The 141,840-nt window shown below is 40.4% G+C and overlaps 7 protein-coding genes, 1 long non-coding RNA gene, 1 other non-coding gene and 1 pseudogene across 16 annotated transcripts; 3 read left to right on the top strand and 7 right to left on the bottom strand.

The window, feature by feature from the left end:
* Nucleotides 1-6,316: 6,316 nt before the first annotated feature.
* Nucleotides 6,317-14,370, bottom strand: ruvbl2 (RuvB-like AAA ATPase 2). The gene is made up of 14 exons (XM_061802801.1): nt 14,268-14,370; nt 13,336-13,390; nt 13,176-13,231; nt 12,555-12,696; nt 12,342-12,471; nt 12,197-12,263; nt 10,987-11,093; nt 10,789-10,882; nt 9,041-9,259; nt 8,252-8,370; nt 7,587-7,706; nt 7,392-7,521; nt 7,062-7,176; nt 6,317-6,871 (listed from the first exon to the last, which is right to left on the bottom strand). The coding sequence occupies exons 2-14, from the start codon at nt 13,388-13,390 to the stop codon at nt 6,846-6,848; spliced, it is 1,380 nt and encodes a 459-aa protein (XP_061658785.1). The 5' UTR covers nt 14,268-14,370; the 3' UTR covers nt 6,317-6,845.
* A 197-nt stretch (nt 14,371-14,567) lies between these two features.
* On the bottom strand, nt 14,568-14,640 carry trnav-aac (transfer RNA valine (anticodon AAC)). The gene has a single exon. It is a non-coding gene; the product is annotated as a tRNA-Val (tRNA).
* Nucleotides 14,641-14,975: 335 nt separating this feature from the next.
* On the bottom strand, nt 14,976-26,186 carry ftr83 (finTRIM family, member 83). 6 transcript variants are annotated; one of them, XM_061802759.1, is made up of 9 exons: nt 25,129-26,186; nt 22,326-22,481; nt 19,908-21,513; nt 19,630-19,725; nt 19,193-19,426; nt 18,904-19,063; nt 18,141-18,197; nt 17,025-17,093; nt 14,976-16,217 (listed from the first exon to the last, which is right to left on the bottom strand). In XM_061802759.1, the coding sequence occupies exons 3-9, from the start codon at nt 20,481-20,483 to the stop codon at nt 15,691-15,693; spliced, it is 1,719 nt and encodes a 572-aa protein (XP_061658743.1). In that variant the 5' UTR covers nt 20,484-21,513; nt 22,326-22,481; nt 25,129-26,186; the 3' UTR covers nt 14,976-15,690. The 6 variants fall into 6 exon arrangements, with proteins under 6 accessions (XP_061658743.1, XP_061658748.1, XP_061658746.1 ...); XM_061802764.1 differs by having other exon boundaries at nt 17,025-17,090; XM_061802762.1 differs by having other exon boundaries at nt 19,908-20,696.
* Nucleotides 24,058-29,329, top strand: ftr82 (finTRIM family, member 82). Its single transcript, XM_061802757.1, has 7 exons — nt 24,058-25,102; nt 26,193-26,288; nt 26,743-26,976; nt 27,193-27,352; nt 27,437-27,493; nt 27,574-27,651; nt 28,061-29,329. Exons 1-7 carry the CDS (start codon nt 24,512-24,514, stop codon nt 28,579-28,581), a joined length of 1,737 nt encoding a protein of 578 aa, XP_061658741.1. The 5' UTR covers nt 24,058-24,511; the 3' UTR covers nt 28,582-29,329.
* An 849-nt stretch (nt 29,330-30,178) lies between these two features.
* Nucleotides 30,179-32,786, bottom strand: atp5l (ATP synthase, H+ transporting, mitochondrial F0 complex, subunit g). The gene is made up of 3 exons (XM_061802848.1): nt 32,661-32,786; nt 32,234-32,394; nt 30,179-30,375 (listed from the first exon to the last, which is right to left on the bottom strand). Exons 1-3 carry the CDS (start codon nt 32,710-32,712, stop codon nt 30,277-30,279), a joined length of 312 nt encoding a protein of 103 aa, XP_061658832.1. The 5' UTR covers nt 32,713-32,786; the 3' UTR covers nt 30,179-30,276.
* Nucleotides 32,787-33,544: 758 nt separating this feature from the next.
* LOC133491506 (polyubiquitin-like) lies at nt 33,545-37,809 on the bottom strand (annotated as a pseudogene).
* Nucleotides 37,810-41,724: 3,915 nt separating this feature from the next.
* On the bottom strand, nt 41,725-47,220 carry nherf4b (NHERF family PDZ scaffold protein 4b). 2 transcript variants are annotated; one of them, XM_061802782.1, is made up of 11 exons: nt 47,095-47,220; nt 45,862-45,889; nt 45,314-45,372; nt 45,028-45,233; nt 44,698-44,902; nt 44,466-44,602; nt 43,082-43,286; nt 42,813-43,009; nt 42,514-42,717; nt 42,240-42,449; nt 41,725-42,138 (listed from the first exon to the last, which is right to left on the bottom strand). In XM_061802782.1, exons 1-11 carry the CDS (start codon nt 47,108-47,110, stop codon nt 42,109-42,111), a joined length of 1,497 nt encoding a protein of 498 aa, XP_061658766.1. In that variant the 5' UTR covers nt 47,111-47,220; the 3' UTR covers nt 41,725-42,108. The 2 variants fall into 2 exon arrangements, with proteins under 2 accessions (XP_061658766.1, XP_061658767.1); XM_061802783.1 differs by having other exon boundaries at nt 45,862-45,912; nt 47,095-47,137.
* Nucleotides 47,221-56,111: 8,891 nt separating this feature from the next.
* Nucleotides 56,112-95,483, top strand: cltca (clathrin, heavy chain a (Hc)). The gene is made up of 30 exons (XM_061802655.1): nt 56,112-56,427; nt 65,558-65,765; nt 70,225-70,493; nt 71,312-71,473; nt 71,561-71,674; nt 71,871-72,044; nt 75,006-75,203; nt 76,505-76,705; nt 76,810-76,962; nt 77,058-77,180; nt 77,346-77,483; nt 77,818-77,982; nt 78,096-78,276; nt 78,688-78,851; nt 81,832-81,957; nt 82,031-82,173; nt 82,599-82,833; nt 82,924-83,046; nt 83,116-83,261; nt 83,370-83,553; nt 83,636-83,828; nt 84,437-84,594; nt 84,675-84,947; nt 85,322-85,639; nt 86,031-86,162; nt 86,829-86,939; nt 87,027-87,197; nt 87,294-87,515; nt 91,012-91,087; nt 94,316-95,483. Exons 1-30 carry the CDS (start codon nt 56,386-56,388, stop codon nt 94,450-94,452), a joined length of 5,040 nt encoding a protein of 1,679 aa, XP_061658639.1. The 5' UTR covers nt 56,112-56,385; the 3' UTR covers nt 94,453-95,483.
* Nucleotides 95,484-97,852: 2,369 nt separating this feature from the next.
* ptrh2 (peptidyl-tRNA hydrolase 2) lies at nt 97,853-99,361 on the bottom strand. 2 transcript variants are annotated; one of them, XM_061802832.1, is made up of 2 exons: nt 99,235-99,361; nt 97,853-98,490 (listed from the first exon to the last, which is right to left on the bottom strand). In XM_061802832.1, the coding sequence occupies exons 1-2, from the start codon at nt 99,243-99,245 to the stop codon at nt 97,947-97,949; spliced, it is 555 nt and encodes a 184-aa protein (XP_061658816.1). In that variant the 5' UTR covers nt 99,246-99,361; the 3' UTR covers nt 97,853-97,946. The 2 variants fall into 2 exon arrangements, with proteins under 2 accessions (XP_061658816.1, XP_061658815.1); XM_061802831.1 differs by lacking the exon at nt 99,235-99,361 and adding an exon at nt 98,890-99,225.
* A 10,028-nt stretch (nt 99,362-109,389) lies between these two features.
* On the top strand, nt 109,390-125,471 carry LOC133491566 (uncharacterized). The gene is made up of 3 exons (XR_009792435.1): nt 109,390-109,578; nt 114,529-114,625; nt 125,323-125,471. It is a non-coding gene; the product is annotated as an uncharacterized LOC133491566 (long non-coding RNA).
* The last annotated feature ends 16,369 nt before the right edge of the window (nt 125,472-141,840 follow it).

The raw sequence follows: 141,840 nt of genomic DNA, 5'->3' as shown, positions 1-141,840 counted from the left end.
CGAGACCGAACAAAAGTATAGAATACTTGCATTGGTGTCAGATCCAATGTGAGAAGGAATTTGAATGTGGAAAGTTAACCGCGTGTGCGTTAGGAAATCAGATTTCACTTATCTGCGTCCGACGTGAGTCCAAAGGAGAATGAAATGTCCTTTTAAATTACGCGCAGATTTTAAATAACAACAACAACAAAACATGCAAGTGTCAACTGGGTGTAAAGCAGTTCCCAGGCTCAGTTGCCCTTCTTGTTGCAGCTTCACAGAAACGTAATCACCAGTTTTAATCCCACACTCACCGCACTACATCTGTTGGACAGAATTCAATTTACAGTGGAGATCCAAATGCCACAATCTTAGTTTGAGTGAATTCTAGGTGGAAATGACAAGAAAATGATGATAGCCTATCATTGCTATCTTTGCCCTGAACTGGTCGCCAGCCAATCGCAGGGTACATGGAATAATCCATTGTCATTTTCCGAGCCACCCATCCTCACAAGGGTCGCAGGAGTGCTGGAGCCTCTCTCGGCTGTCAACGGGCAGGAGGCGGGGTACACCCTGAACTGGTTGCCAGCCAATCACAGGCCACATAGAGACAGACAACAGGGTATAAGGTACAGGTATAAGGTCTTATTCTACACAAAAATACAATAAGTTGCCAAGAGAAGTGACCTCAGCCAAGTGTGAATTTTTTTTTTTTTTTTAATCCAGATTTAAAAACTTTTTTTCCTCATGCTTTTAAGGGAATTTCCACTTTCAATACTTTTTTGTATTGTATGCTGTTTTACTTGTATTTTTATTTGTCACTTGTTTGTATTTAAAATGTTTTTTTTTTTTCTGTTTTTAAACACTTGTAACCCTTTAAAGTACATTGGATCACATTCTGCGTGAAATGAGCTATATAAATAAATTTGCTTTACTCTGTTCTGCAGCCATCAGTCACGATCATGTCTCAACGCCATAAGTACCACAAACTGTCCAGTGTGAATTCATTTTTGAACGGTGGCTGCCTTTATTGTACTGGCATCAAACACCACCGAGACACTTCATCGGGTATGCCACCACAATTTAATGTCAGTCAACACGCTCTGGAAACTTTTTAGTGCTTTGTTGGTAATATTCAAACTTGACACATTCTCTCAAAACTTATAAAGATTATCCATTCATCCATTTTCTGTGGCGCTTGTACTCCTTCGTGTTGCAGATAGGAAGGCGGGGTACACTCTGTGGATTGGAGGCAAGCCAAAGACAGTGTACAGATAGACAAGCATGTGTCTTTTCCAGAGGCTGAGACATTGCATCAAAACAGGGGAAACGAAAACTGTTTGTGTGCACAAAATGGTTAAGAGCCGTGGCTCAGCACGAGACCTTGACCCGCACCTTGACACACCCTTGCCACATACATTTTGGGGATGATTGGTTGCATCTCCGGCAGATAAACAAACTGTCTCCTGTCTATTTAAATGTCTCTCGCTAATAATTCATTCTTGCCATGCCAAACCCTTCAGAATGGCTACAGTATGTAGCTCAACCCTAACCTGAAATAAAATCAATTACGCTATCTCTGTCCACTGTGTCGCTTTTGCCTCACCTATGGGCGTTTTTCACGCGACGTCACCCGTGGGGCTGCCTCGAGCGGCGGCCATTTTCGATCCCTGAGCGCCGTTACTCATACATAGGCAAGGTGGTTTCTAACTGCATTTATTGAAGACGTGACCGACAGCACATCAAGCCCAGAGTGACTATTAGCCTACCTGGCATACACACATCATGGGGCTCAGGACTGCGTCACAAAGGCGTAATATTGTGCCCTTGATCTTTTATTCTATGTGACAGAAATCACGAAGGAGGAGCACTTAGCTGTATGCTAACACGGAAAACAAAAGGCAGTGGAATATTCTTTTTTCACTATCGAGGCAAACTCAATTTATTCCATTTTTTTTCCAAAAAGTAAAACCTGTATATTAGTTCACCACAAGCAAAGTGAAATGTTTATTATTTGTTTAAAATGTGATGACAAAGGCAGAAAGACAAAAGAATAAACAAATCCAGTATTTCACAAAATTCTCAAATATTTCAAGTAAAAAGTAAGTTTCTTTCGGCTTGTCCCTTACAGGGTCACCACAGCGTATCATCTCAGATGAACGCACATATATGTTTGGCACAATTTTTACGCCGGATGCCCCTCCTGACGCAACCCTTCTCGGGTGACCAACAAAAAAAGGATCTTAACTCCAATGTTGGCCTTCTAAAAAGAGTAGCGATTAAGCCTGTTAGCTTAGCTCGGCGACACATCAGCACGATGGAGGTTGAGACTGGGCGGCGGGATAGCAGCGTCGGGCAATCGTCCACAAAGCCAAGTCTCCGTGAAGCACAGACCCGCATAACGTCCAAAGTCTTTCGTCGGAACCGTTAGACCATGTCCCCCGCTTATGCAGCCGGACTTGTGTACCGGATCGCAAGGCTTTGGAGAGCGTGCCGACTGGTAACTCCGGAAAATGCTTCAGTGAATTTGCGAGAGTTATCGAAAAAAAAGTCAGAAGAAAAGTCCGAAAAAGGCTCTCTGATGGTTAGCAAGTCCTCTCTTGTGTACTTGAGTCCTGAGACACCCAAGAAACACAAAAACACAAACGGCAACCGAGAGTATTCCGTAGAATTCCACACTGGGTACATGTTAGGTAGAGAGGTTAAATGGCGGCGCGAATTGTGTTAGCAAAAAATGTGACGTCAGTGAAAACAACCTTACCCTTCAAATTTGACTTCATGCGCACGAACCACTACTTAGTGCGCACAAGTTATAAATGGGGGTTGTGTGTATTTGTGTTGGATGCGGTGTCTCCCCGCGCAGATGGGAGGTTTGGGGATGCGCATAATGTCGGCGAGATCAGCCTGCGGCGTAGAAAAGGTCCCTTGAATCAGTTCAGTAGACAAAATGCCACCACGTGTTAGCATGCTGTGCAGGCCTTGTAGCCTGTGGATGCTGACACAAAGAGCTGGTCCCAAACGGAGAAAATGTGCTCCCAGTTTAAAGGATGACAGTGATGCTATCACGGGGAGGGAAACATTTCTACAATATGCAAGTCAACGACAGTGTATTGGTGTATTAATGTGTGGCTGACGGTCCTGAGGGAGTTGCTGCCAATGAGTGCTGTGAATGCAGTAACAAGTACTGTACCGCACACATGTTTGTCTTCTTATATATACATACCTGAATTCTCTGCCTTCATGAGACCAAAGAGTCGTTCCATCAATTGGCCTAGTGTTGAAGGCTGCGGCCAATAGCATCCTCGTGGGACTAAGTGGGATTTATGTCTCCCACCGAGCACTAAACATGAAATATTAACTTCTGTATAGGAGACAGTCTCCCTACACTCAGGCAGGTTTGCGTCATTTAGTTACTGGTAATGAAAGAGATTTCATCCCGGAGAGGGCAGCGTTCACATAAGATTCAGAGATTTCCAGGGACGTCTCCCTTCACTTAAGTAGGGTACACGCGTTGAAAAGCTTCCCACGAAGTTCGTAGGCGGTACACACCCTGCGCTAATTGTACTGACACCAGGACGTGTGTCACCGCACTGACGTTGGCTGTCGTATCGCTGTAGAAAAGATGTGATTCAAGGGTGCCGGCATTACTATGTCCATGTTCATTTTCCATGCTGCTTATCCTCATGAGTGTCGCGGGGGGAGAGAGAGAGAGTGCGTGTGTGTAAAAGAGCAAATAGTTGAGTTTCACCATATAATGGACAGTTTTGGGTTTTTTTAAATACGTGAATGCCATCCCAGATTTTGTAAATGACTAACTTAAAATGTGTAATTGTTTACTGTACTGAAAAATTCCATACCAACCAGCAATGTAAAATTGGCAGTTTAGTGGGTGTCCACGGAATAGGTGGAACTACAGAACCGTCTGTAGAATTCTTCCAAGATTTTCTGACTTTAAATACAGATATAGTACAGTGAATCCACTGTACTCCAACACCACAAAGAACAATGGCCTGATGGGATTGTCAGAATTGTGACTCGTGCGTTCAGATGTGTAATCGGAATGGACCTTTCCGATGGCGATCTTAAACTTCGCCCCCTTAGCCATGTCCCACAAGCTTACAAAATGGTGAGTGAACAGAACATGTTTGAAGTCGATGCTCTATCGCGTATTCAAGATAATATTGCGGGATGTTTTTGCCAAATGCATCAGACTTGTCTAAGAGAGTTCTACAGCGAGGTCTCAACTAGTTCACGCAAGGATATGTACACGGAACTAAGATTTTGGACGGAGCAGGACGCAATGTCAGAGTGACAGCGAAACGTTGGCGATCGACGCAAAAAAGTTTGAAGCCTCACAAACTTTATACTGAAATCCGATGGGATAAAATTGTGGAATCGTACTGCGCATGTGAAAACTTTTTATTTGGAAAGATCACGAGTAATATCAATGTAGTCTTTATAAGTGAGTGAGTGTATTCATTTGACTTGCCTCGTAATAGAACCCAGTTTTTCCTGTTTTAAAAATCCGATGTGATACAAATAGGCAAACGGACATTTCTCTTGTATGACACGGCGCATTACGGATCACTAACCCGACTCTTCGGCATAAAACATTCCACACTTCATTCAGCAGGTCAGTGATACGCTAACAAAGTAAAAGTTGTTCTCCTGCAATGTATAAAGCACCGATAATAATGAAATCAAACTCAGAGAAGATACTTCTCCCTCACTTACCTTCGAACATACAGCCTTGTGTTTGTTGATATTGTTCACAATGTACGTAGCCTCAATCCATCGTAGACACTTCGTCAAGTGTGTTTTAGGCTTTGGAAAATGAATCAACCGAGCCGGATATCTTTCATCATAATTGCACGTTCCCCAAGCGCATCTGAGGACCACTTTGTAACATTAACTTTCCAAGCACACGCTACTGACAACCAGCATTGCTTGTGAGACAATACGGCGGGGGTGGGGGGGGTGTTGGGGGGGTCACGTCAAGACAGGGGTTAAGATAATGCGGCTATCCGATTGGCTGTTATTGTACGAGTGATTGCAGGTCGGAAAGGTCCATTCTTACCTGCGGAGCGCATGAGCGAGAATAAACCGCCAAGGACACATGTACAGATAGAGACTTGTCCAGTAAGATTACGTCATTGAATCGGATGCGTTGGATTGGTATAACTATTATTTCATCCATTCATCCTTTTTCTTAGGGGCTTATCCACACGAGGGTCGTGGAAGTGCTGGAGCCTATCCCAGCTGACAGCGGGCAGGAGGCAGGAGGCGGGGTACACCCTGAACAGGTTGCCAGCCAATCGCGGGGCACATGGAGACAAACAGTCGCAGTCACAATCAATCCTTAGGGGAATTTAGAATGCCCAACTAACGTTGCATGTTTTTTTGGGACGTGAGAGGAAACGGGTGTGCTCGGAGGAAACCCGCGCAGGCACGTGGAGAACATCCAAACTCTACACAGGCGTGTCCGGGATTGAACCCGGGACCTCAGAACTGTGAGGACAAAGCTTTCCACCCGCTTATTTTATTCTTATTTGGAATACATTTAATCCTGGGTACGATTGCGAGCGTTGACTGTTCACAGATTCATCGGTGTGCGTCTGCCATCTCGCGGCAGTAGTTTCCAACCACAGTTCAGGGTCGCCCCAAATTTGCTGGGATAGGCTCCAGCTCTCTCCCCGGATCAATGCCAGAGGGGTTGCGTCAGGAAGGGCACCCGGCGTAAAAACTGTGCCAAAAAAAAAAGAGCGTTCATCTAACGGGACAAGCCGAAAGAAATACATACATTCTGTAGTACAGAGCAAAGCATTTCTCGTTGTCAGAAAGATTCAAGTCCGTTAAACAATCAATAGTGAAAATAATTTGAAATCCTTTCATAGGCTTGTCTACAAACCTGTTCCGTGAGGATGTAAAGGCTTTCCCCTAATTCTGTCTTTTTTCTTTTTAGGGATTTTACATTGGAAAAATCCTGCAGTTAACAGATTGCCATTTATTTAAAAAAAAAAACCTTTATTATTTTTTATGGTATACAGCCATGTCTGCTGCTCAAATATTTAATAAAGAAATAGTGGGATTAAAATATAAATATTTCATACTATTTCCCAATCATTACTGTTAACTATTAAGCATGTTATACAAACAAAATGTGCTTCTTTCTAAAAAAAAAAAAAAAAAAAGAAATAGACAAGAAAACAATATCCATGAGAACAGTAGGGTTTATCATCCGTAATATTCTATAAAGGACTGTTGACTTGGTTTTATAGAGATTAAGGTTAACCTCTAATTAAAGTATGTGATTTGGCCATGAGACAAGGGAACAGAGTTAGTTGTAAAAATCTGTTTAATCATATTCATAAAAATAAAAAGCATGTAATGACAAGTCAACCAAGAACACAAAGCGACAGGGAATCTTGCCAGACCTCAGAGACAAACATGAAGGCAACACGCTGAGACGAACATGAAGGCAACACACTCAAACAATGTCATGAAAAAAGGTGAACTGGGAAGACAAATGAATTGTCAAGAAATCCAGCGAGTGATTGGTCCTTGGTGAGGTTTTCATGCTGAATGTGCAGCGGTTCACAGTCTACTCGCTTAGGAAGAAAAATACCATGTTTATTTTTTTTTTAAATCATATTTTTACATGAAGAATTGGTATAAATCAAGGAAAAACAATGGAAAGCATTAAAATGAAGAATGGAAATAGAATATCTATTGTGTCAGTGCCCAAACAAACCCATAATATAGCAAGTCAGTTGCTTGTTTATTTCAAATTGCAGGAAAAGTTTGAACAGACAACTCCATTGACGGTGGACATTAAAAATTGACAATAAGAAATTGAGTCTTTTTCATTACGAGGTTTCCATTGGAGCTGTTTCTGCAAAGGAACAGAACAGATGTGGAACACTGGTTAACTGTACTTGTTGTGGAAGACAAGAAAGGAAAATGCAAACACTCTAAATTCCTGAGACCTTGGAAGTTTTCATTGACAGCAGAGAATTGATCAATTATTTGAACTTCACTTTCAGTTATGGTAGAAAATTCCATGATGCTCATGTGTTACTCACTTGTTTCATTAAACAGGAAAGACTCCTGATACTCCTTCATGTACTGTGAAGATCTGGCTTCATCCAGGAATAGAGAGTAAACCTTCTTGATGTCCTCCACTTGGACCTCTGTGCCCTAAGGAAAACAAAACACACACACACATAATTGATCCAAACAGTAAAATAAAATACAACACTCACAAAAACATCAGGGATATTCACCTCAGTGTGAAATATCAAGATGAGCCTAAAATGAATACGCCTAATGATGTGCCAGAAGTGAATAAATATTTCCCCAAACATGCCTTACGATCTTACCCAGTTTTCAGCACGACAGTGAGGTAGACTCACCTTGCGTTTGCGGCACACCAAACCGGCCGTGCTGATGAGCTGCATGGCGTATCGCAGTGATGTCTCCATGCCAATGCGGGTCAGGACCGTGTGAGCCTCCTCGCTCAGCTCCACATCCTCCTCCTCACACCTGGAAATGAAAGGATGGAGATTTACTTGACAAATTGCTGGAGAAGTCTGACCCAAGATTCTTACCGGATCTTGAGGATCTGTTTCGTCTCCTTTTCGGTGTAAGGGGAGGTGGCGATGATAAGCAGGCGGTCCAACATGTCCAGTGGGATCCCATGAGGGCTTTGGTAGTTTGTGCCACGAATACTGCAATGAAATTTTGTTTAAAAGGAGCAACCTGGCCTTCCCGTGAATGTCCGAAGCTTTCTTTCTAAGAAAAAAAAAGCTAACGAAGCCAAACGACTCAAAGGCCAGTTTTGGAAAGATGTTGTAACAAATTGTATTACAGTAGTAGATAAAACTGTTTATAAAGTTTTAACAATTTAGAGTCTCCAATGAATGCATGTTTTTGGGATGTGAGGGGAAACCGGAGTACCTGGAGAAAACCCATGCAGCCACGGGGAGAACATGCAAACTGCACACAGGCGGGGCCGGGATTTGAACCCCAGTCCTCGGAACCGTGAGAACCAATACTCTAGCCAGTTGCTCCACCATGCCAGAACAGAACCATCAGTCATAAACATGACGACAGCGACTAGACTAAAGGTTTACCTATGATCTGTGATACAATTTCAAACGGTTATTTTTACCATTTTGTATGCCCAGCTGTACTGTTGCCATTAAAAATACATGACTTAAACTATACTCTACAGTTAATGAGTGTGACAAAAGTTAATAAATAATAGTAATACCGAGTGATGCCTCTGTTGGTGGCCATGATGAGAACTGGGGACAGGTCACTCTCCAAAGCACGGTTCAGGAAAGAGAAACACTCCATATCGAGCATATGCACTTCATCAATAAACAACACCTGCAAAAAAAAAAAAAAAAAAAAAAAAAAAAAAAAGTGTGGAAAGTCAATTAAACGCAATCACAATAATAATGATAATACTATTGGCTGTTATCAAAATCACTCCCTATTGGTTATATGGGCCCCATAAAGACAGTTCCCTCATATTACAGAACTGTTTTAGCATGTAGTGACTCTAGGACACCCCCTAAATAATCACAACACAGACAGGCATTGAGGAATATGTTTGGAGTTATTGAGTAAAATACAATACCGTAAACAATTGAAATATTACAATTGGCTTATTTGTTCAATACTTAATACGGAACGTAACCAAGCTGACGTTGATGTGGAAAGTGTGCTCCCGAGTAGGGTTTGAAAACACGTGTTTGTTTGACAGGTAAGTGCACCAGAAAGAAAGTCCATTATATAAAAAATGAACTATAGAGTAGGGAGAGACTTCATTTTAAACACATCCCATCTATTTGTGAAAGGGCTACTTCATATTTCATAGTGTATTATGTACACCACTATTCTGCTGACGCATTACTGTTGATGTGTGGAGAACTGTTTTGTACGTTTTCTGTCAGTGCAAACTTGGTGATGAAAACAACAAACCTAATGTTACCCTTGGACTTTTGCACTGTAACGTGTAAAAGGGTCACAGACAGAAAATAGGAGTGAGGTGTACCCCCGGGATAATCTCCGCCTTGCCCTCTTCTCTCCATTCACAAACTTTGGCATTGATCTGCTCGCGGACTTCCGACTTGATCTCGCCGGTGTCTCCGGAGAAAAGAGCGAGGAAACCCTGCGTGCGACTGTTGATGACGTCGATCTCGTGCAGGGACACCGTGTGCACGACCTCCTTCCTCTTCTGTAGCTCACCCTCCGGGCACTGCACAAACTGGGTCTGGAAAGAAAACATTACAGTTACTCTATGAATACCGTATTTTCACTACTATAAGGCATAACTATAAGTCTTACATTTTCTCCAAAATGCACGGGCCGCCTTATAATGCAGAGCACCTTATATGTGCACTGACCAGTATGTGTTTTGCGCTTATTATCGTTTTGACTAAGGACTCCCAAAAATGGCATCAACGAAGTGACATGCTTACGAAGCACAGTTTAAACTGCAAGCTATCAATTATGCCGAGAAATGTGGATATCGATCAGCCACGAGAGAATTCAAGGTCAATGTCAATGTCAATGAATCCATGGTGCTAAAGTTTAGGAAGCGGGAAAAGGAACTTCGCCAAGTCAAGAAGACGAAAGTGAGTTTCCACGGAAACAAGGCGAGGGGCCCAAGTTGGAAGAGTAACTCGAGCAAACGGATTAATGATCAACGAACAAACAATGGCCGTGAAAAAACAAGCGCAGCAAATGAACTCGGAGCTTGCTGTCATTCCGGGAGGCTTGATGAAGCAACTTCATTCAATGGACATCGGTTTATACAAGGTGTACAAAGTCAAGTTGCGAGCGGCGTGGGAGCGATGGATGACAAATGGCGAACACAGCTTGATTAAAAGGCGGCGCTGGGCAAGTCACGCCACAATTTGTGAATGGATTGTGGATGCTTGAGCTAACGTGTCTGCTTCCGCTGTTGTTCGAAAAGCCGCCATCATATTTGAGGAGTCACAGGGCAACAAGACTGACAAAGACAATGACGAGAGGGAACCTGCTGTTTGATGGAGAACCAGCTGTTCATTTTAGATACCCAAGATAAGGACTTTGATAGATTTGTGGATGAGGATTAATCAAAAGATAACATGAGTACATATGCACGCATGCTACCGTATGTTTTAAGCTAGTGTCGCTATATACCTATATTGCATAGCTACATTGTTAATACTTCAATAAAGTGCGACCGAACTCAGTTTTCCTCCCGACGCCTTTTAAATAGCTGGCATGCATGCTACCCTATGTTTTAAGATAGTGTCGCTCTATAGCTCTATGCTTTGTGGCGCTAAACGTATGTAAATAGCGCTTGAAGTGCATGTTTTGTGTCAATTATTTCTTTGGCCATCGTTTTTGTTGTTTTGTTGTCTGCCTGATGTGCTGTTCTGTTTGCTGTGGTGTCATGATTTTGGTTTGGTGTGACACCGTGGGTGAGGATGGCGTGTTGACTGGTGACTTATTTGCAGCGGTCGTAGTGGGGAAAACAAGTATAAGCTTGTTCTTCTGCTTACAAAATTAAAGGTACAATTGTACTTCACTGTCTCATGAGCACCACCATAACTGCGTGCCTTACATATGTGTTAAAAACTGAAATTGTACCCACAACTGAGATTGCGCCTTTGAATACGATGTGCCTTATGGTCGGGAAAATACAGTAGTTTGATGCGAATGGTTATACTACGAAAATCAATAGTCCTATTCCAAACATTAACAGGTCTTTTTTTTTTTCCCCTTCTTAACTTTGAAACGTTTCACTAGTACCTGAGCTCCCATGGCATCATAGTCTCTAGCTCTAGTAAAGGAGCGGCCCAACTTGCTGATCTTGCCAGTCGCTTTGTCAATGGTGATAACATCGCTGAAAGAAAGGGAACCAGGGAGAAAGTGTGAGAGGCCTGACTGATGCGATGCTTTGACGCACTATTGCGACAGAGCAGAAATAAATACACGAGACAAACTTACCCCGCTTGAACCTTCTCTTTACTGAGACTGTCAATCATCTTGTTGCCTAGGTCATATATTGTCTCCATCTCAGTAGTCTTCAGGGTCAACTTGCCCACTTTGGCACCCTAATAAACACAATACTAAGTTTCTAAGGGATTTGTAATACCGTAATATCCGGCTTATAAACCGTGACTTTTTTTCCACACACTTTCAACCCTGAAGTTTATGTGGTGATGCGGCGAATTTGTGCATTTTTTCCCAACGCCCACAATGGGGGCACTCTAGCGGAAAAGGTAAGAGTGAGACGGGTGGAATATATATGCCGAGGAAGTGACTTTTACCAGTCCGGCACTGTCAGTGCTAAACGGGCTGGACTGGTAAAAGCCGAGTCTCAGTTATTTTTACCAGTATGTTTTTTTTTAAGTGGCCCTGTTAGCACAGCGCTAGCGTTAGCACAGTGGCACTAGCATTAATCTCTCTGTGTACCGTCTTTGTAAATATCCCGTGTTTCAATGTGGGCACTTGCGGGTTTTACACAGCTGCGGTGAATGTATGTACCAAATGGTATTTCTTTTACAAATGTACTGGGTGAGGGTTGTAACCAGGTGTGCTCTGTAGGCAGGGAATTACGGTAAATGTGGCATTTTCCCCTCTCTCCGTACCACACACGATAGTTAAACATCAGAAGGGTAAGTATATACCACTGTATTAATTTTGAATGTCCAGTTGAGCACTGAATTGACAAAAACATTTTTATTCACTTTCATTTACAAATACAACATGTTCTGACTTCAAATGCTTAAATGTTGAAAGGTAAGATTGACATTTCATAGTGACTGTCATGTTTCAACAAAATACTTTACTCCAAAGTGTTTGTTTTTTTTTTGTTTTGTTTTTTTAAAGATTACTTCACTTTTTGGTGTCCTTGATTAGCAACAATGAGGATGCCCAGGGGAAGACCTTTTTTTCATCTTCCTTTCTTTTGACCTAGAAGTGTTTTTCATTCAAATATTTCCTGTATTTATGACTAAATAATACTGTTACCAGAGGATAGTAATAGATTTCGGTGAGTTTTACTTGTACCAATTTGAGTTATGCCGCCTCCATAGGGAATCGAACACTTATGGGACCCACTGTACTGTTATGGCCGTTCTTTGTACATTAGTATTGTTACTGGTTCCCTCTCTTCAATACAGATTATGGCCAATAAATGTGTACTCTAACCCACCGTTCCAGTGGCAGGTCGATCGATCTGAATTTCTACAACTTCTCCTTCGATAATTTCTGTCTCCTCCCTGTAAAAGAAAGCCACATATGCATGACATTTTCATTTTAAACAATGGAGATCGTGGCGATCATGATGATCCACCCACTTGATCCTCACTCCGATAGCTTTCCTAAAGGCTTGACTGAGTGCCTCAGTCTTGCTCATCTCCAGGGAGAAGATCTCACTGCCGGCCAGTGCTGTGAAGGGGGTGTCTGGGCCGAGGCTCTGAGCAATACCTGCGGGTGAACCTTTATTTAGCTTGGGTGTATAAGAGTAATGGTTGAGCAACTGTCTCATCCCTCTTCTATTTCGGTCTCACCCATCGCAATGGCGGTTTTCCCAGTGCCGGGCTGGCCAGCGATCAACACTGCCCTGCCAGCGATGTGGCCATCTTTGATCATCTCGAGGATAACCCCTGCTGCCCGTCTGGAGGCCAGCTGACCAACCATACCCTGAGATACCTGCAGGGGAACAATAACAGTTATCCATCTATTTTCTATACCAGATGACATTTGATGAGAGGCAGGGTACACCCTGGACTGGCTGCCAGTCACCTGCAGGGGTGTCAAACAGCAGGGAAGAAGAAGAGGTTTATCCCAAGGGCCCTGAGCGTTTGGGGGTTCCTTGGGCTGTTCAGTTGGGCAACATTTATTTATTTAAAAAAAAAAAAAACTGTGATAAAAAATTTGGGTGGATACAATATTGTTATGCTGTATGCGATTTTACATTGTCTTTCTTCAGTCTGTCGACTCTCAAACTTTTGGAAGCCCATACGGACGCCTGCTTCTGGCCACATGGTGGAATTTGGATATTTAAAAAAAGTTGAAAAAATGACAATAAAAACTGCCAGTTTACCATTTCCATATTATCTCCAAAGTCAAACAGTTCATTATCCCCATAGTTGATTGTTGTGATAATGGTGTGTGCAGTGCTCTCTCACCTGTCTTGGTTCCAAAGCATCATCCAAACCAAGGCCACGGATGTGAGAATGTGCACCTAAAGAAAAAAATGAAATTAACAAAAACAAAATTGGTTACGGAGGGCTGTGGTATATGTACTGCTTGTTGTATGTATGCACATTTGGAAATGTACATTCTTACCAATTCTCTCAATCCGTGTGATGTCACGAACCTCTGGAACTTTAGTTGTCGCCATCTGAAACAAGTAAAAAGGCCAATGAAAATGATGTGCATATGATACAATTACATTTTATGTCTTACATTAACTCTAAAATGTCAAAAGTCTGGCTCAACACCCTAGGACTAAAACCCATAACCATTGGCCACAACATAAAGGCACACCTGCACAATCTAAACTGATTGAATACAGGAGCTGTCCAACGTTTGGGTCTGCCATTACAAAGTAAGTCTCATGTATTATTATATCACTATCCACTTCATCTTGATTTTGTTATTTAATATTTGTGTCGTTTTTCCACGGTTGGTAGTAGTGAGAGGTTCTCTAGTAAAGCAAAAGCAACCAAAGTACTTTATTAGTAACACTTCTATGAATATAACAATAAATGTGGCCATTGTCATAACGTGATGTGTGTTGTTTTTCAAGCATATTTTGATGTCCAATACATGAACCATATTGTGTCTTTGAAGCTACACGCTCACTTGTACGATACTGTGAATTATAAATATTAATGACTGTTCTTATGAAGCACCAATATTGTCCGGTCTTTGTGCAGCTTCGTCCACCGTTGTCATAGCGACAGTTAACATTGAATGTCCCAACGAGAGAGTGGAAAATGGGTAGCAGGGAACAACATCCTCAAATAGGAATATAAGCGTGTATATTAATATTATATTACTGTAAACGCGAGAAAATGTTATATTATGGCACGTGGAGTACCGATCTCACGACATTAGCTATGCTAGCGAACTAGCCATGTTCGCTTCATTCATTCAATTGTTTAGAATGCTTGACGGCGGTTATGTCCAAATTAAGGCACACTGTTGGACGAAGGTAGAGTTTGCCTGCTGATACGCCCAAAAACATAACTCAAAAGTGGGAACACGAAGCTCACCTGCAGGGTTCAAGAGATCAAAGCGTGAGTGTGCGGCGGATCTTTCAGTCGGGTGTGCAGGATAAATGTATCCGGAGAGAAACTCGTGTTGCGTTTCTTTGCGGAAATGGAAGTAATGGTTGACTGCCCCCTAGCGGCTTACCCAGCGACAAAACTGAAGCAATCGTGTGTACAAATACCTCTACTACATAGTCCTGTTATAGTCAATCCATCCCCTTTAAGCATGTAGGGTTTACTCATTTTAGATGACTACAATCACATTGCTTGTACTAATTTCGTAGGGAGGAAAAAAAAAAAAGCTGTTTCCGCCCGGTCTCGAACCGGGGACCTTTCGCGTGTTAGGCGAACGTGATAACCACTACACTACGGAAACCTCTGACACACTTTTCCGTATAACTTAACTTAGAATTATTTCTCTATCTGGCGAAACGGTGCAACGTATACACAGAGCTTCCACTGGAATGAATATTTTCTATTTACGCTTGACGTATTGTAAAACTGTTCAGTAAGATGCTCCTCCTGCTCTCAGGCTGCATTTAAGACTTCAATTGCGGTCCCTTGAAAGTTTAATGACTGCGTTTGACACGCTTCTCCTACTTCCTTTTGAGCTGTGATTCTCAACCAGTGCGCCGTGAGCGATCTTCAGGGGTGTCGAGGTAGATTATAAAATAATAATTCAAACAAAAGATGAGCAAAGAGCCAAAGGTGTGATTTGTTCAAGATCATTTTAATGATAGTCTAATTTCAGATCAAACAGACTGTTTTAACATGCAGTATATGAGAAAAGTCCATCCATCCATCTTATATCTAAGATGTGATGAAACAACTGTACAAAACAATAGCAGAAACCAGAGTAACACCACAAACCTTTGCAAAATACATCCATCCATTCTCAGCACTTATCCCGGTGAGGGTCCTTGGGTGCTGGAGCCTATCGCAACCGACTTCAGGCAAAAGGCAAAAAAAAAAAAAAAATAATACCCTACACTGGTCACCAGTCAGTTGTAGGCCTTATAGAGACATGGACAACAATTTCCACTCACATTCGCACAGTCACTAAGTGAGAACTGATCGTGTGCTGCCTGTGCCAAAGTCAGGCAAGGGAACCACTGCATCAGTCACCCCTTCATAATATCTTTGTTGAAAAAAAAAAAAAACATCTTGTATTAATGGCGTATGCAAATGAATTTCCATCAAGTACAGTTTCTCATGTAAATACAGAGGTATACAGCACACTCATGCACTTTGTTCGCATGATTGCACAAATCCACACTGCTACAGAATACAGTATTCATCTTCATTAACAATACAGTTTCCCCAACTACCCAAATAAGTATATACCTTTGAAATTCATGAGAGACAGTCAAATTACACTTGTCTCAGAATTTAGAACTTAATTGTACAATATTGGACTGTGTTCTTATCAGAGCTGAATGAGAGTGATGGATGACTCGTACCAGACCCAAAAGCCAGGATAGACAGCCTCACTAAATGAGGCCTTAAAGCGGTGAATTAGAGACATTGTTTCCCCAAGAGAGTAAAAAGAGAGGGTTCCCCCAGCGTGGTCCAGGAAGACCCCAATTCGAGAAGAGTATGGTGCGTTGACCTCTATCTGGTCCTTGTTGTGGCGTGCAGAATAGCTGGAGTCAGAGCAGAACAGGCTCCACGATTTACGATTGTAGCCGATGCGGCAGCTGTCTCCGTAACCCGTCCTCTTGATGCCTCTGTAGGTGACACCCATGGCAGCCCCCTCCCCACTCCAGTCAACCTCCCAGTAGTAGGCACCACCGGAGAGGGCCTCTATACACAGAACCTGGGGCAAGGAGTCAAACCTGGCGGCACTGTCACTGTAAGACTGGGGGTCTCTCTTGAGGGCTGCTTTCCTGTTGCTTCGAGAGAGGTGGAGCTGTCGGTAGGCTGTGTTTGGGTCCAGAGTGAGTTGGCAAGCATCTAGGAGGGAGACATGAGATATGGATTTTAGAAGATTAGTAATTTACATATGAATAATAATATTCCGTCATTTTTGGTTGGCTTGGGCACATTCAGAGCATTTATTGGGGTATGTCAAGTGACTCGGCGTTGGTTTTAAAAAAAAAAAAAATCCTAAATCATTCTGAGCGGAGAAAGTGAGCAGCTATGCACAAAGCTCTGTCTCATCAGGGTAAATGTGGATGTGGATTAAGGGGGAAAAGTGCGAGACCCTCTGGCTTTACACATCAAACAAATGAGAATTGTTCCAGGGGTTAGATGTCACCTGCCTGCTATGTCTACCTCTCTCTCTCTCTCTCTCTCTCTCTCTCTATCTTTCTATCTCTCTCTCTCTCTCCCTCTGTAGATCACAGTTGGTGGGACACCCGACTGCCCCTGCTAGTTCTGCCCGGCTTATTATCTGGAATGCCAGAGGTATCAACACTGCATGTAAACAGAAATCTCAGGGATGTTGAATTATAATGCTCATGTTGGGATGTACAAGTAACAAGCGTTCCAGATTTTTTTTCCAGCTTTTTTAATTCTTGTCCGACTAACTTCTCAACATCAAATATAACAAAATTGCTTTTTTTCCTTTCTTATGTTTTTTTTTTTTTTTACTGTGATACTGTGGGACAAATATGTCCTACAAAGCATTGTTGAGTTTGTGGTCAGCCACAGGGTCTGACAAAAGAGCTAAACAGCACCTAACGCAACATAAGCGCTGAAATGAGTGAAGAGGGGGGAAAAAAAACAGGAATCAACGGAAGCAAATCAGCTGACACTCACATTTCAGGAAGTCATCCCTGTGCTGTGGTTCCTGGATATGCACAGATCTGTACATGGGAGCGTCATCTGCTATGGAATCAAAAACATCAACAAAAATGTCCTTGTTACAACATGGTGCATGATTAGACATTGGTTATTTTTAAGGTGCCGTTAAGGTAGATTAACAAAGCATGATGTGGATACTTCTGCAAGTTGTTGTAATATTTGCAGTCAATGCAAATAATATGACTGCATTCAAAGGGCAGGGGGGTTGTTCACGTAAACTCAATCACGTCATACTCAAAGTAAACATTTTTGAACAAGTGTTTAACGAATGAACTCATACTACACATTAACAATATACAGCAGCATTGGGAAATAACCTTTGTAGAAGACAGATTAGTATAAATATAAGTGACTGTTTCAGGGCAAGTGATACAAAATTCACCCAAAGGGTCCAATTCAATTGTATTTTTTTTTTATCAATTTAACTTTTATTTATCCAGGAAAGGCAATTGAGGACAGATGCTCATTTTCAATGTTAACCTGTCTGCAGATAGCGGAGTAAAACAAAGCAAAGCAAAAGCATATACATATCAATACCATGAAACAAATAATTACATATACAACAAGCTGAACAATCTGATGTAGGTTCATATTTATCTAAGCGTATGATCAATAAAAGGTTTATAACGGGCAGAAAACTGTTGCAGTGATGATGTACACTTATCGTGCCTCACTAACCTAATGAGCACCATCGCAGTTGATGGTGATAACATGGTTTAGTGTTTGAGTCTTTTAAATCAATACGGTAGACCCCCGGTATTCTCAGGGAATATGGACTGAGCCCAACCTCAAATCGCAAAAATCTGCAGAGAACTGATACCCATTACTATTGCATTGACATACGAAATACTGTATTAGCTGTCCAGCTAAGAAAGAATTAGTGATAGCAATAGTTGGAGTCTGAAATGGATTATTTCTGACTGCATTATTTTCAATGGGAAAACTGTTTCAAAATATAAAGCGGAGCTTCCCTAATTCGCTTTTTCCATTGCACGTGCAGTACTAATCACTCAGTCGATTACCCACGTGAAATCCATACAGAGTTCAAAATAAGGCTTTCACTTCACTCACCTTTTAATGCGCGCTTCCTTTTGGAATCCTCCAGTTGACAAAAGGTCATTTTGTTAACTGTAAACAGATATGTATTACCGTGGTGATAAAATACCAGCGGATTGGAATACAGCCATACACGGTACAGTAATATTAACAATGCTTGGGTTGCAATCACGGCATAATTGCCGCCATTTCTACAGACAAGCTAGGCGTTGCAGACGACATCACCATGCCAACGTCCACAGAACCATGTGTAAGCGGCGAGCGGCGGATGTTTTCTGCCCACTTTAATTCACTCGATGATGTCGCCAAAGCTAGATATGTACAGAAGATCAAACTCTGTGACCATATCGATCCGTATACTCTACACAATGACGTACTTTCAAAGGATCTGAAAGACTTCCCTGAAGTACAATATCCGGACACTAGAAATACACATGCTTACTGCTTACAAAATAATCAGAACTGACTTTCAAATAACCATTTGCCGCGTGTACTCGAGCTAAGTTCAGACCTTCACGTCGTACATTTGCAAGCCACATTTGTTGCAGTTTTTTCGATAACGCCATTGTATCTTCTCTTTCATGCAATCTAATCTTTGCAACACGGAAAGATTGCTTCCCAATGTCTCTGTTTCCGCGATTTCCACATCCGTAGACGCAACAAAAATCTGGCATGATGACGATGGTTAGCTGACTGCTTGTCTGCAGCAATGGCGGTCAAGTACCCGGATGAAGAAGCGTGACATCACGTGCAACCCAGCCATAAGTTAACCACTTACCCGTCTTGGCTACTTTAACTAGTTCATCATTGCTAAATTCGTTCATGTGCTGTTTCATCTCGGACACGGCCTTCGTAACTGGGCCGAACGTGAAGTAAGGGTTCACGGTGACCGTGGGCAGCTCCTCAGCCTCAGTCTGGGCTATCAGCATGTGGTAGCTCTGATAAAGAAACGAGAAAAATAAAGGAAAATAAGAGTAAGTTGTTGCATTTGACTACAGATAAGTACAAAAAAAAGCATAAAAGAGTGTACTATCAAGAGAATTTGACATGTTCGGAGGCTGTGTTACCTGAATGAAGTGGATGTGGTCCTCTGTGCGGGACAGTTGAGTGATCTCATTGTCTCTCCTCTTCAGGTCAGCGATCTCGTGGGTCAGACGCTCCATGTGACCCTCGGCATTGTTGAGTGCTGCCCGCTTATTGGTGGAGATCATCTTGGCCATCTCTTGCTGCATTCTCTCAATGGAGCGTATCATGTCGGCAAACATCTTCTCACATTCCTGCATTGCTCTCTGGGCTGAATTCTGCACAGGAAACAGGAGGCAGACCATAAATCAAGTGAGTGTCACGTCTTTTTTTTTTTTTTCTTCTATAAGCATCCTGACCAAAGCTTTCATCACTCTCAGCATGAAGGAATGTCAAGTGTGGAGGTACTTGATTTAACATCCAATTCAATCTGGAATTGGTGGGCCTGGTTTTATAATCCTGATGGATGACTTGTGCAAACCTTGAGTGTTTCTACTGCTTGTTTCAGTTCCTCCATCTGTTTGACTCGATCATGAATCCTCTCCTGGATCTCAGCCTGGGTGGCACCTAGGCGTTGCTGTGGAGACAACAATGTAAGGCGTCAATTGGATTAACATATCAGCGACTGTCAGGAAAGCACTGTTCAGTTTCGGAATGGGAGAAAAAAATAGCAGGTCTCAAAAAGGCTCCTATTTTGATTATTTTTTTCGCCCTACTGGGTTGCACTACAGTATTCCAATCGGTCACCTAATTGCATACCTGTTCGTCCGCCCTCTCTTGCTCTGCAGACACCATGTCGTGGCCTTTGTGCTCTTTCACCGTACACAGCACGCAGATACACATCTGGTCAGTGCGACAGAACAGCTCCAGACCCTTCTGATGCTGGGGACAGATCTGCCGGTCCAGGTGGCCGATTTCATCCACCAGTTTGTGCCGTTTAAAAGTCGCCGACTCATAATGGGGCTTGAGATGCCTCTCGCAATAGGAGGCCAGGCACATCAAGCACGTCTTGATGGCTTTGTTCTTCTTGCCCACACAGATGTCGCAGCCCACATCCTGCGGGCCGGCGATGTTGTAGTCAGGGGACGGAGGTGGAGGCGGGAAGGCGTCTGAGTTGCGTGTTAGGGTAGAGTTCCGAGAGCTTCCAATGCGTCTCGGTGTGGGCCTCTTGTTGTAGGTGACCCGGCACTGAGGGCACAAGTATGTGCCCGTGTGGTCTGCATGGTCCCAGTAGGTCTTCAGGCAAATGGAGCAGAAAATGTGCCCACATGGAATTGATACCGGATCCCTGAGGTATTCCTTACACAGGTGGCAGTTGTCCTGCTCATATGCCATGACGTTCAATTTGTTTGCCCTCAAACGCAGCAGTGATGCCGTGACAATCAGTGACTTGTTTCAGTACAGGAGCACAATGATCCCACAGGTACTACTGGCGTGGAGTTATATGGAGTAAACAGAGGGAGAGGCTAAACTGGTTAAGCCGAAACCAGTAAAACAAGGGCGGGGCAAGGCAAGGGCACAGTCAATGTCTTCATCAGTTAGAGTGTGCTAAGGGAATGAATAAAATGTGAGATGATGTGGCCATTGAGTAATCAGTTCATCATTTCTTTGAATGGAATTGCATGTAGACACTTCAAAAATAACAAGAAATTCTAAACCGGATCTCGATGGAAATGAGTAGTAGCGGTACATCTTGGTTTTGCATTTGCATGATTAAAGAACAAAGACAATGAACCCCGTTGAAACATTTCAGGTGTGTCGCGGTTACTAATACTGAGTGAGACATCATGTCATGATAGCCATTCAAGTCATAGTGCACCACTAAACAGATTATTGTCCACACGCCTCTTTTTCGGATCAGCTGCCGTGTCTCATCAATTCTATCAAAATTGATCGTGCTCCTCCATTGATGCACAAATAATTGTTTTGATTTGGTCTTGTCATAGGTTAAACCAGGAATATTTCAACCACGACCTATCCTACTCAGTTAAGAGTTGAATTTTTTTTGCACTGAAGTAAGACTCATTTCCGATGAGGTTTAACATGCAGGTTATGTAAGTCAGTAATGAGACTTTGTTACTCCAGAAACTGTTGCAATTAGAGGAATGTTTTCTCTTCTGAGTAAAAAAAAAAATACCTTCCACTGAATGTTTCAATTTACAGTCAACACACACAAACACAGTCAAGATGGAGTTTCAGGCTTGTTGGAATGGAGTGGAATGCAACTACACTTGATAGCCCAGATAACAGCAGTGCAAAGAGATTCCATTGTTAAAGAGCCAAGATGGCCCCTGCAGAGTGGGCCATTGACAGGTCTGTCGTCCATCAACAGCAGCTGATATGCAAGAATAAATAGATATCATACCTGTATACCAAAAAAGAAAGGTAAACTGTGTATTAAAGTGATCCAAAAGGAACTAACCCACAACAACAAACATAAACATGCAGAGTACAATACAGCAGTGATTGAAATAATTTTAATTATTTTCCCATCACACGTTAACATACATTTGCCTGGTTAGGAATGCTGCAAAATTTGTCCAAGCGTCACCTGAGCTCATATGATAAATGTGGTTTTTAAAAAATCCTACTGAAATAAACATTGATTTAAATTCTTAAGAACCACAATCCACCTCGAGTTTCAAAATGTTTCCGTCTTTAGCTGAAAAATGACACTGTGGAGGTTTTGATATGGAAAACTGCTCTGTACTTTGTTCCGCCAACATAAATCACCTCGGTTTGAACCATACATTCGGACTTTGCTTCCATAAAATAAAAATACCGTGATTTTATGGAGAAGAGGAATCTATTGGCCAACAATCATTGCACTTCACTGCACAGGATGAGCTCTGAACTGTCTGTTTTGGGATTGGTTCCAATAAAATTACACTTTCCAGTCCAACTCTAACATACAGAAAGTTTTTGTTTTGTTTTTTTCCATGAGTTTGGATCTAAGAATGTGTCTGCACAAAATATTAGGGCAACACTAAAATTATGAAAAATAAAACAAAAGATGGAAAGTTAGTAGGATGACCAAATGTTTTTTTTTTTTGTTATATTACTGCAAAATGTAATGTTCGAGAGATTAAGTTGGAAAAACACAAATAAAGTCAATTTCTGTTTAGATAAACAGTCAGGATATAAAAAAAAAAAAAATGTTCTTATAATATACTGTACTTGTGAGTGCGGCTGTCTGTCTCTATGTGGCCTGCGATTGGCTGGCAACCAGTTCAGGGTGGACCCCGCCTCCTTCCCGTTGACAGCTGGGATAGGCTCCAGCACTCCCCGCAACCCATGTGAGGATAAGCGGTTAAGAAAATGGATGGATGGATACTGTAGCAATAAGAAGATTATTATCATTCATTGTAATTTTTAATGATTGAATGTCAAAATTCAAAAGCAAATGCAACTTTTTTTAATTTCCATTGGGTAATATCTTTATCAAATATTTTTAAAACCCTTCTGGTTGACGACACACACACATACGGACAAAAGCATTTTCTCTCGTTGTTGTTTCTTAGGAACAGATACAAAACGTCGCTGATACTGAGTCAAAACATTACCTATTTCTTTGCTATACAAAGCAGCCTCTGAACAATATCCTTAATTATCATAACCTTAATTCAGGTACATGTTATTAGTGCGATAGATGTAGATATATTTAGAGAGCAAAGTCTCATTTGGCCTGTGTGATGTTCAGCAGTCTTCACTTTGGTTACTTCGCAGAAATCAGTGTAGAGTTTGCACCATCACGTGTTTCCAATGGCGTCTTCCTGTTTTTATCACACACCCTCCGTGAGCTCAGACTTGGTTTCCTTCGATGAAGATGTCATGTGTGCTGCATGCACTCACCCTGCAGAGTGCATACGGCCAAGCTATCGCACGGGTGGCCGACCTTTCACCTCGAACGTGGTTTGAACTATGGATGACTGGAGTTTCTGTTCTAAAACAGAACTCCTCAGTTCACAATACGCACTTCACTATTTTCAGACTTCTGTCATTAACGATACCTATTAGAAAGTCATCTAAGGCAAACATACTCATGTTTCATAGAGTACAACAAAAACTTTGTAGCCGCTACATTTTCTTTTTTCAATATCAGTAGTGTGTTAAATGCAACAACTCCAGGTGGTTAATCTGTAATCACAGGGTGCACCTACTACACTGGAGGAAGGAAGGGGAAAAAACTGGCTTATCACAACCTGACCTAATATGGTGAAGTAATATGTATGAAGTCATGCAGGATATGGAGTGAAGAGAGGACGGATACGGTACTTGTAATAGTTTTAAATGCATTTATTTTATTTCAAGCTCTACTGGGGAATGTGAAGATTACTGTTGAACTTCAGAGACATTTAGTGTTGTCAAGGACGGAGTGGACATAAAAATACTTGAATGAGGACCTCGTGAAGTAAGAAGCCACTCGTCCTAGTCCGATTGAAATGCTAATGAGGGTTAATGATGTCAGCGTACGCTTCGTGTTGATGCTTTCTAGTGGCTGCTTTGAACAATGGAGTAGGCAACTTTCCACATGATGTAACACACAAGTATGTCAAACATCTACACACGCCTGCATCTTGCCGTAATGTTCTGTTTGCGCATGGCTGCATGTGTGTCTACATCTGCTGAACAAACAGATGCTATCCACGTTACTGCAGTTCCATGTTGACCTCCAGGAATTCATTGGACTGGTTTGACGGGTCACAATATAAAAAGTATAACTCTGATCAAAGGCGTATAGAAAGGGATGTTTTCCTGAAAATGCTCCAGCTTCCAACGTCAGTGTTTGTTTATTGGGTGGTCCCTTAAATTCCAACAGTACCTAACCCTCCATTTGTGTTTGTGGGACTGTAACCGGTTTAAGACAATGGCGATTCTGTCTGACAACAATAGGTGGAAATACATCTGTTGAGAAGTGCGCGCAATTCATCCCCAGATGAGCCACAGGAGGAATTGGAAGCTAGCTGTGGTGGAAAGAGAGGCGTTTTGTTGTGCATTTTTTTCTCGTTTTAAGCTTTTCACATTTCATTCATTCTCCTTCACTCTTTTACTTTCCTGTCTTTCCGGCCTACATGGCTCTCTTTCGCTCCCTCCCGCGCTCTTTCTCTCCACCCTTGCTCAACCTGCTTATCTGAGCAGGGCAGGGCTCCCTCCCACACTCACAGTGCAGGAGGCGGGCCTTGTCTGCTTTCAATCAATAACCTCTGGAATTCAGAAATACAAGTAGGTCCTGTCTCTGGCAGGCTGTACCACACTCACTCAGGAGGGCGGGCTTCCACGCAGACTGAACTAAGCGCTTTTCGCTCCCTGGCATTTTTTTTCTCTACTTCCCCAGGTCTGAAAGCGTTTGTGTGCCCACTACAATGGCTGATCACACGTCTCCAGACTACTTCAGCTGCACCCTGTGTGTGAACCTTCTGAGGGACCCTGTGGCTATTCCTTGTGGCCACAGTTTCTGTATGGACTGCATCAGCGGCTACTGGAATGAAGCGGACTACACGGGGATTTACATTTGCCCCCAGTGCAAGATCACATTCACCCAGAGGCCTGTGCTGCGGCCCAACGCGACACTCAGCATGGTGGCCGAGAAGATCAAGAAGAGTGGTCTGAGCCTTAATGTCCACATGCCCCAAGGGAATGGCTATGCCGGCCCAAGTGACGTCCCTTGTGACTTCTGCTCTGGGAAGAAACTCAAGGCAGTCAAGTCCTGCCTGAACTGTTTGGCATCCTATTGTGAGAAACACCTGAAGCCACATTATGAGTCAGCCACGTTCAAAAGGCACAAGTTGGTGGACGAGTTGGGAAACCTGGACAGGAAGATCTGCCCGCAGCACCAGAAGTCCTTGGAGCTCTTCTGTCGAACCGACCAGATGTGTATTTGTGCCATCTGCACAGTCAGTGAGCACAAAGGCCATGACATAGTCTCCGCTGAGGCCGAGAGGAGTGAAAAACAGGTAAGATAACAAGGAGAATCACTTACTGTGTTGGTGAAGCTTACCAATACTCCATCTACCTGTTAGATCACTTTCAAATAGCCCCAGAGAACAAAAGTGTGTACCTTTGTCACAGTGTAAATGTTGTATGACCAAAAAGAGAACATACTCCACAACATGTCGTCTCCATGGAGAGTATTTGGCTGTATTCCCCAACACAACTGTCGCACGTACTTTGCCCTGTTTTTCCAATGCTATCAGCTACCTTGGCAGGCATTGACCGCCAAAACAAATGCGGCTCACCGATTAGCTGTGTGGAGGGCGGGGGAGTGTCTTGCTTATCACCACCGAAAGTTGCTTTGAGAGAATGTGGTGTTCCATCTGTGAGATGGATACACAGAAACGGTCTTCCTGTGCCATTTCCCACCTGTGGGAGGAGGCCTGGAGTGATACTGGAATGTCAGGGAGTCAAAGCTTTCAGCCGCTGAGGATCATGAATGAGAGCCAAAAACAATCAAAGCACTCGAGTGCTGTGAGAAAACACAGCCGGTCAACAGATTGTGTAGTGCATAACTCCACATTGTTGATTGTACTTTGTGCCCTCGCTCTTCCTCTCTACAGAGTCTGGTATCTCTAATCAGGACATTTACAATCAGAGTTTCACAAATCTCACACCATCTCCTCCTGTATCCCCTCCCCCTTGCACGCTCACCCCTGCCAGATTCCCTACATTCCACCAGCTTATCTTGAAGAATGGCTTGGTGGGTAGGAGAATAAAGTTGAATTAGAAAAGCCCTCTATTCTGCATGTCAGTGCGACATGCACCTTGAAACATCTCTTTAAAAAGTCAGTCAGCGGTGGATTCACATTCCTGACATGGGCAGGATTCCATGACAGACCCCCTGTCTGAGATCAAACCGAGCCTGTACTGAGAAATCTCTTTGAATAGGCTTTATTAGACATGCTGAGTTGGCTGTCTGGACTTAAGCCTTGAAATATGAACTTGTAATTCCTCAAAAACAACAATCAAACCGAGAGGACATTGACTTGGAGATTTGGAGAAATGCAATGTTTATGATGGACTATGATGAAAAAAAATTCTTTATTACAGAAACTCTTGGGAATCTCCACAGCCGAGATTAGACAAAAATGTCAAGAGCGGGTGAAAGAGCTGGAAGAGTTGAAGACTGCAGTGGATTCACTAAAGGTAAGGCCAAACTGTTGAACCCCAAGTTGAACACCCATATTCATCAATGATCCATTTCACTTGTCCTTACTAGGGTCGCGGGATATCAGGAACATATCCTAGTTGAGAGGATGCGTACACCCTGGAATGGTCAAAGACTCAGGGTGAACAATCCTAATAAAAAAATAATGAACTGGTTAAAATATGCACACCTTGGAGGTCAAATAGCCTTCATTTTACATTTGTATATCAATTATGAACATTATTAAACAGTTGAACAGCCTACACTGCAAAGAACTGATTTGTTATTTCATTAACAACAGGAAAAATGGTTTGGATATACAGCCAAATTGGAGCTGGATCAGTGATAAAGTGTTGAGCCTCAAAATTTCCACTGAAATCATCTTCAAATATCACAATGCTCAAGATAAAGTGGTCATTCCTCCAGTCAAACACTCTTTGGATTCTCATGCAGAACTCAGCCCAGCGAGCCATGGTGGAAAGTCAGAAGATGTTTGAGGACATGATTCGTTCCATTGAGAGGATGAGGTCAGAGGTGACCAAGCTGATTGGGATCAATGAGAAGGCTGCATTCAACCAAGCCGAGGCTTTGATCGAGCGTCTGGAACAGGAGATAGACGAACTGAAGAAAAAGGAGTCAGGCTTGAAGCAGCTTTACAGCACAGACGACCACATCCACTTTTTGCAGGTATCCTACTGCACAGACACACGAATGAATCCAAAAGCACTCAACACTTGAGGGTGTGGATTTAATAAGATGACTTGATATTGAAATGACGCAGGTACACGCTGCATTACATCATTTGTCAATCCATTTCATGTCTTTACATATGGAACGATGTATGCATTTTCGTACAGGGCAGATTCATTACAGGGACTTTTTCTCCAAACTTGCTTCCCTCAGAACTTCAACTACCTGTGCACCCCCACCGATGATGGCTTCATACCAAAGGTGACCGTAAACCCAGTCTTTTCCTTTGGGGCCGTCAGGAAAGCTGTAGCTGAGATCAAGGAACGGCTGGAAGAATTTGGCAGGGAAGAGCTCTTGAAGATTTCCAAGACAGGTTTGTTTGAGACTAGCTGCGGAGGTGCACCAACCTTTCCTAATGAACGCAGAGAAATATGAATAAATGTTCTGTGCCTTACAGTAAATGATGTTCCGGTATATACCACAGAAAGTAGAACACTGGACAGAAGGAGCAGAGGTACTACCATACATGTATGGAGTTAAACAACAAAAACAGATGAGATGGGGGGTGTTTTTTTAATGCTGTTAAATTTGCAGGTAGAGAGCACAACATGACAACAGTGGACAGCCCTCCTACTACCCCAGAGCCGAGGAGCAGAGCAGATTTTATCAAATGTAAGTACTCAAAGTATCTAGTTAAAGGAGACGTAGATATGCTGTGTATATGGCTTCAAAATGGCTCCGGAACCTCGCTCAGCCTTGCCAGTCCTATCATCAGCGAAGAAACTCATGGGGGTGGAAGTTGTAAATTAGACCTGTGCACTGTTATAACAGTGGAGAATGCAGGACAGCCATCCCAAACGAGCTGAAGCTGATATAGCTGCAAAGGGTCAATTGACATCACATTAAATACTGTGGATTAAGTGTGGCATGTCACCTAAATTCATAGACACGTCAAAGGAGATGAGCGAATACTTTTGGGTAGACAGTATAAAGTATGTCTCCTTTTAACACTATTTGATCCTACTTAAATGTACTGCTGTTTCAGTTAGAAAATAACAGTTTGTTGCTTCTCGTGATTCAGACTTCTGCCACCTGAAGTTGGATCCGATCACAGCCTACAAAGAGCTGCACATCTCTGAGCACAGCAGAAAAGTCATCCGCACCAGGGACCTGCAGCCCTATGGAGACAACCCAGAGAGGTTTGACAGTTTTGCCCAGGTTCTGTGCCGGGAGGGTCTGTCCGGAGGTCGCTTTTACTGGGAGATCGAGTGGAGCGGGGAGTTCTCCATCGGGGTGGCCTACAGGGGGATCAGCCGGAAGGGCAAAGGCTCATTGTGTCTGCTGGGCTACAACGATAAATCCTGGAGTCTCCTTTGCTCTGACACAGGCTACTCGGCCTGGCACAACAGGGTTGATAAAGGAGTCAGCGGGCCTCACTCTCCGAGAATAGGCGTGTACTTGGACCACAGCGCAGGCATCCTTGCATTTTACAGCATTGGGAGCAGCATGACGCTGCTGCACAGGTTTGAGACCACATTCACTGAACCCCTGTACCCAGGCTTTGGAGTTGGGACCTCAGTCAAAATCTGCAACATCAAGTGAACCTTATTATTACATATTTGAGCCAACACTTACATTTTCAGAAGGTTTTTTTTTTATTGTCTTTGGAATATATATATTTTTGCATAACTTTGTAATGTATGTTACACTCTTTAATGCTCTTTGTTTTCCACACAACCACATAAACCATCACATATTGTATTTCACTTTTTTTTTCAAATTACTGTAACCTTTTTCAAGATCCATGCCAGAAATGGCTTTTAAATGCAGTAAGCTTGTTAACACCTCTAGTTACAGTGCACATCTCATAATGTTTTATATTTAACTTGTCAGAAAGGTGTGACAAATGTTCATTTATAATGAAATCGATAACTGGATGCATTGCTGTTTTTTTATTCTTTGTAACTATGATTTCAACCAACTGTAGAACTGTATATCACGTCCTTCTCTTCACCGCTTAACAGTTCAGTTAACGCTTATTTAAGATTTTGCATGTTTACTAACATACTGTTTTAGTGCCTGTAGAAGTCAAATATCCATGTAAACAGAGTGCTGGCGGTGAATGAGTTAATTGAAACCCCTGAATATAATGGTTACCGAGGACAGTCCTTTTCGGGGGAAATTTATAGTTTTGAATAAAGAGCTAAATTAAAAGGTTTTCTTGATTTTCACTACGGTAACAGTGACGTAAGTACACCACAGGTCCTCGCCAACTAAGGTGTGGCACCCACCAAATGTACCTCGACCTCCCTCTGCTGGGTGATGACGAGCAATAAAAGGCAGAAATGAAGTGGTTTCTTGAGTATTTAATACAGCGAGGATGACGACATTTTTGCGCGCATACAAGTGGTTTTAAGAAGTATCGTCTTGAAATAGATTTGCACTGCAAATGGACATGATTTACTAATGTAGTGGAGTTAAAATCCATCTATTCATCCATTTTCTTTGCTGCTTATCCTCACGAGGGTCACGGGGAGTGCAAGAGGCTATCCCAGCTGTCAACGGGCAGGAGGCAGGGTACACCCTGAACTGGTTTCTAGCCAATCGCAGGGCACATGGAGACAAACAGCCGCACTCACAATCACACCTCGGGGCAATTTAGAATGTCCAATTAAAGTTGCATGTTTTTGGGATGTGGGAGAAAACCCACGCAGGCACAGGGAGAACATGCGAACTCCACACAGGCGTGTCCGGGATTGAACCTGGGACCTCAAAACTGAGGCCAACTTTTTACCAGCTGGTTCACCGTGCCACATAGGGTTAAAATACTGAATAAAAATGCATTCATCACTATCTTTACTTTCAGATTTCATGTTATGGATAATCTGCTTTTGGGTAAAAATAAAAAAAAAAATGTAATGTTGGGCAGCACGGCGGCCTCACAGTTTGAGGTCCCGGGTTCACTCCTGGCCCCACCTGCGTGGAATTTGCCTGATTGGTGAGACGGCTGGAAATTCCCATAATGTTCATACTTGTGTATAATTAAACTTCTGGCTTCAACGGTATCTGGGAGACATCAAAAGCCATCTAGTTCACATTAATATCTTGAATACTTATAAAGTTGGGAAGTCAAATGCCTACCAAAGAGTTGCAACAAAAAAAAAAACTTTCCATTAAAGAAAACATGAGCAACAACATTTGTAATAATAGACATCTGTTTATTGTTCCCAGACATTTTGCAGGATGTAGCGCACACAACGCTCAAGAGGAAAAGAAAAATGATCACAGTCCAAAGGTTCAGACAGCATAGCCAATAATTCCTCCCTTTCCAATACACTCTCCAATGTAAAACCACATCAGGACTTCAGTAGCCACCAGACCATTCCTCAAAGCATCCTGTAGAGGGAAAAACATCCAGGTTAATAATGAAACACCGAGCTTTCAATGAAGCATAAGGGGATGGAACACAATGGTTTCAAAGTAAATAACAGATCTTCTCACTTTTTTTTTTTTTGAAGCCTAAACCTTTTTCCACAAAACTCACTGTAAATTGATTGTTTCAAAAATGAACTGCGAGAAAGGATTATTTTTAACAATTGAAAACAATTGTCCATGCGAGGGAAGCGGTCAACAAATCCATTTAAAGTAATAGTTTGACACATTTCAGTCATGCAGACTTGAATGGAAGTCTACCACGTTTTTACCATACTGGGAGATATTATCCATAATGGTAGCTAACCGTTTCTGGTGGGCTGCAGTAATTGTCAAAATTCCTCTAAGTAATAATAAGAGTGAATATAGTCACAATATAGCCCTTTTTCAAAGAGAAGGGTATTTTTTTCCCCCACCAAAAGAATGAAACTGAGCAAAAGTGGCCTGCATGGCGGAATTCCAAGATGAAAACCACTGCTGACCAAAAACATCAAGACCTCTTGATGATGCCCAAGATATTTGTGAAAATACTCTGTGGTCTGATGAGAAAAAAAAAAAGTTGCATTTTTTTGGAACTCTTTTTAGCAAACTTTGTTTGCTAAACTAGTTGCTAACTTGGTTTTGAATTGTGGTGTACTATGCGTTTGCACACTATCCTAAAAAACTATCCATCACAAGCTAAGCTTTAAGTGTTCTAAAGAAGCTCTGCATCTAGACGCTTGCGTAGCAGCACTTTGTAAACCAAAGGTGTTAGGTTCTTGATCCAGCCACCCTTTCTTTCTGATTCACTGCCAGAACAACTGGGGGGGATTAGATGTGACATGGTTTTCTGTTTAAAAAAATTATTATTAGTGGCACTTTTGATCCATCTCTACAACATGCCAGCACTACTGTGAGGTTTGATTTCTCATGACCAGTTGTTGACTCTATCACGCTCTTTTGGCCCTTTTTCAGACACATTTCAGCCCATGGGATGTCAAGTGTGGGGGAGAAAAAAAGTCATTTGTATCGCCTTGGAAACTACCTGGGCATGGAGATGTAATTACACTGTTGATTGGCCTCTCCCGGCAGCACGTTATTCAAGCACTCATTTTTTTTAACTTGTTCCTCGAGCTGTGGCCATCTCGCTTTCAGCCCGCGATTAGCTTTTTTCTTTTCACCAGTCCCTCACTCCTAACTTTTTTTCTCAACAGATTCCAGTTTTCAGCTGCATATTTCACTACTTGTACTTTGTAATTTGCAGAATAGGAATTTCTTAAGGGGGGGAATTTGTTTTCAGTCTTCAGTTGTCTTTATAAATTGATCTTTAGCCTAAATGATACATTTTCAGTGTTAATAGAGTAAAGATAGCAGCAGACACTGGGACACAAGCCTACAGCTACCTGCTGTCAGTGTGGGGGGAAAAAAAAACTCATAAAAGTCATAAGTCAGATGATGCAGGGCTGTTCAATAGCATTTTGACTATTACACATGGTTGAAATAAACAGATCAACACCAAACAAATAGTTGTCACATACGTTCAAATTGATCCACACTTCTTAAGAGGTAAAGGAAAGCAGCTCCAAAAGAACAAATTTCTGTCGTCTTGGCACACATGAGAATTGACTTGAACTACAATTTCAAGCAAAAGCACAATTTTATTTCATATTTGAAACCTCTCAACGGGAAGTGCGAATGTGGATTATTGTAGTACCGTCAGGAGGACGCGTGTTTATGTTTGTTTTACTGTTAAAACACACTCGCAAACTAGCGTTCCTTTTATTCCGTTATTTTTGTAGGGCACAGAAAAGCACGTTTTGTGTCTGACTCCACGTTAACGCACCTTCACTGTTGTTTGTCCCAGTCGTCCAGTCTGGAAACCCTTGATGATGTTGGTTGCGCCCTCGATGGCCTTGGGGATCTCGGCTGGACTCGGTGGAACAAGTTCAACACGAGCGTAATGCCAGAAGGTTGCTAGCCGAGGTTTGGAGTAGGTGACAGCGGCTAAGAGACGAGGATTCACATTCGCAAGCACCAAGACAGCTACCGTTAACGCTGAGTTTCCTACAAATGATCGACCAGCAAATATGCATCGAACCGCAGCGTGTAATTTAATTACAAGACTTCTGGAAAAATCGCAATAGGTAAACAACTATATTCGTTTATTCATTGGATGAGTAATCAAGCTAGGTCGTGCTAACACACAAAGTAAAGCAATTAAATAGCACGTCCAAACTAGACACACGTCACTAATCTGGCAAACAACTCACCGCCAACCAAAGTTGGTACTTTAGCGACCAGCTTTTGCACTGCCTGTGCCATTTTAAGACGATGGTCGACACAAACCACTCCACCGTCTTCTACTGAATGTCACCTCCACCTGAAGGACCCTGAGCGAGAGTTCCATGAATTGCCTGTACAAAAATAACTCCGCCATAGCTATAACCGAGCTGCATAAACTGCCTGTCCAAAAATAACCGTCATGTCCTATCTACTTGTGGAATATCGCTATTTCAAAAGAATCCGTATCTTTTGATATATTTCTGATATGAGTGCTTGATTTTGATACCCCGTTCCAATAACACAATGCTTGAATCTATAGTTGTCAATATATTAGGAACATCTGTCAAAAACCTATGATCAGGCAGCAAATTTGACAATTTATTTTAAATCCCCATTTTGACAGCTTTTAGAATAAAACTAGTTTAAGAAATAACTATCCACGTTATTTTCATTAACCGTGTTAAATTAAAAATTACTCAAACTCACTTGTGTATTGAGTGACTTGTGCCCAATGGATAAGATTCCTGTGACGTCACCACCCGTAGACCAATCAGATAAATTAACGATGGGGGAAAAAAAAAACCTTCACCTATTACCTGTGTTCTCTCACCTCTATGACACTCAAGGCATAATTGGAAACCTATCCATTAAAAAAGTACATGAAATCATTAATTTCTTTATAAGCTGTTCCATCGGTCATGACAGCAACATAAAGCTTCTATGGTTGTCTGTGTTTTTTTAAAGCATAAATTGATGCATTTATATTTTTGGTCTGAATAGTAAATTAATCCCAGTCACTAACGTCAAACCCATGTACAAGTCTACTTGGTGGAAATGTTTGTTGTTGTGTACCAGCCATGTTCTAAATTTAAAGATTCCCAGTTCGTGATAATGCTGCACTGTTCACAGGGTGCTAGCCGATCCCAACTGACTTCAGGCAAAAGGGAGACTATACCCCATAAACTGGTCACGAGTCACAGGGCACATGCACAGCTATTCATTCAAACTCACCGTCATTCACTCAAATTCACTGTCACTACGTGGGAGTTGAACCTACAGTGTGTCAGGCAGATACTACAGTAATGGGCAAATCGCAACTCCTAAAAACAACCAATAAATGTGACATTCAGGGAATTTAATCTTTTATTCAATCAGATTTAGCAAGTTATAGATATTGGCTTGAGAGGTTTTAACAATGGAAATCCTAGTTGCTTTAGCACCCACCTCTCAGACGCTGGACAAGATGGACGGTTGACCCTTTCTAGATTTTTTAGTCAAAGGCGGTGGGCCCATCTTATAATTGTTTCCCCAATTATCAACCTCTGCTGAATATGGGGAATACCTTACTTTTCCTGGATTTTGGCTTTGACATTCTAAACCTTAAGGGTCATGGTCTTGCCAGTGAGCGTCTTTCGAAAGTTCTTCACGCCAACTTGAAGACGCAGGACTAGATGAACAGTGTAGTCTTTCTGGATGTTATAGTCAGAAAGGCTGAAACTGTCCTCCATCTGCTTGCCAGCAAAAATAATCCTTTGTTGGTCAGGTCTAATGCCTTCTTTGTGCTGAATTTTGGTCTTGACATTCTTAATTGTATCAGTGGCCTCAACCTCAAGTGTAATGATCTTGCCAGTGAGGGTATTCACAAACATCTGCATGCCACCTCTAAGACGTAGGTCAAGATCAAGGCTAGTTGGCTCATTGATGTTGTAGTCTGAGAGCAGCCAGCTACCTGTGAGCTGTTGGGTGGAATGATCAGCCTTTGTTGGTCAGGAGAAATACCTTCCATGTCATGGAATATGGTTTTGATATTATCATTGGTATCAGTGCCCTGAAACATGACACTGATATTCTTGCGAGTTAGGGTCTTTTTAAAGCTCTGAATGTCACCTGGCTGATGCAGGACAAAATGGAGAGTGGACTCTTTCTGGATGCTGTAGTCAGAGAAGGTATGGCCATCTTCAAGCTGTTTTCCAGTAAAGATCAGACTTTGGGACTTCACATTCTCAACACTGTCACCAATCTCTAACTCCAGGGTGATAGTCTTGCCTGTGAGGCTCTTCACAAAGATCTGCATGCCACCTCTGAGACGCAGAACAAGGTGAAGGGTAGACTCCTTCTGGATGTTGTAGTCTGATAAAGTGCGGCCATTTTCTAGTTGCTTACCAATAAAGACCAATCTCTGCTGATCAGGGGGAATGCCTTCCTTGTCCTGGATTTTGGCCTTCACAGTCTCAACAGTGTCACTGCCCTCAACCTCCAGAGTGATGGTCTTGCCAGTCAGGGTCTTCACAAAGATCTGCATGCCTCCTCTGAGACGCAGGACAAGGTGCAGGGTGGACTCCTTCTGGATGTTGTAGTCAGAGAGGGTGCGGCCATCTTCCAATTGTTTGCCAGCGAAGATCAACCTCTGTTGATCAGGAGGAATGCCTTCCTTGTCTTGGATTTTGGCCTTCACATTCTCAACTGTGTCACTGCCCTCAACCTCCAGAGTGATGGTCTTGCCAGTCAGGGTCTTCACAAAGATCTGCATGCCTCCTCTGAGACGCAGGACAAGGTGCAGGGTGGACTCCTTCTGGATGTTGTAGTCAGAGAGGGTGCGGCCATCTTCCAATTGTTTGCCAGCGAAGATCAACCTCTGTTGATCAGGAGGAATACCTTCCTTGTCTTGGATTTTGGCCTTCACATTCTCAACAGTGTCACTGCCCTCAACCTCAAGAGTGATTGTCTTGCCAGTGAGGGTCTTCACAAAGATTTGCATTCCACCTCGCAGACGTAGGACAAGATGGAGAGTAGACTCTTTCTGAATGCTATAATCAGAAAGAGTGCGGCCATCTTCCAATTGTTTGCCAGCGAAGATCAACCTCTGTTGATCAGGAGGAATGCCTTCCTTGTCTTGGATTTTGGCCTTCACATTCTCAACTGTGTCACTGCCCTCAACCTCAAGAGTGATGGTCTTGCCAGTCAGGGTCTTCACAAAGACCTGGATGCCTCCTCTGAGACGCAGGACAAGGTGCAGGGTGGACTCCTTCTGGATGTTGTAGTCAGAGAGGGTGCGGCCATCTTCCAATTGTTTGCCAGCGAAGATTAACCTCTGTTGATCAGGAGGAATGCCTTCCTTGTCTTGGATTTTGGCCTTCAGATTCTCAACAGCGTCACTGCCCTCAACCTCAAGAGTGATTGTCTTGCCAGTCAGGGTCTTCACAAAGATTTGCATTCCACCTCGCAGACGTAGAACAAGATGGAGAGTAGACTCTTTCTGAATGCTATAATCAGAGAGAGTGCGGCCATCTTCAAGCTGTTTTCCAGCAAAGATGAGCCTCTGCTGATCAGGGGGAATGCCTTCCTTGTCCTGGATTTTGGCTTTGATATCCTCAACAGTATCACTGCCCTCAACCTCAAGGGTAATGGTCTTGCCAGTGAGGGTCTTCACAAAGATCTGCATCCCACCTTGAAGCCGGAGGACAAGATGGAGGGTAGACTCTGTCTGAATGTTGTAGTCAGAGATGGTGTGGCCATCTACCAGCTGTTTGCCAGCAAAAACAAGCCTCTGCTGATCATTGGGAATACCTTCCTTCTCCTGGATTTTGACTTTCACATTTTCTACAGTATCACTAGCCTTAACTTCAATAGCTACAGTTTTACCAGTCAGGGTCTTCACAAAAACCTGCATGCCACCTCGCAGGAACAGAACATTTTGGAGGGTGGACTCCTCCTGAATGTCATAGTCAAAGAGTGTGTGGCCATCGTCCAGTTGTTTGCCAGCAAACATCAGATTTTGCACATGTGGGGGTACACCTTCCCTGTCCTGGATTTTGTTCTTCAAATTTGTAATGGTGTCAGTGACCTCAACCTTGAGAGGAATTGTCTTTCCAGTAATGGTCTTTACAAAGATTTGCATATTTGCACCTGAAAAGAACAAAAACTGTTATTCAAGCACCTTCCCTAAACAAAGCAAAGCACAATTAACAATAACTTTACAGGTAATAATCTCAAAATATGGTTCTCTACCACCAGTGGTACGTGGGCTCCCTTAAGAATCAGATGTGATCCAATCAATGACAGGGGTTGGGGGGTGCTAGTTGAAATGTTCTCGTGATGAAACCAAAGTTAACGGGAAGGGGGGACTGATTGGGGTCGCCAGCAAAAGTATAGCCCAACACCACCAGCAAGCCCGGCAAGGGCAATAGAATGAGGGGAAGAAAGGAGAGCTACAGCATCTACGTGTTCAAAACCAACAAGAACCAGATCAAACGTGCCCTGAGGAAACTGTACGACATCGACATATCCAAAGTCAACATACTACCAGGCCGTATGGCGAGAGGAAGGCGTACGTCCACCTGGTGCCCGACGATATTGGTATCATCTGAAATGGTTGAAGAGACTTGTCGGCTAATAAATATTTACAATAGTGTTCGTCCTATCAATCTGATCATAGTGTACATGTAGTGTGTAATTGTATACGATTGTATAATTAAGTCTGACCGAAAACTTTATTATGTATAATAAGTAAAACACTACATTGCAAGGAAGGTATGTTTTGTTGTATGCCCCCATTCATACACAGGGAAAACCATTGACAGAGGCAAAGAATGTAAATGAATATAGCTTTATGAATAGATGCACTTAATTATGCTGGCGCGTGACTTTAAAGAAAAATGAGGCGTTATATGGTACATAAATCACTTTTTCCCCTTTTATGTTCAGTGAGTCACTTTTGCGCTGACCATTCAAGAAAAATGAATGTATCCAAAGTTGTCTAGTGTATGCGTATATAAAAACATGGGCAAGTACTGTTAACAACGAAGCTACGCATATTTACCCACAACAGTAACTGTCTTTCAATTGCTGCTTTCATATTTGAGACAACTTCTCATTATTGGATCACAGCCATGCCAAGTTATATATCGAGGGTTTTGTTTTTTTTTTTTGGGGGGGGGTTGTTTTTTTTGGAGTGGGATTATAATGTACGTGCAATAAATATGAGCGGAGCGCACTTACAAACAAGAATTGCTGCAATTTGCCCTCACGTAACTCAGTTCGTGCGTTTTCTCTTCCTGACAGTCGGCGACAGCGTCCTTGGTGCGCATGTGTCGGTATTTTATACGTTCGTCACTACAACCGTCACAAAACTTGAACAACAACGAACGGAAGCTTTGGTGTTTGATCCAAGGGCAGTCAAGCGAAAGAGAGAGGCGGCGTCATCTTGTCACGTTGTACGCTCCAGTTATCTTATAATTCATCCATCCGTTTTCTGAGCCGCTTTTCCTCACAAGGGTCACGGGGAGTGCCGGAGCCTATCCCAGCTGTCAACGGGCAGGAGGCGGGGTACACCCTGAACCTGTTGCCAGCCAATCGCAGGGCACAAAGAGACAAACAGCCGCACTCGCAATCACACCGACGGGTGCATGTTTTTGGGATGTGGGTGGTAACCGGAGTGCCCGGGGGAAAAAAAAACCCGCAGGCACAGGGAGAATCTGCAAACTCCACACAGGCGGACCGGGATCGAACCCGGGTGGTCAGAACTGCGAGGCCAACGCTTTCCAGCTGGTGCAACGTGTCTCCCTCGCTTTTTATTCAGTGTCCAATCTAAAACATCTATTAAGGTGCAGTTTGTTCCTTATTGATTGTTCATGCAAGGTTTTTAGTATCGGGTTTATGGTGGTGCCCCTCATGAGGATAAGTGGCACGGGAAAACAATAGCTTCTTATTGATTGATTGGTTGATTGATTTATTGGTTGATTGATTAATTGATTGTGACATTCACAGGACACTGCCTGCCCAATTAAGTTATTATCTATACTTAATTGTGCAAATATCTACTGTTTAAAGAGCCACCCGAGTGCATAAAGAATCCATCGATTACTATATTTCAAGTTATTTACTTGGCAAATTTCTTGAAATGGGCAACTAAACAATTCTGAACTTTCAAATTATTGCCCTGCGTCAACCAAAAGAAAATTAAATGTCATCTAACAACTATCTTGGAGTTGGCTAAGCACAGTCAATATTTAAAAGGAGGGACAAAGGTAAAAATTCTAACTCAATGCTGTTTTTTAATACCAGCCTATTTATAATTGGAGTATTTCCTCACTGCCAAAGTAGAGTAAACTTTTTTTTTTTCGAGTTGTCCCGTTAGGGGTCGCCACAGCGTGTCATCTTTTTCCATCTAAGTCTATCTCGTGCATCCTCTCTTAACACCCACTGTCCTCATGTCCTCCCTCACAACATCCATCAAGTAAAAAAAAAATTTTTATCACAGATGTTGACATCTTCAATGTGATAATATCGGATGTGCCTGACTAACCATCTTTCCACTGCAGGCCACTGATCTACTGGAAGGGTTGTTGGCCTGTTATGAGGTAATATATGAGGATTAGGAGCTTCTGTTATAATGTGGCTGACGACAATATTTTCTAATTTGGATTTTCCATCCAGGTGTGCTCTAGGAGGAGCCTTTGTCAAACTAGTAGCCTTAAAAAATATATCTGGGTGCATTTGATCATGAATTTACGATAAAGGTCTGATAAGTCCAGAATAAACCTGTTGAGTAAAGTTAAGTGGAAGAAGTACTGGTGTGCTCGTATTATGCTCAAGACTACCTGTATTTAAAATACTGTACAGACCAAGCCAAGAGCGAGGAAAGCCGAGAGCATGACAATGCCAAGACTAAAAAAAAAAAAACAATTTTAAACTCCAAAAAAGGTTGAAGAATTCAAGAGCTTTCTGTCATTTAAATTGTCTTTTAAATTTATTAAAGAGCCACAAACAGACTTGCTGTTGTGTAGGAATTAAAACTTTCCAAACTTTCAAACTGGATCTGAAAAAGTACTGCTCACTGGTAGCGTCTCTGATCAGCCATCAATCACAACTCAAAGCTATGAGGTCACGTACATTGCAGAGTAAAGACATTTTAAAATTATTTTCACAGGTTTCCCTTTCTATCTTTCAAAGCAGTAACGCCTTTGTGTTTATCAGAGATGTTGACATCTTCAATGTGATAACATCGGATGTGACTGACCAACCATCTCCACTGCAGGCCACTGATGTACTCGAAGGGCTCTTGGGCCATTATGAGGTAATATATGACGATTAGGAGCTTCTGTTATAATGGATGACTACAATATTTTCTAATCTGGATTTTCCTTTCAGGTGTGCTCTAGGAGGAGCCTTTGTCATGTCCGGGGACATGGATGACTTCAATCAACAGTGCTGCAGTCACGCCAACAAATATCCTGTCATCCAGAATCTACAAAGTGAGCCGATTTACAGATTTAAATCCAGTAGCATTATTATTCATGTTTCATGGTATTTAAATAATTGGGTGTTACTTCCTTGTCAGAAAAACAATACATGATCATTTTGGTAGCTGTGTGTGTGCTAGGTGAATGAATTTAATTGGGGCCATAAAGTTGACTAAAATGCATTATCTAACCTAGCAGTGATATGTACTTTTATGACAGTGGAATTACTGTCCCAAAGTGGGACGAATCATAAAGTGTTTTTTTAATTGTCATCGAGCAAGGCAGGAATCAATTTTCAGTCATGCTTTTTAATCAGCCACTGGTTGCATGCTAATGCAGTTTGCAGATCATATACATTAGTCATTTTTGTGGCTATGTGTGCTGAAGACCATGACAGCACCACACACCAGACTGCATACCATTGAATATCTTAATCAGGTGACTTCGTGAAGGAGGAAAAAAAATCATTTAATCCTGTGCAAACCGGTAGTTTCATTCACTGTTTGACAAACATGTTTGTGTCAGTCCTCTTCTGTAATGCACAAAATATGGGAGGGGAGAAACAAAAAAACAAATGTTGTAATCTTATGAGAATGATGTTTTTCCGGGAAATTACTTAGTCATTGAAATCCAAAAAGAAAAAGGTTCTATCCCTTTCAAAGCCATCATTTAATGAAATCAGATTAATTGTACGTCCTATACATGCTTACCTGTTAGTATCATGAGGATGCAGAAGCTGGGAAGCAATTGCTAATTTTCATTTATTGGGCTTCAACATACAACCAAGACATTCATATTACCCAGAGGGGGCTAAACCCTGTCCCTAAGAAACTGTTTAGTGTCCTCAAATACTAATAGTCTTTGTTACATAAACTGTTCATTTGATCCTTTGTTGCTTTGCAAATAAAGTATTTACTTTTGCACACTGACAGGTGAGACAGGTTATGCGTAGTTATTCCCCTATTATAGCAATATTTTATTGATCTGTTGATCATGGAACTAGCTGGATGTGAAACTACTGCATGGTACCACTCTGCCAACTGCCGTTTCAGATTGGCAAAACATGTAACATTACCATTATTCAGAACAAAAACTGATGTAAGATAGTTATGTAGCCTGTTTGAGATTTGGGAAAACCACATTCTCTTGTTATTCCTAGACAAATGTGCAGTCTTCTCACCCTGACTCAAAATTAGTGCTGATAAATAGTAAAATAAGATTTTGTCCCTCACACCTGTACTGGTGTAGCTATACTGCACACAGTAATTAACTTTGTTAATGATTATCAAATGTATCTTTAAAACATCCCATTAAATACTGGCAAAAAATAATCTGCCGACCGCCAACGTGGAGTCTTGTGTCGATGTCCAAAAGGTGTGTGACATCATAAGAAAACTATGTATTTTTTCTTTTTGGTGCCCTTACCTCCAGAGGTTGAAAAAAAAAAAAAAAGGTTGCAAAGTATGAAATGAAAATGACTTTTCAAATAAGAGATTAAAATGAAAAAGTTGTCAGAAGAAAATAAGTACACAAGTACAGAAACGTGAAAAATCTACTTAAGTACACATCCCACAACTGCTCAAATAGTACTTATGGGGAAAATTCACTCGAGGTTGTCAATTGGCGAGGATGTTATTTTCTCCAGGGCATAAAGTGCTTATTCTCTATTTGGCCTGCCAACGTCCTGCCTAACAATAGATGACGCTTGGCCCTTTGCAAATAAAGGCAAAGGCTTCGAGTTGCATGTCTAATTACATTATATTGTTATCTTGAAAGATCATTTCAAAGTTAAATTTCTACATACTCGAGGTTGATTTCATAAATCCATTTTTAATTGCAGTTGTACAGATAATCAGACATTTCTTTCTTTTACTTTTGATATTGATGTCTTGTGAAGTGTATGTACAGTGGTATTTATGGATATACTTATTCTATTAACTCTGTAGATGATGAACACAAGTTCGAAAGTTGATGGTACTTTAATCCAAACAGAATTAAATCCAGTTTAAATCACTAACATGGTACAATTGACAAAATATTTGAATGTTTTCTGTATTTTATGTGCATTGGATGGCAACCCTTCAATTGGATGATCCTGGTCATTTTAACACCATTGAAATTGTGGAGTGAAGGTACAGTTTGAAGTGCCATCAGGAGTACAGCATGGAGTGTTGCCATGGCAATTTGAGTCATTTCACAAGCGTGAAACCTCTGTTTCTTCACCCTATTGAGAATAAGCAAATGTGACGTCAATGCAACAGATTTTGTAGCTAACCAGTGAGTAAGAATTTTTATAATTTCTACGTATCTGAAATATTTTGTCACCTCATTGTTGCTGATATCAAGTAAGTCAGTCTTTCTCAAGTTGTCGTAGTCCTCCTTATCCTTAACAAGTAAGGAAAGACATGGTCCACCTTCCTTTATAAGCATTATCACATCTTCCAGGGATTTATCCTCCACATTTTGCCCATTAACTTCGATCACTATATCACCCATTGTTAGTCCTGCGTTCTTCCCCGGACTTCCTGGGGCTACCTGAACAAGAGAATCATGTTATCCTCATGTGGAGTCTAATTGAAAGGTAATATTTTTACCCTACTTCACTGATGAAGGTTCCAGGACACTGTGGCATACAGCCAAGGTTGAAGCCGAACCCCAAGGGGCCTTTTTGAAGAAAACACAGTCTGGACTTGGATGAACATACACTATCATTTTGTCGACAATGTTGTGTTGCACAGATTCGTTCGCAGCTTTCCATCTTAACGGCATCATCCTCACAGAAGAGGAGAGGTGACAGACCTAACTGAAAAAAAACATTGGACCAAAAACCTTATGGAGTTTTACTGCGATTACCAGCCGTGATTCAAACATTGAAGCAGAATGCAAACTGACACCAACCTGTGTGTAAAACTCGTGGCCCTGTGGAATAATTGTGGTAAGTGAGACATGTTGGTCATTCTCTCTCACTCTTCTCACAATCTCATCATGGTCCAGCAACTCCACAGACTCTCCATTGACCTCCAGCAGGACATCGCCATCCCGCACCCCAGCCCTCTCTGCAGGACTGCCAGTGTCCACGTTCCGCAGCACATGAGCTGTAGCATACGACTTCACCATTAAAGACCAAAATGTAATACCTATGTTGAGCGCACATTTTGAACCCTGACCTGTACGTCCTGATGGTGCCTTCTCAAAGCAAAGGTGGAAACCATAGCCCTCGGGTGCCAAATCCAGATCTATTTTTCTTGATCTATAGGGCAGGTTTTGTGGGACTGCCATAGTAGGGAGTATAGGCATCCTTAGTTGAGTGTATTTCTTCTCACTCTCGCTGTCAATCACCAGGATGGTGATGTATTTGCAGCATTTTTTCATCTACAGCAAAGTTATATATTAAGTTGAATCATTGTAAAACGACATCTTGTTCGTATAGTTAAGTCCAAAAGTATTTGAAGAATAACATTTGTTGTGATTTTACTTCACATGCCATCAAAATGTTTTCAAAATAAAACCAAGATGTAATTGTAGTGTGGACTTTGACCTTTAATTTTAGTGGTTAGATTTGGTTTGTTTGCCATTTTATGCAAATTGAAGGGAGTCAAGAGTATTTGGATAAGGCAAATTAAGTTTATTCTTCTATGAAGAGAATTTGCACTCAATGGCTACCAGACATCTCAAGATATTAGACATCACCAAATTCACATTTTGCTCCTGCAGATTTTTTACCAGACCCTCACTGCAGCTTCCTTGGATTGCTGCATCCACTTTTGTCTTCAGTATTTAACAAGCATGTTCTATTGGGTTGAGATCAAGTGAGTGATTTTGACCATTGAACACTTCAAATTCCTCCTCTTACCCACGACAGAGAGCAACTAAAATGGATGCTAACAAAATTGTTTTTTTGATGAGTGATTCTTGAAGAAAAATTCATTGTATCAAGAAATTAAGAATGCACTGGAGAAGCTCTACTAATTAACAGAAAATCTAGAGAGGCCTTAATAAATGTTATTACTGAGGGTTTTCAACCAGCTTCATACCACTCGTAACGTTCAAAAATGGGAAATCCAAACTTTGAAAAAATAAAAGTCTCCAGTGGTTTGGAATTACATTCTGAATCAGATGGAACCAAGGTCAAGTGGAGAATGAAATCATCCACAGCACACGACATGTGTCAAAGGTCTTGCTGTTCGAGCATTAGCACATACAGTATGGCTACCCATGGCACGGACCCACTAATGTTGTGACTGCGGTAATATGTAAAAAAAAAAAAGTCTACATATGGCTCATGTTCAGAAAAATGCTACAAAACCAAAATGACAGTGAGATTTCCTTCCTCAATGGCCAAGTCAAAAGACATGATCTCAACAAAACACAAATGACTTTCACTTACTAAAGACAAAGGGGAAGGCAGTAAATCCCACAAACAATCAGCAAGGATAGGTGGCTGCCCTGAAGGCCTGGCAAAACATATACAGGGAGGAAATACTCGTAAATATTGTCATTATCCAAATATGTCTATAATTTGATTTTATGTATTAATCAAGTGGCTCATACCATCCTGCTGAGTGCAGAGTGTGTGAGATCGGAAACCACGGCTCCATTCATCCACACCAGCCGATCCCCTTTACGTACACCGGCCTTTTCAGCTGCTCCTCCTTGTACCAGGTTGACAGCGAAGCAACCCTTTTCAGCTAAATAGTAAATGGACAAATTTGGAAAAAAAAAAAGTAATCCTGCACACTCTTTACTCCCACACTGGCCATCTGAATGCCAAGAATGGCGTTACCTCCAATAGGTGTGAAGTTAATACCCAGACCCAAGATAGGATCTCTGGTAATGTGACATAGTCTTGGTGGTTTCAAGTTTTCGCTCTTATATGCTTTGACAAGATCCCGAAGGTCCTGCTTCTTGGCGACTGCTTTGTCAAATGCCTCCCCATCAAGAACCAATAAGCATAGGTGCTGTCCACTTTGCTTTATTCTCCTGGCCACCTGATGCAAAAGGATTATTATTTCAGCATGGGAAATAACCACGGCATTCACAAAAGCCTTCTCTCAGGTATAAATATAAACACATAAATAAGAGACAGAATAAATGTAAGACACAACTGGTTTACCTCCTGGTGAGAAGCATCCACTACATAGACGTTGTTGACCTCGAGAAGCCTGTCTCCATCTTCAAGTCCACAACGCCCTGCAACCCCTCCAGACACCACATTTCTGATAATGTGACCTTGTTTCACCCATTCTACTCTCAGGTGAAATCCATAGGTCTCCCCTTTCTCCTTTTTAAGAACACAGAGATGTGGTCTTGGTGTCGACTCTGGAGGAGAGGAAATACCATTGAACGGGGCTTTAATGGTGTGTTCTATGGTGGATGATTAGAAGCTCTGAAGCAGATACCTTCTGTGATGACCATCAGTGGATTGTCAATTCCCTCTTTAGGATTAAATGTAAATTTCCTTCATGGAAAGAGATTGGAGACCAGACCACTTTAGTTTGACAAACTATTGGATTAATGTGTACATGCAGTCCAAATATGTCATGTATGTTATTGTAGTAGACCCAATCTTGAAGTTAGAATTATAAGCAATTAATATTCAGTCATTTACATAAACGTGAAAAAAAATCACCATTAAGTAGAGGGTCACAATAAGCATTTTTTTTAGAATAAAACGTTTACCTGTGAACACACACTCTTATCTCAGTACCAACATATTAAAGATTACAGTGTTCTGAGATTGTAAATGCTGTGGTGAGCAGGAATAAAATAATTATCCAAAACCCCTGTCAGCACTGTTTAAACTAATATTTTCACGTCTAACTTTGTTGCTTACAGTATAATTTTTCATTGGGAGTTTTGATGTTCATGGAGCAATAGTTATCTGTTTACAATAAAGTTGGAAGGTAAGGAAATAGGTGTAAAAATTTATCACAAAAGCAAGACTTACTTTGTCCCGAATTCCATTTCCACCAAGCCTTGGAAAAACAGATCAGATCAACTGTTTGGTTTTAGTAGCACACAGTTAAGTGAATATTTGAAACAATATTTCTTGTTTGCGCAACGTCCAGCCAAATGCAAAGTTGAATAAATGTCAGTTACAGATCAGGTAGAAGTGAATTTGAACTATGAGGTCTGTGAATATCTCAGTGGTTCTGTCCACTGCACGGAGGCATCAGCAGTAAAGCGAGTGGTTGCAGAGATACAGTAAGCCAAGGAACCATAAACGAGAGTTTAACTTCCTGTGAATTATGTTCATCTTTGCTCTCAAAGAGGAATGGCTTTTCACGGACATTGTGAGCCAATTCTTATCTACTTTCCAATGAAGAATGAAATTATAGCGCACTTAAAAGTAGTTTCCACATTAAATGATAAACCTGTTCTCCGTGCATGGCAAGAACAATTTGGAGATGTTTTTTTTTTTGTTGTTGTCGCGTAACATAAAAAACTCCATTATTGATTTGGTATCTTTAAATCTGAGTCGGTATCAATTAATGAATTTGTAACACACTTTACATCAAACAAATGATCTCAAAGTGCACCCTTCTTGCTCCTGAACTTTAACCAACTCCAAGTTAATGTTCCAAGAAGGGGAACAATCCTGCTTATAAATACAGTGGTCAAATGATTGTTGTCACCTATGTCCCCTAATATCTCCCAGCTTTTGATAACAATGTCAGTGACATTTAGTCTATCTCACATAGTGTTACAGTAACAAAATGAATGCCTTGACTGTTCTTTTCCAGTTGGACAAGATAAACGTAACACTAGGTAGCACAATATAGCAACATGAAATTCTTCACATACTGCATTCGACCTTGCAACTTCTCATTTTGGCTGCAGTGGCGCAAATGTACCGGTACTTAATTGCCACTAATGGATCACTGTTTGCTTTTCCCACCATAAAGTTTTTATTATTATTTAGGATTACAGTATTCAACAGAGTAGGACTCGCTCTGCTATGAGAAACCATGTTGATTTAGATTGTAAAAATATAATTTTATCGTTTAAACAATATTTAAAATCTGGATGTTGTTACCCGTTCAAACACTCAGTCGAAAAAAGAAGTCCCGAGGATAAGATAAGGCATTGAAATATTAATTATACAAACATTTGCAACATGAATGACATGATACACAAAGCTGTGGAAAAAAAACATGGTAGAACGTTTTAAATGTAGTACCTGTACTTGATGTCATGTTGTGCTGTACAGAAGGGGATGAAACATGGGGAGTAATCCAAATCCAAACATTTATTCTGATCTTTGTGGCTCCTCCCCCAGGGCACCAGGCAGGGGCAATGTCTAATCATTGTGAAATTCATGCACACATGCTTTCAGTTCACTTCAGACTTATGAGACTTTGCATATCACTTTATCTGTGAGTCCACATGATCATGATTGCATTAGGCATTTCAATGTTGCCAAGTAATAACTTTACATACAACTTTTGAACTGTTTCAAAAGCAAAATGATTTCCTCCACTTTCTGCTCTGTGTCAAGGTCTTGTGAACATCCATCCATTTTCTTCACCGCTTATCCTCACGAGGGTCGTGGGACTGCTGTCAACGGGCAGGAGGCGGGGTACACCCTGAACTGGTTGCCAGCCAATCGCAGGGCACATCGACACAAACAGCCGCACTCACAATCACATCTTGGGGCAATTTAGGGTGTCCAATTAATGTTGCATGCTTTTGGAATGTGGGAGGAAACCAGAGTGCCCAAGGGAAACCCACGCAGGCACGGGGAGAACATGCAAACTCCACACAGGTGGGTCCGGGATTGAACCCGAAACCTTAGAACTGTGAGGCCAACGCTTTACCAGTTGCTCCACCGTGCCGCCTCTTGTGAACATATATTAATAATCCTCGAGTAACTGCTTTAAAACCTGTCATCTTACAAAAGATTGCTCTGATTTTGGTTATAAATGTGGAGTGCTGCATGTTCAATAGGGGTGGATCTATTTTAATGGAATACAGGCCAGTGTGACACCACAAAATCCTGCTTTTCAATTTTAACAGAAAGCTGTGATGTACACTGGATAAAAAATGTCTACACACCCCTGTTCAAAGGCCAGGTTTTAGTTGTATAAAAAATGAGACCAAAACAAATAATTTCAAAGCCTTTTTCATGTTTGCGTGACCTACAAACTATACAAGTCAGTTGGGGGAATCAGTTTTAAGAGGGTGTGCACATTTGCGCTCCCACATGATCCCAGTCGTTTGTTTTTATTTCCCAGAGGTATAGTTTTATTTTTAGTTGCATTATAGAAGTAAAAGGTGACATGAGAGAATGCTTTTTGAAAGGAGTTATCTTGGTTAACGGGGATGTTTCAACTTTTCATATTCGCTGTGGATTGGTTCTTGAGTCAATTTTAAAGTGGACCTTGAATCCATCCATTTTTCTTAATGCTGCCCTTGGAGGAAAACGTTATCTAGTGGTACACAAAAGAATCAATGTCCAAATACAATTCACGTGTATTTAACTTCTGGGTACGGTTTCTTTATACTGTTCCCTCAGTGTTAATGTTCAAACTGTGACAACATAAGACAGTGACTTAACATTAATATTGTTTTCATGAAGACACTTTGATGCAATTTTAATTCATTATTGGAAATGAATGCAGCAGCATGGAATATTTTTTGTGGTGTTACCTTTTAAAAGGTTTGTCGGCCAATGTTCTAATCTATACAGTCACTAATATGTGTGCAGGTTTTATATATTAATTATTTTTAGTCTTTTCTCACTCGAAGCTCAAGCATAACAGAAAGCACACCATTGTCCATTGGAGTTCGGCAGTGATGAACTATAGTTACACTGTTACAATTGAATAACTTTTGGGATAATTTGTACTTCTCAGAGTATCCATCCATATTGTACAACTTATCCAAGGTCAGGTTCCAGGGGTAGTAGCTTTAGAAGAGGGACATCCAAGGCTTCCGTCTCCCCAGCTACTTGATCCAGCTCTTCCAGGATCCCAAGGCATTCCCAGGCCTGCCAAGAGGCATAGGCTCACAAGCGTGTCCTGGGTCGTCCCCGGCGTCTCCTCCCGGTGGGACATGGCAGGGAGGCATCTGAATCAGATGCCTCGGCCACCTCATCAATACGGAGGAGCGGCACCTCTACTCTGAGCCCCTTCGGATGACCTAGCATCTCACCCTATCCCTGCGGAGGAAACTCATTTTGGCCGCTTGTATCCAGGATCTTGTTCTTTCGATCATGACCTACAGCTTGGGATCATAGGATAGGGTAGCAATGTAGATTGATCGTTAAATGAAGAACTTCGCCTTTTGGCTAAGGTTCTTCTTTACCACAACAGATTGATACAAAGTCTGTATTATGGCAGATGCTGCACCGATCCACCTGTCAATCTTGCATTGCATTCTTCCCTCACTTGTGAACAAGAAACTTGAACTCCTCCGCTTGGGTCAGGACCTCATCCCTGACCTGGACAAGGTACGCCACCCTTTTCTGACTGATGACCATGGTCACCTTGGCTGTGCCCAGAAATTCTATCCACGAAAGTAATGAACAGAATCGGTGACAAAGGCCTTGGCGGAATCAAACTCACGCCCGTAACAATGAATGCAAATTGTAGTTTGTCCAACCCTGTCAGAACCATTTGAGGTTTTGTCTTCCACGCTTTCCACGCTGGGTTTTGTGCACCCAAAAGGCGTAGGGAGGAAAACAATCCACAATGTATGCACAGCACCACAGACAGGTTTAAGTTGGCAGAACTCACATTGGATTTGTGTTATGAAACAGATGTCAGCGATACTGAAAATGTGGGTCATTGCACCCATCAAAGTTCAGTATAATTATCTTGTACATGATTCATAATCTCTTCCTGGGGAACTTACTTTCATGTGTGTACACAAAAAAATCTCAATTAAAATCACTTTAATGTGGCTGCATTTGTCTTCGTTTAAAAAAAAAAGTGATACTGTTGCCAATGTTGGACTTTGCATATTCGTATTTCATATCTCTGTCATATCGTTTGTCATATATCTAAAAATTAATCAGAGGTTTCTCCCCAGTCACAGTTAAGTACTGTAGCAACAGTTTTTTGTTTTGTTTTGTTTTTTTAGCGTTTACAGTTCGAACCCAACCCCAAACTCATAACGTTATAATTCATGCTTGAAGCCACTAAAGACCACTAGATGGCAACAAATCAAACTTCACCAGTCACTCGGATGCAGGGAGCAAAGGCCCAAGTGTATGTTATCATAGTCAATTAGTAACATCCTCCCAAGGTGGTTCAAAGGTTCTGCTCAGAATTTCCTGGATGTCAATAGAGAGTGAAACGATCATATGGAGACTGGATTATTTGGCATCATTTACAATCATATTGTGCCTTTGTTAATTTGTAGTTGTGTATGTTTAAATTTCAAATAGAATTTCCAAATCAATCAATTTCAAAATGGACATTGATTTCTCCAAAACTGTAAAATAGGTCATGGTTGTAGACTTGCCATCTACACATGCTAATGGATAGTAAAGACAAGGCTGTCGTGCTGTTGGGCAGTGATATGCAACCCACAGTTCAGAGGCGGCGTCACCATGATGGTATCTGTGGGCACCAGTTGGCCCCCAAACCCCCTATGCGTGGCCTGCGGGCCTTTACAAATATATCTTACCAGGGAGGTTTTGGTGTTGCTATTCTTTAACAAAAACCTCCCAGTGGGGATGGGCATAGTAGTCAATTAGTTTCTTAGAAATGGATAACTAATTAATTGCTTCTTGAAACAACCTTCCATGTTCTGTTGCGCTTTTCCTCATTAGGAATTTGTTCGGGTTGAGCTTGCGCGTATCCCAGCTGACCATGCCCTGCTCACGTATAGACAAACAGCAATTCATGCTTGCATTCAGACCAATGAACAATCTTGAATCTACTGTTAATATTACATGTTTTGGGGATAGGTTTTCTACACTACACTACATTACATTACAAAACTAAGATTCAGAATGTGATGTAAATTAAATTCGTATCCGAGCAAGGTAGCTGAGCAAATGCTTTGGGCAATAAAGAGTTTGAGGACTGGAAAATCATGCAAACTCCGCATTCCAAGGGTGCAGTAGAGATTCTTGAATTAATGAGATCAAACTACAAAAACACACTTTCATTAGTGTTTTCTGCCATCTCAAAGTACAATACTATAAAGGTGCCTTCCAGACAAAAATGTATTAATTTTTCTCAGTTAAGAAGATCTAGTACTGTGTACGGTATATCTCGAACAAAGACACTTGGGAAAAGTCCATTTGTGTTATTCATCAAAGCTATTCTATTGTTTCAAGGAAATGTAGAGAGAGACCGAAAGAGAGAAGAGGAATCAATGGAGTGTCTATGGGACTTCGCTACAGCTTTCCGGATGCAATTGGCAGGCCTTCTCAGTCTCGGGTGGACAGAGGAAGACAGAGCTCCTATCTGTACCTAAATCCTCTCCAAAGCACCGGAGTGAATTAACAGTCAAAATGTGTAGAGACTTTCTGTCAGCTGCAAGTCATTTGCTTCCCATCTCACAATACACGCAATGGCAGCTCATTGACAATGACATTATTTTGACTAGAGTTTATCCTATTGGGCTCGTGTTTTGGAAAACAGTTCACTACATACTGTATACATACTGTATGTGCAAAAATTGATTAATCAGTAACAAATTGATTATCAAATTAATCCGCATTTATTTTGAGGATCGATTTATAATGTGGGGTAGAATGGTGTGTCAGCTGGTAAAAGCGTTGGCCTCGCAGTTCTGAGGACCCGGGTTCGATCCCGGCCCCACCTCTGTGGCATTTGAATGTGCTCCCCATGCCTACATGGGTTTTCTCTGTGCACTCCGGTTTCCTCCCACATCGCAAAAACATGCAACATTAATTGGACACTATAAATTGCCCCGAGGTGCGATTGCGAGTGTGGCTGTTTGTCTCAATGTGCCCTGTGACTGGCTGGCAACCAGTTCAGGGTGTACCCCGCCTCCTGCCCGTTGACAGCTGGGATAGGCTCCAGCACTCCCCGTGACCCATGTGAGGATAAGCGGCAAAGAAAATGGATGGATTTCTAATGTGTCCAAATCCTCTGAATCTCAGCCATTCAACACTAAATGCTATCCAATTTTTGTTGTCCTCCAAGAATAAAAGTAAATAAGACTTTTCAAAATAATGTCCTGGCGGAACGGTGGTGCTGCGAGTTGGCGCGTTGGCCTCACAGTTCTGAGCACCAGGTTTCAAATCCCAGCTCCACCTGTTTGGACTTTGCATGTTCTTCCTGTCGTTGCATTGGTTTTCTCTGGGCACTGCGGCTTCCTCTCACATCCTAAAGACATACAGTGAAGAAAATAAGTATTTGAACACCCTGCTATATTGCAAAATCTCCCACTCAGAAATCCTGGAGGGGTCTGAAATTTTTATCGTAGGAGCATGTCCACTGTGAGAGTTAATCTAAAATGAAAAATCCAGAAATCACAATGTATGAGTTATTTGTGGATACATCTGCAAATAAGTATATGAACACCTGTCTATCAGCTAGAATTCTGAGCCTCAAAGACCTGTTAGTCCCCCTTTAAAAGTCCACCTCCACTCCATGTATTTTCCTGAATCAGATACACCTGTGTAAGGTCGTTAGCTGCATAAAGACAACTGTCCGGCACAAACAATCAGTAAGACGCAAACTTGTAACATGGCCGAGACCAAAGAGCTGTTCAAAGACACCAGAGACAAAATTGTACAACTCCACACGGCTGGAAAGGGCGACGGAGAAATTGCCAAGCAGCCTGGTGAAAAAAGGTCCACTGTTGGAGCAATCATTAGAAAATGGAAGATGCTAAACACGACGGTCAATCTCAATCAGAGTGGAGCCCCAAGCAAGATATCACATTGTGGGGTCTCAATGATCCTTAGAAAGGTGAGGAATCAGCCCAGGACTACACGACAGGACTTGGTCAATGACCGGAAACGAGCTGAGACCACCGTGTCCAAGGTGACTGTTGGTAATACACTAAGATGTCATGGTTTGAAATCATGCATGGCATGGAAGGTTCCCCTGCTTAAACCAACACATTTCAAGGCCCGTCTTAAGTTTGCCAATGACCATTTGGATTATACAAAGGAGTCATGGGAGAAGGTTTTGTGGTCAGTTGAGACCAAGATGGAACTTTTTGGTCATAATTCCACTAACCGTGTTTGGAGGAAGACGAATGATGAGTTCCTTCCCAAGAACACCATCCCTACTGTGAAGCGTGGGGGTGGTAGCATCATGCTTTGGGGGTGTTTTTCTGCACATGGGACAAGACGACTCCATTGTATTAAGGAGAGGATGACCACGACCATCTATTGTGAGATTTTGGGGAACATCCTCTTGCCCTCAGTCAGAGCATTGAAGATGGGTCGTGGCTGGGTCTTTCAACATGACGACCCGATGCACACAGCCAGGAAAACCAAGGAGTGTCGCTGTAAGAAGCATAACAAGGTTCTGGCGTGGCCTAGCCAGTCTCCATACCCAAACCTGTCTGATCTAGCAAAAATCTGCGAGGAGGAGTGGGCCAAAATCCCTACTGCAGTGTGTGCAAACTTACTGAACAACTACAGGAAACGTTTGACGTCTGTAATTGCAAACTAAGGCTACTGTAACAAATATTAACATTGGTTTTCTCAGGCGTTCAAATACTTATTTGCAGCTGGAACAAACAAATCGTTAAAAAAATCAGACATTGTGATTTCTGGATTTTTCTTTTTAGATTATCCCTCTCAGAGTGGGGATGCACCTACAATGAAAATTTCAGATCCCTCCACTATTTCTAAGTGGGAGAACTTGTAATATAGCAGGGTGTTCAAGTACTTATTTTCTTCACTGTATTTATATATATATATATATATATATATATATATATATATATATATATAACCAGATTCATCGATTATTAAAGTAATCATTAGCTGCAGGTTTGCAAGCCTACATGCACGTGAATAATAAAAGTTTCAAATGTTTTATCAGCAATAAGTGTTTTCATTTCATTCATACAGGTCTTTGTGTGAATAAAGAATATCTTACGTGTAGAATCCTTGTGCATCATTTTTCAGGAACTAGTATAAAACTGGACAAAATGGAATGATTTACAATGTACACTGCCAAATTGTGGAATATGTAAAAACAAAAGGACATTACATATATATATATACATATATATATTACTGAATTACAACTATTGTTGTACATATATGTATATGTACATATATGCTATATCAGCAGGAAAACAAGAAAAGAAAGAACAAATCTGCAAAAAATGTTATTTTGCTTACACAGCAGTTTGTTTTGAATTGAGCAATAAGTGTGACATCCTCTGGACAAAGAAATTGTGGATGTTAAAAGAGGAACTGTAAACTCGGGTACTCACTGTGGCCAACATACTACACTGAATCAACCTAAACTGGTGATTTGATTACAAACCTTAATGCCAATGAGAATGAAAATGGGATGTTGTATGAAACTTGAATAAAAATAGAATACAATGACTTGTGTATGATTTTTAACCCATTTTCAATTGTATATACTACACACACGGTTTTTAGTTTTCAAAGTCACGCATGTTATTGTTTGTTTGTTTTGCAGATATTTGCTCCTTTTGGATTTAATGCAAGCAGCATGTTTAAAAAAAAAGCTGAGATCGGGACAACAAAGGACATGAAAGCTAGCAATGCTAAAAACAAAAATGAAAAAAAAAACAGCTTGGAAAAAGCTATAGGTGGACAGGTTAATTGGAAACAGGTAAATGTCATGTTTGAGTATGAAAGGAGCATCCCTGAAAAGCTCAGTTGTTTACAACCAAGGAGCAAGGTGCAACAATTCAAATTAAACTTTATTTATAGAGCACTTTTGATACAATGATATGCATCTCATAGTTTGTTGCATAATTAAAATAAATCTAAATCTATAAATGTCTTTTGTTTCATACAAGACATCTTCAAGACTTACCAAAGTTAATATCTAACAAAATCCGATGTTTAGGTTTTCTTTGTGTTTACATACATCATATGATTTTTGATATGTGTTTTTTTTATGTTTGTGTCCTGTTTGACTAGGTCAAACGGAAAGGAGGATCTGTATCCCTTTTATGCCAAAATAGTTTTACTGTGCCACCATGACGTTTTTAGCCGCCACTGTGGTTCTTTGTATTGAAAATTTAGGTTGGTTTCAAAAGGGGAGTGACTGAAAAAAAAAAACCAAAGTGGAGAGTGAAAAGATACTTAAAAAATAGAGGAAGGCAGCACAGTGAAGGGACTGGTTAGACAGCCTGTCTCACAATTATGAGGACCGGGGTTCAAATCTGCCTTTGTGGAGTTTGCTTGTTCTCCCTGTACCTGCGTGGGTTTTCTCCAAACACTCACGTTTCCTCCCACATCTTAAAAATGTGCATTTGGAGATTCTGAATTGCTCTTAGGTGTGATTGTGAGTGTGAAAGGTTGTTTATTTCAATGTGGCATGCAATTGGCTGGCAATCGGTTCAGGGTGTACCCTGCAGCCTGACCAAAAATACCTGGGATAGGCTCCGGCGACTCTTGTGAGGATAAGCGGCTCAGGTAATGGATGGATAATATAGGAGGGGAAGACAACAAAAAAACAGGACAATCTTTGAAAGAAAGTGCGATTGCAGGGTCCATGGAGGTTTCCAGGTGTCGTTGATACAGACCAATTTATTTATTTATTTTTTTTTTTTTTAAAGTTGCGAGTTGATTGATATGGCCCAAAGTCAGTTGTGTTTTGGGGGCCTTGTCCTTGGGTTGCCGCCCCTCTTGCAACATCCCTGCCTGAAGTTGACTAATGAAGGATTCTCTTGCCGACGACTTATTAAATTATTACTACAAGTAATCACTTTACATTTAATTCACGCTGAATAGTTATTTTTAGAGTGCGGTGAGTCGAACTCACGGAGAGATCCGATTTGCTGACGGGAAACAAGTGTTCAACGCGTTTGACCGACGTCCATTTACACACGAATGATGTGGCAAAAATCAAGGCGCGAATAAAAAGAAATAGTTCCTAGATTGACACGTATTCCAATGAATTTCCATATCTAAATTCAGCATTTTTGTATCATGTATAACACATTCAAGTTTTAAATATTCCCACTGTACTAGCGGAAGGGCAATTGTGACCGCCTAAAAGGACTTTTTAAAAAGTGTATCTTTGTATTCATCCGCCTCGGGGAGTACTTCCATTTCCGGGATGTTTTCTGAGCTCGTTAACCTCCTCCGCCATTGCAGATCCGAGGAGTCGGTGTAGCGGCAACCTGACGTTAGCCAGGGCAAGCACGTAAGTCTAGAGCCAAGAGACTAGTAGAAACGTACCATCCCACCGACAGTACCTTCAATTCTGTCTTTGGATCCACCGATAAGAGGCTCCCTGGCTGCCCGCCTGGGTTCCGAGAGGCGCCGTAGTTTGTTAGCATTCGAAGAAACCGGGGGAGAGTGAGAGGAACCGCCATGGCTCAGATCCTGCCAATTCGTTTTCAGGAGCACCTGCAGGTGAGTGAATTGGTTAATCCCTTCGTTTCTATGCGGTCTTTCTTTGATTCAAATGCTCTTGTTGGCATTCGAGACATGACGGTCCCAGGCAAACATTGCTAACAAGTAAAGTCCGAGCTATGCTAGCTGGCCGGGCTGGGTTGATGACGTTTATCTTAGTTAGCATCTTAGCTTTCTGGCTAGCAGTTTTAGTGAGCCGCCCTTATTAGTTTTAATGTGGCGTTAGTTATTCATAATAGCATTGTATTGCCTACCATTAATTCCGTGCTGAGTTTAGATGGGCCTTTCGTGTACTTGACTTGGCCACGTAGAGCGTTCGTAACAATTTTAGTTAAGTTTACAGGCTTCGCTGACAATTATTAAAATGAATTATCGCATTAAGCTTGACAATTTCTATTTTGGTGTGATTTTTTTTTTTCTTCTCTCAGAAATTGTATAATCGTATGTGTGGTTTGTAAAATATCGGTAAATCATGCAAGGAACACGCTAAAACATGGTTGCATGAGTAGAATGAACTCACTTTCACCGGGGTTTCAAAAAGTCGTTACCTAGACACTTGTGCTGAAAGAAAGCGGCAAATATTGCCCATTGAAATGGCATCGATTAATTTGTCAATCGAATTGATTTTCGATTTGGATTAAAAACTGCAGGTTTCCACTTAACACATTTTAACAGTTCACTTGGGCATGTAGTTAATGTTTTGTTCTGGGAGCAGTGATGTCAAAAAAGAGGTCACACTGAATTCCACTATGCCAGAAGGCTATCTTGTATCGTTAAAAAAAAGTTGTATAGCATAGAATTATAGTATTGTACTTGTCTATTGCCATTTTGGGACTCACATAATATTGAGCTATCAGAAATGGCGACCTAGATGTTTTATGCACAAGGTTGCAATGCAAAATTCTCATTTCAAGTGATTGATTGATTGAAACAGGAAAAGAGTGTACTTTTGTAGTAACATGTTGTCCTGCAACATGTTGCACAGCACTGAGGTCTACTGAATGATATGGCAGAGAAGGTTCCTTACCAACAGGGGTGGGTTAAAGTATAAATTCAGCAATCCATGATAATACTTCCCCTGAAATTCAATATAAATTCTGCAAATCCTCTGAATTGATTACCACCTGCCCAGTGAGAGGCCCTTTTCATTTGAGTCGAGCTGAACTCTACCAAACGAGGGGAAAATGGGAACTAATGTGAGCAGCTGTACAGCGGTGAGAAATGAGTGACTTTTAGTTTTAAATCTGACGTTTGGGTTCATTTTGGATTCCCCTTTAATCCGGAAGAAGAGAAATGGATGCAAAAAAAAAAATCACTTGAACCATGATCATCAAGAGCAGCATTAAAAGATTCCTGAAGTCGCCATCCTGGACCTGTATACACATAAGAAAGCAGTTTTGGAATCAAAAATCATCAGGAAAAAGTAGCTTTTACATGTGGTGACTTGAAAAGCAACTGGCCCTTATATATGTGCGTATTCATTTCGTTTCTAACTCATGGGAATTGGTGTCAAATTTTCTGCGGACTTGAGCCCTGCCACAGAGAGGTCCAAACTTGACAGAAGCAAAAAATGAATGGGAAGAAAGTTACAACTGTTTGTTGAAAATATTCAAAGTATAAAATTGTCACAATTGTAATATGTCATATATGCAACTTAATTAGGTGCTACTTAAAACCATGCAAGTAGTAACCCTAACAGGTAAAGAAATATTGTTCATTGTTCTCTTTTGTACTCCATGAGAGCAAATGTTATCCGTGACCCAAAAAAACCTAAAATGAAAGAACTTAACATGCAATTTCCATTTTTTTAATACACCCATGCTTTTTTAAAAAAACTTTTGTACTTCTATGCAGGAAAAACTTGCTTTAAAAATCTGATGACAGATTTATATGCCATCAAAAAAACCTCGTATTTGTACTAAACTGATATTTAAACATTTAAATCATTTGTGAATTCAACATGAATCTATCAAATTAGAAGCCTAAGAATTGAAATGTAATCAAATTGAGGTTTTTAAGAATGCAGAGCTCTACCTGCTAAAGGCTTCATTATACTTTCACAGATGGTGTCCACACGGTCACTGCTGAAATCTCCTTTTTTGTCACTCTTATACAATCAGTCCATTTCATGCGCTGCTCCAGCACTTGTTTCTAGCAGCGCCAAATGGAATGCAGAGCCCATGTGATTACAACAGGATGCTGAGGTGCTAGTAGCAAGAAGTAAAGCCCTTTTCAATTTGTTTATTTTCAAATATAGAATATGCTTATGTAGTTCAGCAGTGGTTATGTTGCAACTTGGATATTTTTCATTTTTTTTTATTCAATTGTCGTACACATTCTTAGAATAAAGTTGTTTCATGTGACCCATAGGCTAATAATGAGTCAGTTTTTTGCACACCTGCCATTGGTGATTTTTTTTTTTTTTTTTTTTTTTGCTCTGAGTAATATCACTTGATCAAGCCTTTTCCAGCATTCCACAATACAAAATAAGCAAAGTATGTATGATTATTGCTAGTATCAGATCAGAGCAATTTCCATATTGGGCAAAATTCAGATCTGCAGTATTGTATCAAAAGTGAAAAAGCTTGATTGGGACGTGCCTAATGTATACACAAAATAACGTGGTTTGCTCAAACATTTTGGTGTTAAATCTAAAAATGTTTAATTGTATTTTGTTTTATTTACCACTTTTACAGTAAAATCCAACTGCGGGTGACAGCGTGAAGCAAGCACACATTGGATCTTATTTGGAAAACTGTCTTGAACCCCAAAGTGAAATTATGTAATAGTCTCACTTGACAGCAAGAGAGTGAGGTCACCCAAAATAGTTTTTTAGAATTTATTTTAATAGGTTTACAAAAAAACTTTTTAATATGGTTTCTCAATCAAATGCTCACCCATTGTAGGTATGCCTGGAGCTATGTCTCCTGCTAGTTCTCAAATAAAGAGCTGTAAGACTTGCTTGATTTACATAGAGCCCTCTATTCCAATTATCCGTTTAGAAGCCCAAATGTAGAGCCCCAAACTGAATGAAAATGGACCTTATGAACCTCCATTACAATGAACAAGATTAATCTGAATGGAAATATGTTTTCACAGGGGTGGAGTATTGATCAGAATGGATCATGTCACATGTAAAGAGTTGACCAAAGATTCCAATCAGAATTATTTAAATTGCAATGACAAAAAAAGTCCCTGTAAAGCTGGCTCCTGTGTGGTTGGTCCGAGGAAGACAAGCTGTTAATCAAATATACATAGATGTTTGTCCTTGTCAATTACTGGCTGAATAATTTGTGGCACTGAGGTTCTGCTTGAACAGTTAAGTTCTCAAGGTAATTGGAGACAAACACAACTTTGAGAGGGGCCAACATTTTAAACAACTTCACCATGGAGGACCAAGCTGTCGAGCTCCATATCCCGTTAGCTTCCAGGCGAGATCATCAGCTCAAGCCTGGGCTAGCGAACACAAATTAACGTTCCTGTAAGTTTCTGTTGTGTGAAGCTATGCGTTTTACATGGAGCTAAACTGTTGAGTATTGGATGGCGCCAAAAGCGGCACGATAGTACTGGTCCACTGGTGATCCATGAGTCACTGTTAATGACTCAGCCATCCAAGTCTTTCGCCATCTTGGACGTATATCACTAGCTCCCCACAACAATAACCCTTTGAGTCTGACAATATTATCGTCCATTTTATTTAAAATAAGTCAACGTAGCAATTATCGTAACAGGCCAAGATCTCTGTCAGTAAGTTCAGAGTGGGCTGGCTGTTGACTAGCTTAAGCCAGTCTGCGTGTTTAGTGACTCTGGATGAGTTGTGGATATAGCAGCGCGTGTATGAAAGTGCATATTGCATGTTTGTTTTTATTACAATTTGTCCAACAAAGCAATTCCAACTGCGCTGGCGGCTGTCTGGCTCATTGATCAGTTGCGGGGTCATTAAAAAATGGCCGATGGAGTATATTAAATTAGCTAACATCTACACGTTGCTTTATGTTGGTGATCTTAGACTTGGTGTTGTGATACACATTCAACTTTATCTTCCTCCTTACATCTGAAACTATCCCAAACTTTGGACATTGTCTTTTCTGGACTCTTCTCTCGACTCACCTCCATTGTGTTGTTTTCTCCATGAAGTGCTGCATACAACTGCAGTAGCATTGGTCCTTTTGGGAAAAAAAAATGATCACACCAAAACTCAGAGGCAGAGCTTTTGAGTCATTTTTTTTTCCAAGTCAAATTATTTTTGGTTGCTCAACTATGGCATCTGGATTTCTTGTTTCTGTGCTAGTGTTTTATAGACGAGTAATGCCGCCCAATTGACCCCTCCGTACAGGGCACTTAACCACGCCTCCTGAAGTGACAAACAGTAAAAATGGCAAATGCAATACAATACATTCTGAACTGAGACAGACTCCATGCTTCTGATTTCATTCAATCATTCACACGTAGCAATGTTATGCTAGCGGAGAACGTCTCATTCATTTATACGAGACGTGTATTAAAAATCAAATTTAGGGCATATCTTCGTGCAAACACAGTCTGATTAAGCTTCGGCCGCGAGCCAGCAAGAAACCGACATGTTTGTGCAGTCCGATCATCGCTAAATATTGCTCAACAAAGAATAAGTGTGTCAATCGTTCACACTTAGCGGTGTTATGCTAGCGGAGAACGTCTCATTCATTTATACGAGACGTGTATTAAAAATCAAATTTAGAGCATATCTTCGTGCAAACACAGTCTGGTTAACTTTCGGCCGCGAGCCAGCAAGAAATCAATGTTTGTGCAGTCCGATCATCGCTAAATATCGCTCAACAAAGAATAAGTGTGTCAATCGTTCACACGTAGCGGTGTTATGCTAGCGGAGAACGTCTCATTCATTTATACGAGACGTGTATGAAAAATCAAATTTAGTGCATATCTTCGTGCAAACACAGTCTGGTTAAGCTTCGGCCGCGAGCCAGCAAGAAACCGACACGTTTGTGCAGTCCGATCATCGCTAAATATCGCTCAACAAAGAATAAGTGTGTCAATCGTTCACATGCAGCAGTGTTATGCTAGCGAAGAACTTCGAATTCATTTATACGAGATGTATTGAAAATCAAATATAGGGCATACCTTCGTGCAAACATGTGTTCCGGTTGCTATTAGATGGATTTAGTTGATGATGCGGTCTTCCACAAAGTTTGACCCATCGAAGGCATTTTTCGTATTGGGTCTTCAGTTTTGGAAATGGTACGAATCGAACTCCACCAACGAGCCTTTCAGGATACCTGTCGTCACTATTACCAAGTCCGTGACTACACCTCTTAACCATATTTTTTGTTAAATAACCCAAATACGCGACAAAACTCTAACAAAACATATACTTGACCATTCAATGTTGTCTGAGAAAATGGCGGGAGCAAAAACGGGCTTTGGTTTATGCAGATCTCTGGCCTCTGATTGGTCAGTGACGCGGATTGCGCAATATCCACCGAGGGGTCAATTGTGCCATAGCAAAGTTTTGTTGGTACTGAATCAACCAAACTTTAGTGTCCATGGTTTTGCTTCAATCGATTCAAGACCTAATTGACAATTAATACTTTGCAATCAACAGATTTTGTAACTCATAAATTAATGTCAATTCGTTGTGAGTATGGAATGAAAGTAGATGTCACGATACACAAGTTCTCAAAACAGCAGTTATACATCTTTTGCAAAGAGCTAGTAGAATAACCTTCCCCTTTTCACTGTTACGAGTCTGGGTTGTCAGCTAGTCAATATGCTAAGCTTGCATTTTCATACATCATCCATTTATATAAGATGGTGTGGACCACTGTTAAATGGAAGTATAATTACCTGCCCCCCCCCTCCCCCAAGTACCTCCTATTACCTTTTGTGTGTACACACTTTGAACGATTTCTTGCCATACACTTAGTCCGAGCTGAATACCTCCAGGATTTATTCATGCTGGTAGCTAGCACAAAAAAATAGCCCATTATCATATTTTCAAAATCAGTATTCTGTTTTAATAGATTGTATCTTCCATAAGGTTTATGTTTGCTCTTTGAACTTTGCTTGTAACACACCTGCTGATATCCCGTGACTGACTGGCAAGGATAGAGATATGCTGAAGACGTGACATTATGCAGCATCGTCGGAATGAGAACAATTGCATTTGGAAGAAAAGGGAATGGTTTAGCGACAAATCTTCAGAATTTTTGAAATTAGAAGGCTAGGCTTCAGAAATTATAGATTCTTCCTCTCCTTCCCAATAGTAAAGGCGGTCATATTGCTGCTTGAGCTGGTCACGTGTCCCCCACCCGTGTCGTATGGTCGTGGAGGAGGCTAAACTTGACAGCCCTGTTGTTTCAGTCTCGATGGACAATGGTCCCAAATTTCCTGTTGTGGATAATGGCTATGCAGTGGTGCATAGCTCAGCAAATGACAGCACATCCTTCCCTGCTCTTCCTTGAAATTTACGTGTGATGGGCATACACAGGGCTTTTTTTGTGCTGAGCAAGATGATGCTTTCCTTTTGAAGGAAATGGTAAGCAGGTTCTATGAGTAGTCAAACCTACCCTGGACGTGTCCGGAAAGATTCTTTAAGGCATAACCACTGGCTTAATTACGTTTGTATGCACGAATACAAAGCTCTCTGAGCCATTGATATGCTATTTCTAAGTTCACTTAATTATAACTCTTCACTACCATCTGTTTCCTGAGGAGCAAACCCGAAGACTGACAGGCATTTTTGAGCAATTTCACCGATGTTTTTTTTTTTTTTTTTTCCCTCCCCCTCAAGCCCCACAAAGTATTATGTACTACAACGACGTAAACAGAGCTCAGACTCTCATCAGGGGGAGAAAGTGTCTCTAGCTTGTATTGTTCTTTAGTAATGAGCAAATATTAGTTCCTTTCAGCCAAATTTCTTTCTGGAGGGAGGGGGTAAAAAACCCTGACTTATTAACCTTTTTGTGAAAGCAGCCATATCAAGCAGAACACTGACACTTTTTTTCTCTTTAGGGAAATTCTCAAACATCTGAACATGAAACACTAAGGATTTTTCACAGAAAAAAATCATTTTAACTTTATACAATTTATATTAGACAACATTGCATGAACAAATGGGGCTCCTACATTTGAAGTATTCATCCAAATTCTCCTCCTCTGTTTGCTCAGTAGTCCACGTTAAGTTAATGTGACCCGAGAGACAACACGTTTGCTCACCCCTGGTCAATGCTGTATTTAAGTTTTAGCTGAAAGTAAACTAATGAATATTAAGTAAGTTGGGTGACTTCCACATGCTGCCTTTTAATACATAAGTTTACTATTGATACCAGTTGTTGTAAAGAACCTGACATCAAATGTCCATATATCCATTTTCAACACTGCTGAGGGACACTGGGTGCTAAAGCCCATCCCAACTGACCTCCGGTGAAAGGCGGAGTACACCCTTAACTGGTCACCAGTCAATTACAGGGAAGGGTGAACTCTTAGTATATCCTGTGGGCTGCTAATAAAATGCAAGTTCATAATTTGGGCTTTTTTTTTTTTTTTTTTTGACCATGAAAATCGTTTTGACGCACCCCCCAAAAACATTTTAAATCTGGAACCATTTGGAATCAGAATTGAAATGATTAACCGGAATCAAGACCGTAATCGCTCAAATTGAAACGATACACAACCCTAATGGAAATTGTTTATCTTTTATTTGAAAAACAACAAAAAATATTGTAGATGGTTGCATTTCTTTGGACAGTCATTCCAATGTCTTTTTTTCCCATGACATACAGTAATTTGTTCTCTCCGGTTTTAAACACTTCTGTATTAAATCCCATATGAGTGCCGTCTGATTTTCGCCAAACTGTACCATTGCTACGCTAAGCATCCATGATTCTGCTATAAGCGGTTTTCGAGAGGTTTCAATAAAGAATAGCTTATATTTGAAGGGATGCATTGTCAGTTCGGTGCATATCGTATGTGCAGGAGGATTTAAATTTTTGCACAAAGACTTGTACTTATTATGGTGGCAATAAAAGTGCAAATACAGGGAGTCCTCGGTCTATGACTGAGATCTGTTCCTACAGTAGAGACTTAACTCGAATTTTGACTCAAGTCGGATTCCACCATTAAAGCTAGAATTTACATCAAAATACTTTATCAAAAAGAAATACTTGGAAATAAACAAGATTATGTACTTGGTATTACTGCTGAGAGGTGGATGGAGAAGAAGGGGAGGCTGTGCTTAGCTATTGTGAAAGAACCTGGCCCTCAATCTTCTCCATCTCAAGTATTAAAACACCTTATTTGTGGTCATTGTATCTGACAGGCGCGGAACCCTTCACATGCGCTAAAATACAGGCTTTGTCTTTATTAATTGTCACCACAGTTGACCGACTGAAGCCTTGCCGGTGTTGGGGTCTCTCCTTCCTCCAATCTTTTTATAATCTTGAGTTTTGTTTCCATGGTAATGGATTTTCTTTTGGCTGTAGAGTCATTGCGAAAAGACAGCTTTTTTCTTTGGGGGGGATAATATCAAAAAAGTAGGGCGAAAAATGTGAAGATACAAGCATTAGTTAGACAGAATGCCAGACGGGGGACAGGCGTTGTAAAGTCGGAACGTCTTAGGTCGAGACCGTCTTAACCCGAGGACTCCCTGTAAATCAAAAAATACAGTACTTTCTGTTCAATTATTTCTGTTTAGTCACAATAGCACAGTCGCAATGAACATCGATGAATACATATTAGGGAATGACCTGGAAAGGGCAGGTTTTTGTTCCAATCACAAAATCAACACATGCCATTTTAATTTTTTTTTTTTTTTAAATCATAGGACTCTTGAGTTGAGTTGTAATTGCCTTCCAATAGTTATGAGGGGCTATTTGTAGTGTCAAAGGTTGAACAGGTGGTTGACAATGCCCACAGATAAATGAACTGAAAACCACATTGTCATCTCCTAACTTTGTGTAAGACTGGAATTTCCAACACTGTTATAACCAGCGCATGTAAAGTGAGCCTTCAAATGCTAACAAACACTCCAAACCACCAGTTAATGTGTTGTACACGTGAACATGGTGACTTTCACTGCGAGCAACCTATTTGTGGTCATCCTAACAAACTGTGCTTCTCCCCCCCCTTTCCTTAGCTCCAAAACCTGGGGATCAACCCTTCCAACATCGGCTTTAGCACCCTAACCATGGAGTCAGATAAATTCATCTGTATCCGGGAAAAAGTTGGCGAGCAGACTCAGGTGGTGATCATTGACATGGCCGATCCGAATACACCAATCCGCAGGCCCATCTCAGCCGACAGCGCCATCATGAATCCAGCAAGCAAGGTCATTGCACTCAAAGGTAGGACAATGTATTTACAATACTGTGTGTGTGTGTGTGTGTAAGTGTAAGTAAGTAAATAAATAAATAAAATCTTCCCCTTGTATGCCCAGCCTTGACATTTTCTAGCAGTATTTCAATGAGGGAAGAGAATAGAGAAGTGACAGATGAGGTTAGACTGGAATCCCCTTGAACCATGATGTTCGCAGATATTTTGATATGCAGTGTAAGCACGGAGAAGGTGGAGGAACAATTAGAAAGATGGAGGCATGCACTGGAAAGGAGAGGAATGAAGATTAGCCGAAGTAAAACATCCAGTTAATTTAGCTTTCTACTTTGACCTTTTAATCAGCAGGTATGTTTCATAAACATTTGTCCTGTAACTGTTTGAAATAAGCCCTTTTAAAAATTAAGCATTCATGATTGCTTTGACTTTTTTTGTTTTTGTCTTTTCTGTGCTCTTTGTTTTTCTTTACTGCTTTCTTATGTTTGCAGACGGTGAGTTAAAATTTAACTTTTATGCTGTGGAAGTAAAATCCTGTTTTTAGAGACTTCTGATATAATTAATTCAGTCAACATTGCTTCAGTAAATTGACAGACATGATGAGGTTGTGGTACAGTTTCTTTCAAGGTGGAGTAGATTACCTTGAATCATCTTCTCAATTTACTGTATTACTTTTTTTGACCTTTGTCTCATTAAGATCATCAGAGTTGTATCTACCAAAACAGGAGTTATCTTTCACAACTTATAGCTTGCTGACATTTATTAAATTTTCTTTCATATATGATTGATTTAAAATCTATTTTCCAAATATCTGTATCTTCAACTCATTCATAATTTAATGTAAATCCATGCCATCTACCCAGTATGTTGCTCTTGTTTGATTCTTTATCTTGAGCATATCAGCATATTTTGACACACCTGTAGTCACATCTCTGATGGAATACAAATTCAGTACTTGTCTACTGAAACAAAGTCGCAACTGCAGCCAAGAACCACATTCATTTGCTATCAATATTTTAGAATAACTATACATCAGTATTAAGGTCTTGATCGGTCCTATCAAACTACTTATGCTTTGGCATGACCATATTCTTGTTTGAGTACAAGTTGGTTGTATGAAAGTACTATTGTATATCATTCTGTGTGATTGATATATAGAACCATAATTCCTGTTGGTGTGGGATTATACAGCGTCATTAATTTGTGTTAGAGTAGGTAACATCACAGGAGTTCCTACATTAATTACCATTAGTACTGTAGAGTATGTAAATATATCTACAACCATAACTGGGAAGTTGTTTTTGCACAAAGTACAATATATGTAGATGTGATCCCCACAATGAGTATGCATGAGTTCATCCCCCCCCCCCCCCTCCTTTGGCTGTTTAGTCAAGCAGTATGGAGCATCTCTGTCCCTTTTGTCAATATAGTTTTACGGTGTTTTCTTAGCATTATGATTTATGTTTATTGAATCAGTCAAACAGAACAGTTTCTAGAGGGGAGGGAGAAACAAAGACAAATCATTCATTGTAAACTGTGTGAGCGAAGTGAATGTTGCATGTTTAGTGCTACACTCTGTGAGAGAAGGACGACGGGATAGAACAGGATAAGATGGAAGCATGAGTTCAGTTCCAAGACATGTTAGTGGCATACCCATTCTTGTTTGAGGTAGATGCCCACCCAGGATTTTTTTTCCGCCCTCATTTTGTCTCTCATAGGTGAAGTATACTGATGCTAAAAATTACAGGCCTCACTAATCTTTTAAGTGGGACAACTAGCACAATTAGGAGCTGACTAACCCCCCACTGTATATTCTCTCTCTGAAACAAAAATGACAATGTGGTAAAGTTCTGTATGACATTGAAAGAGTCTCACAAAATATCATTCGGCAGGCTGCCAGTTTGAGACCCCAGTCATACGTGAGCACCATTCGGCCTACTATTATATGCATCACTGATATTTATGGCTCGGTTTGTGAAACATACTTCAACGTAAGAAAAAATCATATTCACGAAACAAAATGGCTTCAGAGATAAGCCACCTGCATGTATATGTATAATTTCATATTGCTTCAGGTTGTAGTAATGGTCTTTGGATCATGGACGGTGAAACAGTCATCCACCCTCCATCCAGTTTCTGCTTTCACACCATTAATGCCCCTTTACAACTGATATTCTCATTTGACACCAATAAAACTGAGAATAGTCACATTTCATGCACAACCCCACGATTCTCTGTATTTTCCTGTGCTTGCCCTTTGAAATTTGGCTGCTGCAAGTTGTCTGCATCTCATGCAAAGTGATCTTGATGGTTATGCTGTTTTGCCTTGGTCTTTGCTTTCTGTCACTGAGTAATGAATAATCATCAAACAAGGAAGTCACACTGCTTGGTAATAAAGCTTAAACTCACTAAATTAACCCCCAACTAATTAAACTGATACAGGTGAGTAAACCTAACATTTAATTTTGTGGTCTGTCATTCATAATTATTAATCAAACGGACGAAAGTTTCCCAGAAATTCTTTCAATAATTGTGTACAGTAAATTCCATCGCCCTCTGAACTGACTTTAACATTTACTGTCCAATTTTATAGATGAGATGCAGATATTTTGGCTTTCTTTTTGAAGGCTCTTCAATTAATTGCTGGACCATGTGGTCGGACATACTTTGGTCTAAATCAATTTTTAAACGATGGACAAACTTTATTTTATGAAATTCAGGTTTTGCTAGCGAAGAAAAATGCATACATTTAAATGCCGTGTAATGCATGACAAATTCACATTTATTGAATACTATAAGACTTTCAGTTAATGGAAGTTAAGGAAATCATGTTCTGTTATGGGTTTCCAAAGGGAAGATGGCCTTACATTTGTGGACACAATTGCTGTACTTCATACCCCTGGTAATTGGGGTACACGTTAAGTTTACTGAAAAAATGACGGGAAAATCAAGATTAATTTTTGAATTGTTTCCATAAATTGAAACAAAGGACAAAGATGATGGTACCCATTGAAAAGAATAGAAATAATTTGAACTAAGGTGTCTTGTTGGAATCACAGGGGTCTTCAAACTTGGAATCTGACTGGTTAAAACATGACTTGTCACACTGTGTTGTTTGGTGATATAGTGTTTATCACTGTAATGTATATACATGGACTACAGAAATTAGAGGACATTTTCCTTGGATTAGAAATAAAATTATGAACCACCATGGTGAAAGTCACCCCAAGCATTTTGGGTAATCTTTTGACTACGGTTGCACATCTTAGACGTTTAAGTAACTGCCAGCCCTTTTCAGACCATTCAACTCCATATTGCCAGCTGTTTTAGAGGATTTTGACTAGTTTTTCAAGGGCCACAGGATATTGTGGTCTATGGGTATATAAACACGGAACCCACGTAAACATAGATTAGTCTTTTCATTTTTTTTTCCTGATGAAAGGAGACAAAAACTAAGGGCTTTTGATGGCAAAATAATTAGGGCATCATGCAATGCATTACTATTGAAGTGCAGCAACCGCCTGATAATTTGGTCGCGATTCCTTGCCATTGCTTTGCCAAAATAGTGTTGAAACTAATTTATCCACACTTGGCACTTCTATGGTTTGAGTTCTTGGATTGATACCACCATCCAAGGATTTCCTGTGCAGACTGTTCAGTTAGTTACCCTTGGGGGAGGGTGGGAACTTCTGAGCACACATTACTCTGATCCACAACATATTGGCGCATCTTGTATGTAAGAAACGGTTGTCTGGAAGTCAACAGGCTGGTCAAAACCAGCTCTGAGGCAAAACCATTCTGACACCAGCAAAACAAACTATTCTTACGTGGCCTCCTATGAGCACAGGTTTAACTCCTACTAAACATCTGTGGAAGGAGCTGAAACAAGTCATCTGGAGAAGGCAACCTTCAAACTTGAGACGACAACTGGGGCACTTTTCTCTGAGTTGGTCCAAATACATGTTGACAGATGCAGATTTCTTATGGAAAATAACTGAATTTGTTGGATTGGTTGCTTCAAAACGTTGTGTAACAAAATATTCAGGGAAGGTACCATCATTTTTATCCATATGTCATTAGTCTTTTGATTCTATTGAACCACATTTAAAAACCAGTCATTGGTCAATTCAGTTTTTTTAAACTGTTTTTTCCCCCCTTAAGTGTCAAGTTGTATTGTGGATTTTCCCATCTTTAACTGAGGGGTATCACCAATGATGTCCATGTCTTTTAAATCCACCTGCCCTTAGGCAACAGAATATGATTTACTTGGTCTCTTATTTTAATGCTGTAACATTACATTCAGTGGATGCCATTTCTGACAACAGAATGTATCGCCAATCTTCCCTGATCAAATATTCTTTCCATTTCACTCATTACTTTTTTCAATGCAAATTTGGTGTTTTGCTCTTTGTAAATGTTTGTTAAACTATAATGAGCTTTGGTTGTGGCTCTTGCCCTCTTTCTCCCGCTTTTTAGCTGCCAAAACTCTTCAGATCTTCAACATTGAAATGAAGAGTAAAATGAAGGCACATACCATGACTGATGACGTTACCTTTTGGAAGTGGATTTCCCTTAATACAGTTGCACTTGTGACTGACACGGCTGTCTACCATTGGAGTATGGAGGGTGACTCTCAGCCTGTCAAAGTATTTGACCGCCACTCCAGCCTGGCAGGCTGCCAAATTATCAACTACCGCACTGACGCAAAGCAAAAGTGGCTCCTTCTCATTGGTATTTCAGCACAGGTAAGTTAGCATTTTCCTTGGTCCACAGCAGAGGTCATCAACCTAACAGAGTGCTACTTCTTGAGTACTGGGTCAGGCCAACTAGCTGTTTAATGCGCACGTGAAAAAAATAACACATTTGCCCAAATTTATAATTATAATTTAATCATCTATCTAAGGACTGATCATGTTAATGTCACATCTTTCACAATTATCTAACACTGGAGGAAAAAATATTTTTGGAATACTTGATTTGTATTAATCTGTTTATATTTTGAAATGATCACTTCTATTGTAAGAAATCACATCATTCCATTACTCATTTGGTATTTCTGGAAAAAAACGTATGGTAGCTTGTGGCCAGTGAAAGGAATTGCTGGCAATTATTTTGAGTACTGGTATACAGTCTAGTGTCTAATAGTGTAAATTACAGTGAAGTCAATGTTTTGTTCACATTTAAAAATAGTTCTTCCACTATTAAACATCCATCCATTTACTGTATAGCCCGAGCCTATCCCAGCTGACTTTGTGCGAGTGGTAGCAGTTAGTCCCTGAACTGCTTGCCAGGCAATTGCATGTTAGCACTATGATACAATGTGCACAAACTGACATTTCCATAAATTTTTTTTCCCATATTGCATAGTGACACTTTGAGGGGGGGAGGCAAATATACTCGGCGCACAAACACAGATGAGTGATATGTATTAGCTAGCCAGAAACGCTATGGTGCCAGGGACAAAATGGCGGACGAGAAACGGGCACCAGGATGTCAAAATATCGTAAGTGAAGGACGTTGTAACACGAGGACTCAGTGTATGTGTGTCTTTCACCCTGAATAGCAAAATCGGGTTGTGGGAGCCATGCAGTTATACTCTGTGGATAGAAAGGTTTCTCAGCCCATTGAAGGACATGCTGCCAGCTTTGCCCAGTTCAAGATGGAGGGAAATTCTGAGGAGTCAACCCTCTTCTGCTTTGCTGTCAGAGGTCAGGCTGGTGGGAAGGTGAGTAAGCATCATGGAAACAGATTTAAATACTCTCTGTGTTTCTGTCATCAAAAATGTTTCTTCCCCCCCCCCAAAAAAAAATAGTTGCACATCATTGAAGTGGGAACCCCACCAACTGGCAACCAGCCATTTCCAAAGAAAGCAGTGGATGTCTTCTTCCCTCCAGAAGCCCAAAATGACTTCCCTGTTGCCATGCAGGTGTTTATGATTTTTTGAATTGACAAATTCGGCTTTGGAATGCATTTTTATTGCTATTGGAGCAGAAATACTTAGCAACTGCTGAAAGTCGAAATCTTCATTATACTCTTTTTAGCAATGGTCTATCGCCTCAGTGTGTGATCTTTAAATGCTATCACTAATTTTCTGTTCACTTTTGAACATACTTGTTTTCCAGATAAGCTCGAAGCAAGATGTGGTTTTCCTTATCACCAAATATGGCTACATTCACCTCTATGACCTGGAAACAGGCACCTGCATATATATGAACCGCATCAGTGGCGAGACTATTTTTGTCACAGCTCCTCATGAGGCCACCTCAGGAATCATTGGAGTCAACAGGAAGGGACAGGTAACTGTGTCAACGCAATATTGTTATCTTGAAAAATATTGGCAAGTGGTTACTCTTCAAGACCTTTTACAGGACTCTCACTTATAGTCGATGCCATGTATGATTAATAAAACTGACATGAGATTATGCAAATGACCGCAGCATCAAACATGAACTTTTGCTTCTGGTCGTAATTAGAGCATCAGCTCTGAGTCTTTGCATGAAAGCAGTGTAAGTTATCAACGGTGTAGTGTGTCACTCAGAGGGTTGCATTCTGGGTGTTACTGCTGGTGTAAAGCTGAACCAGAAAGGCGAACTGGATCCAGCCTGCCGATGAATATTCCAGCATGGTCATGCAGCATGAATAATTGATGGTAAAGAGGATAACTGATCCGAAGGTAGTGATGGAGCTTGCTGTATGTCAGGGCCGCAAACTGCGTAAGTGTAGCACACAAACAGATCTACGTTGGAGGCAAGCTGGTAAATTATAATGGACCACTATCTCCGTGCTTCCAGGTTTGTCAATAGGTAGACAGCAATATTGGTAACTTAAAACAAAGTCGTGCACTCAGCAGCTACTTCCAGAATATAGGTTGTAAAATTTTAAATTTGGTTACTTATTGTTCCCCTTTGACTTCAAAGGAAAATTAAAATCTAAAATGGTAATGTTCCCACTACATATAAAAGCTTTTATACACTTTCTGGAATGTATTTTTAATTTAAAAGTTTTTCGGAAGGCCATGACCAAGCATTTCAAGTTTTATTTTTTTCACATTCTTTAAGCAAATCAATAAACTATAAAATCTTGTTGATGTAGTAGGTATCTGTAAACTACAATTTGTCAGCATCCACTGTGTCATTGCTTGGAAAACAATATCACAGAAATGAAATCGTGTTTAAGCATAGAGATATGCTGATCTTTACTATCAAATACCAAGTGACTTAGAGGTTCATTTAATTGCGAGGTAGTGGCAGGACAGAGAGGAAAAAGAAAAAAAAAATTGGTGATAGTTAAAGGTACAGAGTAAATTTGGGGCAAAATCCCCTCGTGCTTAATCTGATCTAGTGCTAAGTACTTGGAAGTATCTCCTCGTAGCTGATATGGTAAATCAAGTCAGTGTCCCAAGAAGCTGTGATGGTTATCGTTTGCCATTATATTATATTGAGTACCATTTTAAAATTTCTTTCATGCCATTGGTCCTCATTTGAGCTTAGACCCCCATAATATAACAGGCTGCATTAGTATTGAAAATGACGTATAAACCATGGCAATGCTTACTCTGACCTGCTGAACTTGTTTGTTGGGGGGGGCAAACAGACTTACGCCTAGGCCCCCCCCCCACCCCCTTTTCACCCTCATCGCGCTATTTCTTTCAACTCCCTCATCATTCTGACAGTTAACTGCTCACAGAACTGAGCAACACTGTCCCACTCAGAATACATTTGTATTCAGGAGCCACAGCCCATGGCCAGACAGATTTAATCTTGTGTCCCACTGCGAGATTCAGATGGCTTTGCTTTAGACCAGGATTCAGGTATTTATCATATGAAGAGTTTTTCAAAATGAGACACATCCGTTTTTTTCATTTTGAGAAAAGGGCTTGGTATTGAAGGGAAAACAAACTCAATTTATGTTTCTAACTATTGGGGGATGGAAAGAGATGCTAAAACGTAACTAAACACCATACTACAAAAAAATATTGGCTTTAATATTCAACGAGTTTTTTTGATGACAAATTTCATTTTTTCTCCAAAATGAGACATATCCAAACATTCTATTCTTGGCAAAGTGAGACATATCCAAATTTCGACTTAAACCTTCAGGAGCAGCTGTATTTTTTTAAAAAAATCAGTTGCTTTTGATAGGCAATCATGAAAACTATTTGCCTTTCAACATTTCAAGCATTTTTAAATATTTAAGACCTTGACCACCACATTTAGAGTTAGGTATCAGAAATAAGGGTCAGTCACCCGTCACAATTTTCACAATTAGCTCACTAATGTCAGATGTTGAAAAAGGAGATGAAAAAATGGGAATTTCTTTTAAAAAGGTGTTTTTCAGTTATTTAGAAACTGTTCAGTATGAGGTCTTGGAAAGGCTGAGTTTACATTGTAATTTTGTGTATCTGTATGCGATTCTGCAATCCGACATCTGCAGGCATTGTGTCACTCAGTTGATTAATTTTCTTTATAAGTTGATGTGAGATCATTAAGAAGTAAACTGCTTCAAACCAGTCTACCAAGGTTAATATGGGTTGCGAGGGATACCATCAGAAAAAAAATAGGTTGTCGATCTCATACACAAATCTCCAAAATGAAATCAGTTTCAAACTCACAAATTCACTGTTTGAAATCTGACTCATTGAGTCTGCTTTCTTTTGATTTTATTTATAGCTGTAAAATCAAACTCGGCATTAGCATCTCTCTCAAACGTGGGCGCAGCCATTTTGGATGATCATGTGGAAGATACCGGAACTTCCCTCTAGACGAATTCTGATTGGATGCTGCTTGCTTCAGCAGGGCAGGCTGATTAAACGAAATTGTCGCATTTTGCTCTAAATAAGATCTCTATGTGGCATTTTGAAATAAAACGCGATCTTCCTTGGCTGATATAGAACGATATGTCGCACTTTTAACAAAAATCAGAGTATCCCGATAACTACCATTCGGAGCTGGATAATTTTGGCGCGAGTTTCGTAAATCTGGAAAAAAAAAAAAAAAAAAGCCTATGTCGCGTTTTGAAAACAAACTCTTCACATGCTTGTAAGGTTAGCTAAGAGGCTGTCCAGTGCAAATTTTATTCTGTGGAAAGCAACAAAAAATGGGTTGTTTGAATTTTCATTTGTCCATCAAGTTAGAATCAAAATAAGGTTTGTTGTGAAAACCCCAAAATAGACTCTACAAGCACCAGAGTCCCAATAGTCTACCCAGGTGTTTTCAAAGATTTTCTTAAAAATGTTCATCCATGTTTTTGTATAACAGGTGCTGTCAGTCTGTGTGGAGGAAGAAAACATCATACCCTACATCACCAATGTGCTACAAAATCCAGATCTGGCTCTTCGTCTGGCAGTACGCAACAACCTCGCTGGAGCTGAAGAGCTGTTTGCTCGCAAATTCAACAACCTGTTTGCGGCTGGCAACTATTCAGAGGCTGCCAAGGTGGCTGCCAATGCACCAAAGGTATTCTTGTCATCTTTATACGAATATAGTGCATTATAATAAGGATTAATCATTTGACATGTAGCTCAATTGGTTAATTGCCAAACTGTTTATCATTGGGATTTAAGGAGACTGTTAATTTGCAAACCTCATTGAAACGTGTTGCATTATCACAACCTACAAATTATTGGCCTTAAGTAATCAGCACAGTTGTAAAAAGTGCAAGAATGTTGCAGTTATATGCTATATACAGGGATCTCATTTGATGTGCATCCAGCATCTAAGACACGCAAAAATGAGTAGGGAAGCATAAACTAAGATGAATCTGCACAAGAGGATGCAATGCTATGGATTCAAATATTCAAGCGTGGTCCTAGAGGATTTGTTTTTGTGCAACTCATTCGGTTAACTTCTGAATGGTGCTCAAAAAAAAAAAAGCGTGGGTCCCACAGTACGCCCCAGCCATTTGAGGAAGAAATGCAGTATGCAGGGTTTGTACGGGTCAGGGAATTTCTGGAATATAATGGAAAGAAATGTTGCCTTTTGCAGGTCTTGGAAAGTCTGGTAAAATAAAAAAATATTTGGCTTGGGTCAGGAAATGTCATGGAATTTTCAGTCACTGTGACTTGACTGGCGCGATTGCACTCAAATCGGCAAAATCGAGCACGAAAAATCACGCGAGTAAAATTTTGTTATGAGTAGAAATACACAGACATTCTCAGCGGACATGAAAACCAATCCAGCAGTGAACCACAGCCTGACAATTGCGCTCTGGTAATTCCGGTGAATTCGGCAATGTGGGATAAATTTTTGCCCATAATTAGAAAAATACAAAAGTTTCCTTCATAATGGATTTCAGATTCAAATTCAGCATAAAAACTGTATAATAAAAGCAAAAAGTACGGGTAGTCATCTAAATGATTTATGCATATTTAGCTATATTAACTATGCTATAGTGAGAAGAAGAATGCATCTTGGTTCTCACAAAGGTTTGGGTATTCAAAAGAAATGTCAGTGGGGAAGAAGACATACTTGAGAGAGGATATTTCAATGTAAAAACAAAACTTTTTACAACCTAAATAACTGCTATGAGACACTGAGCTCAAAGCCTCTTCAGATTCCAGTGCACAAGCCAACTAATAGTTGATTTTCAGCAGATTCTATAAATGTAACCAAGTGACTATTCGCTTGTTGAAAACTTGTTCCAAAGTACTGAAGTTGAGGCAATGCTTACATATTGACAGTCACTTTTCCTCCATGATGGACAGTCAAGCATAAATGTACTTCTCATTTTTTATACTGTCTCACACTTCCCCTCTCAGGGTATTTTGCGAACTCCAGACACCATCCGTCGCTTCCAGAGCGTGCCTACTCAACAAGGCCAGACTTCCCCCCTGCTGCAGTACTTTGGGATCTTGTTGGACCAGGGTCAGCTCAACAAATTTGAATCCCTGGAGCTTTGCAGGCCGGTCCTCCAGCAAGGAAGAAAGCAGCTGTTGGAAAAGTGGCTCAAGGAAGACAAGGTTTTCAATATTTTGTCTGGAGTTTTGCCCCCAAGGGAAATCCCAATTTTCATCACGTATTTGATATTTACGGTCATGGTCTAATGTTAACTTTTCCTTTTTAGTTGGAGTGCTCAGAGGAGCTGGGGGACCTGGTGAAGGCAGTGGATCCCACCTTGGCGCTTAGTGTATACCTTAGGGCCAATGTCCCCAACAAGGTCATTCAGTGTTTTGCAGAGACTGGCCAGTTCACTAAGATTGTCCTTTATGCCAAAAAGGTCTGATTATCAATCTTATTGTCAGTCTTATCCTCAATGTCAAATAACATTATTGAAAGGATGATCATGAAGCCATTTCAAAACATATTTTTCAGGTGGGCTACTCTCCAGACTGGATCTTTCTTCTGAGGAATGTAATGCGGATCAACCCAGAACAAGGCCTACAGTTTGCCCAGATGCTGGTTCAGGATGAAGAGCCCCTTGCTGACATAACACAGGTTAGATGGGATGGCATACAGAAATTCTATAATCTATGGACCGGTATTATGTTTTAAGTGACTAAAAGCTGTTTAGATTGTTAGTAGAACTTTCTTTACAAGTTTTACAGGTCTCTGTTCTGTAATTCTGGAACTTCAAGTTCTCATCTTCATCTTTTTGATCAGATCGTGGATGTATTCATGGAATACAACCTGATCCAGCAGTGTACCTCATTCCTGCTGGATGCCCTGAAGAACAACAGACCATCAGAGGGCCCTCTGCAGACCCGCTTACTGGAGATGAACCTCATGCACGCCCCTCAGGTGGCTACATAGTTTGCAGAGAGGGCGTAAATCCTTTTAGCTTTTTTTTTTTTTTTTTTTTTTAAGCAGAATGCAAAACCCGGATCACCTTTATGGCGGAACATTTTTTTTTTTTGTAGTGGCACTGGGGTTCTTTGTATTATGATGCATATTTATTGAAAATGTCAGTCGCACATAACTGGTTTGAAAGAAAAGTGTCAAAAGAAAAGCAAATTACTGAAAAGATTAATAAAGACATAAGGCTGGGCACTTGCTGTGGAAAATAGAACTATTCAGGATTCAAGGTAAATTTAAATGTTTAATCTTTTGATTTACGTTTTTGTCATGAATACAGGTTGCTGACGCAATCCTGGGTAACCAAATGTTCACCAACTATGACCGTGCTCACATCGCTCAACTTTGTGAGAAGGCCGGACTGCTGCAAAGGGCATTGGAGCACTACACTGACTTGTATGACATCAAGCGTGCTGTGGTGCACACACACCTTCTCAACCCTGAGGTATAATTATAGTAATCAGTTGTAATTGGTAATTCCCGACTGTTAAATCTGATTAACCTCAAAACAGTATTTCAGTGCACATATGGCAAATCTGTACTGTCTTTAAATTCCAGTGGCTTGTGAACTACTTCGGCTCACTCTCTGTGGAGGACTCTTTGGAGTGCCTCAGGGCCATGCTGTCTGCCAACATCCGCCAGAATCTGCAAATATGTGTGCAAGTGGCCTCTAAATACCACGAGCAGCTTACCACACAGTCTCTCACCGAGCTCTTTGAGTCCTTCAAAAGCTTTGAAGGTGTGATGTTAGTTAACATTGACCCTAGTAGTCTGAGGATTACGATTCATTTTATTTCTGAATTATATATGCTTGTTTTTCTCTAGCATCGGAGAGGCAGACTTAATGACATTTAACCCATCATTCAGATGTAGTGACATGTATTTAGATTCACATCCCCAAACTATCAATCCAGTAATTAGGCAGGAGCACATGCAGGACAGTCAATGGACCATGTATAATGCATTACATTGGATTAGATCGATTCATTTGTTTCTACAATATTGTAACTCCTTATTCCCTGGTGTGTCAGAAATGTATCTTGAAAATGTCACAATTTCATGTTCCATCTAGTTATTCTTTGAAATATTGGTTAAAACATTTTAATTTTATATTTGCTGGGTGTTTGACTCCTGTGTGTCCATCTTTCAGGTCTCTTCTACTTCTTGGGTTCCATTGTCAACTTCAGTCAGGACCCTGAGGTTCACTTCAAATACATCCAAGCTGCTTGCAAGACTGGCCAGATAAAGGAAGTGGAGCGCATCTGTCGAGAAAGCAACTGTTATGATCCTGAGCGTGTCAAGAACTTCCTGAAGGTGAACACTTTTTCATTGCAGTTTCTCACTGAAGTGGTCTATTGAGCTATTTTTTTGTTCCCCATTTCTATGCTCTCTCACTGTATGATCACAGGGCTTCCCCAAATGTTCCCCAGTGGTACCTCAACATGCGAGTTTTTCCAAGACGTGTACTGTTTCGGCTAGTCCCGTTAGGGGTCACCACATCGTGCCATCTCAGATGAACGATCATATTTGTTTGGCACAGTTTTTACGCCGCATGCCCTTCCTGACGCAACCCCTCTTGGCGAGTAGAGGCCCCAGTGAGATACAAACTCACGACCCCTGGTTTACCAAACCAATGCTCTAACCACTGAGCTATGGGGCCTCTTTTTTTTTTTTTTCTGGAAATCACAATGTTTTTTTTTTTTTTTTTTTGGGGGGGTGTTGGGGGGTTATGTTCGTGTTGCAGTAAGTATTTGAAGACCTGTGAAAATCAATGTTAATCTTTGGTACAGTAGCCTTTGTTTGTAATCACTGAGGTCAAATGTTTCCTGTAGTTTTTGTCACCAAGTTTGCACACACTGCAGCAGGGATTTTGGCCCATTCCTCCACACAGATCTTCTCTGCCCCGTTTCCTCGTTGAGTTTGAATTCCCTCCAAAGATTTTCTATTGTATTTCTACCCCCCCCCCCTTTTTTTTTTTTTTTTTGGTGTGTCTGGAGACTGGCAAGGCCACTCCAAAAGCTTGATATGTTTCTTGCAGAGCCAGTAATTGGTTATCTTGCCTCTGTGCTTCAGGTCATTCTCATGTTGGAAGACCCAGCCACGACCTATTTTCAATCTTCTAACTGAGGGATGGAGGTTGTTACCCAAAATCTCGCAATACATGGCCCCAGTCATCATCTCTTTAATGCAGTGCAATCATCTTGTCCCATGTGCAGAAAAACGCTCCGAAAGCATGATGCTCCCTCAACCATGCTTCACAGTAGGGATGATGTTTTGAGGATGTTATTCCTTTTTTTTTTTCCTCTTCCAAACACAGCGAGTGGAATTAAAACCAAAAAGTTGTTTTATTCTCATCTGACCACATAACTTTCTCCCATGAGATGGGCTTCGTGTGCTGATTTAGGCCGAGGAACCTTCCATACCATGCATGATTTTTAAACTTTAACATGTAAGTGTATTACCAACAGTAACTTTGGAATCAGCAGTGCCAGCTCTCCAAGTCATTGATCAGCTCCTCTTGTGTAGTTCTGGGGTGAGTTCTCACCTTTCTTAGGATCATTGATATGCCACAAGTTGAGATCTTGCTTGGAGCCCCAATCTGAGGAACTTTGACGGTCTTATCTAGCTTCTGTTCCCAACAGTTGATCTTTTTCACCAAGCATCTTGGCCATTGTCCCATCGCTATTTCCAGCCTTGTGGAAGTTTAAAATTTTGTTTTGGGTGTCTTTGAACACCTCTTTGATTTTATCAATATTAGTAGTTGGAGTCTTCCTGATTGTGTGGAGTCTTGCAGCTAACAATCTCCAACAGGGACTTCTAATTTAGAATAAGACCTGTGTATGTTGAATTTTTAAGAGGCAGACTAACATGTCGTTGGGGGCCAGAATTTTTGCTGATTGGCAGGTGTTTAAATACTTATTTGCAGCAGTAGCAGACAATTTAAAAAAAATATATATACATACGTTGTGATTTCTGGATTTTATATTGTTTTTTTCCCCACATTGTTGACACCTAAGATGAAAATTTCAGACCCCTTTGTGATTTCAATAACTTGCAAAATCCCAGGGTGTTCAAATACCTACTTTCCTCACTGTATATTATTTATCCTCTTTGTAAAACCCAATATTACATTTGCAGTTGTGACCATCCCCTGACCATATGTCTTCATTATGCTGCCCTCTGTTGGCCGAAGTGCGCATAACAGAAGGGTCCACAGTGAGTTAAATATGGATGAACTATATAATTCCTTAGGCTTGTCATAGTTTTTATAAGCTTTCTTGTTGGAAAAAAGTTACATTTTGTTTTACAGGGGCCAGAATGTCTAGGAATTTTATTTCAACTAGGGAAAGAATTTGAAAATGTCACAAGCTTGGTCACAGAACTAAACCAAGTCAAGGCACGACTGAACTACTTTTTCAAACCCCCTCACTCATTTAGCCTCTGCCATTATTCATATTCTAATCCTGAAAATGTATTTGAACTCTTAACTTTTGCTGATTGCACTGTTTCAACCTCCCCCCCCCTTTTTTTTTTTTTTTTTTCGCAAGTGTTAGATCAATTACCCTGACAGCAGTAAATTATTTTTGTTTTTCATCTTTTATCTTTGGAATGGGAGGACGTGTATCAGGTAAATCTGTCTCTCCTCCTAATAAAAGATCTTTCCCTATTTTATCATCCTTGTTCTCTCTAATATGAAGCAAAGGATTGAAACTGGGATTTGTATGGAGGTGTATGTACTCGTGTACCACCAGTTAAGTCACACACGGCTGCAGCAAGTGCCATCATATCTTTAGTTCGTTCTAGATATCCGTCATTTACTATGAATGCAGTCAGTGATGAACCAGCTAGTTTCCTGTGCTCCTTCGGTGAGTAAAGATTTTTGGTGTTAGTGTACAGTGTGTGTATAGTCCTCTAGTGGGAGTCTGAAGTCTGTGCTGCATGTTATTGAATTATATGAATATACAAACCCAGTTTTTTAATCCTATGTGGATTGGTGCAGTGCAGTGGTGCATTGTGGTTCAGAGGACCGTCATGGGCCTTACATTTTTCTTATTTGGAGATGGCTACAACTAGGAGTCTTTGTTGTAGTTGGAAGCCCTGCGTCATTTGATACTGCATCAAATCATGAATCGCTTGAGCTGGGTTTGATGTACCTGATCAAGCTTGATGCAAACATTGTGCACAATTCAGTGTGCTAGGAAGATAAAACCCCTTCAGGCTCTAAAATGGTGTTATGGGTAGGTTGCGGTTGCAATAAAGCACTTTTCCCCAGCTCTTCCTTTGTCATGGACAGGAAGCCAAACTGACTGACCAACTTCCGCTCATCATCGTCTGCGACCGTTTCGACTTTGTGCATGACCTCGTCCTGTACTTGTACCGTAACAACCTGCAGAAGTACATTGAGATCTATGTTCAGAAGGTAAGGCTCAGAAGGGCATTTAGACAGGAGATCACTGCAGGAACATAATGGTAACATAACTTCTCCGTTTTAGGTGAACCCAAGTCGTCTGCCTGTGGTGGTAGGTGGTCTCTTGGATGTGGACTGCTCAGAAGATGTCATTAAGAGTCTGATTCTTGTTGTCAGGGGACAGTTTTCAACTGATGAACTGGTAGCTGAAGTGGAAAAGAGGAACAGGTATGTCAATGTTGGTGCCAGACCAAAACATGAACAAAAATGAGATTCATCTTACTTTATTGCTTAATCGAAATAATGGGTTGAGGTGGACTCTTAAGTATCCTCTTAATCTTTCTACCAAGACATTTTGAGCAGGTATTTTATTTTTTGTGGAATGGGTTTAGGGAAGACCAGTTGACTCATGTCAAGACCTCAGTGGTTTTCCTACTGAAACAAGGCGTATGCTATATCCAGAAAACATGTTTAGGAACAAAACACTAGATGTATGACTTCTGCACTTCCCAATGAGCGTGGACTTGAACGTGCAAGTTGACGTACCTGACCCCTTTCTGTTAATGTCCCCATTTAGATATTTTTTGAACTATTCCCTCGCAGCAAACATCAAACTGTATATCTTTACCATGTTTATCTTTATTTTTTTTTAGATTGAAGCTGCTGCTGCCATGGCTAGAGTCTCGCATACACGAGGGCTGCGAGGAACCAGCTACTCACAATGCCTTGGCCAAGATCTACATTGACAGTAACAATAACCCTGAACGCTTCTTGAGGGAAAACCCGTTCTACGACAGCCGTGTCGTTGGCAAATACTGTGAGAAGAGAGACCCACACCTGGCCTGTGTGGCCTATGAGAGGGGGCAGTGTGACCAAGAGCTAATCAATGTGAGACTTAATTTCTTTGCTTGCTTGTCCCTACCATTTTTTCCCCTCCCTGCTCTTCATAATAAAGCTATTTCTTCACACATCACACAGGTCTGCAATGAGAACTCACTTTTCAAGAGCTTGTCTCGTTACCTGGTGCGGCGCAAAGATCCTGAGCTGTGGGCCAGTGTTCTGCTGGAAACCAATCCTTTCAGACGACCACTTATTGACCAGGTAGTCACACAGACATTGAGTTGACATTCAATTTCTTTTCTAGAGCTCAAAGCTTTTAATGTTTCTCAGGTGGTGCAAACGGCACTATCAGAAACCCAGGACCCAGAAGAGGTGTCGGTCACAGTCAAGGCCTTCATGACTGCTGACTTGCCCAACGAGCTCATTGAGCTGCTGGAGAAGATTGTGTTGGACAACTCTGTCTTCAGTGAACACAGGTGTTTATTTGCAACATCAAGTGATGCATATATTGTTTCAACATGCTATCAAGAGCAAATGAATCAAATAATGTCCTGAAAGAATCTGTTTCTGACTCTTGCCTGTAGAAATCTGCAAAATCTGTTGATCTTGACGGCGATTAAAGCTGACCGGACACGTGTAATGGAGTACATCAACAGACTTGACAACTACGATGCTCCCGATATTGCCAACATCGCCATCAGCAACGAGCTGTTTGAAGAAGCTTTTGCCATTTTCAAAAAGTTTGACGTCAACACATCGGCTGTTCAGGTAGCTCTCGATTGAAAAATTACGTTTATGATCGACTGTCCATCCCCCCCACAAAACCTTCCTGTCTGCTCTTTCTTTCTAGGTGCTGATTGAACACATTAGCAACCTGGACCGGGCCTATGAGTTTGCAGAGCGCTGCAATGAACCAGCTGTGTGGAGCCAGCTAGCGAAGGCGCAACTTCAAAAGGGTCTTGTCAAAGAAGCCATTGACTCCTACATTAAGGCTGACGACCCCTCTGCATACATGGAGGTGGTGCAGGCTGCCGATAAGAGCAGTAAGAAGAACGGGCTTCTGATTTTTTTTTTTTTTTTTTTTTTTTTTCATGCAAATGTCACTTTGGTCCATACCTTTGTATGTCATTAACGCTAATCCCTGAGCGTGATGCCATATGTTGGACAGATACATATAAATGTCCTTTTTGAAACACTCCACTAACTCAGCAAACTGAAAGGCAGCAAATTTTGGGGGATTGAATACAACCTTTTAAAAAGAATAATCACCATGCCTTGGCCAGTGGCAGGAGCAAGAAACCATTAGTAAATTGGGATTTTTGACTTAGTGTCGAAGTCAACCAAAAAGTCAGGTGTCTGATGGGTTGGATAATTTTGAGTAAAATCATTTTGGCAACAGACATCTGGGGAAGAGAGAGAGTCATATGTGATCTTAACAGAACTCCTGTGTGAAATATGCTTGGCTTTGCTATGGATTTAAATAGACGGGTTTTTAAGATTTAAGTCAATAGGATAGGAAATGTGGAATGAATGTTTTAAATTAAATTGTGAACATTCAAGTATTACCTTAGGTTGTGCATGTCACAAGAATAATTGCTTTTCATCTCACTAAGGGGAATTATTTCCAAAATGAGCAGATACTGTGTTTTAGGTAACTGGGAGGACTTAGTCAAATTCCTCCAGATGGCACGTAAGAAGGCCCGCGAGTCCTATGTGGAGACAGAGCTGATTTTTGCTCTGGCTAAAACCAATCGCCTAGCTGAACTCGAAGAGTTCATTAATGGACCCAACAATGCTCATATTCAGCAGGTAAGCTGTTCTCATGTTGTCATTGTGATGCCTGCTCAAAACTCAAAACATTTTCCTTATTTTTATTTATAATCTCATAGGTCGGTGATCGCTGTTATGACGAGAAGATGTACGAGGCTGCTAAGCTGTTATACAACAATGTCTCCAACTTCGGTCGCCTGGCTTCAACCCTCGTGCACCTCGGAGAGTACCAGGCTGCCGTAGATGGGGCCCGCAAGGCCAATAGCACCCGTACCTGGAAGGAAGTCTGCTTCGCTTGTGTAGATGGTCAGGAATTCCGACTAGCTCAAATGTGCGGCCTCCACATTGTGGTGCACGCTGATGAATTGGAAGAGCTGATTAATTATTACCAAGTAAGACTGAGTTCTGTTTCTTTAATACTTAAGAGACCAGTATGTTGAAGCTCCTTGATTTGTCTTTTTTTAGATTCTAAAATATTTTACAAGAATTTACAATGAAATAATAAAGCACATATCTTGAGATATCAAATTTGTCTTTTACCCACTTATGATTATAATTTGCCCAGTATGTCAGCTCAAATTCAAGTGTTATTTCTCTTCAAATTGGTGAAACATCTAAAATCTGGAGTGAATTTGTATGTATCTACATTAAAGCCCTTTTTGTGGCTGTATGGTCTCATCTATGACTGGTGGAATAAATTTAACCCTTACCCTATTACAACATTAACCCCGACTGACCTGAAATCATCCTCCATCCATTCTCTCAGGACCGTGGTTATTTTGAAGAGCTGATCACCATGCTTGAGGCTGCTCTGGGCCTGGAGCGTGCACACATGGGCATGTTCACAGAGCTGGCCATTCTTTACTCCAAGTTCAAACCCCAGAAGATGAGGGAACACCTTGAGCTGTTCTGGTCCAGAGTAAACATACCAAAAGTCCTGAGAGCAGCGGAACAAGCACATTTGTGGGCAGAGCTGGTTTTCCTGTACGACAAGTATGAGGAGTACGACAATGCCATCATCACCATGATGAACCACCCAACGGATGCCTGGAAAGAAGGACAGTTCAAGGACATTATCACAAAGGTACATTGAAAAATCAATGGTACTAGAAAAATCCATGTTCTTGAGTATTTTTACATTTTTATTGTGGTAAACAGCTTTATCATGGATCATTATTCCAAGAATGTAATTTTTTTCTGTTTTTGATAACTGTTTCAACTGAATCAGCAGTGCTTCTACTCCATTTTGAGTCAACTGGTTCTAGACACATCCAAACACTTGATAAAATGCTCCTTCAGTTTAGACAGATTTTCATCCTTAATCACTTTTATATGAAATCTTATTGTGCCATCCTTAATTGCCTTCATACGATTTTAATAGGAATCTAATTGTAATCCACATATCTGGCATATTATTGTCGTCCTTATTTTCACCAGCTTGTAGTTTAATTTCCTATCTCTGTTAACCTCTTTAGGTGGCCAATGTGGAACTATACTACAAAGCTGTCCAGTTTTATTTGGAATTCAAGCCCTTGTTATTGAATGATCTGCTTATAGTGCTGTCTCCACGACTGGACCATTCTCGTGCTGTCAACTTCTTCAGCAAGGTACACTTGTACTTTCTCACAACTGATTGTTTTACTGCTCTTGTGTGGTGTGGTCCAGGTGACCAACACGGTACCGACAATTGGACTTGATTGGACATGAGCGGTATGGTGCCAAGGGGCATCCAAACTGCCTGAAAATACAGGAGTACTAGAAATAAAAAAGAAGCAAGGCTAGCATTTAGCTTTTTTGGTAACTACATTGTGATTGCAAACTCTGCTTCTTGTCATTTTTATTGTGGCGAATGAATCTGAGACACTTTATACACAGCACAACCAGTTGGTCCTTTGTCTCAGCAACAGTCGTCTTCAGGTCACTTTCTAAATTGCTACAGTTAAGTTACATGTCAGAATTAGTCAGTGGATTGGCCAACCTCTGGTTAGACCAGACTCGTGAAGTTTTTAAAGCTTGTGGTTTTCTGTCCTGGCCATTTTCTGGGCAAACCGGGGCAGCAAAATCACTATAAACACAACATGGAAATGTACATACTCACTCAGGATAATCTTTCAAATATGAGGGATTACGGGGGAGGTAAAATGTTGAGATTTGTTCCCATTGTCTGTATATGTACAGTGTAGGTAAAATGCCATAAAAGTGCGGTCCATTTACCATTTTTAGACTACATCTGTGGTTGTTTGGATTGTAGAGACTTTTTTTCTTTTCCACAGGTGAAACAACTGCCATTGGTCAAGCCCTATCTTCGCTCAGTGCAGAACCACAACAACAAGTCAGTTAATGAAGCACTTAACAATCTCTTCATCACAGAGGAGGACTATCAGGTGAGGAAGCTGCTTTGTCAAGAACTCTCCCCCTGTGGGGTGTGGAAAAATGTAATTTAGAGTCAATGTTTTAATTGTCACTCTCAGGCTTTAAGGACCTCAATAGATGCCTATGACAACTTCGACAACATCTCATTGGCCCAGCGTTTGGAGAAGCATGAGTTAATTGAGTTCAGACGAATTGCAGCATATCTCTTCAAGGGCAACAACCGCTGGAAACAGAGTGTGGAGCTCTGCAAAAAGGACAGGCTTTATAAGGTACCTTTCCATCATCATGTACTCACATTCATGATTTTTCATGTGCATCTGTGACTGACATTTCTGACCTGCCTCTATGCTGTGCTCTCCCTGCAGGATGCCATGCAGTACGCATCAGAGTCCAAGGACACAGAGCTGGCTGAGGAGCTGCTGTCCTGGTTCCTCCAGGAGAACAAGAAGGAATGTTTTGCTGCCTGCTTGTTCTCCTGCTATGACTTGCTGCGGCCTGATGTGGTGCTGGAGACCTCCTGGAGGCACAACATCATGGACTTTTCTATGCCATACTTCATTCAGGTCATGAGAGAATACCTCAATAAGGTAATTCATTCTGCCTGAACTGTATTTAAGTGCAGTCGAGACATGTTGACTCCCAAGTTGTTTTTATTTTTACATATGGGATAATGTCAGTTTAATTCCTTCCCATGTATGTCCCTATCATAAAATTACGAGATTTAAAAAATAAATAAATATTTAAAGGAATGTTGCACAAGAAAACCTATTTACTTCAATTCTTAGTGTTTTTCGTGTGATTGTTTAATATTCAGGCCTAGAAGTTAATTCTATACAAATTTATTGTAATTATGACAGTTCCAGGTTGCAGTGCACAATAAAATATAGGCTCGGCTCTTCTGTTAACTTATAGGAATAGGTGGTAATGCAGGATAAGAAGTATTGCTCAATTAATGTATTTGCTGATTTTCTTTTGTTTTATATTTATGGCCCAGAAGTGCCTTACATACAAATATTTGGAGTGGTTATGACACATTTTAACTTTGGTAAAAAGATGGAAGAGTATGGCATAAATTGGGGTCCCCTTTATATCTAACATACATTAATACAGCTCTTCCTCACTGTAAATACTGTGATGGGTTATGGAAGGCGTTTGCAGAGTTAGTCATCGCCACCATGTGCTGTTTATAGATGGTTAAAATAACTCTTGGTAATCATGAATTGAGTCAGACACATTCGATGCTGCAGTCATGTTTTTTTTTTTTTTTTTTTTTAATTTGTGGTTCCATGGGTAATCTCGCTGGATATCCTATGATTGACAAAAAAAAGTCAAAAAAAGCAAAATCCACTAATGATGATTGTTTTGAATCTCACGAATTCTCATTTTATTTTGGAAGCATGTTTTTACCATGTTGGTAAACTTAAAATGTACAACTTTCAAGCCATTCACCTACACATTGGTCATAAGTGTATGAAAGCAGTAGGATTATAATTCAAATCGTGTTTCAGTTTGAAGACGACACGGCTGTTTTGTTTGAGTTAGAAATCATGGTAAGCCAATATGCTGTATGGACATTACCCATTTTATGGGTATAGGCAAACTTGAGGCTGTCGTCCGTACCAAGTGTTAGAGAATTTTTTTCATTTTTTTTTTTTTATGATGGACATTTTTTTCTTGTAGGTTCATGCGTGTGAATGTTAACTGTTTACTTCTGCTTCCAATTAACTTGTTCACCTTTTTTAAGCATTCTTCAACTTTCCCAGTCTTTTGTTGCCCCTATTCCAGTTTTTGGGCAAGTTGTAGGTTCAAATTTCGACTGAGAGAATATTTCCAAAATTAACATCCATCAGTTTGACCATTTAAATAGCATGTCTTCGTAGTGTATTCAACGGAATACAGTTTGAAAAGGATTTGCAAGTCACTGTGTTCTCTCACTTTACATGTCCCAATGTCATTGGAGTTGAGTCTTATTAATGCATCATATGCACCAGAGTTGCTGATTACCTCTATTTCAAGGGGCCGTGTGATTACTACCAAAGTCCCTCCCTTTTTTTTTTTTTTTTTTCTTGGTGCCTCCTTACAGAACATATTACAAATTTGAAGCGTTTTTTTTTTTTTCTCTCCTAATTCCAGATGAAAAAAACATGGCCACTTAAACTGATTAAGAGGTTGTGGAGTGGCTTTTTGGGTTTTTACGTTATGAAATGAAAATATATCTGACTTGAGTGGGTGTCCTCTCCATATTTAAGTCGCCCTCGCATTAGTTTGTTTCTTGGCAACAAATGGAAGATCGTGAACTAGTTCATGCAGTGGTATAAAAATGTCACAAACAAAGCATGCTTTATGACCGCTGTACTTACTAATTACTGATTTTCATTTATTTAATTATGGCTTAGAAGTGTTCTTTACTTAAATGTATAATGTAATTGATTTGACTGCACTGGGTTAGAGAGACTACTGCGTTCCAAGTTATTCCTCTTATAAATGCAGGTCATGTCGCTGCTGTTTCTATCGTAAAATGAATGACTCACTGTTAGAGCTGTGTGTCATGAAGGCTTGAATGTGGAACTTCCAAATGTTTCTCCCCTTTTCACCTACTCTGTGACACACAGCATGGGACAGCGCCTGTTATCGAAACAAACGGCCTTGCAAATGCATAATTGACCCCTCCGTACAGGGCACTTAACCACGCCTCCTGAAGTGACGTCACGCCACGTGCGCTGACGTCAGACAAACAATTAGCAAAAATATCGGCGCAGCAAGAAAAGAATAGAGCGAAGTCCGATTTACTGGCTGATTTCTCACTCGCATTCTTAGCTGACAGTGAAATATCGTTGAAAAGCAGACGGCAGGGCTTCAAGTATTTCAGCGAGGGGTATTTCAATGGTATTTACATGCCTATCGACGGAGAAACCATTATTAGCGCGAGATCTTTCCGGAGTCAGAGGAAGACTGACAAGCCACATAATATAATATATTAAAACCCAAAGACGAATTCGTCATTGACAGTTTCCTATTTTCATGTTACATATCACACTTGTGTGCAGAATCTGTATGTGTATCTGTATAGCCGTTTGTGAACCGCCGTATGAAGGAAAAGAAGGTGAGGCTTGATTTACGAGTTGTTTCTCTCGTTTTCTTTGTGTAACCTCACGCGCTCCCCTCAATTATTCTTGAATTAGTGCCGAACCTACGTAAGTCCCGACCGAGTACGACAATCACTACTTTAGTGTCCTCAAACATCCTTCAGTCTTGGTGTCTCGGTGCACGTCGAAGGCTTTTAGGACTGCTAGTCCTGTTTAGCTTAGCTCACAGCCGAACAGACGCGTTTGTGCAGTCAGATCATCGCAAAATATCGCTCAACACAGATCAAATGTGTCAATCATTCACACTTAGCTATGTTATACAAGCGAAGAACTGCTAATTCATTTGAGACATGTATTGAAAATATACGGCTTACCTTCGTGTAAACACAGTCCGGTTTACCGTAGCCGTGAACAAAGGGACACGTTTGTGCAGTCAGATCATCGCAAAATATCGCTCAACACAGATCAAGTGTGTCAATCATTCACACGTCGCTATGTTATGCAAGAGAAGAACTGCTAATTCATTTATATGAGACATGTATTGAAAATCAAATATAGGGCTTACCTTCGTGCAAACACATCTGTTCCAGTTGATGGATTCAGTTGATGATGCGGTCTTCCACAAAGTTTGATCCATCGTAGACATTTTTCGTACTGGGTCTTCGGTTTTGGAAAGGGTCCACCAACTAGCCTTTCAGGATACCTGTCGTTACTATTATAAAGTCCGTGACTACACCTCTTAACCATATCTATTGTTAAAGAACCCAAATACGCGACAAAAGCTATACTGGACCATCCAACGTTGTCTGAGGAAACTGCAGGTCCAAAAAAGGGTCGTGGTTAATTGTCTGATTTGTGCTAAATTGGGAGTGAAACCATACCATTCTGCATAACCATTTTTGACATTTTCATCTGTTGTATACTTAACTCATGTTACATTTTTATTTAAGTTTTAGTTTGCATGTGGTATTAAGCAGTTTTTTTTTTTCTTTGTAAGGTTGACAAGCTTGAAACCTCAGAGTCACTAAGGAAAGAAGAGGAGCAAGCAACAGAGACGCAACCCATTGTCTATGGTAAGTCTTAATCCTCAGTTCTCATTTGGACAAAACTAAAATTTCCTCACTCTCCTACATCCAAATTTTATGAACAAAAGGATTTTCCATTATCATGACAAATTGTTTGTAGTCCTCACAGATTAGTCATCCAAAATAGTTGCCCATGAATTTTAAAGACTTGCGTTTTTTTTTTTTTGTTTTTTTTTTTTTACAATTTCAAACTACTCCCAGGTGTCTTCACATTCATGTGACGTTTAGTCAAAATACGAGGAACTCAGACAAAATGATGGATACCACTTAAAGGGGGGACAAAAAAGTCAAGTCTTGTCCTCTAGTTAGCCTTCGCCTGCTAACCTGCTTGTTTTGTCTGCATTGTAAGATCCACGTTTTCAGAAGCTTGGCTTTTTTTTTTTTTTTTCCCAGTGTGTGTGAACAATTTAGATTCAGAGGAACGCCTTATGGTAGACTGATTCCGATGCAGTGAAGTATAAATGTAGTTATGTAGTTACCTTTACACCTTTAAATGAGTTATTTTATTTATTTATTGAGTAATTTTACAAAAAAAAGTGAAACCCTTTTTATTTCTGAGAATAAGATGACCTACCCTCCTTCTTAAACACATTGAAAGCTCTTAAACGTATTAAAACATGTTTTCAAAGTATCTTTTCATGGTATTTGTAATAGCATGAGTTGTACTTTTACAGTGTAGTTCTCTCTGCCCCCCACAGTTCTCCAAATAAGAGGCAAAAGTGCTCTTGCTTCAAGGTGCTTTTGTTACTCCCGTTTGAAGATCATTGAATCAAACATTGTGCAGTGCCACCTCGATATATTCACACCTTCACTTTCTCCACATTTTGCTGTCACTTATTCTAAAGCTAATTTGAGTATATTTTTTTTGACAAAATATCCCATAATGAGAGTTAAAAAAAAAAAGTTGTGCAAATTTATTGAAAATGCAAACATTTAAATATAATTGGTCCATAGGCATTCACACCTTTTTGGCTTAATATTTTGATGAAGCACATTTGGCACTAAACAGCCTCACCTCTTCTTTGGTATGTCTCCATGAGCTTCCCGCTCTCTGAAGAAGGTTCTTTATATTGTGTAGCGCTCATCTTACCCTCTGCAAGACTAGTCCTCCAGCAGAAAAGCAGCTCAACAGAATGATTCTGCCACCAGCATGCTTCACAGCAGTGATTGTGTCAGACAGACGATGAGCAGTGCCTTTGCTCCATATATGACACACTCCAGGCCAAACTATATCAAATTACAGAATTTTGGTCAAGATTCGAGAATCTTTAAGTTTCCTGTTTAGAGGGTGAGAAATGACATCCATCTGGCCACTCTGCCATTAAAAACATGATTGGAGTGAATTAGGAATGATTGACCTTCTGGATGGTTCTCCTATCGCCACACTGGAGCCCTGCCTTAGTGACCATAGGGTTCTTGGCCACCTCCGATCAAGACGCTTCTTTCCCAGTTACTTACCTTGGTCGGACGGCCAGCTCGAGGAAGGGTCCTGTTGGTTCCACACTTTTTCCTTTGCTGAATAATTGAGACCACAGTGCATTTCTGGATCTTCAATCCTGCTAAAATTTTCTCCGTCCTCAGATTTATGCCTTGACATAATCCATTCTCACAGGTCTTGTATTTTTGTGGGTTGTCTGAGTGACATTAAAATTGGTTTGATTTGAAACCTTTGTGTGGTATGCAAAAAAAAAAAAAAAACTGATATCTGGAGGTGGGCAATTATTTTTTTACGGCCCTGTATATTTCATCGAATGAAAGTAAGATAGCTTCATATTAATTTGAAAAGCTATTGACAGGCTACCTGAAATTAGCATGGATGTTAAGGTAATTATAAACCCAAAACTATTATACTGTCACACAGAGGAAGCAATGCCACCAACACAGCATACAACTGTACTAAAAGTAATAGTCTTTATGGAAAACTGAAAATTGTGGTACTACAGCCTGTGTTCTTCAAAGTTTTTGATATAGTGGCAGGGGGGCTAAAGATGGAATTCAAGCTAGCAGGGAAAACTGCCCCTTCTCAAACAGGCACATCTTTATACAGTCGAAGCCGGAGGTTTACATACACTGTGCAAAAACACATTTCATTTTTTCCCTCTTAGTCTGAAGTCAAATCAGGCTCGTCTTTTTTTTTTTTTTTTTTTTTTTTTTTTTTTTTTTTTTTTTTTAAATGGTGACCAAAACGTTTTTGGTCATATACAGACCTCTAAGATAAAAAAGGTTTTTTTTTTTTTTTTTTTTTTTTTTTTTTTTTTTTTTTAAAACTGCTGTCAGCAATTTTTACTGACAACTATTTTCTCATAATGGGAGACTTTAATATTTATATTGACAATAACATGGACAAAAAAAGGAACACTGCGATAACTCGACATTTAATATCAGTCTCAAGATCACATCTTAGACCTGGTCATTTCTAAGGATGTTGAATTTCTTTGAATCCGCATTAAGGATATGGCCATTTCTGACCATTTTTGTGTATTCTTTGAATTACAAATTCATCCAAAACCTCTTCTGTCTATTAAGAAAAAGCACATAAATGAAAGTACTACTGCTACGTTTATGGAGACTTTTCTGTTACACAAACTGTTCATGCCGAGTTAGTTGAACTTTTGTACTATTTCACTTTTTAAATCTGAAATGTCATGAATGTTGTTGTTCATGTTAAAACTAAGACAATCTTAAAGCGACCAAGAATACCGTGGAAGAGCATGAATATGGTCAAGAGCTCCAATTCAAAGTGTAGGAAAGTAGAACGTTAGGGGATAAAAAAAATTCCAAAATGGCTAACCTCTATAGACTGTCATTTTCATCGAGTTAGTCAGGGCCGGACAGCAACACTTTTCTAAAATCAAGAACTGCAACAATACTTGCACTGTTTCCTGGGATTGACAAGCTCAGATATAGATCCTGATAAAGCCAATAAATTTGCTTATTTTAGTGCCATCAATCAACTCGCATGTTGTCAGTGAATCTTATCAGGAGCTTCCAAAGCCGTGATCTCATCTGCACTTCCCCATATTCTTTAAAGACAGTACGTTTTGTGCATGTAAATGTATGACCTCAAAGAAAATATAAAATGATCTTAAATTCATTATTGTTGCACTCAACAAGATAAATATTGATCATGATTGACCTGAAACAGGAGAGGTTTTGTCTGACTTCTTTTTTCCACACCTTTCTCATTATGAACCCTCTCTGGTGTGTACTTTGCAGGCACACCCCAGCTAATGCTGACAGCGGGCCCCAGCGTACCAGTGGCCCCCCAGCAAGCATACGGCTACGGCTACCAGGCGCCAGCTGCCGCGTACGGTCAGCCGGCCGCCGCGCCAGGTTTCGGCTACGGCATGTAATGATTCTCCCCTGCCCTCTGTCCACATATTGACTGGAGCTACTGTCCATCCATCACGGTCCACAGTCCTTCACCAGACCATTGTTTTTGTTTTCTCACTCACCCTGCCCTCAACAAGGGGTAAATTAGGGATGATGCGAAGAACCCCCCCCCCCTAACTCCTTTTTTTTTTCCTGCTTTTTGCCCTCACAAGAGTTCATGAAGGTCTTTTTTTTTTTTTTTTTTCAAAGATTTCATCACAAAAGAATCCATTTTCTCACATTCCGTAATGACTAGATTAATTTTTTCTATTTTATTTGGTTTGTGGTTTATGTAAAATAGGGTGGGTGGGGTGGGGGAAGAGCTAGTTCTCTTCTCAGTTGTGAAGCTTCTGATTTGCACTCAGTAGTGAGAAATTAATGTTGACCCTTTTTTCTGTTTGTGTTTGAGCAGCTTTCTGACTGTAAAATCAATTTATTGTATATTCCATTTCAAAATCCGGCTCTGCGCTTTTCCTTTTGATCAAATGGCCACCACAGTCCTCAAACACTACATTGTCCCAGTCAACACCCCCCCCCCTTCCGGGAAAAAAAAAAAAAAAATCTTTCAGGGCTGATTGTCAAAATGGAGTATTTTAGGAGGTCAACTTTTTCCAGTCTATGCAGGACTTTGTACATGGAGACATGCCATTGTGCTTTAAATGTTATCATAACGTGGGACCAATCCAACTCCGGGGAAGCAGACCTATATTGCACCCTCTGTATGCTGCAGGTTGTTTCTGCACCTTCTAGTTTGGGTCACTGCTCAGAAGCTCAAAACATAAATCTTGTTGGTTCAGAATTGTCAAAGGACTGGTGGTAATTTGAAGTATATATAGATATATCAAAAAGTTTGCATCTAATACAGAAAATCAAGAAGTCCTTTTTGAATTTATAATCCTGCCTATCCACATTTGAAATTGTGCACTTACGATACTTGATTGTGCATAATCAAGATACTAAATGAAACAGCGGTTTTGTTTTCCACTAAAAATAAAGGTTTCTGGTTTGTCAACTTTTTTTTTTTTGTCTTGAATACATAATGAAAAAGGACCCCCTGTATCCTTAGTCTAGACTATTTCCCAGCTGTTATTGAGGTATGGTGCGCACAATTTTCACTGCACCCCACCCCAAAAAAGTCATGCAAAGTTTAGTTTGAGACCAGCTGAAAGTCTGCTTTTTTTTTTTTTTTTAGCAGTTTGAGAACCAATCTGCTAGAAAAACGCTTGTTTTTCACACCAAAAAAATGCTGAAGAATTCCACCACAATGGCCAACTTTTTTTTTTTTTTTTCGAGAGGCTGAGGTTTTAGTCCAAAAAAGAATTTATTGTAGTTAAATACAACTGAAGTATACTTGACATTTAAAAAAAATAAAATAAAAATTGCTTTGCTAGTAGTGTTGATTGTATTTCATGTAAAGTTTAATTGTATTCAGTGATTCTTTCGCATACAACTAATGGTACTTGGAACATTTTGAGAGTCACTAAAGTAGACAATTTACAAACTCTGTTTACAATGAAGTTTCATTACTACGATGTCAGCATAACCTGAATTTTTACATGTCAGTAATGCAGTTAATGGTAATAAGCAATTGGTCAAAGGTTATCCTGTTAGGGGTTCAGGATGTTTTTATGTAATCGGCTAGCTATATTATGGGTCCGTTTCATTTAAGAAATCTATTACACTGGCCATTATGCTGAGTTTCTTCGACACTTCTGAGCCATGAATATGAATAATCCCCCCCATCCATTTTCTGTACCACTTCACTACAGTTTCAGGCATGCTGGACCCTATCCCAGCTCCCAACTGCGGAAGAGAGGCGATGTACACCCTTAACTAGTCCCCAGCCAGTCGCAGGGCACACATGAACCATTTGCACTGAGTCACATTTATGGGCAATTTAGAGTTTCCAGTCAACTACCATCCAGGTTTTTGGAACTGGGGAGAACATGCAGATTCCACACAGTGAAGGCTGGGATTTGGACCCCGCTCCTCACAACTGTGAGGCAGATGTGCTAAGCAGTTGTCCACTATTCTCTCAATATAAAACAAATTAAAAACGAAAGTAGTGGTGAACCCTGTTCAGACACTGCATCGGTGCATTTTGTGCTTTGTAACATAATTTGGATGTATTTTTAAAAGAATAACTAGCTTGGAAGGCTGATGGTGAGTGAGTTTGAACAAGCTTAGGATGCAGTGGTTAGGATGCCAGGTTCACAGTGCTGAGGCTCAGGATTTGAATCTTAGCTGAGGGACTTCCTTCGTGGATTTCATGTTCTCCCTGTGCTTGTGTGTCCAGAGGATTTTTTTTTTTTTTTTGGATCTCATGTTAATGAACAATTGTCAAATTACCCTACAACCAATGAGTGACATTGCCAAATTCCCATTGCCAATTTAGGATCCAGAGTTGAATAGAATACAAAGCTTTTATTTTTAACAACAAAATGAGTATTCCCTGAAGCAGTGTAAAATCATGTTAAATAAATTATACATTTTAAATTTTCAGTTGGTTTTAAGAAATTTGTTCCATTAGAAACCTTCAGTTGAATGCAAGACAGGCCAAACAAGGGCATGACAAATGGAGATAATGGGAAAAATATTTTACTCCTTCAAATAAAAAGTAATACTTTTTTTTTTTTTTTCCCCTTCAAATTTTGGATTACATCTATATCTATCCCAAAATCCATCATCTCAAATTAGGATATTACAAATCTCTTTAATACACTATAGGAATTGAGTGAATACTTTTCAGACTGCAAAGTGTTTCACTTTTGGACTACCAAAATACTAACTTTGAGATGTACCTGTAGTCAGGATTTTATGCGTCACCAAAATGACCACACCACTCGGTCTTTAGAAAAAAAATCAAAATTTTTATTGTGGCCATTGAAATTCATTATACTACCACTTTGGGATATATTACAAAGGTAATGCTCCAACACTGTGAGGCTTATTCATGGTTGTATAGTTTGGAGGGGCCAGGAAGGTGTCAAGAGGTTGTAGGTGAGACATGCCCGTACTAAAATGTAGTTATCTATCCATTTTATACACTGCTTAATGTCACGAGGGTCACAGGTATGCTGGAGCCTATCACAGCCAACCAGGGTACACCCTGAACTGGTTGGCAGCCAATTGCAGGGCACATATAAACTACCCATTCACTCCTATGGGCAATTTAAACCTACCATGCATGTGTTTGGGTTGGAAACCCACACAGGCGAGGTCGAATTTGAACCCAGGTCCTCAGAACTGTGAGGGGGACTTAATAACCAGTAGTCCACCATGCTGACCTGTGTATTCAAGATATTTATGTCATTTCAATCTATTTTTTTAAAGAGGATCCTGATAGAGTAAGTGCACATAACCTTTTGAGTAATTCCAGAATGTAATTGCATTTACTTTGTATTAAACATTTGCATCACAAGTTGTTACAGTACAGAGGGTGTATACAGGACATTCAACAGACTAAGAGGGAGCTTTAATAAAGCCTCAAGCCTTCACTGACAGTGTCAATGAGCTCAGTCGGACCGGGGCCAATACCGAGCACTGTGCGGGAGCCGGCGGGGACTTGTGTCCTGCCCGCATCCTGGATCAGGCTCACAGGCAGCCTCATCTCCTTGGCGAGCCCCATGAGTTGAATCAATGTATCCTCATCCGGGGCCTTGAGCACTATTTTGGGCTGACCGTAGTACTCCCACATTTTGAGGAGCTCTGGGTTTCTGCGTTGCACCTGTTTGTAGGCTGCCACGGCCACGTGGGAGCACTGCGCTGCCACCTTTCCCTTGGTCATCTTCAGATCGCTGCGGACTACCATAACCATCTTGTACTCCCCTACATCTTCCATCGGCGTCACTTCGCTCAGGCCGAACGCCAAGGCCTTCATCGCCCTTTTTGGGGACGGACCCAAGTAAGATCGCAGCTGCCAACCCAGGACGAGCCCGCAGCCCAGTCCAGCGACGACACCCAAACCCAACGGACTCTTGAGCATGTCCAATGGACCCTTGAGGATATCCATGTTAAACCTGTGGCAAATCACATACATCAAAGTTATACAAGTGTTCATCTTTGAACGTACAATTGAGGTTGCAAAAAAAAAAAAAAATCTGGCACATGGGCGCTAACCAAAGATTTACAAATTTAAAGTTGGACATTTTAGGGGAATGCATTGCTTGTTGAAGTTTTTTTTTTTTGGAGTTGGACTTTAGTAGTATTTTTGGATGAAAGTAAAATTTGTTAATTTTTGTTGTGGGTAGGATCGTGTATTTAACAACACGCAGTTTTTGGTCTAAAATGGAAAGAAAATTGTCATTAAAACACTAAAAGCATGCGTCGATTTTGTTCATTATTGCAAGGATCACTCCACGTGGATTTGCCTTAGAATTGTACTGAAAATATTCCGGAAATGTTGCAACCCTACTTACAGTTTACTCCAGTACATCTCGTGTTTCTTTACTGAATCTCACGCTTAGATTGTCATTGTAGAAATCTTGTTTTTCGGATGTCTCTTGTCAGTGAGAGCTGACACAGAAGCGGTCCGAATTACTCGATCCGGTCAATTTATGGTTTCAAATAGTGTTTAGTCGGTTTTGCTTGCAGGGCGCTAACGATTCGCCTGCTAGCGTCTACAAACATTTCGTCAGGAGCCCATTTGCCTCTATGACAGTGGTGCTGACGTTCGACTCGCTCGTTTGGCATAATGCAACAACGCTTTGATAAACATGTATTCGCTGAACATTCGAAAAGTTACTCAAATCTGCTCCACGTACCAGGCAAGCATGGCCGGGAACCTTTTCCTCCTTCCGATCTTTAAAAAAAAAAAGTGTGCTAGCGCCACCGTGTGATTTGGAGGTAACACGTCATCTTCTTGCTTTTTAAGGGGTCGAAGTGTGTTACAGCCACCAAGCGTCTGGGAGAGTTAATACTGTAGTATTCTCGATGTCCTACGAGTACAGTAGTTCGTTAGTTTGAATTTTAGTTCCTTGCACAAGTTGGATGACCGTGGCGCACGACTAATATTCCCCCCCCCCCCCCACTTTAGTTCCACTTTCAGTCTCATGGTCAACATATAAACCTTACCAGTAAATTACTGTTTTGCTAGTCCCAAGTATGCACTATAGTTGTTTCCCATTTAGGGATAATGAATCATGAAAGGCGTTTGAGCATTTAGTCAATATCTAGTTTATGGACCATGTATTCATAAGGGCTTTGTTCTCACTAGTAATATATACACACTTGATCATGCTAGAAGAGTGACTAAGGTGCACTGGTAGAACCACTCTGTGTCAGTAGTATAATTTTTCTACTTGTGCCACTTCTATTATGCAATTCAACCTTAACGAGTAAACTACTGTGCTGCACTAGTAACACCACAACAGCCAAATAGTAGGCTTATGTCCCACACTGGTAGTCTCTTTATCCTTGAAAATGCTCCAACAGCTATACGGAATCCTTTTTGAGCATGTGCTCTATCCCTGCTATCCGTCTTAAGATTCATGTATTTGTACACTCTCACACTGGGTGGACAACTATATATTAGTGAAGCAACTGTACTAATTGACAACTGCTTGCTGCTAGTAAAACTACTGACAAGATTCTACTGCTTAACGTAGACCACTTGTAGTACTTAACAGCACAGAGATGTTCAAGGGGAAATCCACTGGTTTGCATGAACAATGTATCCAATAGGTCATGTAATATGTACCCTATTTTGAGAATGTGATGTTAAATCCTTTCTCATTTAATTTTTTTTTTTGCTATTTTTGCAAGTCACATGACCTACGCACGCGTGTGACGTGTACCGTGCCGCAACTAAGGTTCGATTACTTGGGACAGGATTATAGTCAGCGCTGATTTCTCGGATTTATCCTCATCTGATGAAGAAATAGCAGTATCGGATGATCGGGAAGTCGCGGGAATACTTCCATCTACAGCCGTGAGCACAGTATTCCTCCGTCTTCCTGATCAACCGATACTGCTATTTCTTCATCAGATGAGGATAAATCCGAGAAATCAGCGCTGGGCATAAATGATGTCCCATGTGATCGAGCCCTTGTTGCCGCACGGTACACGTCACATCCGCGCACGTCGGTCTTGTGACTCGCGAAAATGGCAGCGTCCCTGAAAATTCGTAATTGTTGAAAAAAATCTTCTCCAAACACTATTAAATAAGAGAAGATTTAACATGGCATTCTCAAAATAGAGTACATATTACGTGACCTATTGGATACATTGTTCATGCCAAGCACTGGATTTCCCCTTTAAGCAGGCCACAGTTAAGAACTGTCCTACTAGTATGCCAAAGTTCCTGGTGTGGAACGTACAGGTACTACTACAAGGACCCAAATGCTTGGGATAAAGGACCCAAATGCTTGGGATAAAGGATATCAAATAAATCCATCCATTTTGTTAGCTGCTTATCCTCACAAGGGTCATAGAAGTACCTCAGCCAGTGCCAGCGATCTTCTGGCGGGAGGCGAGGTACACCCTGAACCGGTGGCCAGCCAATCGCAGGCCACATAGAAACAAATAACATTCACACTCAAAATCACACCTCGGGGAAATTTACAGTCTCCAAATGAAAGGTAGCAAAGGTACAGGAAAATAAAAAGAACACTCGCTTGGTCCAGGCCTACCACAACCGGAGCTAGTTGTGTGCCGCCGGTCAATCAACCACAGTCCATGGTTGGAGAGGTGTATACTGTACACCTCTTCTCATCCACAGCTGATTTCACAGCGCTCTGCATTGACTTTACCAGCACTAGAGGGGGGTCGATGGAGTTTGGCCAACATCCTCAGGAAGGAAAACCGCTTGTGGGCCTTCCTCGCCAAGGTCAAGGTATTGGTTTTCAAGGACAGATCTTCGAGGCTGTGGATTCCCAGGAACGTAAAACTGCTGACCTCGTCAACTTCTTCTCACGTGATGTGTACGTGAATGTGCATTCCGGCTTTGTTGTTCCTAAAGTCCACCGCCATGTCCTTGGTCGTCCTGGTGTTGTGTTCCACGGAGTTTTTAGTGCACCACTCAGCCAAGTGCTGGGTGTTTTCTCTATGCTTCTTGCTCAATGTTTTTAACCCGTCTTATCATGGTGGTCTCATGTGCAAAGGTTAAGGTGTTTGAGCCATGTAGCGGTTTGCATTTGTGGTACAAGGGGGGGGAGGGGAGTCCGAGACGGACGAGAGTGATGCGGGTTGTTTTAAAGCATGTTGGAAGTCTTGCCTGAGCCAGTTTGATATATTGAAGATCTCAGTGGGGAAGAAAAAGACTTGCAGGTGTTTAGAAGGCGTGGGGGGCCTTGCTGGGCCTCCGCTGGTTGTCCTTGTCAAGGCGGGTGGCGGTGGTAGTAGTAGTAGTAGTTCACTCATGGCAAATTGGAAGGCAAAGATCACCCTCTGCTGTTGTTTTAAAGTATTGTAAGATGGTGCAAATTCCACCCGTTCTCTATGAAATTGAAATATTTCGTCACACATATTTCACTTCTTATGTATCAAACTAGTCTTGCAAAATTTTTCTGGGCCCAACAGATGTCTGCAAGCTCTAAATATTTATTAAGGGTCTACCATGCATTTTCCCCAGGTAATTTAGCTTCCACTCAGGTTCCAAAAAATCTGCACGTTTAAGTGGACCCATAGAAATGTTTTTCTGACCACGATGGATTTTTCCTCTTGTTATTTTGCCATCTGATTTCCTCTGTGTTTTTGTGAAATGTGTTTTTGTTATATGAAACCCACCGAGGACTGACAAGTCTCGCAACTGCTCCAGGGCAAATCATCTGCTTATTTATAGATCTTAAATTAGACAGTCTCTCTGGTGACTTGCGGCTGCCGTAATGATGAACATTTTGTCTTTTATGTTTTCTTGCAGCCTGCTCCAATCCCACTCCCCTGCCAATGGCAAAATATTTGTTGAATTTGGGCCATATCTCCGCCACAGCATCGCCACACCCTGAACTCTAAAGTTAAGATATTCTGTAATGCACAGTTCTGATTTCATACTTACACTGTGTTGCCACTGTGACTGGACTACATGTATATATCTACACATGTATCTTACAGCTGCGATATTGTGCCCATGTCTGATTTGTGTCCCATGTTGATCTCTTTGAACTGTGAAAACCTTTCTCCACCCTTTCAACCTCTCATCCTGGACTTTATGTGTGCTGTCTGAGTTTTCTTCTCTCACTCTTTGTACTTCTCTCTCTCTCTCCTCTCTCTCTCTCTCTCTCTCTCTCTCTGCAGCTCTATTTTTCTCAAGAGTTACTCAACAGGTCTGAGTTGTTTTGGTCGAAAGCAGTTGCGCAATCCACAACTGGAGCCATGCTAACATGTCTCACGCACATTGACATGGATCTGTTTATCTGTTTTCGATGCGCTGACAGCGATTAACCGTGAAGCTTCGTCAATCACACAGTAGGATAAACCACATAAAATAAACCTGTTGATGTGTTGTTGTTTTTTTTTTTTGTGTGCACACAGATCCACATGCATTACATGAGTGATTTGACGGTTATAGTGGAGACATGTTTGAAGTACCTGGAGCCTGCTTCAAAGCATAGCGCTGCAATAACATGCAAATCTCGGGAGGATTTTTCCCCGCTCAGGATAACAATACTCATTTATCATGATTACACAAGTTTTTGGCACCAAAGGTGTAGTCAACCTGTGGCCCCGTGGGGCCTATACGAGGTTCTGAAAACTTTTGTCTTGGTTCACATGCGGTTCTAAAAAAACAAGCACCGCGAGAAAAGTTGTTGCAGCTACAGTGCCGTGAAAAAGTATTTGCCCCCGTATTGATAACTTTTTTTTTTTGCATATCTATCACACACAAAGGTTTCATATCATAAAACTAAATGGCAAATTATTAGGGCATGAAAAAAAAACTTTCTGACCCTCTGAAAAAGTAAATGTCCCCTGAATGTAATAACCTAATTGTCCCACACATGGCAGTAATCACTGAAATCAAGTGTGTGTGATAATTGGTGATGATCTTTCACATCACTCTGGAAGAAGTTTGTCCCACTCTTCTTTGCAGAATTGTTTTGGGTTTTAGGTCAGTTCCTAACTGGCTATTGTTCTGTTTCTTATCACAATCATGGAGTCCAAAGATCAGTCAGTCTCTTACAGTGCCTTGTGAAAATATTCGCCCCCCCTGAACTTTTCAACCTTTCGCCACATTTCAGGCTTCAAACATACAGATAATTTTTTTTTTTTTTTTGTCAAGAATCAACAAGTGGGACTCGTCAAGTGGAATGAAATTTATTGGATATTTTGGACTTTTTGAACAGATAAAAAGCTGAAAAGTGAGGCGTGCAATATTATTTGGCCCCCTTGCATTAATACTTTGAAGCGCCACCTTTTGCTGCAATTACAGCTTCAAGTGGCTTGGGGTAGGTCTCTTATCAGTTTTGCACATCGAGAGAGACTGAAATTCTTGCCCATTCTTCCTTGCAAAGCAGCTCGAACTCAGTGAGGTTGGATGGAGAGCGTTTGTGAACAGCAGTCTTTAGCTCTGCCTACAGAGTCTCGATTGAATTCAGTGTTTCAGACTTTGACTTGGCCATTCTAACACCTGGATATGTTTATTTATGAACCATTCCATTGTACATTTGGCTTTATGTTTTGAATCGTCCTGTTGGAAGATAAATCTCCGTCCCAGTCTCAGGTCTTTTGCAGACTCCAACAGGTTTTCTTCCAGAATGGTCCTGTATTTGGCTCCATTCATCTTCCCATCAATTTTAACTATATTCCCTGTCTCTGGTGAAGAAAAGCAGGCCCAAACCATGTTTGACCGTGGGGATGGTGTGTTCAGGGTGATGAGCTGTGTTGCTTTTATGCCAAACACTGTTGCAAACACATTGTGGCCAAAAGTTTGATTTTAGTATCATCTGACCAGAGCACCTTCTTCCACATGTTTGGTGTGTCTCCCAGATGGTTTGTGGCAAACTTTAAACAAGACTTTTTTATGGATATCTTTGAGAAATGGCATTCTCTTGCAACTCTTCCATAAAGGCCAGATTTGTGCAGTGTACGACTGATTGTTGTCCTATGGACAGTCTCTCCCACCTCAGCTGTAGATCTCTGCAGTTCATCCAGGGTGATTATGGGCCTCTTGGCTGCATCTCTGATCAGTCTCCTCCCTGTTCAAGGTGAAAGTTTAGAGGGACGGCCCTGTCTTGGTAGATTTGAAGGGGTCTGATACTCCTTCCATTTCAATATGTTTGCTTGCACGGTGCTCCTTGAGATGTTTTAAGCTTGGGAAATCGTTTTGTATCCAAATCCGGCTTTAAAGATCTCCACAACAGTGTCTTGGACCTGCCTGGTCTGTTCCTTGGTCTTCATGATGCTCTCTGCACTTTAAACAAAACCCTGAGACGATCACAGAGCAGGTGCATTTATACGGAGACTTGATCACACAGGTGGATTCTATTTATCATCATCCGTTAACATTGGATCATTCAGAGATCCTCACTGAACATCTGGGGTAAGTTTGCTGCACTGAAAGTAAAGGGGCCGAATAATATTGCACATCCCAATTTTAAGTTTTTTATTTGTTAAAAAAGTATGAAATATCCACAAAATTTCATTCCACTTCCCAATTGTGTCCCACTTGTTGATTCTTGACAAAAAAATAATACTTTTATATCTTTATGTTTGAAGCCTGAAATGTGGCAAAAGGTTGACAAGTTCAAGGGGGCCGAATACTTTCACAAGGCACAAGGTTCACCAGAAACATAAGAATTTATTGTAAGCATTGAACAGGTTTAACATTCACTACTGTCACCTGATTGTTGAGTAGGTGAGTAAAATTTGCTCCCAATACACCCCACACCACAGGATAATAATTCAAAAATGTTCAAATTAAAGTCATTTATTAGTATCCTCTGACTATGTACCCTGGTTTGGTGTTCGGTCTGCCTATGCAATGTGTAGTTTCGAAGTTTTGTTTGCAACTGTTTATTATTAAATGGCCCCTCAAAATGGCCAAAATGACAGCCTCTGAGCAAATTTTTTTCAGTTTTTATTTATTTAAAAAAAAATGGCCCTGGTATGTTGTTTTTCTACTAAAGCAAATGGGGCTCGAGACTGCAGTCCTTCCATAGCCCACATGACGGAAACACGAGCAGGCGGGCCGGATCCGAAAGGCCCGGGTTATGTACATGACTGACACTTCCACCAGATGGTAAGCTGTGTTTACTTCATGTCAGTCCCCACCTTGCTGCCCACCGGCACGTTCCCGAGAGACCGATAGTGGCTCTACCCATGCGCACACGTGTTTCTCCACAGGAAGTGAACTTGTTCACGGCACACATTGCATTTGTTTTTCTTTGATTGTAATCTCCGATGACGGTTCACCACAGCAGTTGCGTCAATGCGCCTTCCACGTGGAGCAGTTACACACGTAGCGGGTGCAGTATCCGATATACTATTGTAATGAGGTAGAACAAATCCCTCATGAACATGCAAGGCCACGGCGAGGAGTTTTACGTGATACAAGCAGTCATTCGGATGATTAGCTTGTTTTTTTTGTAAGGATTTGTGAGCACAAAGTTTAGATAACCGAACTGAACTTCACAAAAAACAGCACTCTGGCAGAGAACAGTTCTTAAAAAAAAAAAAAAAAAAAAGAGGCTATAAGAGGTTTGTTGACACTCCCACTTGGTCTTGACTCACACATAAACAAACCAGTCAGCATGGCTTCATGCTAACAAAAAAAAGAAAAATGCCATAGACCGGCTACGGAATAGCATTGGCATCATGGTGTTATAACACTTCAAACGGTGGATATTTGATTACAAACGGTGGTGCAACATGTAGACAGACAACGCTTATAGGCAAGCATTTAGTCTACATTTAATTACTGCAGCCTGCTGATCAAGTGTGAAACTTTGTGTGCGCTGCACCCGGGTGGCAACACCAGAAGGAGACGCACAATGTTCACTTAATTGAAGTAACAAATCTGGCAAAAAATGTTTTCACTGTTGAAATATCTCACTTATGTCATTATAATGCTATAAAGAGTGCTGTCTTATTAAAAAAAGTGCAAAATTTTGTGCTGTCGCAGGAACTGCTAAAAGATATTTTCATTGATTGCAGTGGGGAAAGATGGTGTGAGTGTTTTGAGTTCTGAGCATGGTACAAAAACAAATTGAAGTGTATCACAAGACACCATTGTATTGGAATGACAACACATGCAGTTGCAAGTTATATTGTAGCATTTTGATGATTGCAGTTGTGTCGACTTTCATCTTGAATAAACATTTTAAACAGCCACTAGGTTTTTTAATGACATCTGGTCAATGCTGTTAACTAACGCCTATCTGTATGTCAAACAAAACTCAAATTGCAGCTGCTTACCTTACGATGTCTTTGTCATAATAGCCGAGGCAGGACACCTGGGGCAGTTAGCTTACAAACATCTTTTCGAAATTATGAAGATACTGTATGCTGTATTACTAGTTACTTGTTTTTCCACTTAATGGGAGGGCAGGCAGGGACTCCAGAGAACTAACTACTTGTATACCGTATGAGCAATTAAAAAAGTACTGAACCGGTGGCTAATATTGACGCATCATTCCTGGGGGAAACAAAAGTAATCCAGGACGCAGGTGGTTTGTTTGAAAGAAAACAGTTTACTTGAACTTCAACAGCAAAAATAAAGTAAATAAAATTGTTTCCACATCAAATGGGCACAGCAGATCCAGGTCAATGAAGAAAAATACAAAGAAAATAATGAGGATTGCGGATGATGATGGATGTTAATTATGTTAAAGATGATGATGGTGGTGATGATGACGATGGTCAAAAAACTATTTCGCCTCACCGTCCATATTTCCTCTGTCCGTCTAACCTTTGTTTTTCTTCCGGTTCATAAGTCGTCACAACGTGCAAACTATGTGGCAAACCTCAAATCCTCATTTTAAATATCACAGAATGCAATATACTCATCATCCACAGCATACCTATAATAAACAATTATCAGTAGACAATATCATATAATTAAAACTTAGCTGAAATTATTTCACTAATTCTGACTGAAAATATTTGAAGAACAGTTTAAAAGTTAGATTTAGGCTCTTACAAGTACATTTTCCATACTCTGGCGGCACAGTGGCTCAGATGGTAAAGCATTGTCCTTACAGTTCTGAGGTTCTGGTTTCTATCCCGGCCTGTGTGGAGTTTGCATGTTCTCCCCGTGCCTGCATGGGTTTTCTCTGGGTACTCCGGTTTCCTCCCACATCCCAAAAACATGCAACGTTAATTGGACACTCTGAATTGTCCTTAGGTGTGATTGCGAGTGCGGCTTGTCTCCATGTGCCCTGTGATTGGCTAGTAACCAGTTCAGGCTGTACCCCACCTCCTGCGCCTTGACTGCTGGGATAGGCTCCAGCGACCCTTGTGAGGATAAGCAGCTAAGAAAATGGATAGATGGATTTTCCATACTATGTCCTCTTTAAATGAGAACTGATACTTGCCACTTTATTCCCATCGTCGTTGTTTTTATCTCAGAAAAGCAGAATCTTTAAAATGCTGTCATCCAATTACTGTTAGTTGCGCAATATGTGACAGATTTGTTATGGAGAGCAATAAAAGACAATCCCTTCGTTTTACTGTTAAAAAGTATCAGCTTTCACAAGCATATCCACACAGTAGAACAAAGACGCACATTACAGACAGACAGGACGGCCTTGACAGTCTTTGTAAGACCTTCTCCTTCGTTGTTTAGTCTTCCTTCGGCAGCCTCGTGAAATATTTAACACTGAAGATTCCGAAGAGGAACCTGAGGATGTGTTTATCAGCTTCCTGTCATTACTCTTCATCTTGCATGCTGATAGAACTTGCACATTTTCCATTACACAGATACAGTTGGAGGTTAGCAGACTTAAGAAATTTCCCGCACTCCAAGTATTTTACAACGTTGTAACGTGGAGCCCCCACCCCCGGGAAGGTCAGTGTGCACGCTCGGGGAGGCCTTTAAGCGTGTGACGACCATGTGTTTAGTTTGTAAACGACAAGAGGATGTGGTGAGCCACAAGCACCACGAGCAGCGTGCTCTCTGAGAGGAGCTGCTCTTTAACAACATTTACAAGCACATGGCTCTACATGTGGCTCTCAGAGATACACGAGAATAATTGCTACAGGATACTCCAGTACATCTGCACCATTTATTTTCATTCAAGTTGAATGACTAAAAATGTACTGCAGCATACAGAAAGCTGTTTATAATATTTAGGTACCCGTCCATTTTCTGAAGCGCTTGTTCAAGGATGTTAAATGATCTGGAGCCTATCACAGCTGACTTTGGGCGAGAGGGCATCCTGACATGGTCACGGAATCGCAGGACACAGAAAAACATTGATGTCTGAGGTGTTCAAATGCTTATTTGCAGCTGTATCACACAAATGAATTGTTAAAAAAAAATCATACATTGTGATTTCTGGATATTTCTTTTTAGATTATCTCTCCCACAGTGGACATGCACCTACGCCTCCATGATTTCTAAGTGGGAGAACTTGCAATATAGCAGGGTGTTCAAATACTTATTTTCTTCACTGTATAAGAGACGTGTGTTCTTTACGCCAGAGAAAATTTCTGGTCAGGCGATATTAATGATCTCTTGAGTTCGCTCAGGTTTCATTCTTTCAAAGCTTTTTGCAGACAACAGTTTTTATATTCATCGTTTAAGAAAGTTAGATGTAAGAGGATTAGTGTTGCATTTACACCAATAGTTTTTGCAAACTTTGCAAAATTTCAGTTTTTAAATCATTTGACTGGGAAAAAAATGACACCTGCCGATTTTATCACTATTACCATTATTATTATTATTATTATTATTATTATTATTATTATTATCATTATAATTATTCATAGTAGTAGTCGTAGTCCTAAATTAATCTTTTGTTAAAAAAAAAAAAAAAAAAAAAGCAAAACGAAACAATCTGCTTTGGATTTCAATTTGATCAACCAGTTCCAACCGGTCCAAATCACTGATGTTATCAGACGGCGTTCTTTAAATACTTTCGCATCTAAGTTGATGTATTGCAATACAAATACATGGTATTGTTTCAGTGTACCACAGAAGGTGAAACGCGTATCCAAAATAAAGTCCATCACTGGTAAGCATAAACATACTTGCCTGTTTGTTCAAATGACGTTTCCATGCTAACGATAGCATCGCAAGCTAAGTGATGAAAGGCAGCTCACCTCGAAGCTAATTGACGATTTAATTCAATAAATGTCCTGCTTACAAGCATTCACTTCAGTTAAACTGTTCTGCTTAAAGAGTGCCGTGTTAGACGTCAATTTGTAGGCTAGTCTTAGACTTAGTAACCTTAAAGTTCCCTGCTGGCATTTTTTGGGACTAATATTCAATTGGCATCAATGAATTGTCATTGAAAGGGATATTTTCACACTCAGTATATTCATAATAATGACTAATTTGGTGCATGCACAAAAACGTGATAAACTAACAAAATAGTTAATATACTTTGTTAAGCCAATGTCTAACTTCAAGTCTTCCTAGTACAGAGTTATATACAAGCACACTAAAACTAGCTGAAATCCCTCATACAAACTTTCTTTCTCAATTGGATATTCTTTATTTTCTGAATTCACAGACAGCGCAATAGGTTCTGATTATTTAACATCTTTGAACCAGTCTTCAACAATACAGCTTCATTACTCTAATAAGAATATTTTAAGTGAGTGCAAAAACATCGCACAAAATTTTTGCTTAACCGGAGTGGGATGAAACAGGAATGAGTAAAAGTTCATATCAAATATTTGTTGCTGTTTCATGTATGTATCTTCACTTTTTAGATTTTGACTTTCTAACATTGACATCCTCCGTGTTCTGTATGTAATGTGAGAAAGTAGCGAAAATACCAGCTGAGAGGAACATAAAATATGCAGACAATTCTATAGCCTCCTCCACAGACATGATAGCGTCTCCTTTCGTTCTCAAACTTAATCCTTTGCACTTGTGTTACCTTCGTTGCTTCCCATTTGATGTGACCATTTTATATATTCATCACATTCATCCCTTTCACCCAAGCTTTCGCAAGACACTGACTGCTTGCTTTCTGCATACCCTCATCTCAGTTTTGGAGATGTTTTTAAACTCTAAATGTCTTTAGTGTGAATACAGCCCTTAAAGGTCTTATCCCGAGGAAATGTATTTTATTTGTCTATCATAGAAATGTAGCTAAAATTTCATCAAAAATATTTAAAAAAATTCTCAACACAACAGAAATGAAATAAATTAGCGTCAAAGTCAGTCTCGAGATTTTGTTCGAAATGTCACTTAGATTCGGCAAGTTCCGTAACTCCTCGGAATGTGACGTCATGTCACGTCAACGTTTAGCCAGAGAGTGAAAAAGCTAGCAAAGATCGAGGGCAGTGTGTTGTATACGACTGTTCTGCGTCAGACACTGACGGAGTCAGTTTACATGAATGGCCGAAAGATGAACAGATAGGCAGGTTATGGACCAGGTTTGTGAAGACAAAGCGGACGCATTGGACTTACAAATCAAAGTGGATAGTAATATGTTCCAAGCATTTCACGGAGGACTGCATTGAAAACCCGGGACAGCTTTCACTTGCCTTCGGTAGCAAGTAAGTACGTACATGTTCAATTGTTTAGTATTGACAATTATATACTTTTTTTTTTTTTTAAATGTAAGTACAATACCAACGCAAATATATATGTCAGCTAATATCCGTATCCATGTAATGTTTAGGACGTGATGAAATTTGGACACTGTATAAAGTAAGTGTACTGTTGATGTTAAGGTCTTCCTGAAATTCACCTACGGTAGTGTGTGCTTTCTAGTGTTAGATCCATTATTTAAAATACGGGCTGAATCTTGAAATGCAGAACAATACCAAAGGTTGAAATTTTTGTTTTATGCCGACTCAGTCTCTAGTACAACAACAAACAACTCACTGTTGTGTGCAAGCAGCATCAGATGTTTAAACTTGTTTGAATTAGATTATTTCGTCAACAAGGTGTACGTAGATTTCTTGAGGCACATACCTGTGTTTTGGGTGCAACTTCATCAGGTCTCGCCGAATCCTGTCCTAGTGTTGCATTCGTCAATTTCAAACACATATTGTTGAATTACACCTGCATTGGATGTTTCTCAAACACGAGAAGAATAAGAAAATTCCTCCTTCAGTTCCTATCTCTTCCACAGAGCATTCCATAAAAACCTCTTCATTATTGCTGTCTATCCCCTCTGGATCCCACTCGCAGCGTGTATAATTGTATTGGAAGCCATTGTGTTTACTGGGGTTGTCTTGGCGTGATGTCACACGGAAGCAGCTTCAACAGAGCCTCCGTTTGAAACAGACATCGGAGCCATTCGGATTACAAAGAAAATGTGCACTTTGGCGCTAATTTATTCAATTTCTTTTGTATTCAGAATTTTTTAAATGTTTTTTTAATGGAAAAACTAGCTATGTTTGTGTGATATATAAATAACATATACAGTGAAGAAAATAAGTATATGAACACCCTGCTATATTGCAAGTTCTCCTACTGAGAAATCATGGAGGGGTCTGAAGTTTTCATCGTAGGTGCATGTCTACTGTGAGAGAGATAATCTAAAAAGAAAAATCCAGAAATCACAATGTATGATTTTTAAACGCTTTATTTGTGTCATACAGGTGCAAATAAGTATTTGAACACCTGTCTATCAGCTAGAATTCTGACCCTCAAAGACCTGTTAGTCCGCCTTTAAAAGTCCACCTCCACTCCATGTATTATCCTGAATCAGATGCACCTGTGTGAGGTCGTCAGCTGCATAAAGACACCTGTCCACCCCATACAATCATCAAGACTCGAACTTGTAGGATGGCCAAGACCAAAGAGCTGTCCAAAGACACGAGAGACAAAATTGTAAAACTCCACACGGCTGGAAAGGGCTACGGAGAAATTGCCAAGAAGTTTGGTGAAAAAAGGTCCACTGTTGGAGCAATCATTAGAAAATGGAAGAAGCTCAACATGACGGTCAATCTGAAACGGAGTGGAGCAGCATGCAAGATATTACCTCGTGGGGTCTGAATGATTCTTAGAAAGGTGAGGAATCAGCCCAGGACTACACGACTGACCTGAAAAGCGCTGGGACCACCGTGTCCAAGGTGACTGTTGGTAATACACTAAAACATCATGGTTTGAAATCATGCATGGCATGGAAGGTTCCCCTGCTTAAACCAACACATTTCAAGGCCCGTCTTAAGTTTGCCAATGACCATTTGGATTATACAAAGGAGTCATGGGAGAAGGTTTTGTGGTCAGTTGAGACCAAGATGGAACTTTTTGGTCATAATTCCACTAACCGTGTTTGGAGGAAGACGAATGATGAGTTCCTTCCCAAGAACACCATCCCTACTGTGAAGCATGGGGGTGGTAGCATCATGCTTTGGGGGTGTTTTTCTGCATATGGGACAAGACAACTGCATTGTATTAAGATTAGGATGACCACTGCCACGTATTGTTAGATTTTGGTGAACAACCTCTTTCCCTCAGTCAGAGCATTGAAGATGGGTCGGGGCTGGGTCTTTCAACATGACGACCCGATGCACACAGCCAGGAAAACCAAGGAGTGTCCCTGTAAGAAGCATAACAAGGTTCTGGCGTGGCCTAGCCAGTCTCCATACCCAAACCTGTCTGATCTAGAAAAGATCTGTGTGGAAGAGTGGGCCAAAATCCCTCCTGCAGTGTGTGCAAACTTGCTGAACAACTTCAGGAAAGGGTTGACCTCTGTAATTGTAAACAAAGGCTACTGTACCAAATATTAACATTGGTTTTCTCAGATGTTTAAATACTTATTTGCAGCCTTAACACAGAAATAAATTGTTAGAAAATCATACATTATGATTTCTCGATTTTTCTTTTTAGATTATCTCTCTCACAGTGGACATGCACCTACGATGGAAATTTCAGACCCCTCCATGATTTCTAAGTGGGAGAACTTGCAATATAGCAGGGTGTTCAAATACTTATTCTCTTCACTGTAGGTCCTCTGCGTTAGACCTTTAACATGTACAGTTCTGTTTGTTTCACATGGTTGTTGACCTACAGAGGAATAAGCATTGGCACAGGTAAAATCTGAGTACAGTACTTGCCTTGGAGTGTTCTTCAACAACATTGTCCTTGAGCGTTTGATTTAATGATTAACTTCTTAGTACAGTATTGCCTGCATTTTATTGCGCAAACTATTGGTGATGTTTAAATTACAGAGCCAACGAGCTAACGAGAGCCAACGAGAACCTTCCCCCTGGCCTCGACCATATTTTTTTGTTATTCCTGCCTCAAGCTGTCACACTTTAAAACCTGCCGCTGTGGTTTTTTTTTTCCTCCCCTCCTTCCCTGGACACAGACCCAAGTGTTGTGCAATCACTTCTCAGTAACCACACGCTTATGGTTGGCATGGCACTTTCCAGTAGTCGGCCTGAAGAGTGAGCCGAGACGTCTTGTTTTTGTTTTGCTGGGTTTCCTGGGAAGTCGAGGTTCTTTCAGAGCTCATTTCCATCCCCCCACGTTACTTCCATTAATCTCCCAACTCCTTCTCAAAGCAACTGCTTCAACCATGGGGGGATAGTCCATGGAAACAAAGGGATAGATCGTAGTGATAGGGTTGCATGAATGGGAAGAGGGAAGGAGCGATCTTTGCTTGTGTTATTATGACTTCATGAGTTGTGTAATATCATCTGCCGGCAAACAGAATAATGGAGCTGTTCTTGTGTCAGTGTGCTGAACATTCCTACCCTACGGCCCTGTCCTCTAAACTCAACAAGAACAACCTCTGTCTCCTAAGGTCTCTTGCTCCCTCTCTCCCTCCCTTTCTCTCGCACTCATTTGCCCTCTCCCACCCTTTCAAGTGCTGTTTTCTACACTTTCACTTCTCTACCTTCTTTCACTCCTCCGCCTCTGTCCCTCCCTCCATTTCTCTCTGTTGTACCCCCCTCCCCCCACCACCCTCTCTTGTCTTCCTTGTTTTGCTCACACTCTGATAGCATGTCCCTGCCATGTGGTTGACTGTCCCTCTCTCTGGCCTCCACAGTAGGTGCCCTACGTGGAGTAGAAGATGCAATTGAGCTGGCCTCGGCATCCTCTCCTTTGCGGGTTTTGATTGGCACCCCGTCACTTCAGCTCACTTGGTAAGCCAGCGTTTTCCTTCACTCTCCCCAACAAGTTGTGCACTGTTTGTGTAATGCTACTCAATTGCCTCTGTGTGTCAGTGTGTGATGTTGATGGCGTGACGCAGCTCTTAAAAAAGGTCTTGATTGTGCTGATAAGGAAAGCTTTAGAGGGCTTCTTGTGCCTTGGCACACAGGAGGAGTATGCCAAGGGATTGCTATGTGCGTGCACGCAATTGAGAGTGGGGACACACGTGAGAATTGGCTGTGGTAGCTGCACTGTTTTGAGAGGGAGTCCTAGAACAATCGCACTCGTTGACCCCTCTGACTGAATGTGCACGAGAATAAAATGACTCTAGTGCCCGCCTCCCACAATTCTCCCCCCTCTGTCACTCACTCACCCTCCTTTTTCTGTGTTCAGTCCCTCTCTACTCTCACCATCTCCTGAGCGTTTCTTTTTTTTTTTCTTTTTTTTTTTCCTCCATAGCAAGGAGGTCCGGGCTGTTTAGATCACTGAGCAAAGACATCTGTTTGTGTTTGCTGCTTTGACTGCATCTGTCATCATAGCTGTCATACTCAGGTACCCTTGTCCGGTGGTCCTGAACTGAAACCACCACGTGCGTTGTTTTTAAAAACCCAACTAATTCCCTCCCACTTGCAGTTAGAGTTTGCCCTGGCTCACATTTGATCGTGGTTTCAAAGCGGGATGTCGCCATCTAGCGATTTCAGTTAGAACTGCAGGTTTTGGTGTCATTGGGTTCATGATGAAACTCTGTGCTCCTTGTTGGGGCTGCTCTAATGCATTTTCTTCTTTAATAGAGTTGGGTTGTTTTTAAAGGAAGAGCTTTTTCACAAATTGGGTTTATTCAGGTATTTTCAATGTATTATGTTTCATTTGAACTTTAATAAACATTTTCCTGAAATTGCTTTTACATTTAGATATACTTACTCTACTACTACTTAGAGACAAAGACAGGTTTTTGTGCAGATTAAATAGGTTACACTCAGCTCTGTAGTTGATGAAGTCGTGAGCACCGGTGCAAGTAAGAATGGTTTATGGATTATTTGATGGTTGGGAATGCTTTTAACCGTAATTGGAAAAAAATAATTATCCCACTTTGCTCTTTCACTAGCTGAGGATTCAGTCTCAGTTTGTGGTCTAAAGTAGGACTATGAAGAACAGATGAGCAATGAGAAATTGAGCTACATCCATGCAGACCTCAGAGATGGCACGGTGCCGTGCAGGCACGATTATTAACAGTGCTAAATATGAGACTGGCAGAAAAAAAGGAATTCGGAACATTCAGGCAGAGATTTTAGTATTCCACTAAAAATATACACATTTTATGCCAATTCATCAATAAAACTGACCAAAGAAATGTCCCCGAATGGACCATCCATAATTAACCAAAAAAATGAAGACATGAAACAGAATCTTTTGTGATTATATGTCATTTTGTAATTTGTTACAAATTGACTTTTGTTGTTTTTGCTGCACATTAAAGGCTTTTGATTTGATTATGATATTGAAAAAATGTCTTTTATGGCTTGTACCCTGTTTATATAATCGACTTTCCCTAGTGCGACGTCAGTTGCGTGTTTCTAAGTGATCAGTAGAGGGTACCAGAGGTCTTTTTGAAAGACAATCTTGCAGGGTACAATCACTATGGCAACGCGATGTCATCCATTTTAAACATGCCTTTCTCCCACTGGTTCTCATTCTGGCACCCCCAGTGGTGAATGGTTTTATAAGTTTCTGATTCCGATAATGGGTCAGAATTCTGCAATGTCAAAAAAAATGTTTCAATGTTATCACTATTCTAATTAGATTTTTATTTATATTTTCTGCATTTGAAATAGTTTATTTAATGTATAATTTATATCGGTCTGTTCTTGCAAGTTTGCATTTTTTGCATTTCGTCTGTTACTTTGCAGTATGACAAACCAACATTGTTTCCATGTTAACTACCCTCATTAGGCTTTGTTGAATGGCACCTTGAAGTTTCTCATCCAAAGCCATCTTAATGTAGTCAACAAACAAGAAGAACCTTTTGGACGATAGAAGTCTGTTATTCTGGCTGTTATTAAGCCTGACATTTAGAAGGTTTAAATTGTCACACCTATAACCCCCAAAGTCGGATAAAGTGGCAATTTTTCATGCATGGCGATGCTAATACACTCTTGTCTGGTCTGTAGAATTTTGCCAGATCAATTTGCAACACATGCGACATGACTCGCGACAAGCACAGTTTTACCAGGGTGGGGAGCAGTATGAGGAGTTGGTGCCAAGCTCTTGTGGCATGTCAAATAATTCTTCCACTCTCTCTCAACAGTGAATCAGGATTGTAAAGATAATAGATTATCAACTGGCCACTAGGTCTTATTTTTCCAAATGACACTAAACAAAAATGAATGGCAACAACAAAATATGATGTTTGACGTGAGCTGAGATTTGGCAAATTTTTCATGGGTGCAACTCACATACTCAGCTCTGCTGCTCATCCCACAAACGCATGTTTCTTTTAAATGTGGCACCATTTAAAAGGGTAATAAACTGGCTTTACAGCATTATAAGACTTATTGCCGAGACTCATTGCTACAACAAAGAAATACTGGAACAAACAAATGTTCTTCTTATGCTATGTTAAGTTGCCATCTTTTTATATTTTGTCCAAAGCATAACCTGATTTGTGACTTTGCAGCTTCTAAGCCCAAACCCTGATAAATGAGCTACTGCCACCCCGACCTTTACAAAGCCTTTTTATATAGAGTAAACGTAATAAATGAACTGCCAATGAAACCTTGTCTAAAACTAACGTTTTATAGAGAGGGAAGAGGAAGGTTTTCGTAAAACAATACTGTCACATAATAGTATTTTTTTAGGTAGTGTTGGAATTAGTAAGTGTTCTATAGTGGAAATAAAAGGTCTGCAAACCCCTGTTCAAATGCTGTGTTTTCATGACATAAAAACAGATCAAAATACATTTAAAAACTTTTCACACCGTTAATGTGGCCTCTAACCTGTGCAACATAATGAATTTTTTTTTTAGTTTCAAGAGGGGAATTAAAACTCAACAACTGGGATAATGTGGCTGTACTCATGTGAGCACTCTTTTATAACTGCAGATGTTGCTTTGTCAGATTTAACCATTCACCTTCCAACTCATCTTAAATGGGTGTTACAGTTAGGGCTGGGGCACACACACCTTTCAATAAGCTACTGTACATGTCTCTGATTAACCCCAAATAAAGTTCAGATTCTCTCGTAGGCTTTTCCTGATATTTTTTTTTGTAGTCACACTTTATGGCAGAAGCTGCAGCATCAAAGGAATCTTGTTGAAAATGTCAGTTAAAGAGAAGAGTATAGTCGAATTTCAAAGGCATGAAAAATACAACGGCACATATTCATCACAGTCATCATCAAGTGGAGAAAATATGGCACAACTGTGACATTAAGAACTGGACGTCCCCCAAAATAAATGTGAAGACGAGAAGAAAACTAGTCACGGATGTTGCCAAAGGGCCGACTGCAGCGCTGAAGAAGTTCCAGGATTTTCTGGCAATTACTGGCTGTTTAGTATTTGTGACAAAATTCTCCCATCTGCCTCATATGTCTGGACAATAGGGGAGAGTGGCCCAACAAAAAAACAAAACACCTAATGCCATTTGACATTGCAGAAACATACTTGAAGTCTCTCAAAAGCACGTGGGAAATATTTGTGACGTGCATCCATGTTTTTAGGATGTGGGAGGAAACCGGAGCGCCCAGAGAAAACCGACAGAGGTATGGGGAGAACATGCAAACTCCACACAGGTGTGGCCGGGATTTGAACCCTGGTTCTCAAAACATCTCTGACTGATTGGGCACCCCAGGTCGATACTGTTGCTGCTCACTAAGAAGATTTGTTATGTCTTGTGTGACTTCACACGTGATAGCTGTTCAACTTGCTTCTTTTTTTCAAGTTTTGAGGCTTTTTTGATAGAAAATGTTCACATTGTACCGTTTGAATTCAGAGATTCCACTATGTTTTCTTGAGGGTGACCTAACTCGGATACTGATTGAATAATTTAATGCTTTGTGTTTCATCTGTGAAAACTAATACGACTTTGTGCTAATAGCACACTTTTCACCAATTAACTGCACCAATGGCATCACTAAGCCAATTTTACCCCCCCCCACCAAAAAATAATGGTAAATAATTTGGTTGCTGCGCCCCTGTGAAACTGCTCAGGGTAAACCTGCCCAATCCTTAAAACTTTGGAACACTCCTGAACTGCACACACCGCTGTAAATGGTAGAAATTGTTCTTGTGCAAGTACTGAAATTTGTCCAGTAGATGGAGATCAAAAGCATAAATTCACTAAATTGTGGAGGCACTTCTGTTGTTCACTAACTTGTGGGATTTGTGCACTTTTTTTTTTCGGTGTGTGCGTCCATCCCTCTTAGACTGCGGGAGATCATTGTACACTGGCAGAACTGGTTCTTGTAGAGGGATAAAACCATGCAACCCAAGCGTAGCGAGAGAAATAGCATACATATTGGCACAACATCAAGTGTATTTTAACCTGCTATTGCCAGGGAGGTTAGTGAGTGGAGGATGGTTAATTCAAGGACTGTGAAAACAATAAAATCGAGCCAGAGCATTGCCGAGATCTTGTTTCATTTGGGGGCCCACAGAAGTGGCGATCAGAATACTCACTTGCGCATTGAATATTGTTCTGGACAATTTTTGTTATTATGAACATTAAAATTGAGTGATGGGGTGTACATTGTTACCTCTGTTTAAACTTTTTTAGCAACTGGTGCTCAATCCTGACGTCATGGGGTCAACAGTGAACACATTACAAGACGCAATTTATTACCAATGAAGAGACCCATATTGACACATACAAAGTTGGACTTTGTGTGTGTTTTTTGCTTTTCGATTTTTTGAGTGACAACACATGACTATTTAAGATCAGAATTTTCCCCGTTGCTCCTGGGTAATAACTACATCAATTTCAACAAATCTTGTGTAATTTTTTCCATATAATTTTTAGGGTTTGCTCACTTATAAATTGCACAGTTTGTTTAAAAATACACGTTTTACACATCTCCCCAAATCTAGGCTTTGACTCTTGGCAATTAGAGGAGGCAGAACTTTATTTTCCATCAACCTATCACTTAAAGCACCGTGAGTGTCTGGCAGTTTCATCACACTCATATCTCTGTCATTTGCAAATTAGTTCTATTCCGTCTGAAGAGAAACGGAGGTGAGTGTAGTTGATCTCAAGTCGCCAACTAATGGCAGATCAGCCATGACAGAAAAGATGACATTCATAAATAAACGTTACATCTTTGTGATATTATTCATATATTTACATAGAAAAGTAAGTCATGCTGAAGCTCTTATGTGCATTTAAAAAAAAAGAAAGAAAGAAATAAAATCAATAAAATAAAGGGAAAAGAACAGTCCCCACAGTGTGGCTCAGATTTCCAACTCACCTGACATCTGAATGTTGCCTGTTGTAAAATTCCATAAACAAAAACCTTCATATTCACCTAAAAAATGTAGTGCCTTTGGTAAATTTTCCACTCGTCCTTTATTGTTGTTGTTGTTGTATTGTGTCACTGAACACGAATCAGTAAGAGAACTGCTTGGCGACTCAGAGATGTTCTTAGTTGCTCTGCAGATGCTCAGTTTCAATTTCAATTAATTAGAATTGAATTGTCCTAATGTTCCATCGTTGCAGTGTTCACACTTGCAACGTATGATGAAGTATTTTACACACAGATGTTTGTGAGAGTTTAACATTTGGATGAGAATGTGACATACCTCACCACAAATATTTCTGCTCTCCTGAAAAAATGAAGAGGAGCAAACGAGAAGAAGCAAACAAGAAGCACGACTACTATCGTTCATGTTTTTTTTTTTAACTATTTCCCATTCTCATTCTCATCTGTCCAAATGTGACTTACGCATCTCCACCAGGAATTTATTCACAAATGGCAAAGGCATTTGTATATAGGGAGCGTTCTCTGTGTATCTAATCTGGGTATTATAAATTGGATTAATGACTTCTCAGATGTAACATCTGAGACATTCCAGGCATGAGTCTGACTCGCTGTCTATTCCTGTCCCGTGCAGTCCATACATGCACACACACCTACACACACACATACACAAACACACAAATGTGAGAGAGATCCAGAATAAAAGACAAAAAGAGAAAGAGAGAGGAAGTGAATAGTAGGCAAAACTTTAGTGGCAGTGTTTGTTAATTCTGTAAAAGCACCCAGCCCCCCCCCAAAAAAAAAAAATCCCCAAGAGTAAGTTAAACCTGATCAGAATTAGTTATATTGCCTTTAATTTTTTTTAAGGTACTCAAGATGCATTGAGGTTGCGTGTATAATAAATCTGTGGTTTATTGAGCACACAGGCGGTCTTTACGTTTTTTGTCCGCTATTACCGTACATTCACTGGAAATTTTGATAAAAGTGAATTGTGGTGATCTATTTATGGCAATTGTTTGTTTTTGATTTTTTACATAAAGGAACCACATGACTCACATTGTTATTATATATTATCTATTACTTATTAACAGTGACTCCTCAGAGATGGTTAAGGATGAAAGGGATGGTGCCACGTGTGTAGCCACGGTGGGAAAGAATGATGATGCAACAATGAAAAGATTCATTTTACATGCATTTGTTTAAAAAATCCCCCGAGCATGCTGCTGTGCACAGAAATGTTTTTTTGAATAGTGTAAAAACGGAATTCAAGACTTGATGAAAGAGGTAAAGGTGAAGTGTAGGAAACTCCAGTAAATGGCACAAAATGGGGAAACCCCACAGCAAATTGAACACGCATGCCAATTTTTTGCACAGGACAGGATTGACAAGAATTATGCAGTCCGTAACTGACATAAAACTCAAGTCAAAAGAAAATGAATGATTTTACACAATGACCGTAATGGGTATGCATATAAGTACTAATTACATAACTACATTGTTGTATTTTGACTGAGTTTATGCATCAACTGTCACTGTTTTCTGATAATCGTGGAATTTGTTTATCATCAGAGTTATGGGCAAAATATTGCTGTTTTATCCCAAGTTGTCCTGTTAGTACAAATAATAGTAATCACAGGGCTGATAAAGTGTGTAATTTGGTGAGATGAGACAGGACCAGTTGCTCCTCACAATGTGGTTCACTTTTGCAGGGTTTAGTTAACTGTTACCATACAGCTCTAACATGTCATGATTTAATATTACTGTACTATCTTCATCCCCTCATGCCATGGATATGAGCAGTGATTCCCAACCAGTGCGCTGCAGCACATTTCTCTTCATATGTGCTGTGGGAAATGATGCAATTTCACTTAATTGGTCTAAAAGTCTTGCACAAATAACTTCAAATGACTTCTTGATCTTCATCAATCATCTTTCAATGCCAGCAATGTAGACTGATTATACTAATTAAGTGCTCTTCCTTTAGATGACAGATGGTGTAGTAATTTATTCGTGTATTTACTTTTTGTGTCATTTTTCATTAAATGTTCCTTGAGATTTTTCTCATATGAAGGTGAGGAAACTGGATGAGAGGCTTCCTTCAGAAAAAGGGTCGTTGATGTGATGGGGAGTTCTGTTGCTGCTCATGTGTGTTGTCAAAGTTTTCACTGGTTTGAATTCCTAAATTAGTTTTTCTGCGATTTCTGTTAAGCATCAGTGATTTGACATGACTCTTCAGTTTTTGTCCATTGTTATTTCTGAGTAAATGACTACATATACTGTGTACTAACCAATCAATAATCATGTGCTATGTTTTGAATTGTGACATTCTGGATTTACTTAGTTAGGTTTGACATCTCTTGCTTTACAGTCATGCGTGATGAGTTGTGGTGATTTTTGAGAAAAGGTAACAACTTTCCCAACTTAACATTGTGAGCAAAGTAGCCTATCGGTGTTCCCAGTCCGCCTGTTACACTGACTGCGTTCATAATATTTGCAGCGTTATGTATGACGACTGATATGGCCATATTCAGGAATTTCAACTTCAGTTCATTCAGTAATTTTCTGAATCCCTCTGCCAAGTACACACTTGTGTGCCTTTACATCGCCCAAGTCTGCAGTCCACATCTGCCTGAACAACATATTGGACGTTCACTGGCAAGTACTGGAACTCTCTACAGTCCTGGAGGTCCACCATGATTTTAATAATTGCAGTATGACGGCACGGTGAATCAGCTGTACAGTGTTGGCCTCCCATTTCTGAGGACTGCCCATGTGGCGTTTGCATGTTCTCCCCGTGCTTGCATGGGTTTTCTCCGGGCACTCTGGTTTTCTCCCACATCCCAAAGATATGCATTAATTGGAGAAACTAAATTGCTCCTAGGTTTGATTGTGAGTGTGACTTTGTTTGTCTCCATGTGCCCTGCAATTGGCTGGCTAACCAGTTCAGGGTGTACCCTGCCTCCTGCCCGTTGACAGCTGGGATTGGCTCCACCAGTCCCGCAACTCTTGTGAGGATAAGCGGCTCACAAAACGGATGGCTATTTAAACACCAAAGTGTCGAACATCCGCTATCTTAATGCTAATGTATTACGCAACACCATTGGCGGGCTAATAGAAATGACCATCAATGTAATAGTAAAAAAATGCCTTTAATACATGAATTGTTTGATTTTTCAATTGTGAAGACACCCTTTTGTGTCAGACTCAAATCCAGGCAACTGGGACATCTGCTGTGAAGTATCCATGAATGGACCAGACCCGAGGGCACTCAATTGCACTGAGTACATGAGAACATTTGTGTATGAGACTCAAATATTTTCCATCTAGCAGTATGTGCTACACCCAGTAGTAGAATTCATCTACAGTATTGAGTGCTAGGTAGATTGAGGGGTTGGGGCGCCTGAAAATGCGAGCCAATTATACATGAGAGTGAATATTTTTTACCTCACAATAATCCAGTTTCTTTACTTTTCCCATAGGTTTTTAACACTTTTGTCAAGGCACAAACGTGATCTTAAAATGATTACAATGAAGATGTGAGTCACTTTCTTTTTCTTCAAAAGGAGTACAGTGTCCCTGTCCAAAAGGATTGCTCACACGCCATTGATTTGCCCTCCCACATCTGTCAGGTCTTGTTCTCCCTCGCCTAATCTAAGTCTGGGACTTCTCTCCCCACCCCAGTTTCGCCAGATTGCTTGGGTGCTCCGTTGCGTAATGCCTAACTGCCCTAGTGCGTCACAAGCACCCTTTCTACACACGGAATGTGTGCATGAGCTTAAACAAACGGAGCACAAAGCGTTACACTGGCCCCCTTTGTGGCCCATTCAGCTGTTACTAACCTGTTTGATTATAGCTGTCAATCATCCAAGTTCATTCAAGTAGGTGTACAGTGTGTACTGTAGAGGATTTGGGAAATGACATAGCATTTACTTCCTAATTGGAGCCTGATCAATTCAGTGATCTCACATGATAGTACTTTCAGCCATATTGTCGTAATGTCACTGGTTATTTGCATGTATATGTTTTTGGTTCTTTTATGACAACCAGCCATTGTATTTTCGGTGTACTCTGGTCAATCACTTAACACATTTTGACCTTTTAACAAATCAGCGAAATTGTTTCTTTAAGTTGTGCGTCATATGAAATAAGTCATAATTAGCTGTAACGTTAATCACATGCCACCAGTTAAAACCAATTTAGCCACTTATTGATGAAGCAATGGTATTCTGAGTGCTTATGTTGAGCCGTGGTGTTACAAATCATGTGTTCAAAAGACAATCTCCTTGTGTTTTTTTTTTTTTTTTTTTAGTTAAATGAAAGATGTGTGTGAACAGCATCGTAATTGGTTTTTAGTCTTTATCAGGGTCAAGATCACAAAGCTGGCAACTCAAACTGTCAGAGAGAAATCCATCCCACTCTTCTTGTCCTCCTGTCCAAAGTGTGCTGGCACACATAATTAAAAGATTAAAATAGTATGTATGACTGTTGAAGATAAAACATTTATAAACTATTACCCTTACTTAAAAAAAGAAATCATCATGAGATGCATTGTGGAGGATTGTGCTTTGATGACTCGAGAGTCAAATGAAGACATTTGACTGAATGTCTTTGACTGACTGGGAAAATGTTATTTTTTAATATTTAAAAAAGATAATTTTAACCAAAAAACCTATGAATTAAAAAGCTGAATATCTGCTCCATTCCCCTCTGATAGCGGTCTGTTTATTTATATAATATTGTGAAAAAAAATACTGCATATTTCACTTCAAATGTCCCTGAAGTGCTGTTGAAATGTTATTAGTTTAATATCTGCAATTGGTTTGAGGTTCAAATTCTGATTCAGTTACAGGTAATTTCTTTGTGTTTCTGAGTCCCCCCCAGAAATAATGCTTTTATTTCTTAATTATTAATTTCACCTGGTCTGTACATTTAGCCCTGCTATATTTTTTGTTTGCCAATCAGTCCTCACCTGTTTGCTTATAAATAGCTGTGTTATATCACGCAATTTATCTGAACCCATTTTAAATGTTTTTTTCCCCTGTTCTGTCTCAGTGGTTTCGTCTTTTCTTCATCTTTTCAAACTATACTTATTTTTCAATATTTGACTCACTGTCACCGAGCCTGAGAGAAAGAGGGTCTTTCTCTGACTCAAAACTATTTCCAACAGTGGATTCACTCCTACTATGTTTTTCACCACTTTCCCCTCTTCACTGCTTCTCCATAGAGCATCAGACTGTGGCCTGTGAGCTATGGATTCTCCCAATCTGTTCCTGCCGAAAAACCAACACTGAAGCTTAAGAATGGGTGCAGGGCAAGGCTGGATGATGGAAACGGCACCACTTCATGGCAACACCTCTATCTGTGTGTGTGTGTGTGTGTTGTGTGTGTGTGTGTGTGTGGTGTGTGTGTGTGTGTGTGTGTGATCTCATCCAATGTCAGTCAGACCGGAAGTGCTTTTGTGGGTGAGTACCTCTTGCCAGTTCCACTAAACATTTTTTTTTTTTTAATCAAAGCTTTACTCTGTGATCACTGACATAATCACAGGAATGCACAACCGTACATGAAAACATTATGGTTTTCAGATAAATAATTTACATGTCGTTCAAATATCACACACACAAAATGATTGTTGCTCACCTAAAATGCAATTCATGGCCTACTATAAGAACATAGTTATACTATATTGTATTTGCAAATTTTTTACAACTTTCCCTTTTCCCACTTAATTATTATTTTTAAACTTCAGTCACAGATATAGTTGATTAATTCCACTACTGGTGGCCTTAGATTGAAATAACACAAATTTGCATTCAGACTGTGCTGAGATGAAATTAGCAAGGAAACTCCCAATAGGTGCTCAGAGTTTCCCTCAAACAGTCCTGGTGTTTTCACACCTCTAATGAAATTTGCAGCTGCTGTGAGTACATCGGCTGTCTGCAGTCATTTTATTGAAAAGCAAATCAACATTTCGACACACAATCATTTTCCATGTGATTTTCAGGCTAAATATTATGATGTCCATGATTATAAAGAGTCTAGTCTATTTCTGTTCCCTGTAAGCCTTAGACAAGGAAGCTGGGGTGTCAGAGTAATTTGTCTTGGGGGCCACATTATAAGTTAGTTGTTCTCAGAGGACCGTTGTGACATTAAATCCATATAAATGTTTTATTGCCTCATCATATTACATATAAGTGCACAACAAATTGTTTGATGACTAGTTTTGAAATAAAAAGTCAAGGATAATTAATCAAGGACTATTGTTTAAGTTACTCTAAGGAGGGCTTTGGTAACAAAATATACGTAAGTATGTGTCATGAATATCAAACATTGTTTTATGTTTGTGGTCAAACAGAATTATATCAAGTAACTACGTAATCCTGGTCTGGATTGTACACTTACTCAACTCAATTTTATTTATAGAAGTCTAACAACAAAAATAGAGCTTTAACAAAGTGCTCTACATCAAACACATTATAAGAATAATAAATATTGAGAAACAATTGCATTTCACCTCTGTCAGCAGAAGCTTCCATTAGCACTACACACTACCTGTGTAGGCAAGCCAATACGGAAGATGTTGACTAAAATTATCACACCACAGCAAACAAAACAAATAATAAAACAAATAAAAGAATGACTTCTGAAATAATTGACACAAAACATGCACTTTAAATGCAATTTATATGCTGCAAGCATGCTTTGCGGCATACTGGTGCAGCGCTGCACCAGTATGCTGGGAGCATGTAAATAGCGTTTAAAGTGCATGTTTTGTGTCAATTATTTTGTGAGTCATTCTTTTATTTGTTTTACTATTTGCGAGTTATGCTATTGTGTTCGCTGTGGTGTGATAATTTTATTTTCGATGTGACACTATGCGTGTGACCAACATAATCTGTAATGACACAGGCAGTGTGAGGGGTTGATGGCATGGGTTCACATGCCCACACCAGCCACTGAAATGATGGAAAATGTTCAATTATAGCAGAAAAAAAGTTTAGATTTTTGTTTATTCTGGGTGGCTTGATAAATTCACAAGTGTAATTTTTGAAATCCAAAAGTGACCACTGCAGCTATTATTGATTTTTACATGCTAAGGCTATGAGTATTTATAGAAAAACTGTGTGTGTGTGTGTGTGTGTGTGTATGTGTGAGGTGGTGTGTGGACTAAAAATTATTTCATCTCCAAAAGTGTGTGTGTGTGTGTGTGTGTGTGTGTGTGTGTGTTGTGAGGCGAGGTGGTCTGCGGACTAAAAATTTTCATCTCCAAAAGTACGTGTGTTTGTGTGTGTGTGTGTGTGGGGGGGGGGGCTGCAAAAGAAGTTGAAGAACCCCTGGAGTAGGCACAGTGTTATTTTAAAATATCAAGTCTGAGAGCGACAAGAGATACATAACTGTAAAATAAAGCTAGAACACAAAGTATCCTACTTTTTCATTTGAGAACAGGCGCATTTTACAGGTATCACAAACTTTTTGCTTCACAGTCGTTATTGTTTTCTGTACATTTAAAAGTAAAAACAACTAACTCCCTGCAAGGCATTTATTTAAACCAAAAATAAATGGTTAGAATCATAGGAAATTATTTTACTCAACTTGTTTGAACAGAGAATATGAGTTGGGGTTTTTTCAAGTCACGCAAATACAGTAAATCTAGATCTGATGTCTTCCTTCTCCAGACAACACTGATCCTGCACATAAAAGTACAGTATGTTTGATTTATTGCAAAAGTGTGTTCAATATTTTTAAATGTAACAAAATCCATCATATTACCAAACACTAGAAAGAGTGGGCCAAATCCAAGACTCAGCAGGGTTACCCTGACATTAGATCTGCTTGTCAGCTGTGCAGTTATAGACACCTGTGGCACCCACAACAATAATGACTCTCCCTCTGTCAGACTCCTACCCTTTAGATGTGCAGTGGGTTGGACTGCCCCGTCCCACTACTTCAGCTCTCTATTACTTTCTTTTTGTCCACTACTGCTGCTCCAGTAAGTGCCCCACTTCAAACGTCAGTGCCGTGCAGATGGACATATTTCACTGCACCCCACCCAAACACGAGCAGAGGCAGAAGCTGTTGAATAGAGCAGCTGCCACATCCTTTATAAGGAAAACAAATGGCAGATCTAATCAAAGACTGGTTTTAACGAGAGAACATGATGTTAAGATTTAAAAAAAAAGCCAGGTTCCTTGGTAGCAAGACCAACTAAAAATGATTCTTTGGGCTTGCTGTTGCGCACACGGTTGCTAAATAACCTGAAATCATCCAGCTACATGCAAATGATTCTATTGTGGTGAGTGCAATTTGTTCTTTTGGGAGGGAATTGTCAGCATGGAGCTGCAACCTCTTTCAATTCATTCCTGTCCGCATATTAGGATGTCGGAATTGTTTGGACTTACAGTAAATTCATCAGGAAAAAAGACATCTCTCATTGGAACATACATTAAATGTAGCATCATGGTCTCCTCTCATGCCCATTTTCCAGCTCCTCTTGTTTATGGTCACTTTAAGGCAACATGTTTTAAGCATCCCTTAAAAACCTTTGCATTTCTTGGCAGCTGTTTTCATTGTGTTCATCTAGTCCCTTGTCCCCCACCTTCTCACCCCTCTTCTTCCCCAGCCTCATGTATTGGCGCTATGAACAAAAAAAGTTCTGATCTCTTCAGAATGTCTTTCTCTGTTTCCCCTTATATTCTAAGCCTCCCCTAAATCACACAGGCTCCATTGTTTTTATAGCTACAGGCTTCTTTTGACTGTCAAAATCAGTATCTTGGTTCCTTGATATACCCAACTGGGCTTGTTCGCACTTCTCAAACTAAAATTATAGAAATATAAAACTGGGGATGCTACATCCCGGATGTGCAAAGCAGATGGAACATACTGTATTTGGAGGTTGTTGTTGTTATTGTTTTTTAACTACCCTGACCTTCTGAATCATACATGCACAATTCATTTAAATATACACCAACCTACTCTTGGATGTGATTCTGTTTCGATTATGCACCATAATCTCAACATTCTGACTTTGACAACACAACACTTTTCAACACCCTTATAACACCTGTCATATTGTAATTGTAATAAGACAAATGCATACAGTAATTGTTACAATTTGCAAATAAAACAATACAATAACAACATCTGCCTTTCCAAAACTAAAGCAAATGCTTTTGAATTCAGATAAATTGACACAGAGAGTTGTTTGCACATAATTTCAGGGAGCATAAACAGATGAGCATTCATTTCTAATAAGGCCTCCTCTTTTTGTATGACTTCAACAAATGCTTCAATTCCAAATTATTCAGGGCCAAAAGCAGATGACATAGGTGGTACCTTGCCCTTTCAGCACCTCACCATCACAATTAACTAAATTTTCCTACTTTTGATCAGTTCCTCCTCACTTAAGTTTGTTTCACTTCACCTGTCTGCTTCCTGAGCATGCACCAGTTTTTATTTTTTTTAGCCAATCAAACATTCATATTATGCAAGCCTTTTTGCGCACAACTTACAAAGCCACACCTCAATGCGTCACCACTGTGTGCTTTCACAACTTAATGACTAAGAGAACAGAAATATTGCTCTGGAATTTAATCGGCCCACCAGTTGTGCCCCTTCTGAAATGCCTCTTGTGTTTTATAATAGGACAATAGAATTCACCGGAAACACGAATGCCGTGAATATAGTGACTTCATATGCTGTATGACATCCATGGGAATGCAACAGCTTGGGTCACTTTAGTAAATTGTAGTGGAAGATTTTTTTTTTTAACTTAAGATTCCTGAACATCTACTGTATAATTTACAAATAAACTGTAGCACAAAGTTACAAACTGAACAAGTAACTTCCTTTAGGAATTACTGGTGGATTCAAAACTGTTGCTTAAATGTTGAATGCTTCATCATGAACACATTTTGTTAACAACTGAATGATTCCAAAATACAGTATATTGACCGCCGATGTCTGACGTCACAAAAACCCCAATTCTAATTCTTTAATCCAATCAGTTGTCTATCTGATGGATACATCAAATTCCCTGCCTTTTGTGTGTGTGTGTGGTGTGTGTGTGTGTGTGTGTGTGTGTGTGTGTATATGAACCCTTTTAAAAAAATGGAGGTTTATTTCCATATTTACATTCAAAAGTTGAACTTTCATAGATCATAGATAGAACTTTGCTGGTCATAAATGTTTTAAATTCAGTGTCACACTAATAATCTACAAAACTCAAGAGCACCTCCACAGGTTGGTGTCATTAAATTGCTTCGGTTTGGTTCAGTTGTCTCCGTTGGATTCAATATGGGGAAGACTGCAGGGTTAACAACTGGCCAGAAGATTGTCATTGATACCCTCCATAGGATGAGTAACCCACAAAAGGTCATAGCTAAGGACGCTGGCTGTTCACAGTGTGCCGTGTTAAAGTATATCAATGGGATATCTAGTGGAAGGACAAAATGTGGCAGAAGATGCACCAGCAAAAGAGATGACAGTGGCCTTCAACGAATTATCCAACTGAAAGGATTCAGAATCCAGCACAGATCCAGGAAAAGTGGAATTAGGCAGGAGTTACACCTTCAAAAACCAACACTTTCAGATGGATCCAGGTGATGAGCTACAACTGTCTGGTTGCTCGGGTCAGGCCACTTCTAAGCCTGTGCCAAGCATCTCAACTGGCCAAGAAAAAGAAGGACTGAAGTCTGGGCCAGTGGTCCAAGGTCCTCTGTTCCAATGAAAGTAAAGTATGCCTTTCATTTGAGAATAAAGACCCAAGGGTTTGGAGGCGGAACAGAACAGCTGCTCAAGGTCCACTTTGAAATATCCACTGTCAGTCATTATTTGGGGTGCATATTCCACTGCACCCTAGGTGTTCTGATAGATTCTGACCTGACCTTCAACAGTCATATCAAATCAATTACTAAAACAGGCTTTTACCATCTGAAGAACATATCTAGAGTGAAGGCTTGCATGTGTCATGCAGACCAGCACTCATTGCGTATTTGCATGTGTGACATCTACACAATTGCTGAAGTAATGGGTCATTAACTCTTGCAGACGAGCACTCCTTGAGACAGAGTTTTAGTATAGTTCTTAAAAAAATGTTTTTTGTTCATCAATGAATGTTAAACCAAGAAAATTAGTGTCATTGTGTCAGTGAACACACGTAGCAAAGCGCTCCAAAACAAATTGGGTGTAAGAAAAATACATGGCTGGTAAACTACAGATATGCTGCTTTGCCGCTGGAGTTGTTGTTGTTGTTGAGTCACTCGAGGCGCCTGAGGATGGTCCTCAGAAGCGCTAGACTCACATGTGGGAGGCTCCGTAGTTCTCCGAAGAGAAGAAGAAAAAATAGTAGATGACGGGAGAATGTCAGGAGCAAAGTATGACGGGGTGATAGACATGAAGGTAGAGGGGGCGCTGTGACCAGCCTGTGCCACCGGGGCTTGCGGGGGAAAACCCGAGCAGAAACTGCAAATTAAGCCTTGAACTCCCTTTGAATATTAGGCCTGGCCGGAGCAGGTCCTGTGGAACCCCAGGTGGCAGGCGGTACAGGTGATCGAAGCGAAGCCACAGGGAAAAGGGCGCCTCCCACGGCGCAAATCAGAGTGAAGGGAGAGCCCCTCGCGGGACACCACAGGAAGGTACCTGGTCTTTGTTGCTGCCTGTTGGAGTTGTGATTTTAATCCAAATGTTGAAAATAAATCATACACAATACATTGAAAAGGAAGGAACTTGTTTTTGGGTATGTTTGAAAATATTGTGTGACATGGCAGCATCTTCATATAAGCCCTCCGCTTGTTTTAAATGACAGTCCTGCAATTTACCTGACTTGCTCCTCAATATATTTTTAGCCTATTATAATGCTGTGCTAATGTTTTCTAAATTGTTGAAACTTTGTGTTTTAAGATGCTGTCTTGGCCTGGCTTTCATTGAAAAAGAGAGCCTTGTGTCTCAATGTGACCAAAGTGGGTAAATAAAGGTTAAAAAAATGATTTTTATTTTGATGCAGCAAGATATAAGGTTTTTGTTTGAGTCACTTTAAATAGCGTAGCACTACTGTGGCATGATGCAAGAACAGCATCTTCTGCACATCTTGCATCCAAGGGAAAGGACATTTAAAGTGACGTTGCACGCTCCCGTCTTAAAACACACCCGTTGTCTCGCTCTCCTGCTTGCTCTCGTTCATTTTTCTTATTCTTTCCCACACACCACTCTGCATTACGCTCTCTGATGTCTGTCAGCCGTGTTCCCTATGCTAAGTATTTTACTTGTGATTGCACAGCATCTGGATGGGTTGGTCGCACGTTTACGTTAATCGGATGTTTCCATCACGTCCAAGGACATCCCGGACAACACGTTGTGTGTTACCTTTTTCCACTGCATCTCAGGAAGCACAGACGCATTCATCAATTGTGGATTTGGAGAGAAATCTTTGATCTCAGACCTCACTGGATTAAAAGTAGTGGGACATCTTTGTGTATTACCAACTTTATCTCTTTATTGTCCTGATATACATTGACCTCCCTGTGGAAGAACTACTTTTTGATGTTGCACTTGTCCCTCCTGTTAATGCCTGAGTATTTTTTATGTGGCATCATCTTAACTTAAACCCTGTGTTATTTCTCTTTGCGTCCATGTGCCAACTTCCTGCCATGAATGCTTTGTGATGGCCAATGGTCTAGTTTATTTTACACCACGGCTATTTAAAAATAGTGAAGTCATGCCTTTTATAAAGGCTCCAGCCTTTCCAAAAATTGTAGCACAGAAAAAAAAGAACTCTGGACTTCCTCAACCACCCTACATGTCATCTCTGAGAATTTTTCATGGATAGAGTCCAGAATAAGAAATTGGAATAGAGTACTCGATTATGAAGTCATTTCCTGTGTTGAGTTTTTTTTAATGTGGTTATGAAAGGGTTAACAGGCTGTGAATTCTTGATTGCCAACTCCCAGGATTGTATCTCCTGTAACTCAAATCAGGGCCATCTGCACTGGGCGTATGCCTGCCTTTCCCCCTGGCCTACTGCACTCAAAGGCTCACTGTGCTGTGGTTTGCCCAGCTCTGTCACGTGACTTCTCTGAAAGTGCCCCCTCCCTCCTCCTCCCTCTTTATTTCCAGTAAACCGTTTGAAAGGAGGGGGGTGACTCAGAGTAAAACCAGCTTCCTTTTAACCACAGCTTGTTAAAGAATTTGTCAACGTGGACTCAGGGGTAAATTTTTTTGTGTGAGGGAGTGATTGGTCTTCTCATTTTTCTTTCTTTCCTTTTTTTTTAATGTGACAGACAGTTAAATTCAGTCAGGAGTTCTTAATCACGCCACTTTCTGTGCCAGAGAGACTGGGTGCAGGCTTGTCAGGAGTTAATGAGATGAACTTTTGTCATCGTAGAGTTGGGGGCATGCAATTGCTGCCAAGACGTGTGTCCTCTGTCTGAATGACTTCCATTGAGAAAAAAAAAAGCACAGAGGGGGCGAGGAAAATGTGTGTGGGTGTTGACTTGTGTATGGGCTACGCATAGATTTTTCCTTGTCTAACACTTACATTTTCCACATGGATTCTCGTGTCTGGTTACTGGTTACCAATCTTTGTACTGAATCAGTTTTGTATTTCATGGTGTGACCATAAACAGTTTGTAATCTATAGGAAACATACTGGAATGCAATTCGAAAGAAACACATCCCTGTCTTATTTGTCTCATCTTTTTTTTTTTTTTTCCATGCATCATGATGAAAAGATGCCACTTTTTGGAATAAAGAAACCTTTCCCTTGTTAATACTTTGTGGTTACTGCCATTTCAAGTTCATAAAACTGTCCTTACTCTGATTTCTCCCTGGAGATTTTTTCAAATTTTAAAATTGTCATCACATGGCAACATACTATAGACGTTCCACCCATATTAAAAGTAATATTAAAAGTCTCCTGTGTGTCATCTTAAATTTAACATGGGGCTTGCTTCTCCCCATATCTAAACGTTTTTATGACCTTGTGTCAAAGAGAAGAAATGACAATCATCCAATTATTCTATATGTTATGTCTAATCTATATATTACCAATTGCTTTATATACTATACATATCCATCCATTATCTGAGCTGCTTATTCTCACAAGGGTCGCGGGAGCGCTGAAGCCTATCCCGTGTGTGTGTGTATAGAGAGCTAGATCACAAGCCGAGGTAAAAAAAAAAAAAAATATATATATATATATATATATATATATATATATATATATATATATATATATATATACATACATTCATTTTCTTCGCCGCTTATTCCTCACGAGGGTCGCAGGGTTGCTGGAGCCTATGCCAGCTGTCAAGGTGCAGGAGGGGTGGTACACCCTGAATTGGTTGCTAGCCAATCGCAGGGCACATATAGACAGACAACCACGCTCACAATCACACCTCAGGGCAATTTAGAGTGTCCAATTAATGTTGCATGATTTTGGGGATGTGGGAGGAAACCGGAGTGCCTAGAAAAAACTCACGCAGGCATGGGGAGAACATGCAAACTCCACACAGGCCGGGCCGGGATCGAACCCAAGTCATCATAACTGTGAGGCCAACGCTTTACCACCTGCTCCACCATGCTGCCTTATATATATATATGGTACGGGGGCGTCTGGTGAACGGATTAGGGCTATTTACATGTAAAAAAATGTGCTTCTACTTACGAAAAATTCTGGTCACGAATGTTTCGTAAGTAGAGGTACCACTATATATGCGTGTGCATGCGTGTGTGAGTGTATGCCGACCAAAGAAATTTAACATTGCAAAGAGAGAAACTATGGAGTAAAGTTGGAAAAACAGTTTATGGCTAATGACTCTAAATCAGTTTGGCACATATTACAATCGCTAACCAATTACAAGGGACCGCCCCCCCAGTGGAGAACAATTGTCAGCCATCTGATGACCTGAACAGCTTTTGGTGCAGATTTGAAAGGGACACTTTCACACCCCACACCCACTAAGTCCCACTACTGACCACTCCAACAGCTCTGACTTCTGCGTTGACCGTCCACAAGCAGGACGTTAGATGCATCGTCACATGACAAAGGATTAACAAAATGGTGGGCCCAGACCTTGTATCCCAATTCAGCTTGCTCCAGTCTTCACAGAAATCTTCAACAGATCTCTGGAACTGTGTGAAGTGTCATCCTGCTTCAAACACACCACTATCATCCTGTACCCCAAGAAACCTGCAATCTCTGGTCTGAATGACTAACGGCCTGTTGCCTTGACATCTGTGGTCATGACATTCTTTGAACACCGTTTGCTGGACAACCTCAAGGGCGTCAGAGGTTTCTTGCTGGACCCTTGCAGTTTGCCTACCAAGCAAACAGATCTATGGATGATGCAGTCAACATGGGACTGCACTTCATCCTGAAACACCTCGTCAGTGTTAAAACCCACACAACGATCCTGTTCGTTCAACACCATCATCCCTGAACTCCTCTCCTCCAAGCTTCTCCAGCTCAGTGTCTCACCTGCCAACTGCCATTTATTTTCAGCTTCTTGACAGGCAGGTCACAGCAGGTGAGGCTGAGGCACACCACTACATCCACGTACCATTAGCATTGGGGGACCCCAAGGTTGTCTCCTCTATCCACTACCCTTCTCAGCTGTCAAAATCCTGAAGTTAATACTGTAAATGACACCACAGCCATCGGCCTCACCAAAGACGGTGACAAGTCTGCGTATCGACAGGAAGTGGAGAGGTTGGAGCTGCAGTGCGGCTGACACAACCTGGAGTTGAACGCCCATAAAACTGTAGATCGTAGATTTCAGGAGGCATCGTTCGCCACAGCTGCCTCTCACGCTGTCCACCTATCTTGTGTCAATCGTTGAGACCTTCAATTTCCTGGGACTTAAATTGTCTCTAACCTGAAATGGGACATGAACATAAATTCCATCATCAAAAAGCCCACCAGAGGATGTACTTCCTGCAGCTTCTAAGGATACATGGCCTGCCGTGAGCGCTTTTGATACATCTTCTACACAGCTGTCATTGAATCAGTACTGTATACCTTCATTATAATCTGATTTGGTGCTGCGACATTGGTGCCATTTGCACATCTGTTTTTGACCAATACTGGGCACTCATGTGTCTGAGTGGCATCTGCAGCACTTGCGCAATCGACTGAGGAATAACTGCAACATTTACATAATCGACATTGTCCCAGATTATTGCACTACTAGTCACTTTAAACTGCATATATTTCTTGAAGTCTCGGCACCCTTTGCAGAATGATCATTGCGCTGGACTATTGCTGTATTCAGCATTCAAACTGATCTATATTCGAGAGGACATCTTTTTGAACACTTGTCCAAAAAAGTGTACTGCCAGATTACTAGCAACCTTTTCTTGCACTTTGACTACCTCTCCAAAGTATTTTCTGTGACAAATTTCTTGTGTTTTTGACATACCTGGCGAAATACCACCACGTCTTTTCTTTATATTTGGTGACTGCCATTTTGCTGAGTGCATCATCTTATTCCAACCTTGGACCAAAACCTCTTGCCAGACATGACTGTTAACCCAAAGGCCGTTGGTGATGGGGTCTCAGAGTGTGTGACTGGGGGAATTTGTAGGCAGGCTTTGGCAAACTGCTTCTAAGATGGTGATTTACCGAAAATTACCAACCACAGACTCTGCTCATCTGAACACCACCCCTCAAAGATAAAGAGAGTCCTGTTCAGGGAGAGAGAGAGAGGGGGGGTGAGAAAAAAAGAGAGAGAGAAAATGTAATTCCTACCTGAGTAAATCACAATGTCAGAATCACACGCACATGCTCACACACCCTTCCACCCACCACCTCCACATGGACATGCTGGGGTTCTACATTCATGCTTTTGGTATGAGACAAAAAGTCCCATCCTGAATGCCAACCTCGCATGTGTCAGGAAACAAATGGGGTGCACATGGTGTCACCACAACACAGATTGGTTCTGCAAGGTTCTGTGTAAACTGCAACCCCAGCACTTGTCAGGTGTTTTCGAGCCAGACACTGTCCTCATTGGTTCACCAAACCACCCATATGCATTCCTTCTTTGCTTGTCCACCAGCTGAGCTGCTCTCTCTCCTTCTTGCTCACTCATAAACACAAATATACACAGGCTCTCACAGAAGGGGACAGGCTCAAATTCAAATGAAACGGTTGTCGAAGGAGGAACCATCTTGATTGGACACTAGAGCTGGCTGAAATTCAAATCACAAACCAATCAGATCCCATGTCCACTTGCTCCCCCTTCCACAACCTTATTGGGCGACCTCCCATGTCTCAGATTTTCTGTCCACTGGGTTGCACCCTAAGGAGGATGTCATCAGCACTCTACTGGTTTTGTTGACCATATTAGGTCGGATCATGTATTGCCAGCCCCTCCTACTCATTCTTTTTTTTTTTTAAATTAACATGATGCTTTTGAGGTTGAGGCCTTGTTTTTGAAAGAAAACAAAATTTGATTTATTTTGCTTGACCTTGATAAATAACATTCTTTCAAAGATTTTTTTTTAGTCTTCTTTTCATAGTGTTTTGTCAGTTTATGTGTTGTTGAAACAGTAAACATGTTTTGTTTTAGATTCGGTATCTGAGGCTAACCACCACAACTATTCAGAGTTCATTTTGGAATGTTTGAAATCAAATATACTGCATGAAAAACATTTAAAAACAATATAGAGAATAAGTTAAAAGTCTGTAGATAATTTATAATTGGGTATAACTAACTAAACTAAAAATCACATATCTTAGTCTCATAGTTGTAGGATAAAAAAATACCTTTCTTATTATAAAACAAGAAACTAAGGTTCTTAAGATGAATTACTGAAATGTTTTTTTCACATTTCTTAGCTAAATTTGTAAAATCTCAAACAGCTAAGTTTAAACTGAAAAATATTAAAAAGCACATTGCATTATTACCTGTCTACATTAATAAGACCTTGAAACAAACATTTGGAAAATACAGCTCTTTCCTATATTAAATTCATTTGAAGAGAGCTTTATGTTAAAAATCAATAGAGTTGTACATTTATTTTATGGAAATTGTTATGTTATAGTATAATAGCACATATAAATATAACAAAATCATATTCAAGTTGCAGATTTAAAATTCTTTTGTAAATCACAGCAGGAATAAAATAAATAATTGCTTTGATATTTCTTAGTAGTAGTGTCGTATTTGTAGAAAGGAGAATACCATAATCATAATTCAAAACATATCAATAGTACATTTTATTTACCTTAATATTGACAGAATTGTCCCCAAAAAAAGAATGTTAGTAATTTCCTCTGCAAGCCCGCTGTGTTCCCAGAACTAATATAAGTAAAATCCAGAAAGATTAAGGCTCCCCTTCCCAGAAAAGGTATATTGGAGAAAGATCCGTGTCTTTGCTGTGAAAAGAGGCTTTGTGGAGCTGTCAAGAGGAATCGGGCATTTCATGGAAGAAGAATTTGTGAGTCAGTGGAATGACAAAAGTCTGTTGTCTTCTTCTTCTACTTTTGCAATTAAATATTGGCACTGGAGGTAAAATAGACGTATGCGAAACACAGTTGATCATTCTTGTCCAAATACATAACATTTTAATCAATCAACAAAGACTGCTAAAAACCTAAATAATTCATTCAAATAAGCATGTCAAGGTTAATAATTTAATTTCGGGATTACTGAGATACAATATTTGTTCTTATCAAATTGTCTGAATGGAGCACAAAACCTGAAATTTTGTATTTTAGTATTTCAGTAACTCATTAATCTACTCAGAAAATGACTGGTGAGTTATTTGGTTTTAAAGTCATTTATCAGTCATTAAACTGTTATTTCACCTCTGAGATTTCCTTAACATAAATTGGTAAATGTTGAAAACGATGAAATCTTCATGATTTTGTGAATTTGCATCTACATTTTAACGTCCTCAACAATATCAAAGTAACTTAAAGATGTTCAGGAATTATTAAAAAGATATGTAATCAAAGAAAACACAAGATGATCAGGAATTATTGTAAATATTGACAATCTCAAAAATGTGCACTTCAGTTTTTAATCTTTTAGCTTCTAAGCTTTTTCTCTATTTGGATAGAAAAAAACCCTTATAATTTCTAGTTTAAAATAGAACAAATTTTGCAGTAAAAATTTGTTTTTCAGCCATTTTTCATTTCAGAATGTTAAATGAGTGTTTTTAGAAATAAAATCAAAGAATTTCATGTCAGCCCAGAATCTCTGATCTTCCACAAAAAAAAAGCAGAGACATAAATTTTCAGATAACTGTTTCATAAGATCTTTTACTTAATTTATTCTGAATTCTTGAAATGTTCTCTAGATGTGTGATTTGAAAGAGTTAAAATGGTTCAATAAAATTAATATTAGCATTTCTTAATGATACCGGTATGCTGCTGGACAAATAATTAACTTTACAAACTGTATGTTCTTCCCACGAGTTGTTTAAAAGACATCAAACATCATTTGAGAAATAATATGCACTCTTGTGAAGTATATTGTATGATGAGAAGCAACCTCATCAAAATATCTTAATATATAGTACAGTAGCATTGATTGTCAATCCTCAATATGTGTAACATACGGAGGCCTGAAATTACGTTTTCAAAAGGCCACTGTCACAAAAAAACTAAACAAAACTCAAACTAACTTTAAAACAAAAACATAACATTCATTCTCTTTGTTGTATGAAGTGCTAATAGATCTAGAGAAAAAAGGTTACAGAAGCAAACGGATAAAAAAAATATATATATATTTATACAAACTAGTTTTAAAAATACATTTTCCCACTTATTCTGTTTCAGGACTTTGCTCTGCAAATTGAAACAACCATTTGGAAAGCGTATTAACAGTTTAGTCATACTAAAAGCTCTTTCTGTGTTCTTTTTAAGAAATGAATTACACCCCCCCCCACACACACACACCTTTATGCTCTTATGTATATTAATTATGGTATCATATTATTTAATTTGTATTCACTGTAAAATTACATTTATTATAAGTAGAAAAAAAACAAGACTAATTAATACAAAGTGTTAATCGATTAGGCTATATATTTGAAAAGAAACCGGGCATGTTCTTCATTGTACTTTGGCGGTGAGCTTCATTTTGAACTATGTAAGATTTGACCACAACATCTAGGACAATTCCATCGCACAGTGTGACCACTTCTACCTTTGTCAGTTGTGAGTGATTTCTATTGCACAAGGACTTATTCCGTTTAATTTTGGATTTGCATACTAATTGAATATTGTTGTAGAGGAAGCTAGGGGGGGTTTGATAATGTATCAGACTTGATCGCTGCACCTCTGTTGCATAGTGAGTTGTTGCAGGGGTGCCATTTTGTGAGTCAAAGTAGAGAAAAGGGAATCAACCATATTCTGCTTGTAGCTGCCCCCATCGAATTGCTTGGTGCACTAGTTTGACTACAGTTATTGAAGAACTTCTAGGGAAGAAATACAATATGTCCAAACTTACCCTTTAAAGAAAGTTCTGATAAAGAAAAAATGGCTTCATAGACCTAATCCTGGAAAATCCGTGAGGTATGTATAGTATGTCTGAGAAAAGAGTTAAAAGTTGAGCATATTTGGCCTCATTCCTTGTCACAGGCAGAAGACATCCTTGTCCTGAGTATGGGGAAGGCAGGGTTAGGGGGTGACCCCCTCAACAAGAACTGATGCGGAGGAACATTGTAGCAGGTGATGGAGAAAGAGGAGGACTGATAGGGCAATGAGGGCTTGTCATGCAAATCCAAAAAAAGTCACACACACCAGACGAGATTACACCCAGAGGCCCCGTTGTCTGAGGTGTGTCCCTTTCTATCTCACTGAAAGAAAGACTTGACCCGGCACTCCGGCATGTCTGGTGGGCCCCGATCTTTCCGGTAGCCGTTAACTTAAATTTTCCGCAAGCTCAGGTTTTGCTTCTGATGCAACAGTCGGTTGTGTACTCAAGATTAAAAGCAAGATTTTAAGATCCCTGGCAAGCAGGTGACATTCTTCTTCATGGGTCTATACAGAAATAAAGGAGGATTTTCTTTTTGCCTTATGTTTTTTATGTATATAATCACAACTAATGCCGTGTCAATGCTTCAAAGTGAGCGCCGATATCGCTTTGTACCTGTTTAAAGTGTGTTCTCAGTAGTCGTGAAGGATGTGTCTTTTGTTCTGCATTTGCTCCACCTCCTCTACCTCATTAAATGCCAGGTGAATAGGTGATGTCATGGAAATACACTTTTTGGGGCCCTCAAGATGGGTGTGAGGTGAATCTGATCTGGGTCTCAGAAACGTAATACTTAATGGAACTATTGTGACCGTGCGATGTGTTTAATACACTTTTCCCTTTTGCCAGGGTATTGGATACCTAACAACATCATGACTTTATTGTCATTTCTGCAAAATATGGGTGAAGTACTTCATTGTGTCCCTCTGTGTCCAAATGTCTCATGTATGAATCGTTTGGTCATGGCTTTTATCAGCATCATCAGTAAAACACATCAGCAAAACCAGGGCACCGTTAGTTGCCAGCAGACCTTTGTCATAATAAGACCGGTTGATTTTGATTGTGTATATATAGATATGTGTAAAAAATTAAAACAAAAATGTTTTATGTATATATAATGAACTCTGACTGAAGTTTGCCGCAAACAGGTCATGTACCCCTTCATACGATCGGTGCTCACGAATTACCCCTCAGCCTCAAAAAGGTTGGTGACCCCTGGTCCAACAGTTTAGGATTGCCATCAAACAAGTCCCGTCATGCTTTCT

The sequence above is a fragment of the Syngnathoides biaculeatus genome, chromosome 18, assembly GCF_019802595.1.
Source record: "Syngnathoides biaculeatus isolate LvHL_M chromosome 18, ASM1980259v1, whole genome shotgun sequence".
Lineage (NCBI taxonomy): Eukaryota > Metazoa > Chordata > Actinopteri > Syngnathiformes > Syngnathidae > Syngnathoides > Syngnathoides biaculeatus.
The sequence above is the reverse complement of the archived record's forward strand: the minus strand, read 5'-3'. Positions and strand labels throughout refer to the sequence as shown.

Excerpts from the sequence above, each read along its gene's own strand:
- ruvbl2 (XM_061802801.1), bottom strand. The coding sequence starts at position 13,390 with ATGGCGACAACTAAAGTTCCAGAGGTTCGTGACATCACACGGATTGAG. Across the intron at positions 12,264-12,341 it reads GCTATCGGAGTGAGGATCAA|GGAGGAGACAGAAATTATCG; the intron begins GTGGGTGGATCA and ends TTTCTTTTACAG. Across the intron at positions 6,872-7,061 it reads TTTCCTGTTTAATGAAACAA|AAACAGCTCCAATGGAAACC; the intron begins GTGAGTAACACA and ends GTTCCTTTGCAG.
- ftr83 (XM_061802759.1), bottom strand. The coding sequence starts at position 20,483 with ATGGCATATGAGCAGGACAACTGCCACCTGTGTAAGGAATACCTCAGG. Across the intron at positions 19,064-19,192 it reads ACCACATCCACTTCATTCAG|AGCTACCACATGCTGATAGC; the intron begins GTAACACAGCCT and ends TTTCTTTATCAG. Across the intron at positions 16,218-17,024 it reads CAGGGATGACTTCCTGAAAT|ATGCTTGCCAACTCACTCTG; the intron begins GTGAGTGTCAGC and ends TCTCCCTCCTAG.
- ftr82 (XM_061802757.1), top strand. The coding sequence starts at position 24,512 with ATGGCTGATCACACGTCTCCAGACTACTTCAGCTGCACCCTGTGTGTG. Across the intron at positions 27,353-27,436 it reads CTTGAAGATTTCCAAGACAG|TAAATGATGTTCCGGTATAT; the intron begins GTTTGTTTGAGA and ends TGTGCCTTACAG. Across the intron at positions 27,494-27,573 it reads ACTGGACAGAAGGAGCAGAG|GTAGAGAGCACAACATGACA; the intron begins GTACTACCATAC and ends TTAAATTTGCAG.
- atp5l (XM_061802848.1), bottom strand. The coding sequence starts at position 32,712 with ATGGCACAGGCAGTGCAAAAGCTGGTCGCTAAAGTACCAACTTTGGTT. Across the intron at positions 32,395-32,660 it reads AGTACCAACTTTGGTTGGCG|CCGCTGTCACCTACTCCAAA; the intron begins GTGAGTTGTTTG and ends CTCGTCTCTTAG. Across the intron at positions 30,376-32,233 it reads TGGGACAAACAACAGTGAAG|GATGCTTTGAGGAATGGTCT; the intron begins GTGCGTTAACGT and ends TTCCCTCTACAG.
- nherf4b (XM_061802782.1), bottom strand. Across the intron at positions 43,287-44,465 it reads ACTCTGCACTCAGCAGGATG|ATGAAAAAATGCTGCAAATA; the intron begins GTATGAGCCACT and ends ACTTTGCTGTAG. Across the intron at positions 43,010-43,081 it reads GGCACCATCAGGACGTACAG|CTCATGTGCTGCGGAACGTG; the intron begins GTCAGGGTTCAA and ends CGTATGCTACAG.
- cltca (XM_061802655.1), top strand. The coding sequence starts at position 56,386 with ATGGCTCAGATCCTGCCAATTCGTTTTCAGGAGCACCTGCAG. Across the intron at positions 65,766-70,224 it reads CAAGGTCATTGCACTCAAAG|CTGCCAAAACTCTTCAGATC; the intron begins GTAGGACAATGT and ends CCCGCTTTTTAG. Across the intron at positions 76,706-76,809 it reads AGTGGCTCAAGGAAGACAAG|TTGGAGTGCTCAGAGGAGCT; the intron begins GTTTTCAATATT and ends TTTCCTTTTTAG.